Source organism: Anopheles moucheti, chromosome 2 (assembly GCF_943734755.1).
Source record: "Anopheles moucheti chromosome 2, idAnoMoucSN_F20_07, whole genome shotgun sequence".
Taxonomy (NCBI): domain Eukaryota; kingdom Metazoa; phylum Arthropoda; class Insecta; order Diptera; family Culicidae; genus Anopheles; species Anopheles moucheti.
Genome location: NC_069140.1, coordinates 48727591 through 48840708, shown reverse-complemented (window position 1 = coordinate 48840708; position 113118 = coordinate 48727591). Strand labels below are relative to the sequence as shown.

The 113118-nt window shown below is 44.5% G+C and overlaps 13 protein-coding genes across 19 annotated transcripts; 7 read left to right on the top strand and 6 right to left on the bottom strand.

Annotated features, from left to right (window-relative positions):
* Positions 1 to 3016: 3016 nt before the first annotated feature.
* Positions 3017 to 42827, bottom strand: LOC128302894 (dystrobrevin beta). Of its 4 annotated transcripts, XM_053039745.1 has the most exons (12): positions 41952 to 42827; positions 18333 to 18346; positions 11592 to 11799; positions 11209 to 11508; positions 10483 to 11125; positions 10269 to 10392; positions 9831 to 10194; positions 9580 to 9756; positions 8645 to 8791; positions 5944 to 6072; positions 5002 to 5045; positions 3017 to 4924 (listed from the first exon to the last, which is right to left on the bottom strand). In XM_053039745.1, exons 3-12 carry the CDS (start codon positions 11713 to 11715, stop codon positions 4865 to 4867), a joined length of 2112 nt encoding a protein of 703 aa, XP_052895705.1. In that variant the 5' UTR covers positions 11716 to 11799; positions 18333 to 18346; positions 41952 to 42827; the 3' UTR covers positions 3017 to 4864. The 4 variants fall into 4 exon arrangements, with proteins under 4 accessions (XP_052895705.1, XP_052895719.1, XP_052895713.1 ...); XM_053039759.1 differs by lacking the exon at positions 8645 to 8791; XM_053039753.1 differs by lacking the exon at positions 18333 to 18346.
* A 763-nt stretch (positions 42828 to 43590) lies between these two features.
* LOC128299511 (neurofilament heavy polypeptide) lies at positions 43591 to 47529 on the top strand. Its single transcript, XM_053035501.1, has 4 exons — positions 43591 to 44179; positions 44244 to 44318; positions 45753 to 45797; positions 45881 to 47529. The coding sequence occupies exons 1-4, from the start codon at positions 43837 to 43839 to the stop codon at positions 47434 to 47436; spliced, it is 2019 nt and encodes a 672-aa protein (XP_052891461.1). The 5' UTR covers positions 43591 to 43836; the 3' UTR covers positions 47437 to 47529.
* On the bottom strand, positions 44333 to 45721 carry LOC128299512 (uncharacterized). Its single transcript, XM_053035503.1, has one exon. It carries the CDS (start codon positions 45719 to 45721, stop codon positions 44333 to 44335), a length of 1389 nt encoding a protein of 462 aa, XP_052891463.1.
* Positions 47519 to 56202, bottom strand: LOC128299510 (HEAT repeat-containing protein 5B). 4 transcript variants are annotated; one of them, XM_053035500.1, is made up of 8 exons: positions 54242 to 56202; positions 53899 to 54172; positions 53234 to 53266; positions 51162 to 52506; positions 49982 to 51113; positions 49524 to 49897; positions 48612 to 49472; positions 47519 to 48286 (listed from the first exon to the last, which is right to left on the bottom strand). In XM_053035500.1, exons 1-8 carry the CDS (start codon positions 56200 to 56202, stop codon positions 47928 to 47930), a joined length of 6339 nt encoding a protein of 2112 aa, XP_052891460.1. In that variant the 3' UTR covers positions 47519 to 47927. The 4 variants fall into 4 exon arrangements, with proteins under 4 accessions (XP_052891460.1, XP_052891459.1, XP_052891457.1 ...); XM_053035499.1 differs by lacking the exon at positions 53234 to 53266; XM_053035497.1 differs by lacking the exon at positions 53234 to 53266 and adding an exon at positions 48412 to 48426 and having other exon boundaries at positions 48612 to 52506.
* A 5021-nt stretch (positions 56203 to 61223) lies between these two features.
* Positions 61224 to 62236, top strand: LOC128299409 (putative glutathione-specific gamma-glutamylcyclotransferase 2). The gene is made up of 2 exons (XM_053035371.1): positions 61224 to 61518; positions 61589 to 62236. The coding sequence occupies exons 1-2, from the start codon at positions 61309 to 61311 to the stop codon at positions 62078 to 62080; spliced, it is 702 nt and encodes a 233-aa protein (XP_052891331.1). The 5' UTR covers positions 61224 to 61308; the 3' UTR covers positions 62081 to 62236.
* Positions 62237 to 62952: 716 nt separating this feature from the next.
* On the top strand, positions 62953 to 66241 carry LOC128299407 (pyruvate dehydrogenase phosphatase regulatory subunit, mitochondrial-like). Its single transcript, XM_053035369.1, has 5 exons — positions 62953 to 63540; positions 63942 to 64785; positions 64851 to 65632; positions 65686 to 65876; positions 65946 to 66241. Exons 1-5 carry the CDS (start codon positions 62953 to 62955, stop codon positions 66199 to 66201), a joined length of 2661 nt encoding a protein of 886 aa, XP_052891329.1. The 3' UTR covers positions 66202 to 66241.
* Positions 66242 to 66611: 370 nt separating this feature from the next.
* LOC128299408 (39S ribosomal protein L47, mitochondrial) lies at positions 66612 to 67664 on the top strand. The gene is made up of 3 exons (XM_053035370.1): positions 66612 to 66745; positions 66838 to 67102; positions 67172 to 67664. The coding sequence occupies exons 1-3, from the start codon at positions 66651 to 66653 to the stop codon at positions 67577 to 67579; spliced, it is 768 nt and encodes a 255-aa protein (XP_052891330.1). The 5' UTR covers positions 66612 to 66650; the 3' UTR covers positions 67580 to 67664.
* A 9-nt stretch (positions 67665 to 67673) lies between these two features.
* LOC128299410 (GTPase HRas) lies at positions 67674 to 73994 on the bottom strand. The gene is made up of 6 exons (XM_053035372.1): positions 73884 to 73994; positions 73196 to 73577; positions 72840 to 73127; positions 72023 to 72163; positions 71826 to 71941; positions 67674 to 71201 (listed from the first exon to the last, which is right to left on the bottom strand). Exons 3-6 carry the CDS (start codon positions 72976 to 72978, stop codon positions 71025 to 71027), a joined length of 573 nt encoding a protein of 190 aa, XP_052891332.1. The 5' UTR covers positions 72979 to 73127; positions 73196 to 73577; positions 73884 to 73994; the 3' UTR covers positions 67674 to 71024.
* Positions 73995 to 74490: 496 nt separating this feature from the next.
* Positions 74491 to 75775, top strand: LOC128309911 (U6 snRNA phosphodiesterase 1). The gene is made up of 2 exons (XM_053046410.1): positions 74491 to 74995; positions 75107 to 75775. Exons 1-2 carry the CDS (start codon positions 74815 to 74817, stop codon positions 75643 to 75645), a joined length of 720 nt encoding a protein of 239 aa, XP_052902370.1. The 5' UTR covers positions 74491 to 74814; the 3' UTR covers positions 75646 to 75775.
* LOC128309910 (protein Notchless) lies at positions 75583 to 77344 on the bottom strand. Its single transcript, XM_053046409.1, has 3 exons — positions 77125 to 77344; positions 75769 to 77048; positions 75583 to 75689 (listed from the first exon to the last, which is right to left on the bottom strand). Exons 1-3 carry the CDS (start codon positions 77272 to 77274, stop codon positions 75677 to 75679), a joined length of 1443 nt encoding a protein of 480 aa, XP_052902369.1. The 5' UTR covers positions 77275 to 77344; the 3' UTR covers positions 75583 to 75676.
* A 149-nt stretch (positions 77345 to 77493) lies between these two features.
* On the top strand, positions 77494 to 80015 carry LOC128310374 (probable serine/threonine-protein kinase nek3). The gene is made up of 3 exons (XM_053046999.1): positions 77494 to 79458; positions 79584 to 79741; positions 79821 to 80015. Exons 1-3 carry the CDS (start codon positions 77793 to 77795, stop codon positions 79944 to 79946), a joined length of 1950 nt encoding a protein of 649 aa, XP_052902959.1. The 5' UTR covers positions 77494 to 77792; the 3' UTR covers positions 79947 to 80015.
* Positions 80016 to 80124: 109 nt separating this feature from the next.
* Positions 80125 to 84274, bottom strand: LOC128309654 (putative ATP-dependent RNA helicase DHX57). Its single transcript, XM_053046092.1, has 3 exons — positions 84207 to 84274; positions 82089 to 84148; positions 80125 to 82014 (listed from the first exon to the last, which is right to left on the bottom strand). Exons 1-3 carry the CDS (start codon positions 84272 to 84274, stop codon positions 80279 to 80281), a joined length of 3864 nt encoding a protein of 1287 aa, XP_052902052.1. The 3' UTR covers positions 80125 to 80278.
* Positions 84275 to 86956: 2682 nt separating this feature from the next.
* On the top strand, positions 86957 to 102423 carry LOC128297449 (open rectifier potassium channel protein 1). The gene is made up of 8 exons (XM_053033086.1): positions 86957 to 87312; positions 92880 to 94409; positions 98911 to 99090; positions 99157 to 99278; positions 99361 to 99716; positions 99842 to 99989; positions 100345 to 100854; positions 100925 to 102423. The coding sequence occupies exons 2-8, from the start codon at positions 94268 to 94270 to the stop codon at positions 102071 to 102073; spliced, it is 2607 nt and encodes an 868-aa protein (XP_052889046.1). The 5' UTR covers positions 86957 to 87312; positions 92880 to 94267; the 3' UTR covers positions 102074 to 102423.
* Positions 102424 to 113118: the final 10695 nt, after the last annotated feature.

The following is a 113118-nucleotide window of genomic DNA, read 5'->3' as shown; positions in this document are numbered from 1 at the left end:
TAACATTGCCGGTGATAGAAGAGTTTCTCTCACGTTGGCTATTATTGCAGGGTTTTTGGGGACTATATTGACATGTTCAGCGTGGCGTTGTTTGGCTCGTTTTGGTATCTCATATAATTGTCTCATATATCTCATATAATTTAATATAATATAGCCATTGGCAAGTTATCGTTGCCAGCAACAACATTTAACGGTCATTCGATAGCTCTACCGAATTTGTCAACGCATATAGCAAAGCAGAACAAAGCAACACCGAGCTGGACTCGTCAATACATACGACGCGAACCCTGCATCGCACACCATCGCTCTCTTCAAGATGAAGAATCCCCTCTCTCATTCGCATACCTCTCTTATCACGCGGGAGGCTTATCACACGGTGCTCGCATTTAGGCATCGGCAGCCGATCTCGCTCTCACCATTCGAGCGATACGATCACCGTGTGTGGCTATGTGTAGCGTGTGTGATCGGTATCCACATTTTACTCAGGCGAGGGGAACTGTTTGCTCTTCGGTATGATCGCCTTGTGTGGTTTTGTGTTGCGTGTGTATGCACAACTGAGATAATCAGCTGCGTACCGTCGTCGGCTGATATGAAACTCCATACAAAACCGGCTGTTTTCAGATTTCCTACACCAAGAGAGCATCCACGAAAGGAGATAGCATCAATCTGATCCGCACAAGGATCCGCCATGTTTGTACATGACGCTTGCTCACATTATCAGTCACTGTCTTGCTATTGATCAATTAAAGATCTTCTACGATTGGCTATTAGTTACACATACTATCAAACAAGGGAGAGCGATCGGTAGAGTAAATAGCTCAGGTGCTGTGGCGAGAATCCTCCGTCTCGTTTCATCCATCCAGTTCCTACAGTGCGTCTCAAAGCTGTACTGCAGGTAAGTTTTTTAATTATTAGCAGTAGGAAACGTGCAGTGCCACTATTTCCGAAGACTTTATTCATTGTTTATTGTTCGGTTATTTTCCAAAATTCATATCTCTTGTCGTCATGGAATATCCGGGGGTTTAAAAGGATTCCATGTATAAAGATGTTCAATAAATATTCCACATTGTTATTTGCATAAAAATGAACTTGTGTTCAGTTTTGGTACGCGCTGTACCGTTTGGACGAACGGAAAGAGATGCAAGATCAGACGACGGATCAAGGCCAATGAGCACTAAAGGGAAGGGTACGGCTATATGAAATGCTACCACGTGGTACGGAAATTTGTGCTACCTCTTCGTTGATCATGCTCTCTTGGTGTCGGAAACCAAAAATTCCTTCGTTTCTGAGCGTTTTTGACGGACGGAACGGCGTAAAATACGAAAGAGATGCAGGATCCGTTTTGCCTTTTCCCCCTTCACTCTAATGCGTTTGATAGGAGATGTGAAAGGAATGTTCTTGTATAAAACCTTAATTCTCACATTCCGGTCACCAAAGAAATTGAATTTATGGGTATATATGGATGTATGTGCGTTGCCTTGTTATCACTGACGACTATGAAAGTAAATAAACGTAAACATGGTTTGTTGCTGCGTGCTATTCAGTGCCAGTGCCTATCTTCTTATCCAAATTGCTGAGCACATTTGGATTGGTTAACATTATTTGTTGCGCGTACGACGTGTTTACTGGATGCTGTCGCGCACTGTTCCGTCCTTGCCAGGATGAACCGAAATTATACGCCCCATTGCCCACAAGGTAGGATGCATGTTGTCTTGTTTGACGATCACCAGTTGGTTTTCTTTTAGGGATACTGATCGACCATTGCAATACTTGGCTCGCGCTTGCAATGAAGTGTAGCGCGGAATGTGATTCTAGTGAAGAGTGAAACCGTAACCATTCATGCTGTAAGTGCGATGGGAGTTCGCTATCCCAGTCCCATGCCTTTCCATCCTTCTTAGGCGACCATAGTTGCTGCATGAATAGTTTAGCGACGATTATCGTTGGACCCAGCAAGCCGTGAGGGTCGAAGATCGAAGATCACACATTTTTTGGGGCCCCCGAACACGGCGAGGCCCCCTAGGCGATCGCCTCCTCCGCCTAGCGTTTGCTCCGCCGCTGAATATCACACGAAAACCATCGAAAGACGACATCAATAATCAGGTAAGTAGTATCTTATAGTCCTTTAGTCTTTATGTTTTATTCGTAACAGTGAAATGCCAAACATGCCACTACCGCCAACTTACTGCTTTCGTTCCATTCGACGATGTGTTACGCACGTAACAACTTATTCCCTTTTTCAGAATGTCCCAGTACGTTCATCATTTGTCGAATTTGCAAAACTCGATTAGTTATCCTTTAGGGTTCTCTTTAATGATAACTCTAAGATGTAATAGTCGAATAATTATTCTCGCGATTATGTACGGTACAGCGCGGTACGTTTCGATCGATGCTTCATATCGCTTTTTTCTTCTCACTCTCAACATTGGAAACCACTCGCGGTAATGCTACTGGAACTGAATGTATTATTTTTGTATGTAACGCACCTAACTGTCGCAACGCATTCTGTATGGTTTCACTTCGTACGATTCTACGCTCTACGTCGGAAAAGCCTCTGTATATTTGACTATAATTTGCCCGTCGGAAAACTGTTAAAACGTTTGTCTATCTACACCGTTCAGGAGTGTGTTTTTGGTATGCTTGACACCTTTTATTTGTTGCTGTGTTATGGTTGTTCGCAACGGTCTACTACTTACATGCGTTCGCCAAACAAGTTGTATTACCAAGTTGTGTAATAGTCTCTTAATGGCGAATGGTCAATGAATCAATTCAGTGCGTTTCAGAGTAGTTTGCCACCATGACACTATGACGCGTTTGCTTCTGGCTTCGTCTTGCGATATTAGTGCCTCAAACACATCCATTTTACGTCCATTCCCTTTGCCACGATAATGCCGAAAAAGTTGCTGAGAAGGGAAGGTTGAGATGCCTTGATGAATAGACTAGAAAAAATGTTTAATAGCAAAGCGATCGTTCTTGCTCGGTTCGCTATCTACGCCATGATGAAACGATTAATAAGGGATTTGGAAAATGTTTACTCAAATACTGTTCGTTATTCTGTAACCCTCGTTGTTTGCTAGCTAGTGATATTGGTTTTTTTTGCTTTCTAAATTCCTACCACTATGACGGGTCGTTTGTTCGCTTTCTAATGCAAATATGTTTCGATATACCTTTGATCGAAGATATGCGATTAATCGATGAGAGTTAGAAAGAGGGATTCTATATACGCATTAGTAGAGCTGTTCCGATGCCAAATTTTTTAATCCGAATTTCCATCGAATAGACGATATTTTACGGCCCCTGTATTCACTAATCGCTTTGGACAATTATGTAAAGATGTTGGTTTAAGTAAATTTTATCTAATGATGTTTTCTTCTGTTGCATCGCGCTATGGGGTTTCTTTGAATGGAACCATTCACGGATCGCGCAGTATCGTGCATGCGTGTTATCTACTGCCAATCATTTGCTAGTGTGTGTGTTTTTTCTTTGTTTTTGTAAATTATAGTTGCTTCATTAACAACTTGTGGATGTAAAGTTTTTTTTACGTTTCGTACGTTTTTTGTTCGGTCTTCTCATTTGTATCCTGTAATGGGCGTTTCCCAACAAATACTTTCGTTTATTTACATGAAGGGATACGTTTACTCGATTTAATACAATGCAGCAATTACCCATCTCGTATTTCTCCCTAAGTGTACCACAACTGTTAGCCTTCACATGACCGAATGTTGCCGGGTAATATAAAGTTCGCAAGGGCAGCATTGCACGTGAAGAAACGGTTGTATTTAATAATGGTGTAAAAAGCATATGAGTTGCTTATTCTAACGATACGCTTAATTCGCTGACCAACATGCAGGAGTACTCATCTACTGAAACTGATTCGCAATGCACAACTGCCTAGTATGGACGAAATATTGTCCTCGTTACACGATGAGAAAATGTGAGCAGATTCTACCTGCTACCTGCTAATAACCTTCGGAACGGTCCGAATCCTAATAAATAAAAAAAAATATTAAAAAGATAAAATAAATTACAAATATAAACAATGCAAGTTATTACCAACAGAAAATTGTTTATTAAAATCGATTTATGTACAACATGTAACGTGTTGTCGAAAACGAATCAATTTCAACGCATAAAACTGGGCTTTCGAGCGAGATTGTTTAACACTTTCTTGTAGAGCTATTGTACGATTAATCGTATACGAACACAACGGTAAATAATAATTGGAAGACCAATAATTAAGGTAAACAAGGGGAAATTAAAACTATCCTCAACTATCCGGGTTACCCGCGTTGAATAGAACGAATGAAATCCTTTAACGTTACTCCGTTCTGGCAAGAAAAAATGACTGCTCACAGGCGTGTTCAACCGTGCATGTATGTATGTGGTTTTTTTTTTAATGCAAATCCTAACAAACTAATCCGTTGTATCGCTTAAGAAGTTACCTTTAATGCCGTGTCTCTCCGTGTTGCTAGGAATGAATGTATTGCGTGTATTGCATTATTGCTTAAAACAAGTCCCTTTAGTTTTTTGTTCTTTGTACGCTTTCATGTGATAGTTTGCATAAAATTATGTAAACGTATGTAAGTAACAGATTAAAACAAAACCGCGGCCAACATACACCTAGCAAGGACAATGTTTGTGTCCTTCGCTAAGAATACTCGCCACCGCCGGAAATGTGCTCTTTAGTGATACACTAAAAGACAAAATGGTAATTATCATTATCAAAAATCAATGAACCACTGGTAGACGGTTCGCGATCGTAGCATTATATGGCGTTCCATGCGAAGATCGCCATCGTCTCGTGCTTGTAGCTAGCATATTCCGTTCTTTTCTGTCCGCACTGGCTTTATTGCACTGCTTCCGGCCTTCACTGGTTTTGCGAGTTTAAACTCCAGGCAGCAAACTGTTCCTGCCATTGCGTATTATCCTTGAAAAGCATAAGAAGCATAACGTGCATTAAATATTTGTTCTGGAATTCAAGCCAAGCTTGAGCATTGCACTCACCTTTTCGCTCCACTCGTGTGTGGTCATGTGCATCTCGTCAAAGTCTGTAAAAATATGGCGGGGGAAAAAAAGGTACGTAACAGCATGATAAAACGATGCATGATAATTTTGGCGAATGTGCAAGTTCTCCGGTAGAAAACATGCCGAGTAGAATAAAAAAGAAGTCGAAATGGTGCAAAAAGGAGACGTAAATGGAAACACGTAACGTTTAGCAAACGAAGAAATGCACGGCGGGATTTATCATTAGTATCATCGTTAATCATTGTTCGATTGTTAACACATACTTTTGTTGAGATTGTTCCGTTCCGGAACAAACTAAAGCAGATCTAAATCATTTAATGCACTCGATACTGGTGGTAATGTTTACTGACTGCTCGCTGCTTGCTACAAAGCACACCCCATATTAATCCCATTCTAATTAATGGCAGTTATTACTAGAAATGTGTTTATCGCAGGAAGAAGCCTTCGAACGGTTGGATTAGTAACAAGCTTTTTCTTTTCTCTTTCCCATACCGTGACAGTGTGTGTGTGTGTTTTGGTGTGCAGGTTGGTGCTCTTGTATTCATTCGTTCCATTACAAAAACTACAGTAACAGTGCACGAAAGGGTAGCTCAAAACTGTTCAAAAACACAAAAACAAACTGAACAAACTTCGGTTTTGGTGTTTATGAGCACCATGCACAACAAAGTGCGAACACAACAAACAAGCGATGGGGTGGGGTGGGGAAAAACGAAAAACAAAACCAAACTGGGTGTCAACCAGCATTCGCTTGTTCCGTGCCTGATTTCAACCTCGCATTAAACCTCGCTCTGCGGTCTGGATCGAAACGGGCTAACGTTCGTCGAGCAGTGTGGCATGGCAGGAGGATCACTGACGGATCGATCGATACAGATTTCCTTTTCGTTTATAGAATGCTCAACGGCATTGGTGGGGTATGCTTACCTAGCGAATGGCGCATTGTGTACTGCGACGAAGCGATACTGTCATCGTCGGATCCCTCTGAAAAGTAGCGCATCGGCGGCTTATGTACGACGCCGGGCGGAAGATGTCCTTCGTAGTGCGCATAGAAAACTGTGGTTCGCGCGCGCGCACACGACCCACCCAAGAGGGGAATCGGTGGGGTAGTAAGGTAGTACGTATTATGTGCGGGGGGAAGATGATGATGTTGTTGCGTTATGAGTTACGTAGTAGGACAGGTTGGTTAGTATTAATTCGTATTCAGCACATTTGTGCATCGTGTGCGTAACACAGTTGTGTGGCCAGCATTGCCGTTTGCCAATCGCGTGATGGTGTTGGTGGGTTGCAGTGTTTTTTAATTGTTTTATAAGATTGTTTTTCCGGAAAATTTTCGTTGGCGAACGTGGTGGTGGTGGTGGTGATTGTTGCAGATAGTTGTTGTCGTTGTTGGTTGTTTGTGAGCGTTGTTTACGAGCGTGTATGTTATCAGCATGCGTGTAAGAAAGTAAACGATCGAAAACCGATCACCGAATTAAGATCGATCAAGCGTGTCATATAACTGTGTTGCGTTGCACTGAACGGTATCGCGAAGATTTTTGAAATTTGAAACTGTGTGTGTGTGTGTGTATGAAAGTGTGATAATGTTGGTGGGTAATGATCAACGGAAGGATAAAAGGATAATCGGTATTATTAAAACAACAACAACGAGACCATTATTACGGACGGTGATCGTTGTCTTAAAAAAAACAAAGATTACATTTTCAAAAATTGTATGGATTAAAAAAAATGCCATTACAGCAATTTTATCCACTTCACATAATTGGTGTCGGCGATATGGGCGGTTTCGGAAGAAAAAACCAATTTAATAACAAAATATCGTTATCACGTTGGAAAAAAATACGGCAACTCAATACCAAAAATCAAAACAAAAAAGCACAAAATTCAATACTCTGACAACAGAGCGTGGAAAATATTAACCATTGTGGAATTCTTCAAAAAAATGCTAGAAAAATAGATTCTTGTTGCCTAAAAAAAAACAATAAGCAAACTAGAACAAGATTCTTACTGGTAAAGGCTGCGAATAAAGAGTGTGTGAGAGTTTTCATGGCAAAGTTGGCAATTGTGTGAACAATTTGAGATTGCAAAATCTGTTCTGTTCTGTTACTGTTGTAGCATTTTATTTTATCCTTTCGCAAAGCGTGTCCCTCTATGTCTCTTTATTGGATGAGGGTGGATGGAACATGCACCCTCTGTGCCACACGCCAAAGTTTCCTGTTTTACTCAGCGTACGATTACGAGTCCGTTGCTATGTGTGTGCGCACCACCACCTGCGCGAAAGGTCAACCTAACACACACGTGTGATGCCCTCTACCCGTTCGGTTGGTCGACTAGTATTCGGTGGGAGAATGTGGATCGGGCTGGCGGGTTTTTTGGTTTTGTTTTTTGGAAAACTTGCTCTCACTTAACGTGCACTAAACTCTGCGCTCCTTCAAGAATGTCGTTTCCGGTGGGGATGAACCTAGAAATCAAGGATGGAGTTTTGGAAGTACTTTTTACGAAAATACACGCGACCACGCGCTTATCAGGTACGATCGGCCGGCCAGCCCAGTTTAGGTGGAACCGCGGCAAGTGGTAGAAGCGTTTGTTTGGTGAGAAGTTTGGTTTTGAAGAGCAAAATACGCAGCAAGATACACGTATATAGCAAGAAACATTCCTAAAATGCGCACATCGACGGGCTCGCGAGATGACAGTACAGCGCGGCTTGAGCGCTACTACGGAGCGGTAGGTAACTACATTGGCAGAAATAGGAAACGGAAACAGCGCAGCGGATACATTCATTGAAACGTGTACACCGAAACACTAGGCAGTAAATGTAAGGGAGCAATTGAACCGGTGGATCCACGCATCCAGTGGATGGCATCGTGCAGAACAGAAGAACACGAGCTGCTACAGTAATATGGTTGTCACATCGAGATATACGTTACTAAGAAAATAACACAGTTGACGAGTAGTATTGAAGAAAAAGCTGTATTTATGCCTAAACCTAGTGAATATTATCTGAGTTAAAAGAGACTAAGCTTAAAGGAACTTTTCTCCTACTAGTCTAGATATGTAACTGATGAGAAGGTTCTGCCACATGGCCAAGCGTTCAACTGTATGACGAGTTGGGTTGGAAAACGGTTGCGTTGCAGTTATAGTTTGCTTCCGTGCTCACACATGGACACGTGTACATACACCAAACACACACGATTAGAAGAAGAAGAACGGCAAATAGTAAGATAGCAAAACAAACGTTCACGAAACAAGAAGAGATAGGAATGTTAGTAATTAATAGAGCGACAATGAACGATTGTACAGAGCGAGAATATAAACATGGAACATTAGCTTGAACATCAAGAATTAGAGAAAAGTTTCAGCACAGGCAAGTAAATGGTATGAGGTCCCATCCGCTGGGGTCCCCACAATGACGGAGCGTTCACAGCACAACAGAATAACAGCATGTTATTAGAAAAGGAGTATCGAACCACATACAACTAATGACATACAACTATGACTAATTGACCATACAGTGGTGCAGAGATCTTGTGGGCGGCTTGCGGGACAGACGGAAGACATTGAAGTGCGTGAGAGCGGAGATGCGTTTAGGTGAGTGAAGGAAGCGAATCGATGTGGAGTCGTGCGGTACCTGAGTTGAGTTCGCGCACCAGCGAGGACATTGCGGTGGAAACGGAATCAGCCGCGTAGTGCAGATCCGACCGGCCACCGGCCGGCGGACACGCTCCTGCGGCGTTCGTTCGCGAGCCAAGCGGACCACCACCATTAATGCTACCATCTGTGAATAGCGTTCGGAAGCGAAATTCGAAGAAAAAAAAGCAGATGGAAATGTTCTTCACAGCGTAGGCGGGATGCAACACGTGTACATAAACATGATATGTGATATGTTGTGTGCTTTGTCGGATGTGTACGCGTCTGCGTAAATGGGGAAACTCATAGTCACATTCCAACACAAACCAACCGACGGACCAACCGAATCATAACATGATTGCTTGGATGATGATGACTTCTAAACGTGAGACAAACAATTAAATCAAGAGATGAGTGTGCGTGTGTATATATGAGGGCAAAATTATAACGATCCGATATAAATGTATTAAACTAGGTAACATAAGAAACGAAAAGAAACCGTATAAACTGTTAACCAAACTGTCCGACACCGATTAGAAGGTGAAAGTGTGTGAATTGAGGTTTTAAATTTAAGCGCGTAAACAAACATTCATGTCAGGATGAGATGCATCGCACGATATGCAATTACAGCAACAGTACAGAGACGCACAACGAGCAAACAGAAACAAAGGATGAAGCAATTGAAGCGAGCTGTTTCATTGTTTTTTTTTTCTTCTAACATATAGCGTCAGGTTGTCATTGCACAAAGTGCTTTTCCAACCACGATCCTTCGGTTGTGAGTCCTTTGCTTGTAGCTCATAGCGAAGGCATTTTTTTGTCAGGATTGGCAAGGAAAAGTCAAGTGACAAGGGACAGGGGAAAAAGGGGGAAAATTATGCTGGTCTTGACTAGCCGAGACGAAACAGGTATAACTATCGTACGGAATGCACTACTCACTGTTGTTTCCATTTGGTGCGTATCCCCGCATATCCATGCCTCCCGGGCCCATGTGCGGATCTTGACCGTGCATTCCCATACCGGGAGGAAGCATACCGGGCGGTATGTTTGGTGGCATTCCGGACCCACCCGGGTTCATCGGTCCCTGCCGCGGGCCTTGATTTGGCATTGGTGGTCCTAAAATGGAAAGCATTTTGTTTTCATACAGCAGCTCCATTAAGCTAATTTTAGTCGAATAACCACACACACACCCTGCGGTATCGGTGGGCTTTTACCCGACCGCGGACTAGAGTTGGGCGTAGAGCGTGGGCTCTGGGTTTGATGGTTTTTGAGCATCCGCATTAACCCCTCCAGCTGGCCCATTAGTTGTCGGCGCGAATCCTGCAGCGCTCCGAGATGCCCCTCGAGTTCACCCTTCCGCTGCCGCAGTGCGCGCAGTTCGTTCATCAGGGCGGGACTTTCCGGTGCGACCTGTTCCGCTTCCTGCTGCCGGCGCAGTTTCTGTATTTCGCGCATTATTTCCTTGTTCTTTGATTCGAGCTGCATGATCAGTTCGCGCTGGGCCCGTGAACTGTCTAGCCCTATCTGTACCGGATCTGGGGCTGAGCCACCGGGCTGTGGAGCATGGAAGGGCCGTGTGGCGTGTGAAAAAGTGTACTCGGGTGGTGGAATGTTGCATACAAATTTACCGTTCGTGATTCCTGTGCAAGTCGTGCTGCGTATCGTGCGATCAGTCTGTGCTCCTCATCATTAGAATTAACGGCTCCACGCGTTCCTGACGTTCCGTTGCTGTCTAGCGACAATCCGGTGGCTCTGTGAGTTGATGGAAACAATTAGTAATATGCTTCTAGTAAAAAGGGAATAACAACCCATCTCATTATACAAACACAAATTCACCCTTACCGTGAGTCTAGTGTACTGCTGCGATCGTACAGACCCGGTATGCCTCCATCTGGAAACCCGTTGTGTGACGGCAACGGTGACGGTGGGACGATGTGCGATAGGTTGAGCGTTTTCTCCGGCTGTTCCGGAAACCGGGGTAACGCCTGGATCGGTTTATCCGGCACACAGCGGAAGCTTTTGCGCAGCGAATGGCCGATCTGTTTGCTAGGGCTTTTGTAGCTGGAATATTCCTTCACCTCGTGATCGTTCTGATGGTTGAGTGAAACGCGTCCCTGCCAGAAACAGTCCTGGCACAGCTGATACCCATGGCAACGTTGGCAACGGTAGCGGAACCCGGTAAAGTTTTCCCGCATGCACACGGAACATACGGTCGGATGCACGACGGATTCGACCGTAGCGAGCCGGTGTAGCAACGGCATCCACACGAGACAGGCCGGTCCGGGTTCTGTCATGAAGCCCGCCATAAAATCGTTTACCGTGATTTTGTTCTCCACCGGAAAGATTTCCGACTCCAGGCCCTCTTTGTAGAAAAAGGTTGGCGATTCGAAGACGGCTGCCGGAAGCGCTAGCACTTCACGGAGGAAATCGCCCAATTTCCAGTGTATCAGCTGGCCAGCTCCGTCGGAGATTTGTGAGAAGATATCTAGTCGGGAAGGGAAAAGGGAAACAAATCAATCAGAAACCCAATTGTCGGATTGCGTCCTATCCGGCCGGTTCGCTACTTACATCGCAACTTATCGACCATCTTGCCGGCGCACATGATCGCGAGCGCTACCTTGATCGAAAATACCCGTATCTTGCCCGAATTGTCACCGGAGTAGGCCGCCAGTAGCCAGTTCAGCAACAGGCTCGCCTTGGAGTCCACGTGTACCTGCTGGGTCGGTGGCAGCCGTTTGTTTAAGTTGTGGTACAGCGACGAAACGAGCGTCTCGAGCCGGCTGACGCTGACCTCGTTCTGGGGTTCGAGTGTGTTCAGTCCATTTTCGCGGAACGCCTCAATCACGTTCCAGATGTCGACCAGGTGCACTGTGCCCGGAAGGGTCGGAAATAGGAAACAGAAAGCAATTAGGATGTGAAGAGTTACGGTGCATCGCAAATGCATCACTTACAGTTAGTCGACTTCTGTACGTAGCGCAACTTGCAGGCTGTGCGATAGGATGCGAAGCGAATCGTGTCAAACGATTGAATCTTGAGATCCTGCAACATGGCGACCCGGGCTTCCATTGGTTCCATGTTTGTGGGCGATTGGTTCGTTGGAATGATGGAATGGTTTGGAACGTTTTGTAGGTAACGCTGCGTATTTTTGTTAGCAAATATCTGCAAAAGAAAAAACAAAAACAAAGGATGATTTATATTGCTTTTCATCATTTTTCTTAAAGCGAATTCGTGTCGTTCACGGAGCTTGAAGTACATTGTTATAAACTGCCGCTAATCCTTTCTAGCGCACTCTTTTACGAAGCGATTCGACTTTATACTCAATCATCTTCAATGGTCTAATTTCTGACGGCTATTAGGCGCAAATGTCGCATTTAGCCCCAAAAAAAAGTTAATACTCTTGAGGTAAGAGTAAAAGAAAAACAACTCGAAGGCTGTACATACAAACGCCTGTGGTATATTTCAACTCGTAAGCTCTTTAAATTGATCAGGCTTTAGGCACTGTAAACGTTGACTGTCGTCAATCGCTTCGATCGTTTGTTCACCACTTAGGCCACTTTGGTTTGGTTTGGAAAGTGGATTCGAAGATAACGACAGTATCTTCGACACCCTGAACTTGAGCTGATTAGCGAATCACCCACCCAGTCAATCGATATTTCGTATATAAAGCTGTCTCACTCTTTAGAACCGCTTATCTATTTATTATCTTTTGAAGGATTATGAACAAGTAATTCATAGCGTCTCCATTATCCCGTTGAAATTAATCTTTTAATTTCTTTCTGAAGTGGAGGTTTATTTTTTTACACATACAATATATCAGAGTAAAACGGTATAATCATAATATAAATAAATAAAATAAACATATTGTTACTATGATGGAAGGAAACGGGTGGAAGGAACTAAGACCATGTATATAATGAGGTGGTAAGGGACGATATATGTTTATAAGACCTCAAAAATGAATTGTTTTGCCTTTTTTAAAGAAAAGCTACGAGGTATATTGGATGTGAAGTTTTACTACTTAAAGAAACTTAAAGTACTTAAAGATAATGTTTGTTTTTGTTGAACTTTTATAGTACAAAATCAACGCCACCATCACTCCATCTCAATTCGGGCATATCATGACACTCCATCTGTCCATGTGGGGGAATATAATGGGGTGGGTCGTCCGGTGTCAGTCTCATGACATGATCAGGCCACCGAAGCCTGACGAGTCTAATCCACTGTTCCAAGTCTATTCCAATGAGCACGTGATTGCAGCGGCTCCTTCATTGTTCTTCCACACAAACGAGGCCAAACATCCATCTTCCTTTTGGACGCCGCGGTTAAGAGGGCTTCGTCAGTTTTGGACAAAGTCTATATCTCAGTGACATATGTGAGTACTGGAATCATATAAGTTCTATATAGTCCCAGTGTCGTTCATCGAGACAGGTGTTTTGGAGTAGAGCCTAACGCCTTTTTAATATTGACTATTGACGCATAATCGCATGGCGATGCTTTAACTCGTTCCGCCGTTTAATTACGTGTTTTGGCCGTATATTGTCACCAACCAATTTTTTTTAATCTTAAGCTTCATGACAATGTGAAGAACAAAGCAAACCATGTTTCAATCAAACATCCGCCGGGTTTTAAAGTCCGCCCTTAAGTGCGGTCCTACGATGGAGACGCCTGGTAGCTGGTGAATTATTTAACATGCTACCATATATGTAAAATGTAACCAAATATTTGAATTGAAGCACCCTGTGCTCGCGATCGGGATTATATAAAAGGTGTCCCGGAACAGGTAGAGGACAGTAGTGAAACCACCGTCTAAGCGACAGGAGCTAACGAGAATAAAAACTATACTTTTACATATATACCATTGAACCGTTATGGAAATGTTGAATAAACGATTGATAAAATACATTTTATGGCCCTTGCTAATGAAATTCTCCAAAATCTTTAATCAAGCGTTCACACGAAAATATTTATTTCCTTTGCATCGATCGCTATTGACACGGACGGTTGTTTCTTTGCCGTGCCGGGATTGTGCCGTCTCCATTCAGCCGTGTAAAAAAAAAGATGTGCTTTACATTATCAAACCATTCGATTTCTTCGTCTGTTTAATACACCACCATTATCGATACGCGCAGTACGCCCACTCCCCCTAGACGACATGCTGGATTGTCGTCAACCGTATCGGGTTCGGGAAGGATCTAACGAAACAGCAGAATTATTCGTGGCGATTGAAACGACGGGGGCAAGACAAGGCATTGTTGTTGTTTGCGAAAGAATTCTACCACCGAAAGCACGTCAGCACGACCGGTGCGCTCCGGCATGTTGTTAAAATGTACCGCTGGAAAAATAGACCCATCCAATTACAACAATTGGTGGAGGCGTAATAAAATAAGCTTTTTCCTGTCACCCTGCACTTGGTGACGGCTCCGTCAAACGGGACAAAGCAGGCGGTGGAAAACAGTCGTTTGGCGGAAAATGTCACGCGACATTCGAATTAAGCATTACGGGGGGGGGACGTGATGATGGTAGGGCGGCACAGGCTAAGGCAACCGGTCACCCAAATTCTAATCACACACAGATGCGCACACCCACAATGCGCCACTGTAGAGTGGCAGTGTGGAGAGAGAAAGAGAGACAGTAAGGGAACTGGAAGAGGGATAAAGTGTATGTGTGTGCGTGTGTTTGTTTTTTTTTTTACTCAACCACGCGACAATGAGACAACGAACGAGTGAGGTTACCGCAGTTTACTTTCCGCCGTATTATGCGAACTCCCAACACAAACGCGAACACGGCTAAGCTGGATGGCGTATTTGGAGTTGGTAAAGATTTTCCTTCGTTTTATTCCTTCCCTTTCAAGTACAAGCACACACCCACACACCCACACACTCCCTCCTTTCCGTCCGCTTGTTTAGGAAGAATGGTGTTGATTCGACTTTTCCCCAATGGCAGAAAAGCATATTTGGTTTGGTTCGTTTTTTTTTGTTTTGTTTTCTCTCTGCTTCTTTTTCGACCGCTTATCACGCCTTACCGTGCCGCTTCCCCGTGATAAGGTCAATTAAGGGGGTCATAACGGACTACCGGGTCGTTCTACAGCAGCAGCATGGTCAGGATTCGAAAGTGCTGCTTCTTAAACGGTTTTAGAACCGTCTTTTGTGTGATGTGGCCGCTGTCGGTGCTGCCTGTTGTGGTTGGCACAGCCCGTGCTTGCAATCCGGTACAATCGGACCCGTAAAAGTTTTATCACGTTTTTACCATTTGTTTAGATTTTCGTCCTATTTTCACTCGGGGTGGTGCTGGTGTCACTTTGTTTAAATCCCGCCGTCCCCTTTCGCCAGATGTCTCACGGTCAGGGACCGGGGCGGGGTGGATCATTCCCTTCGGAAGGGCTCGTCCTTTTCGACCATCGGGGCGCACTTTCATAAGCAACCAGGGGCAGTGAAATGTAATCCATTGCACACGCGTTGGCGAAAGGAAAAGAAAACCCCAATCTGGAATGTGAACCCGGCGGTGGATGGTTGCCGTCGAAAGGATTCACATTTCGGCTGGGTGGCCTATTTTGTCACCGGAATGTCACCGTACACACGCGGCTCGTTATCGTGTTTTAATATTTTCTGCGAAAACGAGACGATTAGCAACAGATGCCGAGATGTAAAATGGTGTTTGTGGGGGGGTCGGTTACACTTGCGTTAAAGCGATGGTGTTTCGATAACAGAAAAAAGCATGGGAAGAAAGACGAAACGGAGTAACAAGTTGCAGAACAAAGTCCTGTTCAAAAGTGGAAGATTAACTCGAGCGTTATGCTCTTACGTGGGTGGAATTTCAACAATTTAAAAAAGAGGTGACTCGGAGGAACTTAAGACAAGTTTTTTGAAGAAAAGCGATGGCAGCTGATTACGAGCAATGGTTTTTGTTTTGTAATTACAATCCGTAACATAGCACAGTTTCACTTGTTTTTGGCAATAAAAAAGGAAACACACGGAGTGATAGATGAAAGAAGATGAACAAAGTTGTGAACAATACAAAACAGTTCATTTGAATTTTGCCGTGAACTGTATCTGACATGTAGCGAACTGCTTCGTGCTCTTCACATACAAAAGTAAATAGATATCGATAGACACAGTAAATAGATTTATCTGTGATGAACAGAGATGCTCTCAAGTTTCATGCTGCCGTAAGTTTTCTGATAGCTATATAATTTTTTTAGTTTAACAATCTACCTTTTTACAACAGCGTCATCCTACAAATGACAGTTCTAAGGTAAAATTTGACTTATTCTTTAAAAAATCATTGACGGATAGCTTTATGAAATAGAAAATAGTTCAAAATCTTTAAAAAGCCGCTATAGTTTCTTTTGCAAACAATAAAAAAAAACACAGAGGAAAAATACACAAAACACTATCATAAGCCCTACCAAGCACGCATTATACGCTAGTATTTATCATTAAAATGAGCTGTGCCTATTATCCGTGTTATTCAGTTATCCGGCAATCCGATGTGCCACTCTATTTATACCACATATACTTTTTTATTTATAGTACAAATGGTAACTTATTTATCTAAAAAAGTAATGCTTACTGACAAACTGCCTGTTTTGCTGGTAACATTTCCGAGAAGAATATAGTTCTTCTCGTATTTTCACCATTTCTTTTGTCGTAATCTTATCTTTTACATCCTCAAACAACTCTGTTGCCTATACGAAGCCACATATTGTAGATAAATATGTTTATTTTAACGAGGTAACACAACTTATTTCACAGTTTGTAACAGTGACCTGTGGAGGAAATAAAAACCAGTCATCTCCATGCGAACGCATTTTTCCCTAACGGTCACGCCATTTGGCCTTGGCCAGAAATTGGCCATCATCAATTTGTAACGATCGCTCAATTAATCTTGCTATCATCAGATAACCTGAGCGACCGGCAGACCTGACACACACCGGCTGCCACAGTTTTCCGACTACTCGTCAAATTCACTTGTACTGTATGCCCACCACTCGGCCCGGTACGTTCCATTGGAAGATTGAGGTCAACCAAAAGTGGTCCGGAATGCGGGTGGGGGCCTCATCGTCCTGATGATACGTTACTCGGTAGTCGGTTTCAATCAGTTTTGCTGGGGTTTGTTCTCTGTTTGTTGCATCTCTGAAGGAAATTTACATCGTAACACTCCGGTGTCGGTACGCTGTCCTTACGATGGCATTACTCTTCGTATGACCTGCTGTGCATCTCGGTTCGTTTCCATTATCGCTCTACCCGCATGAAAGTGTCCATTCGCTACGAATAGTTAGTATCGATCGTAATTGTGTGTGATAAAAATATCGCACTTCATTCCAGAAATCCATTTCCAAAGGCATCTGGAGCGAAGTATTGCGGTCTCTTTGTCCAGCAGATTCCGACAATGGGGCAGTTCGTACCATAAGTTAGAAAGCTTACGCTTTTAGCCTATATCTGATAATTTGAGAAAAAGTCGATGAGAGATTAGAATTTTTAGCGTTAAGTTCAATTCATTTGAAACAATACATAAATTTGATTATTAAAATTATAATTATTTTAATACTTAATATTTTTAATATTAATTCTTAAAGTAATACTTATTTTGTTGTTTTCGTTACAATGTTTTGTTTACATTTTTAATATACGGGAATCATAGCCTCACCTGGTTTAGGCTAAAAAAATTGCTAAAAAAATGGTTTGTTTTGAGCGCCTCATCGAAACTTGCATTAGAGAAACAATCTAATCCTTTATACCCAGGCTCAACCCGGCTTGCCATTTGTATGGGGAGCTGTAAGCGGATAAGCCTGAAACCGTCAAAACGCATACAAAAATAACAACTGGCCAATAGAATTCGACTAGAGTATGATTCCGGCCAATAAAGGTTCTGGAGGCTACGGAATATGTACACCATTGATGACCCCCGGAAATGCTCGTAAGGACCCCAATCTTTTGCAGAATAATTATTTATAGATTGTATAGAATACGATGATTGAGTGGTCCGAGATTGATGAATTTTTTACCATCACTGTCCCATGTTTCGTGAGAAAACGAACATTTCCACCGTGAAATTCAGTGCAGCATTTTACATATTTGCAATTGATTGTGCTAATATTTCAAACATAAATGTGTCGTATGAGGAAAATTTGCATACCAATCTGGCATGATTTGCATACAAACAATCGTGCTTCGATACAGCGTCGAATCGCGATGAATCGGTTGGCATGTAAATAGAGGTTGGCATCGATAAGCCTCCAGGTGCTACAGGTGCGCACCAGGTACGGAGCAAAAGGCACGAAAAGAACTCCAGGTGACGGAGACGCCATGGTTCCGCGTTTTTTTTGCCAGCCAGCTGAATGATACCGCACCGAGCATTGTCGGTAACGTGTAACATACGCGTTTGATGGAAAACGATAACGCATGGGAAAGCGAACGGCGAACGAGGCTTTCCGTTCCGGCTTTGTTTATTTATCTCACATTCTGGTTCAACGGTTGAATGTTTCTCTGTTGCTTTGCAGTCGGCAAAACTGTAAGTAACAGTCACCGAATGGTTAGGGTTTATCGTTGTTTTTCTTTTCGTTTTGCTTCCCTCGGCTGATGGCTGATGTCGGTTCGATTCCGGGATTGCATAGACGTTAGTCAACACGCCTGTGTGTGTGTAGTGTGTTTGTTGTGGCCAAAGGTAAGATTTTGTTGTTTCTTTTGTAATACCTTTCAAAACTTCACTGAAACGAAAGAGAAAAAAAAAGAACTAAAGTCATAAAAACCGGGCATGGTTTTAGATAGTCCAGCAAAAAAAAAAACATCAAACAACCGGGAGGACACACAGACGACCGGCTATACATTGGACCGAAAGGTAATGTAAACGAACCAGCTGTTCTTTTCGGGGACTTTCTCCCCATTGCGCGCCCCTCACAAGCGCAATTGGGGTACACAACATTCACGTAGACTTAATTCAATGTTTCAGACACTGTTGGGTTTTGTTTCTTCAAAACGGAATGGGAATCCACATTTCCCGGTCGCGGTATGTCGCGGATTGTAATTAAACGTCAGATTTATCATATTGCCTTGCTGCCTTGACGCGGGGCTACGGTGCATAACTCATCGCGCTGTCGGTTTTCGAATACTGTGCAGATCGCTTTTGTTCGTTTGTCGGAATCGGCCCGGAAGCGGCGTGAATAAATGATTCTCGCGCAAGCCACATGATAAAAGAACTGTCAAACTGATCTTAGCCAGTAACGAGCGGGTGCGTGGGTAAATTGTGAAGCGCACCGAAACGAGGTGAGAAATGGCACTGGTAAAGACGTGGTTTAATGCCACACGGTGCATACCACACGGCGCAGAACCATCCCAACCATGGCCAAACGTAAAGGAATGGTACATTCAAACAAAAAAAAAGACCATTCCGCCCATGATGGAAACATCGGCGCGAAGAGTAGTAAGGAAAGCTTTTAAGCTGTTTCTTTCCTTTGCGCTCCGCTACACCCAGAACCTGAATGTGATGGGATTTTTACGAGCAGTGGTTTGGAATTTACCCATCAAATGATTACATTTGCCACCTTCTTTCCACGCGGGCTGGCTGGCTGGCTGGCTGGCGTGTACCTCCTAATGGCGTTCCATCAATTATGACGCTCGCGGTGAAATATTTGCTCCCGCGAGAAGGAAAAGTGCGTTCGTCAGGACAAACGCTTTTCAATCGTTACGCGTTGGAAAGTGTGGCCGTTGTTCCACTGCCATGGAATGCCATGGACTTGGAATGAATAGATCGTAAATTTTAATTTTCCCACACCACACGGAAGGGACGATTTTTCGGCTGGGCGGTGCAGGCTCCAAAGCTACCGAAGCCGCGTTCGGGGATGAAGGTGAACTTTTTACGATGACAAACCCAAATTAATTGGTAATGATTGATGGGTGTAACCGATCATCACGATTTGTTTGTGGCACGTAGCCTAATTGCCTTTTTGTTTCATCGGGCACATTGATTTGTTCCGGGTGAGACACACTTCACACAATTTTCCAGTTCCAGTGGTTACGAACATTTAAAGCAAATAAAGGGTGTCCCCGAAAGTATAAGCACGATTTCAAAGTTAGACAAAAAATCCTGTTCCAGAAACTTAATGTTTATTTGATAAATAGAATTTAGTGGAGTGTTCTGTACTATTATAAATAAAAAAAATCATAAAAAAGTATGTTAATGATCGCACTTTTGATCTGACGCCTCCCATCAGGTTCAGCACAGACTTGTCCCGAACGATTTTCGACACTTTCTTCCAGTCTTTTTGAAAACTGTCGATGTTCTCAGCAGTTTTAAAATGCTTTCTCAATTGTGCCATGGTTTGCGCCCCAACATAACTCAATCGGTCTGGCTTCAGGGCAGTTCGGGGGATTCATTTCCTTCATACCATGCGATCGTGTCTTTGGCATAGTGGACAGAGGCCAAACCTGGCCCAAACAACACTGGGCCAGCATGTTTTGTTTCATGGCCAGCAAACGTCGGTTCAAACACTCCCGGATGTCGGGATCGGTCCTCATCGTCTCCGTTGTCGCTAAACGGTTCGGACATCATACCGCATTCGCAAATGGTTTGCCAAAACATCGCCTTTTCCCGAATTTTTCGAGAAATATATATTTGTCTGTTTCATCGACGTCCTGGCTTTCAGACACGGTGTAATATTGACTCCCAGGAAGAGTTTTGTAGTCAAAATTTACGCACGACTCATCGTCCTTTAGATGCATGAGGATTGGCGACACAGCAGCTTGTCGTACAGCTTCCGAGCGTTAAATATCACGCATGAGGCCTGCTTTGTACTCCGTTTCGGTTACTTTTGTTTCTTATACGTCTTTAAATTCAATCTTGCCTTGGCACGTTGGATGGTACTTTTTGATGTACCCAGTTTTTGAGCCACATCGCCAATGGAACTTTCCTTTCTTTGCTTGAATGCTTTTGCTATGTCCCGGTCCAACCGCTGATCGACAGGACCAGCATGTCGGCCACTTTTCGGCACATCCTCGAAGCTGGACTCCTCCCGAAACCTTTTGGATGGCGGTTCGTACGGATCCGATACACACACCTTCCGTTTTTGCTAATTGACTTAGCGAAATGTTAACACTTGAGCACCATTTGTGCAGAATGCTTTTGCGCTTTTCGACGGAAATGCCTCGCATTTTAACAAACGCTATTGAAAAAAATAGAGTTAACGCACTAGCCAGTAGCTCTGAATGTAAACAATCAAGCATATCAAGAATCTGCTGTTTTACGCCATCCGTTTTACGTCATTTAGGAATCGTGCTTATACTTTCGGGGACACCCTTTATTAGCAATTGTCCATAACAAAAACAACTTCACTCGCTTTTGTAGCCTTTTGTCTACGAATTAAATGAGGGAAAGGTTCAACCCAGCGGGGTGCATGTTTTCGGTTGATTTATCCTTACGTCCAGTTTGTGGTGTTATTTGTTGACCGTGGGTATCCAATTTAACACCACGATAGAGTGGGTGCACGGCGAAAGATCAATTGATCCACCCTAACGAAGGGGGTCCGGAATACACAAAAAGAAGGCCCAAGCAAGATAATGCAACGTTGACTCATCCTGCTCGCTTGCTTTACGCAACTTTCCAACCGCAACATGGTGGTGTGGGCGGAAAAGGATACGAATAATCTGGCACCATTCCTGGCCACGCACCGTGAACAAGCCGCAGAAGGATGAACGGGGAAAAAGAAATCGCCATTGAACAACAACAAAAAAAGGGACAAACAACAAACTTAACCACAGAACTTTCATCTTCAGCAAACGGCGTGCATTTTTGTATCAAAATGTCCCCGGGCAACCGTGTAATCGTGTCTGCAAGATAAGGGTGCTACGTGCACGTAATTGGAAAGTAGTGCGCTGAAAGCAAAACGTAAACCCTTTTTTTTGGCAGACGGGTACAATCGGTTATTTACTCAGCAAATGTTTTTTCCTTCGCCTTTTTTGTGTGTGTGTGTGAAAATCTTCAAAAAAGTCAAATCAGATTGGAAAAGGATTTTTTTGGGATTTGGGATGATGTTTGAAAAGGATGGGGCTGGACCGGACAGTAAGAACGCTCACGTGTGGAGCATTTGCGCGCAAGACTGTCTAGCGCTGATAAGCAGCTTTTATCAGTAAGTAGAATAAATGTAACTGAACGCCAAGAAACCACTAATATGGCGTCAAATTATACGCACGGTACACACAGCAATCTTCTTCGGTTCTTCGTGATTCTTCTCAACTGATATAGAAGTTGGGTTGGATTGGATTGTAATACAATACCAGAAGCTCTTACTGGTACCGGTGCTTAATTAATGTGTGGTTTAACAAGATGCATGGCCATTTACTTCTGTCGGGGCTTTTCTGCCGCTAACCGCTTGTCCGTTAGTAGTCCATGTTTCGCGTGTGGTCTGCGGTCAGAGCAGTACCGTGTCGACGGTCGACGGATTCATGACGCACACGGAACAATAACACCCGGTTGAAGGTAAGGTGTTCCGATTCGCTCGCCAACGTGCCATCCCAACACTCATAATGCCATCCTGTACACCACATGAGGTGAGGTTATTAGTTTCCGCAGTATAGAGTTTCATCGGGGCAACCGGCGTGCCACCGCCGACTACCGCAGCTGCAAATGCTGGAAGAAGTTATTTGACAATTCGACCATATCCAAGCTTGCCCCCGGTCAAATGAGTCGCACATCGGCGACAATGTCGACCGACGGATGATTTATGAAATTCGCCTGCACACACACACATACACATACCAGGGGTAGCTTTCGTTCGGACAGGGCGTGTTGTCGCTTCCAACCCGGCAGGAGATGCAATCCGCAATGCGTACTACAGGCAGCCAGCTAGCGCTAACAGACGGCGACAGCGCGTCGAAGGGATTAAATTACCAACGACGTTGGAACACGCTGGGGCGTAACGGGTTGGCCTTCGATTGGGTGATGAGTCGCTCTGCATCATCACTCTCGGTGTAGTGTGTGAAGGTACGGAATATGCAGTCCTTTGCAAAACCGTAAAAATATCATAATTATCTGTTATTTGCAGAATATTGTGTGAAAATCGTTTTAAGAGTTATTAAGTTATAAGAAAAAAAAGTAAGTGTTGAGGATTCCATGCTTTTGATCCCTAATATAACACATGATTCGATAATTTTGATTAAATTAAGTACATCAGGTTAATGTTCTTAAAACCTTTAATTAGTCGACAACCGATCAACAGTATAAACGTAGTCCAGCAAGATGAAGGTGTCTTACTAGACGATAAAATGACTTGCAGCAAACACAATGGGATCACAACATTGAGATCCAGCAGGTCTTTTGGTTTGGTTTGGGTCGTAAGATGATAATCGAGTTTCGTTATCCTTTGTGTATTGGAGGGATTGCTTTAATGTTGACCGACCGACAACAGACAACAGGCTGGATCTTGCATAAAGTATAGATCAATCGGATGGTGTCCCTACACTGACCGTTGGACAGTGTAGCGCCCGGGACGGCGAAATGAAATGATTTTTCATACACAACGAGAAGCTTATTGAAAAATACTGAAAAGCTTGGTTATGAGGTAAATTAAATTAATATACATGCATTTTACCCAGCAACAGGTTTTTTAAAATTATTTTTAAATAAACTTTGAACTGGGCAGCTTCATTCGACTCTCAATACCACTACATCGAATTTCTGCGAAACATTTGCAATTAAGTTCTCACACTGACTTGTGAAGCCCAAAGTGGTGGAAAAGTTATATTTAAAGATATTCAAAAACATTAATACAAAACAATCTCATATTTTATTAACAAGCTCATATTTCGAGCAAATGTAATTTAATGACAAAACCAAAATTATGTTAACCATAAACATAATCAGCGCAAGGCTGAAGAACAATTGGCTGGATTGAATCTTTGGAAAATGATAGGTTAATAATTATTTGATTTAATTGTTAGGAGCCAGTCCGGTGGTGAATTGGTAGCGGCGCCGGTTTTCATACGGTAGGACCAGTTCAAAATCCCATACGGACCAATCCTCCGTTCGCAGGACTGACTATCCGACTACGTGTAAATAAACTTAAAACAAGCCAGAAATAAGGCATGGTCCTCTTGAGGTTGTTGTGCCGATAAAGAAAACGAATAGGTATTTAACTTTACTACACACGTTAGCTTTTTTCTCACTCCTCAAGTCCTTTCACAATTAGAGCTTCGATACCGTTATTTTACTAGTTAATGATGCTGAGTACATCCATCCCTGTCCGTTTATTGATTTATCCAGTCATTTGTAAATTTATAAACAAAATTGATAGTAAAATCACTTTTAAAGAAAGAAATTCAACACTTGGATAGCATTACAGCAATTGGCAGCTGATTCACTGGTGTCCAGTCTCTGAAACGCATGATTTAAGATGAGAAAAAACATTCTGACGATGAGAACTAACTTCATCAACTGCGGGTACAATTCAACGCCCGAAAATTAAAATCGTTAGAATAAAGCTTACCAGTGAAAACAACTTATAGTCCAATAGTTCTCGGATTACTGGTCCGGTACATTGGTAATTTTCTAATATTTTTCGATTTATACTTTCACGAGAACGATCAGCCCGTGTAGACTTTTTTAGCCCCTTTTTTAATCGATCTTGGCTACAAAGAAACCATCAACCATCCATCAACCATTTTATCAGCGGAACCGCGGATAAAATTAATTTGCTATCCTGCAGAAAAAGATGCCAAATGTTTAGTACACCAATGTTGTGACAAATAAGATATAAACACATTATTTTAGAGGATAGCGTGCATACCTCAAGCATACTTAAACCATTATGTTCGTTCCACTCAAGTATAAGCTAATTTCACTGCCTTTCACTATCAGCAAATGGGTTTCACTGATCAACGATCAATCACCGATCGGAGTCCGTTTAACATGGCTTGGTTGATTAGCATGATTCGCTCGGATTCGACCACCGCTAGAGCGGAACTGAGGCGTAACTGTGAATTAACAGCACACAGCCATCAACTGGCATGATTTAAACTGACCACCGGTGGGAACAACAACATAATCCATCCATCAGTCCAACAACCGGGGGCGCATGTTGTTATCGATGAAGTCGACCCGTGCAGACGGTTGAGTTGCAAACTCCATCAGTGGCACGTGCGGCATCAGAAGTGCGTAGTGCATCAGAATGCATTTCCCAAGCCCCAATGGCAATGCATGTCCGGGCTGCATGCTGCACGATTTCACGACGATAATTTTACGCTCCGTTAGGCAAACATTGCCCGATCGCGTGATGGCGTTGGAATGCATCGAAACGGGGGATGATTATTTGAAGCATGGTTTGGGTGGTTTGATTTGATGGTATTTTGTTTTGAACTGGAGGGAATTTTGGGGTTTGGACGGAGGCACACATGCATGGTTCACGTGTGCGTTGCACCGACTGATTTGACCGGCTCGGATGCAAACTTGTTGGGGATTTATTTTCATTTGTTTCATACCGAAAAGCTGTGATTTTCCTGTTCACATCCATGTTTATCACGCGGTTTCTATTGTTGCAGGATACTGTGCGGTTGTCAAACAATCAACAAATGATCAAGAGGCATTATTTTTCTCACTAAGTCTTTAAATTGTAGCATAAAACTTCCCTATCCATGCGGTATTAAAAGCTATTGTGAATTGAATATTACATGCCGATGCGTGTATGCTTGTATTATTCTTCAATCAAACATTTCCTTTTTTTTAAGGATTTACTTACATTTTTCATCCAAAACTCCGCAATGGTTTTAATAATCTGTTTTCTGTTTTTTTGGCCGGATGTTTATTTTGTAAGCGAAGCTATTCCACCCATAAAACCAGCCACCATTTACGATGTTGATGGGCATTTGTTTTTTTTCTTTTTTGGGAGAAGGCAGCTGTAATTAACGTTTGGATGGTCCGATATTAAGTCTACCTCGCGCACAGCCAGTAGTATCGCTACTCGGTTAATTGATTTAATGATAAAAATACCCGCTTGGTGCTGCCATTACTTCGCATCTACGATGTTTTTTTGTTTGTTACGCTCCCCAAGCGTACCACTGCGCGAGCGAATAAAACCCAGTCAAGCAGAAAGGAGAAGGCTTTTGGGGCAATTTGGGATACAATATGCCGCTCGTTCGTAATACGCGTTTTCCCCGCGTGGCAGAGTTTTAGCATCGACTGCTGCTCCTCTTATCGCCAGAGTCAGAACATCAGCACGGGTTGCACGGCCGTAGCCAGCGTGCTGCAAAAAGGCATCTGGTTGGACAAAAAGCGCAACCGAACGAGTGCGGCACCACACACCGAGAAACACCATCAACGTTCAAGCGCTGTTTAGTGACGACTGGGGGACGAATACTTGGGCCTCGTTTACTGCAGACAGTCGGCTGCCAGACTTGGCACATTTTTTGTGCGGCTTATTAGCACACTCGGTAGGAAAATTTCTGCAAAAGGTTTTCAATCCTTAACCACACTTTTCGCACATAAAAATGTGTGCAATTATGCGGCTGGTTGTGTGCCACGAGTTTTGCAGTAAACTTTCGCCACAAGCAGTCTTACTGTGAACGAGCGTCATTGGAGTTCTCGTCAGTAATTCGAAACGCACAAGACCAACAAAAAAAAGCTCTCCTTTCTGCTCGTTCGAATACGCACATCGGATATGGCAGACACCTTCCCATCTCCCATTCACCCTCCATTCAATGCTGGTCAGTTTCAATTAGTGGAAATGTGTAATGTTCGACTGGCCCTTCCTTCTGTGCGCGTGTGTCAGCCGTGTGTCAGAAAAGGATTATGTGGGTTTTATTTCGGGGGTGCCGGTGTTTTATTTTGGTTTGGCTCCAAGGACCTACACAGATGCCCCAAGGGTGCTATTGCAATGAATTGTAATGCTGGAAAAGTGTCGATGTTCGTAGCAGACAAAACGACACACCATATTTACGAGTAAAAGCACTCATAAGTAATGAATGCAAATGAAAGCAAATTCTTTGGTTGGAAACCGTTGGGCCCTTTCCCACATATAGCTTCCACGAATCAATACGGACGTTACAGTGTGTATGTTTCATTCCATTCCATCCGATTTCGAATTCTAGCTCCGTTTGCTGTGCAATGGACATCACCACCGGCAGGCGGCCCTTTTCTCGAAACTCGAAATGCAAAAAATCGAACGGACAAATAATAGTCCTTGCGATAGCGATTCCTCTGGGACGGCATCTGCTTGCAACGTTGCGTTGTACGCGCGAAAGGGCAGTGGGCAATAACTCGTCTCAAGGCTCAACTCTCAAGGCCCATGGCCCGGAAAAGCCTTGTGGTGCTGGTGTTTGTAAAATGGGAAAATGCTGTTCTGTTCTGTGTAGTAGAGCGACACCGAAAGGACATTTCGCAGCACGCAAAGCGACCTTTTCCCTAATTCCTCCTGAGTATGGTATTCTCCGAGGCCCCAGTGCCCTGCCGCCACGGTGGATAAGGAACAAAATTCGATCGAGGTTTTCCCCGCTCCAAGCGCGCGCCGGTAGTTCATCTGTAACTGAATTTTCCCAAGTAAGCGAAACCAACCAGCCACGGTAAGCATGCATACGATTGCCATCGATCATTTTCCCAGAACGGCGAACGGAATGCGTAGGTTTTATGTACGGGATTTCCCCCTCCCCCCTTTTTTCGATTCTGGCCCTCTCGGTCCAAACTGGTCGAATTCGGAAAAATCGTCGGAAAAGTGGGGTGGCCGGAAGGGGCGACGATGCGGGGCAAACTTTCTCATCCCAACCGGAACACGTGGCCATGTGTTATTCATTTCAGATAAAATGTGACATAAATCATGCGGTACACGCAACGTTTCGATGCTTCCAACATACCCGAAATACTTAGAGCCAAAGTATCAAACCCTCCCCCCACTGAAGCTTTTTGAATTCCAGCCAGCATTTCTGGCATCTGATAGTGTAACACGGCAACAACGGATTGCCTACGGATACGGTTTCCCTGGCTGTCTGTGTCTGTGTATGTGTTACGAACAGGACCGATTATGGACGACAATGTTTCTGTGACCGTTATTTATTCAATGCGTACAAGCTGCGTGGTTTTGGGGTGCGTCTTGCGCCATCTCTCTGACCTTTGGGGTTCACACCCGCCCATAGATTAATGGCGATAAAATGGCCAACTCTCGGGACTCGGTTTGGTGCGATGATAAATGTGACAAAAATTTGGCGGAACAAATTAGCGGGTTGTCGCGCGCAAAATGCGATGCTTCGGTTACATTATACTGCTTATGGCAATCGATTTAGATAAAGATTTATTTAAGCTGATTTCGTTTGACACTTTTATTCGGTTTTATTGCACTACCGTTGGGGTTTGTGAGCAGAAATTTAGCAGAAGCATTTGAACAGGTTAATGTAAAACCTCAATAAACCTTCATATAGATTGGCGGAAGTTTGACTTTCTTCAAGAAATAATATCGACCCAAAGGCATGCCCCAACTTGTGCACGAGAAAGTTAAGTGAATTTGAGACCAGATTAAAACTAACGACAATTTCATGCTCACAACACTCGTAACGGCCGGTCACTAACTCGTTTAGGGCTAATCGATGCCAGTAGTCTAATCCCTGCCCCAAAAGCCAATGCGCGCCCGTACGGATGATTTCGTCCTGCCCTCGGTAGCAAAATCGACTTGAGTTAGTACAAGGGGTTTTTGTGCAAACGTCTTGTGCAAAGGAGTGTTAGTTTTAAGCCCCAAGCTCATCCTGCTGCGGATCGAACACACACACACACAAAGAAGCGAGTGGAAGTGGAAATGAAGCTAACCGATGATAACGGTCAAACTTGCTCCTTCGGGAACTTTGGGGTGAAAAGAAAATACCCTCCGATCGTTATCAGGCCACGGAAGATGTTTTCCACCCGTGCCCATGGCCCAAGGTATCGGCAAAGGTTGGGTTCCACGGGTGGAAGGTTTTCAGATCGATCGAAATTCACCTTTTCCACCCGGAAAAGCATCGAACTGGACAGTTTGTTGTTGGCATTTCATCGTTCTAGCGTAAATTATTCAGCAAAGGCACGAACTCACATCCGTCCATAAAGCTGCATAAAGACTGTTTCGATGCGGGGAATGTATGTGATGGTGCAAAAAGGTGCTGTTGTGCGTGATACGGTCGTGTCCTGAAACATAATCGATCCACTGCATTCGAGACGAAGATTGTTTGTTTTAATAACGAACTCTTTGGTGTTTTTTTGGGTGAAGTACGCAGCAATACACAATGGCACGATCATTGCTAATCACGCACTGCACCAAAAGCAGACGCAATTATATCAGCACTTCTCAACCAACCACCGGACACCGACGGTTGATGGAAACATCAGAAACAGCACGAAAAGTTTCCCTTGCTCCCTCCTGCTTTTATCACGCAAAGTTTTAAAACCAGAACATTTAAAAAAGAGGTTCTTAGCTGTCAAATTTGAAGCGCAATAAAATAAGTACTTTTCCTTCTTCACACCATCATCTTGCTTTGAGAGTGTCGTAGAGAGAAAGAGAGAGAGAGGTAACAATTAAATTATTCACTTAAAACACTTGGCAAGCATTATGAATGATTGTTTAAGACATTTCAATTTTTAGGAAATCGATCAAGGATACAAAAACAAAAAAACAAAACAAAACTTTTCAACTTAATAATATATATTTTAGATTCAGGTCAATGAGAGTGCTGAGCACGAAGCGTACTTTTGCAGCTATTAGCATTCATGGTGCATGATTTCCATTTCTTTTTTTGTTCCATTTTTTTTCTAATACTCGTTCGTTTGTGTCTTTGGTTTCGTGTGTGCCACCATTATTGATCGAGGTCAGCAAAGTGTTCTCGGTCACACGAGATGCATGGGCCACACGGTGCAAAGAGGTGCATTATAATAATAATTCACGACAACTTTACCCATTGGTTTGAAGAGTGTTTTTTTTTTTTGGGCCAACTTTTGCAGTTTTCACGGTAGAAAATGCTTTACGTTCTGTGCCGTCCAATTAACCGGTTAAGCTAGACAGTTGTGCTTATGCAAAACTTTATTTTAAAATTGGTAAAAACAAGCAGACGTTATTGCTTAAGTATTTTCACGTTGAAGTTTAATTCTGGTTCTTGTATAAAATGAAATTGATTATTTTTATAATTCAGAGTATTTTAAGCTTTTTCAACAGACTATTCCAACAATACGAAAAGTTCTGCAATGTAGTAAATTGAGAAAGCTTTTAAAAAGAATCGATTTTAACTCAGAAATTAAAATAAATTCACATCAGCATCTACACATTTCACATTAATTTGAAAGGAACCCAGAAATAGTTCCAACTTTACATGTTGAGCAGTGGCGAACTTTCACTCGTGAGGGCCCTAAGCGAGAAAATTAACAGGGCTCTAATAAAATACTTGGTACAAAATGAATTTTTCCACGTATAAAAATCTAAAACAAAGAAAAACATTTCTTAGACAAAAATCACTTACTTCGAGAGTGATAAAATATATTAAAAATATATTATAAAAACCTTAAATATATAAAAAAAACACTCATCGAAAAATTAGCAATTCTGTTCTTCCTACTTCCTATAAAGATACTCAGAAGGATTTTTGGGCCCGTATGTGTGGAAGGACAATGGAGGATCCGGTACAGTGACGAGCTCTAGGAGCGATACGTTGAACTAATCGTGTCATGAGACTGACACCGGACGACCCAATCTGTAAAATCCTTTTAGGTCGTCCACATGGACAGAGGAGGCGTGATAGGCCCAAAATGAGATGGAGTGAAGGCGTTAATCCGAGTCCGCCAGAAAGACTCCTGTCCGCTGTTTAGAGGACTCATGCAGCAGTAATTTCTACTTAATTTTTAAAAACAATCGGTCACGATCTTTCTGTTTCTGATCTGCCCTTTATAAGCTACAATGACAAGGAACGAGTAAGTCCATTACTACTTTTTTCAATGTTCAATGTGGAAAACTTTTTCAATGTTCTTTCACTTCATGCTTTGTGGACGAGCCCAGGGCGGGTTCCTACTTGTTTGAAAATTTGTCTGACATCGTGGGTTTTGGGAAGTCTGTGGGCCTCTAAGTATACGCGAAGCCTTTGATATCAGCAGCCGAATAGGGTAGGCAGAGGACCAACGTAACGATTAGCGTGTTGATTTTGATTGTGTGAGCATTTACACGAGTTCAACGAGATAGCATTGAGCAACACTGATGCTTCTTGTGGACTAGATCTCTTTTAAGGTTGGGGGACCGCTTAGTTGAATTCTAGCGAGGATGAAAACACTGTAATTGCAGCATCCAACATTTGTCAGTAGCGAGCCAAGCTGCGTGGCAAATTAGAAGTGGGACGTTCTGAGCTTAAAGTGGAATTTTACCCCCCTTTCGAAGGGGATTCGAATGGCATATCTCTCGTTCTCAGTACCTCCTCTCTCCCGCAAGGATATAACATTCATATGCGTACGTTATTACTGCGCAACGGTAAGCTGAACCGTAATCGTAATGGAAACATTACTGCCAAGCTTTTGAATAGTGTTTGTCACGTTTAAGCTGCAACACCACATTCATTGTTTCCACCCATTGCTCCACGGAATCGTCTCGATGGTGGCGTTATAGCTAACCCCCGAAGAGTACCGAGAAGGATAAAAACCCAAAAAAACAAAGGTGGCGAAGTGTTTCCTTGGGGACGCTGTGAAAAGCTTTCTCGGGAGCAAAAGGCATCTCCCACCCCGTCCCAGCTAGTCGCCAAAGCTGGAGGTCTGCTATTTAAAAAACAAAATAGGTGTACATTTTTCATCTCGCTTACAAATGGTGTTTGGATGGAAAGCGTTTTTTCATGGGAAAGTAGCGAAAGAAAAAAATACACACTCGGTCGTTTAGAATTTTTTTTTTGCCAGCCTTATCCTTCCTCATACATACACGGTACACACTTAGCAAAAGCAGGATTATGAAGAGTAATGGAGTTAGTTTGCTTCCTCAGTACCTTTGGCAATGTGCACATAGCGCAAGTGACGCTCTTTTTATTTTGGTTTATTATTTTCTCCCTTCTATCATCAACCCAACCGAACGGCAAATAATTCATGAAACTGTGGAGTATATTCACAAACCAGAGGAACCATTTTGATGGGCTTTTATGCTAATCACCACTGTGCCGAAAGCGAAAGCGAAAGCGAGCTGGTTGATATTAAAAGTGTTGTTTTCCATTTACAAATGAAAGTGGCACAGACTTGTGACCAGCGTTTGTTTGTTTACAATTTGTTGCAGCAACTTTGCTTTAAACTATGCTTTAAATGTGTTACTTTGGTAAATATAAAAGTAAAACGAAGTGTCAAACTTTATTTTCCCAAGTGACGCGGCCTGATGGTTTAGCGGCGCCGGCGTTCACACAGCAGGACCAGTCCAAAATCCCATTCGGATCAATCATCGGCACGCAGGACTGATTATCTGATTTCGGGTGAATAAAGCCAAACAAAGTCAGAAATGGGAGGCGTGAGGATCTCTTGAGGTTGTTGTGCCGACCCGACTCCGAATAAACCCGACCTTGTTATTCGAATAAAAACTTAAAGTAAAACAATCATAGAAAACAGTCAGATAAGTATAGCAATGATGCGAAAATTATTAACGGTCATTGAAAAAGTTTGACAAGTTTGACAGTTTTTATAATAACAACAATTCATTCCCAATTTAGTTATAGTTTGGATTGGGTGATTTACTGGATTTACTGATGTAACCACCCTAAGTTAGATGATTAGCTTTGCGTACAGGGGAATGGTTTGCATGGGTGTTGCTTTGAAAGAAACCACCGGGTAGTACCATAAATTGGCTTGTTAGGCTTATTTTAACTATCGGAACAAGTCCTTGTTACGGTACGAGATTTTATTTGTGACCTTCGACTGAAGCATGAGACCATGCAACCATGTAATCACCATGCAAAAATATTGTCTAATAGCCTGATTAGTCTATTATCAATAGTCGAATATTAGCGAAAATATTGACTAATAGCCTATTTTTTGGGCGCCAGAGCATAGGTAACCAATTGAAACATTGAAAGCTTGTGAATAAAGTTTAATGTTCTATATTATCTTAGACCTCAGACATAATGCTTTTCGAATTAATTTTCTAACCATTTGATAAGCAGAATCTTTGTGAAATCATTTCCATCTGTAGAATTTGAAGGATAATGAACTATAATTGCGCATTCGATCAACTTTTTTTTTGTTCCCTACTAGAGGCCAAAGACCTTATTTTCCAACGAGGCTGGACGATAGCCAAACGATTTATTCCGATCCCATTGCGGGGGTAAACATTTCAATTTCCATAGTGCCTAGAGAGCAAATTTTACCTTGAACAAATAGGGATGGTGAGCATGTTTGAACAGTCCCGATCGTTCGCTGGCGGGTGATCCCGAACGGTGCACGCGGCTACGCACAATCGTCGGTGCAAATGAGAAGCAATCAGACACTCGGCCGCAGCCAATTTGATGAAATATTCACGAATCATCGTCTGATGGTGTCTGGTCTGATTCGGCACGGGGGATGAGATAGAGAATAGTTTAGGCATGGTCAACATTTTTTCGCTTTGTTATGGGGCATATGTCATACTGCTGTCTGGTGGCCGTATTGTTCGCCGAATGTTTGGCGCGGTTTATGGCCAAAATGAAACGGCATGTCGATGATACATGCTGTTAGCAACGATATGAGTCTCAAACACGCCAATGATTTATGGTGAAGTGCGGCTATCGTAAAGTGGCCACAAGTCTTTGGGTATCTACAGGAACTATCCATTTGTTACAAATATCTTAATTATTAATGATAAGTTTCTGAATATTTGCTCACCATACGAACGCAAAAGCTACAGGAAAATAAATGCTTTCCGCAAAAAAAAGCTAGTTAAGCACCAAAGCTGATCGATCGGCTACTTACTGACATTATGACAAACTACAAGCATAGCAGGAAACTGTTAGAGCGAAATGGGGTAAAATTTGCATCTAAAAATACACCCTCACGGAATTATGCGCCGTGCTCTTCTTTTTACCATTTCCTGCATCACCATTATCAACGTGCGGCAGATAAAGCACGTCAGAAGACTCTGTTACGTCTTCTATATCGACCGAACAAAACCCAGAACGGTCCAATGATGTGAAAAATCAAATTCTCCCGAGACTTCGTTTACCCATTTCTCGCTACTACCGAAGATGCAAACGAACGGCTGTTCGAGGTGTAGCAGCAGACGGAGCATAGGTGGGCCAAAACCGTTGTATTGCCGTGCGTACACGCATGGAAGCGAAAATAACACACTCGCTTTACCTCGAAGGGTCTGAAGTGCCGTCGAGTGTAACATTAATTTTTATCAATCCATTATGCGTGACGACCTCTTCCCGATTTGCCCGGTATTATCTACCCCGGGTCTGGCTGCCATCCAAGTCGATCCAATTTCCGACGAGCCAAGAAATCCGACCCAGAAACAAAAAATCCCAAATCGACGCGATCAAGTGGCTACGGTACGGGAACAAACCCGGATAAAGTTCCAATGGATTGAATCAGTTCCTGGAGAAGAATCGGTTGGCTGTGGGACAATTAACTGCTCCATACTCTAGGGCCCTATCAAATGGGTTTCAATGTCAAATATTTCGCATAAATGATTATTGGAACACATTTAATCGAGTGTGAAATATGCAAATCACAAGCACAAACAAGATTCAAGCGTACCAAAAACAAAATAAAATGATCATACAATAATCTCATTTGAATAGGAAATTATAATGCGTGATTTGTGGCAATGCAAACAAGCGTCATGTGCCGTTGAATTCATTTGACTAAAAAGCATGATTGTTTACATATTTTTCTATGCTAATGAAAGCACTTTAAATTCCTGATATGCGTAACATTTCACTCCATCAGGACAACATATTTGTTTGCATGTCTCGATTTTTTAGCATTGGAACTCTAGTCGTTTACACTAAACTAGAATACCTGATATTACATAAAATATTGTTATTCAGCTTTGGGATGTTTTATTTAAACATCCACCAATAAACAAACGCCTAAAACACTCCGTAATTCTAGTGTCAAATTAAATGTTTGTCCAAATATGTATTGCATTACAAATAGGCAATGGAAAAGGATATATAGGTAACGTACCGGCAACTCCTGTAATTTGCCGTCTCTTCTACTGCAGCAATAGATATTCATCCTTTCCAAATTTAAAATGTCATCAAATGCGGAACGTTTCGCATGAACAAAGCACAAAAATATCAGTTGCCGTTGCCGCTGAGCTGTGGTGACATTTCAATTTCATTTGCTCAAAAGCCACAACTGTACGCGGCTGACATGGCTGACATGACAAGCACAAGCATTTCAAACACTGACAAACAGTTCCAGTATTTTCGTTCGCATAAGAAGTGCCCCGCGTCTAAGGCATGTCCCCGGGGTCCAGGGAGTCACGTGGATACAAAACCATTAAGTTTCCCTCACAAACAAAAAGTTCCGTGCATCCTTCCCACCGTGGGGGTTTGTAGAGAAAGCTTAGAAAAACGATGCAAAAAAAAAATGTCTCCTCCACTGCGCTTTGAGGGGCATGATGAAATGGAGAAAGTTTATGAGCCACGCATTAGTGTTGCTTGGGGCAAAGAAAAAGCGTGTCCTGGCTGGTGTTGTTCTAGCACAACGTCACATGTTCTTTCTCACACAAATCAAAGCGAATCTCGAAAAAAAAAGAAACAACAGCGTGAGATGATTCTTTTGTATGTCCAGATGTGTTTCCATTCCACAAGATGCTTCCACTATTTTCCATCGACCCAGAATAGTTTACTTTGGACGGGATTTGGTCCTATTGTTTCGTAGATTTCGATATTTACGATTACGCACGAAAGCAACGGCACAGAGAGTTCCACACTTCCAGAACCCAAAGTACAACGTACGCAGGGTAGAAAAGATTGCGATTGTTTCACCCGATGTGCTATTTTATGACACCCTTAGGTTTTGTTCTCCAGAGATTGACATCATCATCATCGTCATCGGTGGCAGCAGTAGCACCCCCGGAGGTTGGCGACTATCATTCTCTAGGTCATCGGGGCCGTTCTTTGTGCAAACGGCCATTGATTATCGTGCCAACCGGCAGCGGCCACCGTCGTTGTTACAAACATGGATATCAAACGGGTGACTCCCCGAGTCCTCCTCCCCGGGGGCCAGTGCCACGGGACAGCGACTGCTTGGAATGAAGCGGAATTGTTGCAGATGAGTGCGATAACATTTTGCCTTCGTTGCACAACCCATTGCAATTTCTTTGCTGTGCATTTGAGCACGTTCAAGATGCGAATCGGTGGCGTCGAGCTGCATTTTTCTCCCTCTTTTTAATTGTGCACAACGTTTGCAGCTTAGATCATTAGATATTCGTTTAAAAGCACAAGCATTTTTTTTGTAGTGTTTTGTGTTTAGAAATCAAGAACGTTTCCAAGAAAACAGATGCAAAGCTCATCACATTCAACACTACAAGAAGCAAGATTTCTGCCATCAAGGACAAAGATTGTGACGCTGCCGACGGTCGACGGTTTGTTTGCTGCCGCTTAGCGTAATACAAACGGCACACCCAGAGAGCGAACAGATTAAACAATGCCCGATGCTATTGTTTTGATACTTTGCTGTGCGCATAAGGGTGCAACACGTTTGTCACCGAACGGTGTCTGTTGGTTTTCTACTGGCAACTGGCTCAAAAACCAACAAACGTTACGAATCTTGGCCAAGCAGCTACATCCCCCACCCCCCAATCGGATGTGGCACACGTTGCAAAATTCGGAAAGCAAGATGCAACACATAACGACCGAAGCTGTTGCCGCCATTTATCTTCAAGAGACTGATGCCGCTTTGTGTTTTGCATAATGCACTGGTTGTTTTACGCTGTACGCATCAAAGGGAAGCCTCTTCTAGGGCAGGCATTTTTAATAGTCCTGAAAACATTTTCCAACTCTTGCCAGAAAACTGGAAATAGGTCATTGGCCTTGTTTTCCTGCTGTACTACCCTATATTATTTTTTGCTACAGCACAGAACGTCCATAGAACGTCGTAATGGTGTTTGAAGCGATGGAATGTTTCTGTGGCTCTTCATGACGAGAAGAAGAACCGAGCACACCGGAGCGAAAACAGTACATGCCGCAGGGTGTTTTTTGCAACTCCAGTGTGTACCATCCACGATCAACATATCCTTTCCTATTTAGGGAATGTGCCTGCGTACACGTTCTATTACATGTTGCTTCCCTGCAACCGTCGTGATAGATCATGCAAACGGATGATGTACGGTCGACATCACAACCCTTCCGGGGGGCATTATTGAAACGTCAACACCGTGGCATGGAGGGAGTCAGTGGGCCCGGGACTGGGTTTTGATTGCCGTGTCTGTGAGGGGTGGTCCCCAAACCGTCGACAACAAAAGAAACAGCCGTGATGCTCACTTTTGCTGCCCACCCCCCCTGTACGCTGTGACCATCAGTGCGCCATTTTTCTTTCCCCACCCGAAAGGAAGGTTAAGTCAACTAATCAACCGATGTCACCAGCATCCATCGCCCCCGGGGGGATTGCGTCCGTTATCCTTCGGAAATCTCGACTCTCTCGGTTTTGTTGACGCGTCTGCAAACTGCGAGGCGCAACACCGAGTGTGGCAGGGAAGTTTAAATATTTAGCAAAACTATTCTACAGGTTTGGTTTGGTTTCCACCCGATTAGGGCGGGTTTTTTTTTTGATTCGCGAGAAACAGGAACAGAACCCTCTCTGGAGATAGGTGAGGTGATGTTGCACACCCTTAAACACCTTGATAGAACGGATCCTTTAACCGCCCCTCACCACAAGATAATGTATCGATCGAAGAAAGTGGTTGCGGAATAGATATTTGACCCAAGTTGGGTTAGCACCCGGCTAGCTTTTGTGGGTTGGAACGATACAAAAATTCGGACAGAAATCGATTTTTGTACATCCACTGATGGATTCTCAAGCCAATGCAGATCCGTAACGAATACGAGAAGGCACGAGTGTGTAGGTAATGGGAACGCCATTGCAGGTGAATTTTACATGATCGGCCGGAAAGGGCCAAATCAATCCTTCCTTCTGCTGGACGATTCAACAAGTTCCAAAAATTGTAACGTAAGTTGGTTTGAGGAATATCCCGACAGTAATCAAGGTTCAAAAACCATGGCTCTCATTCATCGACAAGCAAATGCGGAAGAATACTAGTTCCAGAATAATATGCGGAATTGAAATTAAACCGATTTTTCTAAGAAAGAAAGGTGAAAATTACTACATTCCGAAGTGGATTTCTATGCACAACATCTCGCAGCCTTTCCTCAACAGTAATTACGAAAGTAAAATCAATTCTTACTGCCCGCAAGTGATATTTAATTCGAAAAAGTCTCTCACTACATTTTGGATACCAAAAATAAGTAATTAAGCCTAAAGCCACCCTTGTTGGCAAATGTCATTGTGTTGGGGAGGCTGTGTGCTGTATCGCGCTCCGTCTCCTCGTATACACAGCACCACCGTTGCAACTGGTTAACCAGTTTGGTTAAATATTTGCCATTCCGATGGTGAAATAGTATGAACAAACCGTACGGATGTTTCCCAACCTATCTACCATTGGACCGCGTGTGTACGGAACGGAATCTTAACTGATATGTGGAGTATTTTATTTGCCCCATTCGGTAGGATGATAGTACACACGGCTAAATGGAGGGCTCGGGGAACGGGGAGCAAGGTTGAAGTTTACAATCGGCACTGGAATTCACGATTTCATCTGATTATCGAATATTTGAAGCATCGTTTGTGAGTTGGACGTAACAGCAAGCTTGGCAGCAGGTACCGGGTGTGGACCGGTTTTTATACAGGTTGGTTTGGTTTGTGTTTCATTTACTAAGATGCGGTAGTGGCAGCAAGGTCAGGATAACATATTTAAAAACAAGCAAAAGCCATGGTTTTGAAATGTGCATGAATTTTAGTTTGCTTCCAGTATGGAACGAATTTGATCTTTCTGGGTAGCTTTAAGCGCCCAACATGAATGTCGTTGTGTATTATTTCATTCAGTATTCTGCTTTTATTATTTGTTTCTGGGGAACATTATGATAATTATTTTTTCTCTCTTGTAGTTTAATTTTTATTCAAAAAAAAAGTCGCCAACCAGTAGCTGATTGTTTGATAAAATGTAGTCTTTGTTTACCTCTAACTTGAAGTATCCTTAATGTCAATATTATTGGGAAATGCCAGTAGTATACGTTAAATTCCTATTGGGTTTTGGGTTCTGCTGTCAGGGTTATATCCATTGGATGGATTTTAATTGTGTGACTTTTTTTGTTAAATGTTAGGATTCACCATTCATTTTGGTAGATCAAATATCATATTCAAGCACTAACGAGGTTGTTTTCGTTTCGTCATTTAGTGAGTGTCTTTTATACATTGAGGCGAGGCATGCGGGGTAGAGGTTGTTGCATACAAACCGAACCGAAATGCATAGAAATAGAAACACTACATGTATCACAAGTGACCATTTGTTCGAAAGCTCGGCGAATCGGCGAATATCTCACTCTGATTCATTTCAATAATTCGAACATATCGGTTTCATTGCATCCAAACCAATTATCCTGATAAGATATCTAAAAATTGTCTGTAAAATCTGAGAAATATGTAGATTGAAACGGGTACGTCATTACAATATTTTAAAATTCTATCAAATGTTCAAATATGTACCATATTTTTTAAATCGAAAATTCCAACCTACCAGATAAAACCGAGAGATGAAGTTGATGATTAATTTTGCGCATGGCGTGCACATTTCAGAAGACGTTTTGTCGATAAAAACAAAGTTGTATAATTCGGCCAACAATTAAGTGTTTCGTCCACTTACCCAAAGCAAAAGATTAATTTAATTAGAGACGCCCTTATTGTTATGTTTCTTAATACACTCTGCAAATTATGAATTCTAGGAGGTCTTCCAAATTCTTGTGAAGTTGGTGAAGGAAATATGAAATAAAGACCCTCAATATAATGAAGGAATCATACTTAGGATGTAAAGTTTAATTGCCCCAATAGTTGCTCATTGCAAATACCATCATTACATATACAACATGTCGTGATTAAAGGAAAGCAAAACATCGTAAAAACGTTCCTCAACACCACGGTTCTACGTAAAACATTATCTTAAGACGCTCAAATTCGGTTGCGTGTATCGTTTTCTTTCTTCTTGTAGGAACCCAAAACAAAAACGCTATCTCAGCTTTCTTCTGAAGATGGATCTATTAACCCTTAGGCGGTTGTCGCGGTGAAGTGTCTACAGAACTAAAACATAAGCGGATTGGTTTGGTTGTGTGATCGGAAGCGAAGAAGCAGCTTGACTTGGTTGGTCTGATCACTAATCCCGTCTGTTGAAGTAGGAAGAAGCGCTATCCATTTTCCTCAAACCTTGAGGGTAACAATACAACTAGTAGTGTGTCTAGTCAAGTGCACACTTGTCCGGTAACGTACCAGACATGACAAAACCTCCGACGGATGTATGGGAGTAGAGTAGCATAAGTATGTTCTTCCTGTTTTTGGAGCATTTATGGCTGTGTTCTTGAGTCAAACTTGTCCGAGTGGGATTATTTCTTTTCTTCACTTGTAATTTTGATTGCTTCTTTGACCTGCCGTTACATAAAATATTGGAGCAAGTTAGAAAGAATCGTAAAATTCTATGTGTCAACGGAGTTCGTAGCAGAGTTTCGCAAACGCTAGCATTCCCTGGGGCCCAACGCTAGGCGAAACACCCCCAAGAGCTAAGAATCATAAACTGCTGTCCAGCGTGCTGGAGTTGAGCAGGTTTTGAGCACGGATGGAGGTTGCGTAGGCAAATCATGGTAAAAGAAACCCAGCAAGATCTGTATGCAACGGCTGTGCAACGGACGTTGGAAAGGCTGGGGAAAGAGGAAGTGTGTGGCAGGAAAAACTGGTTCCACCAAGCAAACATTGGGGCGGACGTAAACCATGGTTCCGATCGGGTGGGAATTTGGAAACAAACGAGCCTTTTCACATGCATGCATATATGTGACGGATCGAATGTCTTCTAACGCCTTCAAGTTACAAATGATTTGATGCTGAGGAAGCATTTAGCTATGTGTTGAAAGAGAGAGAGAGAGGGAGAGCGAGAAAGAAAGAGAGGGAAAGCAAGTGAGTAACATAAAAAAGAGAAGAAAACGCTCACTTTGCTTTCGATCAGAGGGGGGGCGGTAAAAAGAGAGCAACCGCAACATTATAAACATCGAAACCGAATTCATCGGTCAAGTACGCAGGTGCGCATTCATGTAGAACATGTCGATGTGAAAGTGAAACTCATTCAATATGAGCCCAACAGCGTCAACGGAGCCTTTTCCGATACCTAAGCTTTTCCAGGGCACATTAATGTCAATGTCTGACGAAAGAAGACTAATGTTGATGTTGTTATACAGTTGGGTAGGTCGATGAGTTCTGTTTTCCAAATTACATGTGGCTACAGTGATGTTGTTGAATGTGATTATCAAAGCAGGCTATTATTCACCTTCAGTGGCCAACCGTATGAATGAATCAAACCATTCATGGAAGGCGTCAATGATTATCAGTGCAGCATGTACATTCGGCGCCGTATTTTTTTTTTGTGTGTCAGATTAAAGTAAATGATGGCCTTAACAAAAAAGAGATTCTTGTTTTTTGTTGTTTTTGGTATTTTGCCTCAAGAATTGCTAGCGGCATCAATAGCATAGGACGGTGCTTTAGCAGCGTAGCGCTTTTTTATCTTATCACCAAACCACAGCAAGCATTGACGTTTCACGCACACGCGCACACCGGGAGCCCTTCGGTGGAGCCTAAACGCATACACACACGCACGCACACTCACCGTGCACGGACACAACGCACAACGAAAACGCGCTACGCGTTGAATTGCGATGAATCAGGCTCAATGCATTCCCCCGCACAAACGCACGGTGTGTTGTTAGGGAATAGAAGTACTATTGCATCCCAGCACACAGCTGAGGCCCTGTGCAGCTTCATCCCGTTTTCACCCGGCTCAATTTTGCACGCTTGTTTCGCACGAGCCCTTTTTGCAGAGGCGTACAACCCAGTTGCAATTGGGATGAAAATAACAAAAAAAAAAAGAAAAGCATGCGCGCAGGGTGAAACGGCATGAAAGATCTCGTTTCGCTCTATTTCTTGCGCTCTTTCTCCATTCTCTCTCTCTCTTTCTCTTTCCACTAGTACTCTTCTTACGTCCGCTGATCCTTTTTATGTTGGTTTGCTCCCTGATGTTCCTGAGCAATCGATCGGGAAGCATATTTTTCGTTCTCATTTCATCCCTTGACTCAATTTACCTGTTTCTTCCGGTTGTTTCGTGTGTCTTTTTTTTCGTCTTCCTCTGCAGATCCGCTACGTTTTGACGGGGCTCGCTGGAGAATTTTTAGTTGTACCGGGGATTACTTTTCGGTTGTTCGACTACCTTCGATTGGCAGCCACTGTGTGAAAATCTGTACGGGAAAAAGCAGCAAAGCAGGCGCTGGTAGCGGTTTTCGTTACGCGTTTTACGCGTTTGTGTACAGCCGGGCCCAACTCATGTGTACACACACGCACATACACACACACACTCCCACAACGCACACTGACTGACGCACTTTCAACGCAGGTACTTCACACATCCATTCCGTTTCGGCATTTGCACAAATTCACCTTCACCTTCACTGCGCTTGGTACGGTAAAGAACGGGCAAGGTGCATCTATTTTTTTTTTTGTCAGAGTGTGACCATCCCGAAATCGATTTCCGGTCGCGGTACCGTACGGCTAAAAGGGGCAGATTGGTCCGCCAGGACACACTGCCACGCACTACAGGCGTGTGCACTACAGGCTTTCTAACAGGCTGTGTATTTTGAATTTGCAATTAATTTCAATTTGCATACCATTCTTCACTCGTGACCGTACCTACACTGAGGTGGGCTCGCACTGAGGTGGCTGTAGTTCGGACCACCGCCACACACTACAGCTTCATAGCGAACCGGAGCGAATGGTTGAGGGTAGGTATGCCTACAAAAACACGCGAAACTCACCCCGTGGAATGATCGATTGCAACAAACAACAAAAAACCTTCCGCCCCACACAAACACACTCGCAGGAAGTTGGTGGAAGACGCGCGCACACACCGCAGCAACAACACTTGACTGCGCGGTGGCTGGTATCTTCCCGCTGCTGGAGCACGACCGTACGCGACCGATGCGAATACTCGACTGTACAGTTAGCCGAAGATTCAAATATTCCGCAGACTCCATCCGATGGTACAGTAGGGTGTTAAATAAAAGCAGGTGCGTAACAAATTGAGTTTCGTGAAATATGAAAGTGGTGTGGATTTTGGAAACAAAATAACTGTAATTAGGGTTTGGATAGGGTGTTTGAAAACTTTGGTTGAATGTGATTACTTTTGTAGGAATGTTAATTTATGTTTGTTTGATTTGATTTCCATGAAAAGAAATTATGCTTTCTAGCGAAGAGTGCATAATATGTGTGCCGCACTGTAGGAGCTTGAAAAACGATAAGATTGGACATTGGAAAAGAACAAAATTCGTGAAGATGAAAAATTATATATTCTTTTGTTCATTTTTGAGATGTTAAGTATGGTTTTCCATTGATGATAGCAATATTTTAACGAATGTATTATCGATTTACATTTTTATCGTTTTTAACCCTATTGCTTGCAACCACACATTTGCTCAAGTTGGCCATTCAAGTGGGTATAGTTCAGTTTGAGCAAAATGTGTGGTATATGAAGGGAAATACAATCAAAGCACTATTATTTCTATCATTCTAAACGTGTTTCGTCTATTTATTTATTCGCGATTTACGGTAGTACACAGCTGGTGTTCCAAACAACAACGGACAGTTTGGGCCTCATCCCGTGTTGGTCAAACCTTTTCGTTCGTATCTGTCACTTCCCAAGTCAAAGTTTGTTTACAAAATTCGGCAAAAACTTTGGAGTGCGAGTCTGGATTTTTTTTAACAAAAAACCTCATTAAAGTGAGCTATAATCAGCAGATTACCGCGCTGCAAGGGGTTTTATGAAAAGTATTTTATGTTTTAAACTGAAGATGTTCCAGTAATTGTGTGCAAATGGCCCAGTTTGCATGATCTACCTGCAAGCATCTTGAATCGTCTGGAAAAAGTGTGATACAACAATATTCGTAAATTATTTATAAAAGAAACGCATCGCAGAGAATGCCTACGCAAAAGAAGAAAATGAAAAAAGCTAACGAAACCAGTGAGGGTAAATCAACCGTCGACATCAAACAAGAGCCGGAAGAGTTGAAACCACTGAGCGCGTACGTCGACGACCGGCTAGAGCTCATACGGCAAGTGTTTTCCTGCGTAAAGCCGAAAGAGATCAAGTATCTTCTGCCGGACTTTCTGGAGGGTAAATCGAACGACATTATAAAGGAGCGTTGCTTGGACGAACTGCTCGGTATCTCGACCAAGCGGCTACATTCAATCATCAACAATGCCAAATGCCCTACGGACACGGAATCGTCATCGGAGGGGTCAGATGTGGAGAAGATTGAAGGTATAGTAAACATGCGTTTGCGTGCGTTCGCAGCCAATTTATTGTAACACCCATCTCTTTGTAGAGCACATTTCTTTGGATGAAATTTCTTCCGATTCCGATGTTGACTCAAAGCGTGTCCCCAAGCGGAGCAAAAAAGGTAAGCGTAAATGGTTACGGTCCGTTTCGATGAGCAACCAGTGGTACATAACGCATTTCCAATCCGAGTACATCTGTGTCAGAATCGACTGTGCATCCTGATACAATACAATTTCCACCGTGCAGATACCCAAAGCGCCTTCCGTAAGCAATCGCATGTCGTATGAGCTTCTGTTGTGACGCATTAGGTACTGCCGGTACGATAACAGGCACCAGGTACTTTCGTAGCAAAATACGCTGAACTTCTTCATCGGACGGTCTGAGAAGTAGTACGACGCAAAGCGGGTTTGTCAAAGAGATGTCTATGGCTAGTTTTGGGCCATCTTTCTCCAAAGGCAAAATGATGGCGCTGGCATTCGCTTCATGGGCGGAGAAACTCAAGCATGTAGCCATTGCTGCATCTTCTGGGGCTAACGTTCTGTTTGACTGTTGGTGTGTTGTAAGCTGAATTTGATTAACCTGTTTCAAGTGGGTTTGTACTTTTGTGAGATCACAAACACTTGTTATGATCACATCAGCCTCTTCAATTGTTTCCGGCACCATTCCTTCGGTATCCAAATCGTACAGAACCGCTTTACCTATGGACTTTTTTTGTTTCAATATATCAACAGTTTTCGTTACGAAGGCATCAATGCACTGGTCCACATCACTAAACGCGCTGAATGGAGGAAAACAATCAACGTGCACTATCATTTGAATACTTCGTGCGATTTGTTCTTTGCACTGAATTGATTCGAAAAATGTGTGCAATGATTTAGATTCTACTTTTGGCATGATTATAAATTTACATCCTTTATCCACAACACGTTCCAGTTCCTCCAGTGTCGATGACATGTCCAATTCCATTTGTTCGTCTTTTGAGGTATCCTCACAGCCCACTGTGACAATGCTGAAACGGTTAATAGATCCGGCTTGCGTTACTTTGCACGTAACAAACCCGGATACAATTCTTTCCACCGTGAGTTTCACTGAATCAATCGATAACACATCACCAACACTGGAGCGATTTAGCCGGTCGAAATTCGTTACATACTTAACCTCATCAAAACACTGATGTTCATATCTTACATCGGCCGTAAGCGTTATTAGTTGCTTTTCGATTAGTCGGACTTGTGATATTCCGCTGGAGAAAAACTGCACTCGTGGATAGGGACCGCTCAGTTCACACATAATTCCAGTGATCACTGTCCACGGCCGATACTCTTCGGCATTCCTTTTAATGATTTCGTTACAACGATCTAACAGAACCATGGCTTCCTGGGTTGTATATAAACCGCATTGAATGTAAAGAAAGGTAGCGCCACTCCGCAGGGCTGCCTGAATTTCGTCCGGAGTGATATCTCTATGCACTTTCACTGCCAGCTTTTGCCAAACAAGTGCATTCGTTGCAATAAAACGTTCCATTTTACTAATTAAATTCTTTTCCCCTTTTTAGTTGATAACAGCAAACAAACCGATGAAAAGAATGGTGAACCAAAATGTAAGTTTCGATCAAATGAAAACACACACTTCGACGTAGACGATGTGTATTGATGAATTTTGTTACTACATTGCTTACTGCAGCGGAAAAGGAGATGACCGTGCTGGAGCTACTCGAACTGCAAGCTCGTGCTCGTGCAATCCGTTCGCAGCTAGCCTTGGAGCCCGTAACCAAAATAGAAATCGAATCCGAGCATGAAGGAGAGGATGGTCGCCATGGTGACGTTGACACTGATGACGAGTCGAAGCAGCCAGCGAGAATGCGCACCACTTTGAAAACATCAGAATCGACGAAAAATGGCAATGATTTAAAGAATGAAAACAGTGCCCAGCAGCAAACGAAGCGTGTGCGATTGAAACGAAACTTCCGCATCCGGAAGGTTGGCGATGAGGATGATGATGATCAAGAGGTGTCCAGCAATCCGCCCGATAATGGTCGAGAAAAATCCACCGAACAAGCGGTTGAGGATGCTGAACCAGAAGCGTCTGCTCCGGAAAAGACACAGGAGGAAGAAAAATCTACCGAATCGGTAAAATTAAACGAAACTGGTCAATCTTTGGAAAAAGAAAGTTCACCGGTAGAACAAGAAATAGAAAGTACTGCAGGGGAAGAAAATGTTGGTACACAGTCGGTAAACGTACAGGACACTAGTGAAACAATTGAAAAGGAGAATGTTCCGGACTCTGGTAGTCTCCATCCGGATGAAGACGAAAAGCGTGAAAGCTCGCCGGAAGTTATACCCGTGGAAGCTAGCCCGGAAACTTTATGCATCTCGTCGGACTCCGAAGAAGAGCGGCTGGCCAAGGAACGTGCATCGATTTTCGTTCCCAACATCGAGGAACTGGATCGTCAGGCAAAGAAAGTGCCAACACCAGAACCGGAAAAGCCAGCTGAAGATACGGAACCGGAGGAAGGTGAACTTTCGGAGGAGGAACAAGAACCAGCACCGGTGGAATCGGTTGCTGAACAGCAGTGTGATCCGACCGGAGTGTCGGAAGAAACAACGCGACCGGACACGGTAGCTGCCGAATCCGTTGAAGATGGTCAAAAGGAAACGGAACAATCTGAAGTACAAGGAAATGTGTTAGAAGCTGAAACGGTGGAAAAGAGCAAAGATGCACAAGAGACAGAAATACAAACGTTATCCTCGAGCAGCGATGAGTCCGATGGGTCTGGCAGCGGAAGTTCATCCGATAGCTCCACGGAAGCTGAAGATGATGAGGCCAAAGGTGAACCAACCAAGTTAGACAATTCTGCTCATGACGATGAGGACATTGTGGAGATACACGATTCTGGTGATGAAAATCTGCTACTGGAGGATAAACCTCCAGAGGAGGAGGCAAAATCCTGGAATACGCGCTGGTTGAAGAGTAGCCGCGTGGCCAAGGTAATGGCCGCATCCCGTCTAGGCAATAAAGTACGCGAAAAGTTGAAGAAAAAGAAACAAATTCAGCTTGCGGCTGAGCAACAACAACAGCAGCAGCAGCAGCAAGAACCGATAGTGGATAGTCCAGAGGTTTCGCAACCATCACCGAAGACGAGCGAGGCGGTTGTTGGGGAATTGCCTCGAAACATAGAACTCGGTTCCGTAGAGCATTATCGGGAACTGATTGCACAGCAAGAAAATAAGCAAGACTAAAACCATGAACACCTCTGACAGTAATTTTACCCACGTGAGTAATATTTTAAATTCAACTTCAAATGAAATAAACGCCACCAGCAACGATTCTAAATACCGATTTTAATACTTTATTGCCTATAATTCCAATTTATTAACAAAATTGTTCGTTCGTCTAGTTAGAGGAGGACATATATGTAAAGGGACACGTCAGGTTGCTACAATGATTGCTACTCTATAGGAAGCATACCCACCGAACGGGCTGGGGGTACATCTAAATAGAGTTTACACGCGACGGGGACATTCGTTTACAATTGCATAAATAATATGATATTACGTAACGTACTATAGGATAGCGGTAGGATTAGCAAGGTTAGGGAAAGCGCACACACCATACACCTTCGCGTCTGCAAGAATTTGATCGATTAATTGTAGCGGCGTGGCCGCGATGCATGCAGCCCAAAGCCCAAAAGTCTATATAAAGTTTCCCAGTGTTAGAGGAAACGTGCGTTTTATGCAAAGCTAAAGTTACTGAAATCCGTCTTCAGCTGTATGGTTGGTTTCTGCTGCTGGGCGGCACTGTTCCGAGCGGCAGCGTTCGCTGCTTCACTTTTACTCTTCTGAAGCGTGGCATTCATCTGGTTGCGCTTGATTGCCGCTTCCAGCTTGCGCCGAAGTTCCGGTGCCTGCGCCATGAACGTTTTGAACTCTTGTGGATACTTTAGGCCAATCTTCATTAGCCACTGTATGGCGTGATCGTTTAGTGCTACCACGTACTTCGATTTGGTAGTTCGTTGCTGTTGCTGCTGCTGTTCCGGATCGTCCAGGTAGTTGATTAGAATAGGTACGAGCAAGGTTAGCATTTGGATGCCTGCATTGAAAATAAGAACCAAAGGAGGCGCATTAGTGATTGAAGCATAGAAACTGTTTCAAGATGTTTGGGAAGAGCAACTATTGCTTTTTGACAACGCAAACAGCAACAATCGTTATCATTACCTTGCATCAATTCTCCTGTTGTGTGCATGAAATCAACGCAATGAATATTGTTTGTATTCGTTACAATAACTTTATCAAATTATATCATTCAATTTGAAGAAATACGTTTTAAAATCGTCCCGTTGGAGGATTTCATTTGTAAGAAATGTTTTTCTTCAAACCAAAATAAATACCACACATAAAGGTAGGCAATTACTTACGATTCTGAGGTTCCGCTAGTGCGATCAGTGCTTCAACCGTCGTAATACCTTCCAACACCAGTGCGAGCTCGTGCTCATTGGTTGGATTGCGTGCCTGCTCCGAGTACAGATGTTCGATCAGCCGCGGTGCCAGTGCGTGTATGTACGGTGTGGACACTTTCAGCTCACCATTCGCAAAGATGGAGCGCATCGTCTGTACGCACTTCAACTGCACCGGCAACGAAGCGCTTTGGAAGCACTGCCGGAAGTGATTTATGCACGGATACTGTAGATTCGGCACCGAAACCACACCGGCCGGCGAATGCAGCAGAAAGACGGCGATCGCCAACATTACCGTCACTTCGTCCATCTTCGTTTCCTCGCAACCCGTCTTGGTGAGATCGATTATGCGACCGAGCGCACTCTGTAGCAGCTTGCGCCATTCCTCGCCGGACAGGGCGTCCTGCCTGCCGTGCCGATGGGTGGCGAGCACTTTTAACAGCTGAACGGCAGCCTGTACTACAACGTTCGTGCTTGCAATCATGGACTCATCGTGCACGGACTTTGTTGCCACTTCTTTTATTACGCCCGTTGTGAGATACAGAATCGTCGGCAGGATGGAAAGGGCACCGAGCGGTGAGCAGAGGGTGGGCAAATCGTTCAAGCTTTGGATTGCGCTCGCTACCAGCAAACAATTATCATCGCCCAGCTTTATAATTCCGTTCTGTGCTTGGGCCAACTGGCGCTGCAACTGTTCGTTCGCCACACGGGTACTCTGGGACGGGTTCATGCCCGGGATTTGTCGTGCAAGGAGACAGAGCACCACTTCCAACACGGCATACACTAGTGACTTGCCTGGAAGTATTTCACCCTCCTCGCCACCTTCACCGAGGTAGTCCACGTCTAGCGTGGGTGGTTCCGTCTCGTCGTTACCATTTTCTCCCGTTGCTACGCCTTCGTCGCCGGAAGCATTTGCTTTGTTGCGCCGTTCCTCTACCTTTTCCCGCTCCAAACACTCGTTAGCGGCCATTATCGTTTGTTTCAGTATCGAAATGCACAAGTATTGCACCTCCACGCTGTCCCGCGTCAGTATTAACCGGTGCAGCACGTTACACAGCTCGACCGGTAGTGTTTTGTTGCGCATCAACATTTCGCGCGACCACGCCGAATCGAACACGGTGTAGAGGGACTGCAAACAAGCGATCACGCTGTCCAGCTTTTCGTTCGTTCGTGTACTGCAGAGCGCTTCCATGCAGATGCCAAAGATGAGATGAAAACGATCCGCACTTAGACTGCCGTGCGATATCGTCGCTACGCTTGATGCCAGCGTGCCGGCCGGTTGTGCTTTAGCGGCCGGAACCATTGCGTTTGGTGCATCGTTCGCATTCGCCTTATCTTCTTCCTGTTCGCGGGATAGCTGTTGCTGGTCGTTCTTTTCGAACCCTTCGGCGTTTAGCCACAGTGCTGCCGCATACAGAATTGGTGGCCACGAGATAAGGTAGTGCGGTTTCGACAGGTTCATCGTGTCGTTCGTGTAGAATGCTCCACCATCGTGCGGTAATTGACTTGCGTACTCTGCCGGCAAAGACAGCAGGGCATAATCTTTCAGTGCCGCCAACCAATGTTTGGAGAGATTCTCCAGCTCCGGTTGAACCAACGAGAGTAGGCTTTCGCCGCGGCTTTCAAAATCACCAAACTCATCGTCGAATGCCAATCTGCTGAATTCTTTCGGCTGTCCCGCAGATGGAACGGCCAGATGGGATTGGTTGCCTGCGACGGTGCAGAGCGTTTTCAGCATCTGGCTAGCCGGAGCGGCTCCATGTCCCACCATCGCCATGATGTACACTTGGCCCCACGCTTTCAGGATGCTTAGCTTCTCGAGCGTGGCCATACTTTCGTTGTACAGCTGTGTACTATTCGTGCGGCTGTTCAATTTGCTCAGGTTCGACACGAGCAACTGATGGACACGGCGCAAATCGTTCAAATCCCGCGCCACGCCAGACCCGATCCACGCACTGCACACTTCACACGCCGCCGCCGTCACGTGCGACGGAGTGTCTTGAGAAAATGCCGGCCTAAGGGCGGCGCCAACCTGTGCCTGGAACTGTTCCAGCAGCAAATGGCCCGGAAATTCCGGTTCGGGCACATGCGCAAACTTGTCGATGATTTCCTGCAACGTTTTCAAACCTTCCAACCGCAGCTGATCGGAATCACTCGTCGCTGCCATGAACGCCATCCGGATCAAATCGGAAAGATGCAGCACCAGGAAATCGCCGCGAGATTTTGTCATCTGCATCTCTTTGGCCGCCAGCAGGTCGAAGTGATTCGAGCTAGCATTTTCACACGTAGCGATAACTTTCCGGACGCATTCGGCGGCAAATACTCGTGTTGGCCACCGGGGCTGTACCGCGGGGTGCGTTGCCTGGTGATCTTCCGCGTGGAACTCCATGTTGTCGTCGTCATCGTCATCATCTGCATCATCTCCTTCGCCATCATCCCCACCGCCATCCTTACCCGCGGTAGCTCCACTACTTCCTGCACCAGCACCGGCACCTCCACCGCCAGCCGCACCAACACCGGTTGCTCCCGCAACCGTTCCTTCCGCTCCTACGGATGAGTCCGACGCAACGGTAAGCACATTCTTGCACATGCTTAACCACTGGGATAGATTCTCGGCGGCCAATATCTGCAGCATCGAGGTGATGGTATCGTGTATGTTCCGCACCATCTGACTATCGCTCTCGGTGTCAAGCATGCCGAACAGCACACCGGGCAAACCGTAATCGGACAATGCATACCGATCCTCATCGCTCACCAGATTTGCTGCATGCTCGCACACTTCCTTTGCTTCGCGCGTGGTCAGCTGCCGCAGACAGGAGACGGCCGCTTTTCGTAGCATTAAATAGTTACTGCTCAGATTCTGACACAGGTTAGGAACTAAGGTTGATAAATTGACGTTGCGCGGTGCGAAGAGATGCAACTGCTGTAAGCATCCCGTCGCTTCCGCCTGTACTAACGGATCCGAATGCGCCTGCATGATGGCCGCAGCACACAGGAAGGACGATCGTGCGGTGGCAACCGAGTTGGAGTCGCCCTGCAGTTCGGGACCGATCGTCGTGATCAGAGCGCTAAGCACGCGTCCAATGCACTGATGGACGTCGACATGGGACTGGGGAACCGTCAGCAGAAGCTTTAGTGCGAGTGACAGTGTCGGTTCAACGTACCCACGGAACATGGGACCGCCCGAATCGGCTATCAGCGACAGTGCGTAAAGAGACCACACCTGCACCACCGGCGAACTTCCATCTTGCGCGAGAGCCAACAGGATGGACACACTCGTGTTCAAATGCTGCGATGAACCCATGCCACCGACGTATCGATGCAAACATCCCAGCGCTAGCGAATGTCCCGTACGCGTCACAACGTCCCGGGCAGATTTTAACCGATCGAAGCTGGTCTGTGCTAGTTCAGCGGTCACACGCGAATCACCCACCACCTGCGCGATGCGCCCGAGTGCTTCACCGGCCGCACAGCGCAGTATCGGGTTCGCGCTGGTCAGTGCGCTAATAATCAAGTTCGTAGCACTCTTGCGCACATCGTCCTGCCCGATCGCTGACTTTGTTTCGGTCAATCCCTTCAGCCCGCTGAGCAGGGCGGTAAAAATATTCATCTGTACCGCCTCCTGGCGGGAGCTTTTAGCATGCTTTATACACTCGCCAAAGTGTTCCAGCATCTGCAGCCGATGTTTGTTGGCTACCTTCGGGAAGATTAACCCGAACAGTATCACGGACATATCGATCACGGCAACGCCGAGCGGCAGGGGGCCCGGGCACTGCTCACCAGCCGCGATTCCCCGGAACAGACAGCAGGCATCGTGCTCGAGTGCACCGGAACCGGCAGCGCTGTTCGGTTGCAGCTGAAACGATAAAACACAAAACAACATTAATCATTCGATCTTTCCGCCTCACGCCATAAAGCTTCTCTTGTCAGGCAGGTGAGTGAAGCACTTTGGTTTGCCTTTGGTTTGCTGTGGCTAATTATACTACGCACACGCTACATAACAAAAAATAAAAGCTTGACACTTGAAACAAGCAAAAGTGGAAAATTTGTGATACGTATGAAGAAAGCAACTTTGCGTACGTGAATGCATACTGTTCAAAATGATGCTGTATGTTGGCGCTCGTACTGGTGCTGGTTGTTTTTACGATGCACTAAAACAGCATAAATATTAATGAACAAAAAACAGGAAAAAAATAACTGACACGATTGCAGTCGACGAAATTGATGAATCGAAAATACACAGAAAGAATGTGTAAAAAAAACATAAATCACACTCATATCCGTAAGTATGTTTGCAGTGTTGAACAGCAGGTTGAAATATTTAAAAAATAAGCTTGAAACAAATCATAGTTAATGAAATTTGCTTAGCACAAATCTAACAGCATGGTTGGCAATTGTAATCAATGGGATATGAAAGTGGATGAAAAGCGAAGTACACGTCAGAGCGAAAACGAGCCTAGAGAGTCATCTTCGTGGCTACCGGAAATGTGCACTTTACAAAAAAAGGTACTCATAAAAGAGACGGCAGAGATATGGCAAGCAAGTCACAGGACAGGAAGGGCACTAGAAATGGTCTCACTTACATAATCACCGTCAGCCTTACGGTTCGGTTCCATCTAATATTGGTGTATAGTATTGTGTGTGTTTTGTTTTTCATTGCCATCATCGTATTACAAAAGAAATGCGTATTACAAGAGAAGGGACCCCCGGTACGTGGTGGTGAGTGAGTGGTAAGATAGAAGGAAGAAAATATTCAATTCAATAACTTTGTTAACATGGTAGTCCCTTAAAATACTGCGCTATTCTTACTCACACACACGCACATACACGTTCCATAAGTAAAAACGATATCATTATCCATATAATGGATTTTTTTAAAGTTTATAAAGAACTTGAAATTGTCGAAACCAACACAAAAAAATCAAAATAAATACTGTAAGATTATCTGTATCATTGAATTCAGTACATTCTGATAAATTTTCGTGAATAAAATCAACGCTTCAACAACGCTACTTCCAATTTACATTGTATATCAGTCTTCGATTCGTATTTGAATCATCGAAAGAGAACAGATATCGAGATCGAGGTATCGACCCGATGACTCAAAGTAATATACTTTCAAAGACAACAAAATGAATTGAATTCTTTGTGTTAACTTTTTACAATTTCAAGTTATACAGGGCTTAAAGGAACAACGCCCGTTTTGAGGTCCTGGAAAGTTGTAAGGTTAGACTCGTTGCCAGCTTACCTGATCTTCGATCGTACGATGATCGGTGTCCTGTAACCAGGTACCTAGTATAATCGAGTCATCGCCATGACACATCTGCCGCAGGAAGGAGGTCGTAGTATTTGCCGGGTTTTCCGTGAGCGTGAATTCCGATACAAGCATTCGGAGCAGATGCGTGTACGATGATTCCAGTGCGTTCGCCGGTAAAAGTGATAGAGTTTCGTACAATCGCAATCGTACCATCGCTGTCGGTGCTTTCAAGTGTTGGCCATAATTTTTCAGCACTGACGTTATGCTGCAATTTGCAAAAAAGGAAATTAGTTACACCTTTACTAGGAAAGAAAGCACCAAAATCAACACTCACTTGATCAACATAGCTAGAGCACTTTCGATCGGTGTCAGCAGTCGGCGTGTGATATCGTCCGTAACGAGTTCTGGACAGTGCAGCAAGAAACTATGCATCACTGACAGCGCCCCAGCACGGCCCTCCAATGTCACCTGCCAGGTGAATGCATCACCACGTGCCTTTTCCGACTCGAGTTCCTTGGTTGAGCGCGGAAAAGCGTTTCGCCACAGCAGTAACATGCGTGGCAGCAGACCCTTCACAACCGGCACACCCAGCGTCATGATGGCGCCAATCAGTAGCCAACCGGCCTGCGTGCGGTTCAGCGACAAACGACTGTTCTGACTAGCCGTACGCAGCAGCTCTTCGGCGGTGTTGAAAATAATTTTGCCGCGTGTGTGCGGTATGCCCAGGGGTGAATATCGTACACCGCCAAGCACTGCCGCCAGCGCCCCACTGTACCCCGAAATTGCATCCGGCGAGGTACGCATCTTTTCAATTGCATCAATAAACCGATCAATGAGCGGGGTGATTTGGCTCGGCACGGCCACACAAACGCAACGCAAACACCAAGCTGCGGCGAGCCGCGCTGCCATGCAGGGATGAATCAACACGGCACAGATTGCATCGATAAAGTTTAGCGACTGGTCGGCGAGCAGGTTTTGTGCAGTAGTGCCAAGCAGCAGCACCAGACTACCGAGTTCCTGCAGCGCACAGACGAGCAGATGCTGACTGAACAGTGTCTCTTGGTTGGAATCTTTTGCATTTTCGGGATTGAAGTCGATCGAATTCATCTGCTTTGCGATCAGGTGTATCAACTCCTTGCAGGCCGACGATTGCGCCTTTTCGCCCAGCATTTTCCCGATGACGGACCGCAGTATGAAGTTGATGCATTTTCTTGAGTACACCGCATCCACGTGTGAGGAGGCCGCCTTGGGATTTGCCACCAGATCCAGCACGTGCACAAGAAACGATTGCATGTTGCGCTCCAGCCAAAGCCCTCCCATCGTTTGCACAAACACCACGTACGCATGGGTGACACCGACCCGCACTTCACGGTTGACGCCCGAGCTGCCCTTTATGATTTCACCCGTGCCCTTCAAGAACGATACACCGCCGCGCAAAAAGCCGGACATTAGTACGCCGAGCGCTTCGTCCAGCGACACCGGTCGCAGCGATTTCGTGCTCGACGAGGACGCGGTCATGCTGCTAAAGTTGCGCAAACTGCCATTCTGCGTACAAGCTATGAGCGTACCGAGCAATTTGGCCACCGCACACCGGACCTCGTAGTTACAGCTGTCGAACGCGCGGAAGCACAACGATGCCAAACTTTCCAGCTCGGACGTGTACAGAAAGGGGGCATGTTTGGTCATCTCCAGCAAACAGTTGGAAGCGGCCACCCGGACCGCCATCACGCGATCGGTCAAGCAGTAGCGAACCGCTTTGTAGATGTCCTTGTGCACGTTCGAGATCGCCGATCCCATGCCGGCACACACCTTCTCCAGCGTCATCATAATTTCGATGCGCGACTGCGATTCGGCATTCTTGAGCGATTTCAGCAAAATCTGTACCGTCTCTTCGTACGAACGGCCCATCATGCGGCCCAGCTTTTCGTACATGCAGCCCACCACACAGATAGCGGCCAGCCGGGTCGGCAGATAGCTGGGCGAATCGTCCTTGTTCTTCAGTATGTCATTGCACTTGTTGACCGTTTCGAACAGCAGAAACGTATCGCCGACGGAGAACAGGGTGGCCAGACAGCGGGCGATTAGCTTGCGCGTTGGTGGCCCCGGTGCACCCTGGATGTGCTGCGTTAGCTGCTCGACCAGCTTCTTCTGGCAGCCCTTGATGTCGGACTTTTGGGCCGCCACTAGCACCTTGTCCAGGAAGCGCAACCATTCAAAGATGAATACGGGACGCTTCTGTTCCGGCAGCTGGTTGAGGGCGACCTCGTTCAGCGTTAGACTGTGCGAGAGTTCCATTCTTGCGCTCAGTTCCGCTTCCGCTTCTTCGTCTTCTGTCGCACCGTCGCAGGAATTCTGCCCGACCGGATGAAGCTGCGGAAAGTGTTTTAACGATAATGTCGCTGCGTCGCGAATATAGCTGCAAGCAAACAGAAACGAACAATTAATTGGTTGTGGTTGTTATTGGATTACAATCATATAAATAGATACAAAAGGGTATGAAAGCATAAAATAATAGCACCTTTCAATGTTAGATAAAGGCATTCTATCGAATATCATTGTTGTTGTATGTGTGTGTGTTTTGTTTTATTTCACACACCGATTGGAACGATCGGTCCAGCGATCTTGAGTGAAGCCATACAAGGAGTTTAATGTCGAGCAACTTTCCTTATATTGCTGCCATTGAGTGTCCATTGAGCTGGACTTTACGGCATGTGCCGACCTAAAGCAGCAACATGATGGAATCAATTCTTCTCTACGCATGATCTCATCGCAAATGTCGAAACTTTTGAAAAAAAGCAAAAGATTTTGCGAATCGAATCGAACAAAAGCATGAGCATTTTGTTTATATGATAAATTCAGCTTGAATTGTTAAACAAAAAGGAAAATTTTCTTTTTGAAAATAATTTTATAATCCAAGTAATAGATTAAAAGAGGCTCAAAGTGCAGTTCCCAATTAGCTAGTTTACACGCGGCTAAGAGGTTACGAATATCAGTTGACCGTGAACAGCAGCCGATCAATCCTATGCAATGCTCTTGCCCTACGCCGCATAATTCACACACCAAATACATATCGGTTGACTTATTGCCACAGTGCTTTACTTTCATTACCGTACACCGGTGACTTGTTTTACTTGCGTCCTCCTTAACCCCAACCCAAGCTTACAATAACATGAGAAAAATTATGTTTCATACGGTTGTGATGGTGTTATTTACCGAAATAGTGATAGATTTTCGATGTGTCCCATATTGTGCACACTTTGCCAAAATAGCAACACTTGCAAACGACTTTGTGGTGGTCGCGGCGTGTGGTTGCAAAATTTGCTGCCGGTAAATCACTTAACTGTGCGAAAGTTTGCGCGACTAAGCACAATCGAACGGATTATTACATTTACAGGATGCGGTTAAATGGGTTTACCACCGTTAGCTACGGTTCATCATCAATCTTTCTCTGGCAATGGCATGACAGAAACGATAAAATGAGTTTTAAATATGTTGCGTAAACCAGAACACATGGAGCCACATGCTACACGATCGACCGATCGTAATAAAATGGCACACAACATCAATTTGTTTACAGCGTCCGGAATGCGCTGTAAGATGAAAGGGGGAGGGCACTTTACACTTTTAAACACTTGCAGGGCATATATAGCGGTATCGCGTTTTATTTTAGCTTTTGCACACAGCACCAGCTTCTATCGCTTTAACAGACGGGGCGCGTCCGCTTTGGATCGAACTGACAGGCCACAAAAAGAATCTGGCTTTCTGGAAGGAATCGTAACGCTCGTCAAACAAATTGCAAAGCTTTCCGAGGCACCTCCTTAGGCCCGGGACCACATTCCAAACATTATTGATCCTTCGCTTCGACGCGTCTTTTGTGTTTAATATATACACGCTTGAATCGAACCGCGCCAGTTCAGATTTGGCCGTTTCAAGTTAAGCCTTCAAGAAGAAGCACACACACACACACACGAAGAAACACGAAGGACAAAACGGTGTAGAACGCACGGAAAGAATTCGTCGACCGTTCGTCACGCGACACCGTTCCGGGGCAAACTAAAAGCAAAGTGGCTTATGTTGAGCGAACCGGCCGCAGCGGAAAATTGACCACGATGCATTTATTACCGGTTCCGTCGCTTACAACCACTTCGGAACTTGGCATTCGTGAAGCCTTTTTGTCTGCTCGTCTTAAGCTAGGATACCGGAGAGCGGAGAGCGAGCAGCAAGCCATGCAAAGGAATCGCAGCGCACCAGCGGTATGTTGAGCTATGCTTTTTTATGCATCATAGCAACCGCTCAGTGCTCGCGGTTAAAAAGGCTCGAGCAAGTGTAGCATCCCGTCTCGGTCAGAGCCATCGACCCAATAAAAGCCTTTTTTTATAGGGATTTTTTCACTCTCCGCTGGGCTATTGCTCTCTTTTTCTCACTTTCATTGATCCGCGCCTTCTCCCGCTGTGTGTTGTACGTTGTGGGGCGCCGTCCGCTGTTTGGGCTGTCTTTTTTTTGCTTTCCTTCTTCTTTCGCAGTAACCACCTTCACCTTCGGCCTTCCAAATGGGAGGTCGGGAGGAGCATTACGACGGTTTGTTCTGCCTGCTGCGTGAAGAAGCGTAGGAAACTTATCATAATCATCGCCCTTTTTATTGTGTAACCAGCAGTTCACGCCCGTACGGGGTGCTTGTCATTAATTACGAGAAGTTCATAGCCGGTCTTTTGATTGGGCATTTATCGTTGTTTTTTTTAAATATTTTTAAAACATTTAAATAGCATATCTCAGAAGTCGATCAGTTTCGTTTTAAACATGTTTCCTGCATTGGATGTTTAGGTGAGTTTTATAAAATTAAAGTATTTTTTCTTTGCTTACATCTTCTGTGTTTCATAAAAGCTCACAATGAAATGAGGCTTTGCTATGAAGACATCGCTCTAAGCTAGCTTTGGACCCATTTCTGTTTGTTACTCCGACGCCAGTGGGTTACAAACCCGCAATCTTAAGTTAGATTAGTTAACAAAACTATTAAACAAACGTCCTTGAATGTTTGTACAGGTGCTGCTACAAGTACAAACATCGAATTAGGCAAAACGATAAGCATATTTCAAACTAATCACCCACTGTAACGCTAACTGAACACGAACAGTCCATTTTGTCCCGAACGCCACCGGATGGAGGTTAACCATCGGTAAACACGCCAACTACAAAATGCCTCTAGGGACTCCTTCGCTCAGCGCCACAGCATCCCATTGCCGGCTAAACGGATAGCCGAACTAAGCAGATAGACATTGGCTGCAGTATCGGAGAGAGCGTACTTTTAATGATTATCTTTCCGTGGTCGCTCTTCTGTCTGTCTGCCAAACTGCCCATAAAAGACGACTGACGCCGGTCGAGTTCGGTGCGTGTCGGTTGTATGGCCACCGACGGAACATACAGCGACCCATAAAAGTGAAACCTTTTTTGGCAAGCCATCCAAGGCATCAACGGCGCATTTTGGTGTGGGTATCAAGGGTGACTGATTGCCGGCCGGGCAAACTTTTTGGCAATGGTTTCAAACTAATAATTTACCGACTCGTGAAGAACTGCCTAATTTATGCGCACAATTGTGGTTTAAAGCTGTTTCTGGCAAAGTTTGCCACCTTACTGGTCGGGACTGTTCGTTCATGCTTTATGTTTCACGACGATAGATGTTTCGGGTTGGATTACATCCCCTTCCGCTGCAAGAGACATAAGCAAATAAAGGTGTGAAAACTGTATAAAATGTGACAGGAATTATTAAACAATTCCCACTGAAATTATTCAGTGCAGTAGTACTTTAAATAGTTGCGCAACTCGACTGATCGTGGCGGTAGATTATTTTACCACTCGTTTCCTTTTAGGAATGTAACCTTTCCTCGATTCCATCCAAAGCATGCTCTTCCGCATTACTTTGCACTTTTAATTACTTTCCACCTACGCTTGATTCGATTCCTGCAAGCTTTTTATTTTCAATTAAACACGTTCACTCATTGATCCATTCCCTTGTTCAGTCACTGTCCACCGATCCGCGACCGACGGTGCCAATGGCGATTTGGTTTCGCCACACACATTTGGCAAACAGACATATCGTAGCGCATGGACACGCATCGAACTAACTGAAGTCATGAGCAATCGTTATATCGTCACGGCAACACAACGCATGGCCCCATATTGAATCAATCATGGTAGTCGTGACAATGCCAACATACAACATCGTATCAAGAAACGGAGCAACCACCCACAGTAGAGGGCTAAATTTTTTCATCATTCGGCCGATTCGGTCACTTTGTTCTGCCCACACATTTTGATCGCTCTAGGCACACGGAATGGTCAATCTGAACCGAGAAGGCAGTAGAAAAAAAATACACACACAAAATGATATCATCAGGAAATGGGTCACCAGCTAAAGATAGTGAAGAAACCGCACCAGACCGCACATGTTTTCCTGGTTACGGCATTTGATGCACATCGGAAGTATCGAATAGACTGCAACTATCGAAATACACTTACTATTTTTCGCTATTTCAACATAATTCACACATATATCAGCTGATTTAAGCCACACTTTTGCACGCAGCAGAGAAAAAACTGCGTGCAGAACACTTCTTCCCGATTTCGACTTCTTCCAATCGCTGTGTGAGTTGTGACACGATGCAGTTTCGGCAGTTGCGCTTTCTGCACTCAATCGCACTGTTTTGTAGACGTGTAATGAGGATCTGAACCTGTACTAGCTATGGCCAGGGTGCAATGCATTTCACATAACGCACTTTTACGGAATACACGAGATATTTAGCAACTTTTTCGACTATTGTTTTTTCCCAAAACATTGGTTTTGGCAGATTTGCTGTAGTGGGGTGTGTTTATGGTTCCACTTTTGGTACTTCATCTCTTCTGTACACAGGGTGCCTCTGTTTTGCACTGTGATCGATTATCAATGAAAATGGTTTGATTTGTTTCTGTACTTTTTAATGTAACTTTAAATTATGCATTAATTCACTTGTATAGCACACTTAAGAAATTTAACCTGGGGATAGAATCACTCATTGAAACGCGAGACCGTTTAAACACTAGTAAACTTTTGCATTTAGTACGTTGGTTACACCGTGTTTGTTCTTCCTACTCGTGTAATTTTCATCGAACGTTCATTTTAATACATCGTTCGAAAGGATGTAAAAATTGAAAGTTATATTTTAAATGTTTGAAGAGTTTTCAAACCTTAAAATGTCACCTAGTTGACCATAGATGTAACGCAGTGCATGTGAATCATTACAAACAGCTGATTTGTGTTGTTGTGAGCACCAAAACTCCGTCTTTACGAAACCGAACAAAACAGGTTCGTCCACCACGTTGGCGCTAAATTTCATTCGTTTATTAAAATCTGTGAAACATCTCCGAACGATGAGTGAAGCAGTACATTCCACCGTATCATCAGGGCTTCTTGGATCGGACAGTAAAGAAGACAATCAGAAAGATATCTGGATTTTCGGGTACGGCTCACTAGTATGGAAAGCAGATTTTCCGTTTGAAGAGAAGCGAACGGGCTACGTTGAAGGATTCCTGCGACGCTTCTTCCAAAACAGTATTGATCATCGTGGCACAGAAGAACGGGTAGGTGCTGCTTTCCATCGGAACGCACAAACATATTAACAAAACACAATCTGTACTCTTCAAATTGCAGCCTGGACGTGTGGTTACTTTAATTCACTCGGAAAAGTCTGAATCGAAGGTTTGGGGCATGGGTTATCGTATCGGTGCCAAAGACAAGCTACAAGTATTGAAACATCTCGACCATCGGGAGAAGAATGGATACGAACGACATAGCGTCAAGTTTTATCCCTATCCCTGGAGTAAGGACCAGTTGAATGAACCGCAATCGATTCTGCTGTATGTAGCGACACAAGATAATCCATCCTTTGCGGGACAGAGCGACACATTAGATGAGATTGCGGCACAAATACTCACTTCCGCTGGCCAGAGTGGGCGAAATCCGGAGTACGTGTACAAACTCGCGGAAGCGATGCGTCAACTCTATCCGGGCGAACAGGACGATCATCTGTTTGAGCTGGAAAAATTGCTTTTAAAGCGCGATCCGTTAGCAAATGTGCAACGAACGCCGGATGCGGTCCCCGACGGTGATGCAAACAGATCCGAACTCAGTAAGGAGGGGTAGAATTGGAAACCTTCGGAGGATAGAAAACAGCAACATGCGGTAAAATAATTAGATAAAGATCTCTTCTCAAGGAATGTTGAGTGCGAGAAGATGGTGAGAAATTATAAATGATTTAATCATGGTTTTTAAAACCGTAACTTCAATATTAATATAACATTATCGATGAAATTAATTATTTCAATTGTTAACTTATTTGATAGTCAAACAAACGCAAAGAAAGAATCTTCGTATGATTGAACCTGTTTCCGTATTTGAAGAATTCCAGTAATTAAACCGACAAGTATAAAATTCAGCATTGTGAGGGAGGCAAACTAAATGGGCGGAACAACAATGCGGAAAGGGACGAGTTCGGGTGGAGGTCAAAACGCACCGAGGTTGTATAAACAAAGCCCCGTATGCATTTGTTTACAAACAGCTGTTTCACACATACACGCAACGCCCTTGAAATCCACGCGGTAACATGATATTTAGCACTCCAAAGAGGAGCATCGCAAACGTTCGCGCGATCTGCGCATGTGCCTGCCGCGGAGGCAGAACCAGATTTTCTCCGACAGTTGACTGACAATAATATTGGATATCGATCACTGTCACGGCGATCTAGGAGGGAAACGAGCATGTTTTTCAACGCCCCGTGAACACATTCGCAAAACCGTGCAGGCGATGTCGTACGCCTGGGCACGCTGTTCCTATTAATGAGTCGATCCGCGCGACAGCATGCGATCGGTAGCGCTGCTCCGTTGACGGGTGAACGATTTAAATTGAATTATGTAAGCTCCCCCGAAATACAGTGGTACGATATTGGTGGAAGCACAGGTTCCGAATCCGAATCGAAACAGTGTTACAGTGGCATCGGTGTGCCAGGGTGAATCGAAATGTTTAAGATACTGAGAACCGTACCTGGTGCGCGGCCAAACACACGCGGCGTGATAAGTGAAACGAACCCCAGCCAGGCGCGTGTGGTAGTGGCTGGTGCAGGACTGCTGGGTAATTCGGTCGCGTACCATTTAGCGGACAATGGTTGGAGCAATGTGCTGGTCCTTGACCAGAGCAAGGTTGGCAGCGGTACGTCCCACTTCGGGTCGGGTACGATTGGGCTGTTTAAGCCTACGCCCGAGCGCAACATTGTGGTGGAAAGCCTGAAACTGTACCAGAAGCTGCACCGGCAGGGCCACGACATTGGACTGCGAAGATGTGGCAGTCTTAATTTAGCGCAAACGCACGATCGCGTGATAGCGTTGCAGCGCCGCGCGGCTTACATTCTACCGACCGGGATGCAGTGCGAGCTGGTGGATTCGGACACGGCGAGAAAGCTGCACCCGTTTCTCAACACCGACGATCTGCAAGGGGCGGTTTACGTGCCGGATGACTGCATTGCCGATCCAGCGGCCGTCGTGCAGGTGCTAGCGAGTGAGGCTAAGCGCAAGGGCGTTAAATACTTTGAGGGATGCCAAGTGAAATACGTAAGTGGGGATTGATAGTTTCCGCAGTTAAAGTGGTGGGATATTCGCGTCGATGTAAGATGATATGTTTAAAAATTGGAAGATTTTGTTCAAATGGTCCGTACGGCGTAGGGCGTTCGTAGCATATTTTGGGGCAGCCCGGTGGCATGATGGTATCAGCGACGGTCTTCATACGAACGGACCGGATCAATATTCCATTCGGACCAATCCTCAGTAGCAAGGATTGACTATCCGGCTACGTGTTAAAATTAAGTCTAAGCATGATGACCTGCTACGTAGGTCGTTACGCCAAGAAGAGAGGTGATACGGGTAGGGGGAAAAAAGGGTCCATAAAATTACCCAAAGTTATCCCAACCTATCCTTATGCTTCTTACTAACGTGGTTGATCAATCATTTTCTAGATCAATACCAAAAACGAGCGAGTTCACTCAGTCGAAACCGATGTCGGCACGATTACCTGCGAATACTTCGTCAATTGTAGCGGCATGTGGGCCCGGGAGCTTGGGCTAAAGTCGAAACCACCGGTTCGCGTACCGGCCTACCCAGCACAGCACTATTACGCCCTCACACCCAACCTAAATCTACCGACGGACGACGATAATCTGCTCCCTTGCATTCGGGATTACGATTCCAACCTGTACGCACGGCAGTACGATCAATCGCTGCTGGTCGGTTGGTTCGAGAAGGATGCTAAACCAGCGTTCGAAGACACGAAGGACATCCCGAAGGCGTGGCAGGATCATCTGCAGGAAGACCACAGCCATTGTGCCGGTCTGTGGGAGAAGGCTGTCGATCGGTTGCCGGTACTGCGTGATCTCAGCATGCCGGCGGTACGGAACAGCCCGGACAATTTCACACCGGACGGGCGCCTCATATTCGGCGAATCGGCCGAGGTAAAGAACTATTTCGTTGCCTGCGGTATGAATGGGAACCCGCTGCAAGGATCGGGTGGCGTCGGTAAAGCGTTAGCCGAATGGATCGTCACCGGTACGCCAACGATCGATATGCTGCCGTTCAATGTGCAACGCTTCCTGGACCTGCACAACAACCGTCAGTATTTGCAGCAGCGTATCCGCGAGGTCGTGGGGCGTCAGTATGCGATCCTCTATCCGAACCAGAGCGAGTACAAGTTTTCGCGCAAGTTACGCTGCTCACCGTTGTACAGCGTGCTGGAGGCGCGCGGGGCCGTGTTCGGTACGAAAATGGGCTACGAACGGGCGCTGTACTTCGATGCGGATTTTTGCCGTAAGTAGTCGGGCTAGGGTACTGATTGCCACCTGCTTACGCTCACCTTTTCCTACCCATTTCAGGTGGTGATCGATTGCCAATGCTCCCGGAAGGCAGTTTCTACAAGCCGAAATTCTTTCAATTCATGGAGAAAGAGTACCAGGCCTGTGCGCAGCACGTCGGCATCATTGACATATCGTCCTTTTCGAAGATCGAAATCAAACCGGGCATCCAGTCGGATATGGTTTCCGGCGACAATCCCGTACTGAACTACCTTCAGTATATGTGTGCGAACGATGTGAACATTACTGTCGGCCATATCGTACACACCGGCATGTTGAACGAGCGTGGTGGCTATGAGAACGACTGCATGCTGATACGCCAGTCGGAGGATAGCTATTTTATGATCTCTCCGTCCTCGCAACAGACGCGCATCTATGAGTGGATGTCCCGGAATTTGCCCACCGATGCGTCCGTGCAGCTGAACGACGTTACCTCCATGTACACCGTGATAAACGTCGTTGGCCCGAAGTCCACCCTGCTCATGAGCGAGCTGTCGAACTCGGACGTACGGTTGGCACCGTTCAGCTACCGGAAGCTCAACATCGGTTACGCCAGTGATGTAATGATCATGTCCTTCACACACACCGGTATGCCCGGCTACTGTCTGTACGTCCCGTCCGAATATGCACTGCACGTGTACGATCGACTGATCACCCGCGGGCGCGATTATGGGGCGCGTGATGTCGGCACGCTAACGCAACGGTTCCTGCGCATCGACAAGTTCATTCCGTTCTGGGGCGATGAGCTGACCAGCATGACGACACCGTTCGAGGCAGGGGTATTTTACTCGGTACGATTGGATGTAAGTACGGTGTGTGCATGTTCCGTGTGTTCTGAGTACTGGTTGGTTTACAGATTTCACAATTGAAGAAAAAGGAAAATTTCATCGGCCGGCAAGCGCTGGAGCGTCAGAAGCGCGAAGGTTTGACGAAGCGGCTCGTGCTGTTTCATGTCGAGGACATTGACATCGATAAGGATGTGTGGCCGTGGGGCGGTGAGCCACTGTACAGAAACAACGAATTTTGCGGTACGGTTACTTCGGCCGGGTGAGTACTTGAAGAAAGATTGCATTGAACTACGGGAAGGTTCCTTACTTTTACCACTTTACATTCAAGCTACGGATTTGCGTCGGAAAAGCTAGTGTGCTTGGGATATATTAGTCGTCCGGAAGGTAACGCAGTGCGTACCATCACCACGGAATTCCTCATGGACAAGGATACGGTTTATCACATTGATATTGCCGGCAAGCGGTTCCGTTTGACACAACACATCCATCCGAAGGCAGCAATGGCTAGCGCAATCGAGCGACAAGATCTGAGCAAATCGTACCGCCCGACTGTGGTAAAAGAGAAAAAACAGCAACAAAGTTGAACTAATCACATGGCTAGTTTATATTGCAGAGATTTATCTGAAAACGAATGCACAACGGTACAAAAGAGTTAATTTATTTTTCAAATAAACATATGTTACTTCTGTACTTTCATGTACAGCAAATGCTATGAAGATGTTTGGAACATAATAACAGTATGCAATCCAAAAGATACAATATCCTAAAATGCTCAACCGTTTCAATAATTTTTAAAAGACCTGGCGTCTCCATGTTTGCCTACATCGACTGTTTTACCGTGGGATTTGAAAACCTGAGGAGTTTGAAAAACTCCAACTTCCAACTACAACCCTGAAACGCATTAGATGTAAGACGTTTCAAAACAAAAGCAAACGTCTGACGAATGTGACAGCTGGTCGCTGAACGTAAACATGCCAAAATTCTCCTAAACACATTCAGTCGAGGGCCGCATTTTCGTAGCACGTACACGAAAATGAATATTTTAAGGCGAATTCTCCCTATTTCATTACATTTACCGAAATGTTTATCAACACTAAGCACTCAGCAAACATTTGCTCTTCTCCAAAGGTACGACCAGTCATGAGAAAACAACATTCAAAGTTACATAAAACCCGGCACTGGGGACTAAACGCGCACACGGTTTGTTTTGTTTGTTGCAGGAAAATGTCGCCTTCGGTAAGAGCGATTTCCACGACGGCTCCAGGGGCAGAATTGATGGAATTTTTCGACGACAAAAAGCACTGGGGCGAACAGGAGGTAAAGCATGGCCGTGGATGGACGAAGGATGATCTGCGGATCAAGTCAAACAGCGACCTGCACCAGCTGTGGTTTGTACTGCTGAAGGAACGCAACATGCTACTAACGATGGAACATGAATGCAAGGAAAAAATGGAACTTTTTCCCAGTCCAGAACGGTTAGATAAGGTAGCGAGCGGCGTGGTACGTGGTTTTAGTGCAACGGTACTTTATTAGCGCATTTTTTCACAATTGCAGGTCAAAGAATCGATGAACAATCTGGAAGAAGTGGTTCGAGAGCGAAACCGTGCATACCACGAACTAGAAACCGGGCAGACGGGTGAACGTCCCGGAAAGGTCGTCCCGAACGAGCTGGGCATACGGTTCTACTATCGTGCATTTGAGCATGTGATTCCGGGGTACGCTAACCGCAAATGGAACGAACGCCACAAATTTACCTACAGGGGAAGTGCCGTGAAGAAATTTTTGCTCCTGTATCGCGAACGGTTGTACAACGAGAAGCGAAAACTACGCAACCGGGAACGGAACGAGGTAGTCCATCTGTTGCGCCGATACCCCAACCTCGATCGCGAAACGCTAGCCCAACGTTTTCCTTCGGTGGACGTGGAGAAGCTGTTCAAGTTGGATAAAATTCGTATGAATTAGTTCGTAAAGAGCTGTGTCCTAGCACACGAATAGTTGTGAATAAAATGCATTCGGAACAGCGTTTAAATTCAAACGGTACTCGAATTGTGAATACAATTTTGTTTTTATTTGTTATCTTCTTCCTGCACACGGCTCCTATTACTGGTATGCTGCTCACATTACTGATCATTTTTGTGGCGCAGATACGTACTGTTTTATTTATATTTATCAAATATGTGCGATTTATGACGCTCAGTTTGACTGCTGCGCTCTCAGCACACAATCGCGCGCGTGTTTCGTGCGTTTGCTAGTATGTACCGTCAAACACACACGCGTATCCTTTGAAGGCCATTTAGAGAGATCCTTTTGAGTTCGCAAAACTTTCATTCCCTCACCACACACGGACGATATCATTCTGGTGGCCACCCACTGCCATCGGATCATTGTTGAAAGGATTGTGCGTATGAATCGGACATGGACATTTGCATTAACGCTAGCCAAGAATCACCGTGCCACCGCGCCTTTCACGCCTACATTTCCCCGTGGCCATGGGTGGTTCTTTCTGCTTGTCTGTACGTTGGACTATGGGTATGGCTTGAAATATGTAACAGTAAATGTTAGGAGAATTTCGCTTCGTCATCGTCGGTTTGCGTTTATCAGTAGACATTCGAAAGGGATAGGCCGCTGCAGCTTGGAATCGCGGTTTTTTTTTTCTTTTACGTTAAAGGTTTTTTACAATCTTCTTGCGTTTCATACAACTCCACTAGAAGCGTATTTACTGCGGTAAAGCATCGGCTGTTTGCATTCTGCTCTCTAATGCGTCTAGTAATTACTCCGAATGTGTGTAGCCTTATTACATTCGCCTGTTCCTTTTTCCAGCAATCTGTGTCCGCTGTCTGTCGTTTTCTAGTATATCTATATAATGTTTGCGTTTGCATTTGGCTCTAAGACGTCGTATTATATAGATACATATTTTCAGAAGATAGCAAAACGTTCACATATTTAATATCTCAATATTATTATAACCCTGCACGAGTTCTGAATAGGCTTATTATTGGATGCACCGACTATGTCCCCGCTATCTGCAGAAATTATGCTTCACATCAAATAATACATCACCTGTTCCCTGGGTGGAGGAATCGAATATTCGCACACAATAATCTCTTGTTGCATTGTGGATCATTATTTTCTGCGTTGTTGTAGGTGGCGGTAAACCTGAGTGTTTTTTTTTCCTTGCTGCGCTTAGTTTTTAGATCCTTTCCCTATTATTCTCGCTTTTCACAACATCGTGTAGTATGTGAACAAAAATTGGTTCCTTCTTCGTTTTGAGTTTCGTTTAGGTGCAACGAGGCGATCGAATAAAACCGTTCACACGTGCAGAACGTCACGTGTGCACGCAAGTACCGTGCATACAAAGAGACCAAATTCAATCATACCAAAAGGCTCAGTCTACCAAGTAACGATACAGATATAATCAATCAGATTGTTTTGCATGAAATTGACACAATAGCTAAATATCTCTAAAAAAAGGCAACAGCTCACAATGGTACCATTAACGAGCGTAATCACATATAGAATGAACTCAAAACCATGCCCTTTCAAAGGACATGCGCGGGTGGCTGAACACAGTGTGTTAGAAAACGAATCGATATATATTCGGAACAACATGCAAGATCCAATAACCAATATACAAGCATTCACCCATAGACATGAAGCATACACTATACAATATTGGAACAGGGTCCATATGGAATAGTGCAACTGACCGCCTTCATTACGTGATATAGGTAAGGTAAAGCTATTATATCCGTGTGGATGATATCCATCGGTAGTCGAACGGCCCTGTACGGCTGTTCGGTTTTATCGCAATGTTTTCAAAACCCTACACATGTCGATAATGATTAATAGCAACGAACATAAAAATACAACGTAAATTAATGTCAGTTTTTTGTTTACTTTCTTGTTTTTTTTTCTCTCTATCTTGTTTCGATTAATTCGTAAAACTAAAATATCGGATTATTTATGGATTGTTTCGCCAGTGGTTCTTTTCGGCCGTAGATCAATTTTCATTACCTATCGCTGCTCCTACACTTTTGGATTTTCTTTTAGAAATCTTACCAAATCTATCAACGTAACGTTTTCACTTTTCTTCCACATTCCGTACGCAAACGGCGAATGTTTTAGCATCCCGATGAATGTTGCTTATATATATATATATTTATATATATGCGTGTTTGTTTTGTGTTCGGGTGTGAATGTCTTCAATCTTTGCCCACTAGTCAAAGTGTTTTATCAGGCTGGCGCTAAAAATTATTCCTGCTGCTAAAATAGCACACCACACAATTTTCGTTTGCCTATACTACCACCATTCGGACGACCGTTTATGGAACAACCATCAACCAGCAGGGAGGAAAGCATCTCATCAATCGTTTCTGCATTTTTGCTTTGTTTGATTGCACCTACCACGATACACGCCGGGTCCGTTTGCCTCTCATCGTATGGATAGTAGACATTGTGAATTTAAGAGCAAAAGAGATATCTAAATTACCTAATGTTTCGTAATTAATATTTAACCCTTTATGTAAGGTCTTTACAGGCAGACAAGTGAAGAACGTTAGTTCCCGTTTTCTGGGTACAAAGATTAGATACAAACATTGCCTATACATTCGCGCTCAAACCTCTACTCTTTTCTGTTTTGTTTTCTCGTCTTATCTGTCTTCGCGTTGTGTTGTAGCTTTATAGCGTTATCGATACTATTCACCAAATAATCCCGGGGAGGGCAGTGATCAATAGTTTGTTTCAGCAAGATGTCAAGCGAGCTGTTCCGGTCGTCTTTTACGGATTTCACACCCATTCCATTAACCGTTGCGTTAATAGCTACCTTTGCTTCTATAACAAAAGGTGTACTGCAACCTGTTTGCCAGTGAACAGTGTGATGGATTTTCTTTGTGCGATTTACGGTTAAACTGAATTGTTTCCCCCGCCCCCCCTGGAACCATTGGTTTTACAATACGAACAAATCTTTCGCTAACTGCTCAACATTACCTCGATTTAGCATGTTATCTAGCTACTGCGAACGCAATGATTGGCGTTTAAAAGATGTGCGTGTAAAACTTCAAAATTTGCGCAGAAAGGAAATCTCCTCCATGAGCTGAATATTAGAAATTCCGTTGTTTTTCCCTGTACAACGGGGTTTGTGTGTGTGTGAGTGTGTGTATACCAGCGGCCAGCAGACGGAAAGTTGGACACATTGAGGGTATGGCGCGCCGTTCAACCGCTTTACTGCTGCATATGCTACATGGTAGTGAACGCTTCCGCTGTAGCCCATTATTTTCCCCCCGGTGTAGGTCAATATGTCGAATATTAGAAAACGGGGCGCGGACATACTGTGTTTTACTATTGCTGCTGCGGCTGTTCATATAGGAGAGAGGGTGGTAACGTGCGATGATCCCTTTCCATTGCAGCCTTATAGCAACTGGCACTTGAATCGTCTGCTGGATACCAGTTTGTGGTGCTTTCGGTTCTTCTTCCCCCTCTCTTTGTCTTTGCGAATTTCACGCACTAGCGTATAGAATGCATCGTCCACGCCCATTCGTGTTTTGGCCGAAGTTTCTACAAAAGGAACACCGTACTGTTTCGCCACCTAGAGAACATAAAATACACAGAACGTGTTGAACAACGATTAGCATACGCACTTATTGTACCGATGTCAGGACCTGGTCACAGCTCTCCCGAAGACTTTTATATAGAATTTAACGTTAATACAAGCAGCACCGATCATATGTTAATCTTAATTTCCCGAATTGGGGAATTGGAATTGGTAATACTACAGGACCAGGACTGATTATCCAGCTACTTGGTAAATTAAATCATAAAAAGAAAGCCAGAAAAGGTAGGCCTAGACCTCTTGAGGTTGTTGTGCCGATAAGGAAGACGACGAATTTTCACCAATCGTCGAATGCATTTATGCGCCATCTGTCATATCATTTGAATTTGTAAATTTGTGTGCAAAATTGTTTTGCAGATACAAACAAAACGGAAATTTAGCAGCTGGAACTTAATGTATCAGGTGAGCATTTGGAGGTGATCTTCGCTAAATAACTTGATAATTTTCATGCAGAATGTGAAATTCCAACCTTTAGGTGAAATTTTAAATTATCGGATCAGATTCCTGTTGCCCCTACTGCAATACCGTCACACCGTTTGGCAATACTTCGCCAAAGCTGTGACCAGGCCATAACCCGGGACCGGGGAAGCAGACACTTACGTCTCTGGCCTGGTTCATATCCACTGCCCATGCTTGCAGATCGCACTTGTTGCCAACTAACACCATTGGCACTTCTTCTGCGTCTTTCACACGCTTAATCTGTTCTCGGTAGGTTCCTGCAGGTAGGATGGGGAATTGAAGAGAATCACATCAGTACAATTACTTATGCACCATTGGACCCCATATGCTGTACATACCTATATCTTCGAAACTTTTGGCACTGTTAACAGCAAATACTAAAAGAAATCCTTCACCCGTTCGCATATACTGATCGCGCATCGCTGAGTACTCCTCCTGGCCGGCTGTGTCCAGAATATCGAGCAAACACGTTTCACCATCTGCGGGAAAATAAAAAGCCAGGGCAAATTATTCGATATGTTCGGATAGCAAAGATAGTGGTGGTAGAAAGTAATTAGAATATAATTAGCGATAAGATTAGATAGTATTAGCTCGTAGATACGCAACCTTGCCGCTGTGATCGTGTAACCATTTTGCAACTCGCCAGTAAACCGACGAGAAGGAGCAACGATGAGTAATAACATCTTGCAGAAAACATTCGTGGGGATGCATTAATTGAATTCAATTATTGCGAGAAACTCCATCGAAGCCAGACGCTTCATTTGCTGATTCACATTTCAGCACATTTTCGGGTAAAGCAAAGTAGACACAGTTGTGCGTTTTGTAGAGAAAATTAAAATACAGATCAATAGCAGCACAACGAGCATACTTCAACAAATCAAAAAGTAAAATAAATGTGAATTGTAAACGTAAATGTTTGATAGTGGAACGTTAACCATGTCAATCGAACAATTTTCCGCGTATGCTAATTATTAATGAATTGTGTACATGTTTGGCCAATATGCTCCTGACTAATAATGATCTCCTTTTGCAACCAGTTACAATTTCATCCTTTTTTCGTACAACGATTTCATACGGATCTACCCCACGAAGGAGAGTTACTTGGCCCCCTCGGAATGGTGTAAATAAATCGCTAAAAATAACAATCAAACTTACCTATAACTACTTGCTTCCGGTAGGAATCTTCAATTGTTGGATCGTACTCATCCACGAAATGGTTCTGAATAAGTTGTATTGTAAGCGCCGACTTGCCGACACCTCCAGCGCCTACCACAACTAGTTTATACTCCGTCATCGTTCCGTCTGAACGGGGATGCAATTTCGATTTTCAACAGGCGGGTGCGGCGCAGACAGGAGGCAGCAATATTTTTTCTTAACAAAGCACAACTACGACCGCTGTAATCCCCACCCACCCAGGGCAGGCAACAGACGCGAATGGGTATCCTTTCTGAAAAGGAACTGGTCGATTTTTCTCACGTCTGCTGTGTTTATCACTAACCGTAATGACACACTTGTAAAATTCCTGCTTGCCTGATTTTCCCTGCGCACTCAATGGCTCACGTCACTGTTGGTTTGCACACACTTTCTGCTGTTGCCTGCTTGTTCGCGGATGAGTATGCAGAAGATTGTTGTTATTATTTCCCAACCTTTATGCTTTCTTCCTTTATTTCGCCAGCCGCCAGGCCAGGCAGGATGGCTGCGATCAGGTTGCTCGTTGATGGTGGCGCTGATGATTGCCAATGATGACGATGACGACGATGACGGTACAACGCCCGTCGTTCTTCTTCTTCTATCCAACACTATCTACCTCACTCTAGCACACGCGCGTTTTTTCTCTTTCTCTGCGGCCCGAGCACTGTTTGGGGCTCCTCTTCGCTGATCTAAAATTGAGCCCTGGGATGGATGATGGGAAGAATTTGTTAGCTTAACCAGTGACCACTGAACTCTTGGCAAACTACGCAACTACAAATAACTGGTAAACAGTGGCTAAAACTTTTCAGTTCCATTCCATCTGACACACCACTAGGAGTGCCGTTTTATGCATTTCATTGGGACAATGATGATGCTGTTGGATCGCATCTTCCGTGCAAGGAATCTGCACCGCAGGGAATTGCTCTGCTTTGACACAGTTTCGCGAGATTTTTGCTAGCGTAACGTTGCTCTACACACGCGTGTTTTACTTTACACTGCACCACTTACCTTTGTTTAACGTTAATACACCAAAATAAGTGTAATTTGGTGCAAATTAACTTCTACATACGGCCGACTTTTTCTCTGACTTTTTACGTTTTATTGAAAATGGCGTCGGCGTGTCAAGAATTGAACCGGAGTATAAACTCACGAACCGATGTTCGCCGATTGTTGTGCTATCGTCGGAAAAATGAAAAATATGAAAAACTCATGACGATTTGCAGTGCCAAATGAATTTCATCACAGAATTTAACATGTTTCCTAATATTCCAACAAGTTTCATGCATTTTGAAAGCCTATCTGTTGCAAAATCACAGTTTTAATTCTCGCTGTCAAAAAGCCAATTATACGTTATCGTTTTGTTATGAATAGACCTTTTCTTTAATTCCAGTTTTTATTCATACTAGAGCGCATAATCAACGATAAACGATTTCTAAAATTCGTTCATGAGTCATTTAAGCTAAAACAACACAGTTTGTGGCAATTCAATGATGTGCAATTGAAAAATTGGTGCAAGGAAACCCGAAAGGCCGAAATGGTCGAGCTATTTTCATGTTGCCAGTTTGAGCTGTCACTGCTGGCTGCACTGCTGCCAGTCACTTGACGTCAAATTGAACCAAATGTTGTCGCCAAAACCACAATTTTAAAATTGATCAAAACTGTGTTTTTTCACTGATTTTGCAGGATATTAGCAATTGAAATTTCATAAAAAACATAAATCTTTCATTTTAAATTCGTTTTCTTGAGTAAAATTAATCCTAACAGTGGTTTAAGACTAGCATAACAATTGGTACACCTATATCACAACAATTGGTGCATCGGAGAGGTACAAACTCGTTCATGGTTGGTACAGTTACCGTACTTGAATTCAAGTAACGATGACGGCTGTTCAACGACCACAATTCCAGCAAAGAATGCACAAAGTATAAATACTGCAACTATGGAAAATAACAATAATCAAGGGGCAATATCGAAGGAAGTGATGTTACCTTCTCCGGTGCTACAGTTCCACGACACAAACAATACGGCGCCACACGTGGAGGACACTAATAAACACCAAGGAAGAACACGATCATTTCCACATGAACGCGGCATCTGGGCCAGTTATGTATTCATAGACTGTGAGTAAACTCGACGTATGCATGCACAAAATCGGATCTAAAAGTTCCTTTGTTCATGTTTTATCACAAATTATTAAAGGTAATTGAAGTATTATTGTTTCTGTAATTCAGATAGTGATGCTGATGGTTGGATTGAACTGCAGAACGAATGCAAAACCTTGCTAAACACTACTGCTACACTCGACTTCGTCGCAATCGAACGAATGCATCTGAGCCTTACGAAGACCTTTACCATCCGGCACCACAACATCAGTCCGTTTGTGGAAAACCTGCGAGAGCAGTTAGTCGGTCATCGACGATTTCGACTTGAGTTTTCCGGCTTAGAGGTGTACGTCAATGAGGAACGCACGCGAACTTTTGTGGGAGTACGTGTGGCTGAGGAATCTTACAGTCCTCTCAATGAACTCGTCGCCAGCGTAGATGAGTGTTTGGCCGAGTACAAGTTGCCGCTGTTTTACGTGGATCGGTCATTTCACGTGAGCATCCTATGGTGCCTGGGCGATCGAGAATCGGAAGTTCGAAAGGAGTTACCTGCGATTTCCACCATGTTTGAGCGAGTGTACGAGGAAGAATACTGTGACATTAGTCAGCAAGTGAAGAAACTATGGTTTAAATGTGGAAATAAAATGTTTAATTTTGATCTTATTTAATTTCACCGCGAAGCAGTAGAATGGAAGTGCCTTAATATGCCCAGCTGGAAGAAAAACGAAAAAATAGTGTAGAATACAGCACAACGACTCGGGACGTTGCTGGCCCGCAAGAGATACACTTACAGCTTCAACACCTTATCCTTGCCACCCGAAGCAACTCTGGAACCATCTGGAGCCCAGTCTACGCCGTACACTTCGTCCGCATGGCCCGGCAGTTCCTGTACCAACTTACGCTCTTTGACACTCCATACCTTCAAAGTGGAATCTTTGCTACCGCTTAGTATTAATCGAGAATCGGCCGACCAACCCACTGTATAGACGGCTTGCACGTGGCCACGTAGCGCGCAAATAAATGCGCCATCTCCAGCTCGCCACAAGCGGATAGATTTGTCGAACGATGCGGATGCAATAAACTTCACATCTGGCGAATATTTAACATCGTTTACCACGTTCTGGTGACCCGTCATACGAGTGATGAATTGTTTCTGGTTTGAATTCCACAGGTACAGCGTGAAATCATCCGAACAGGATACAAACGATTCAACTCCGTCCGGGCACACTTTCTCGTAACGCTCTAACGCCATCTGTTTCAATGCGTCCTTGTTGGTACCATCTCCATGCATTACGCTTTTGTCCATCACCGGATGAAACGGTCCCGTACGCAATACGTAATCTGTGTTGAGTGCCAAATTGTTCACCCAGTGTGCATGGCCCGTGAACGTTTTGCATAGGACACCGTCCTCCGCACGCCACATCTTGATCGTTCGATCGCGAGATGAAGTGTACAGCAGTCCGGCACCACCCCAGCGTACAGCCGTAACCGGTGCTGTATGACCAGCGATCACTTTTACGCACGTTCCCAACACCACATCCCATACGCGTGCATCGTTATCATTTCCTGCACTCGCCAGAAAGCGACATTCGGCATTCCGATGGTAAGGCTCCCAGGAAAGACAACTGATCCACTTTTTGTGCCCGACGAGTGGCCGACCGAGCTGTTTGCCCGTATCCGGGGACCAAATGCGAATTTCACCTGCTTTACACGCAGACGCTACTTTGAGTGAATCGGGTGCCCAGGCCACACACATCACCCATTGCCGATGGCCAGTGCACGTGAAGTGCGGTGTCTCCGTGTTCAGGTCCCACAACCGTAATGTTTTGTCACCGGATCCACTCGCCAGATGAATGCTATTTGGGCTGAAAGCGAGCGATACGACGGCTTCGGCATGACCTGGCATGGTGCTGGTACAGCGGGATACAGCCCGAACACGGAATACGGCCTGCGGTTGGTATACGATATCCAGCACGTCTTCCGCATTCAACCGTTTCTGATCGACGGTTTGGTCAATCGATTGCTTAATCTCCTCATCGTTTACGAAAAATAGATACGGCGTTGGTTTCTCCTGGGGGGGGAAAGGGTCTGATAAACGTTATCCAAAGGAGAAAGCAGCAATCTTTCTTAGGTGGGAGCATATTTACGTTCTTCAGTAGCGCATTGCAAATCAGTTCCAGCTGTTCCTTGGTGACGTTTATCGGCAGAGCTAACGGTGGGCCCGCTTCCTCTCCCACATCCGACACGAACCGGGCTTGCACCGTTTGAGTTGTTGGTTCATTTTCGTCTACTTCCATCCTAATAGTTGTGCAGTTTAGATTCGAAAGTATTCCAATCCGCTGCAACAGAACTTCCGTCGCACATGTGTACGGTGGGGTCTCCTTGCACCAAATGTCATTCTCCCTTTTTGTATTTACCTGTCAATAGTAGGCCACTCATCTATATGCACCTTGGGCTGAAACGTCGGATGGAGTGACATTTGGGTGTTTTTTTGGGAACAGCAAAAAGGAAAAGAAAATATTTTCATTCCAACGTAAAATTTGTGTGTTCAGTTTTTGTGACCCGTTTCTGCAATTTTTCGTTACGAATTAAGGCTTCCTTTTCCTGAATTTGGTTTCCCAAAACGTTCCGTTGGATAGGAAGAAAAAATAGTGGATTAAATCTGTGTGGCCACAAATACCTATTCGATTCACAAAGATGAAGGCCACGAGCGATGGTCGACGGTCGACAAAGGATGTGGTGTGATAATTTAATTTGTTGGATGGAAGCACGGTAGAATAGTTCGTGTTTGGGCGCTTGTTGGTGTCTTCAAGACATGTCGCACAGTCCGCCCAACTACATGGACGGTGTTCCGGTGAAAATATCCGAGCGTTTTAAACCTCCGCCAAAGATAGTGCTGCCGCAGGGGGTTGTGAACCGCTTGAACCAATACGATGTGGGACAGGTAATGCATGACTCATGTTACGATGGCGAACTGGAAGACACGGTACTTAAGCGCATAACGGAATGGAAAGCGGTGAAAGAACGCGATCGCTACGAACGGAAGGCTCGTTTACAGGCCAAGGAACATGAACGAATGCGAGTGATCGAGCAGGAGCAAAAGCGCAAGCTAAATCAAATATCATACCCCAACACGGACGAGCTGTCCAGTGCTAGCGACGATAATGATCCCGATGGTGAGGGGCACACAACAGCACGGACGATAAACGGGTCCGAGGATGATTACGAGGAAGAGAATGACGAGTCTGCCCCGTCCGGTTCGTCGGACGAGCGCACCAATGCGAAGCCGTTCGATCATATGAGCCAGCTGAGCTCGATACTGGTACCGACTGTGATACGGGACACAGTACCCAGTGCTGTGGACGCACCAGCTGCTTACCCAAATGTGCTCGTTAAAGCAACTATCATTCCAAAGACGACCCAGTCCGATATGGCGATGCCGCCGAACGCTACATTTGGGAGCAACAACAATAATAATAACAATAATTATAATAAAATCAATTACTCGGACTTTGAAAACGATACGTCGAGTCCGTTCGATAACATGGAGTTGCGTACGATCAACGATTTGGCTATTTTAGCGCAAGTGTTGAAGCAAAACACTACCCTCACTAGTCCGGTGAATGAGGTCGAAAAGCCAGAACCGCACGAATCGATCGAAACAAAGGAACAGACACAACCGGTGTCGGTGCCTACGGCTGTACATAGCTCTGAACCGCGGCAACTACAGGAGCAGCCGCAACTGCAGGCGCTTCACAATCCTTCTCCTATCACAACTAATCCTTACAGCAGCACAGCATACGGCGCGAATCAGCAGTATTCGATGTATCCGGCACAGTATCAGCAACCTACTCAAACGACAATTGCCTCGTCCGGTGTAAATGAGTATCTTCCGTCGCCCTACAACGCGTACCAACCGTACAACAATTATGGCACCCAGTACGAAACCACATCGTTAGCTGCTTCTTGCTATTCGCCTGCTAATACTCTTGATAGTCGCTATTCCTTGACTAATTATGCCAGCTCGACGTATCACGTTCCGCCGGTTACCCAAAATCAGCGGAGCTCCTACTCACCGGTCGTCACTAACTACGCTTACGGCTATCAGCAACAGCAGTCATACGTTACTGCACCGTCCACTTCAATGGCGAGCGGTACCGGGACCTCTACGTATGCTCCGAATTACGGTTACAATAGCAACTCCATAACGGCTCACAAGGATGCTGGTGGATACTATAGCAACTATCAGCCCGTTTCCGCATCGAGTGATGTAGCAGCATATCCTTCCATCTATACCACCGCGACCGGAACGCCTGGAGTGGGTACGGCGGACACACAAACGGGACTGCGATCAAAGTCTAGAAGCGTACCGGATATTATGCGACAGCTGGATGATGAGGTGCAAGATTCCGCGACAAGGCGTACACGAAACAATAGTCAAACCATTGCCGATCGTCAGGCGGAAAGTGGTCAATATGCTGGTAAGATTTGAATGACGGAAAGACAAACTAATCTTTTATTTAATTTTCCCGTCTTCCAAGATGCTAGAAGAATGTAAGAGCTAAACGGATAAATCAATGTATTTTGTTTCGTAAAATATTTGCAGTATCTAATAACACCGCCGAAAGGAGTACTGTCGACTACACTATTTACAATCAACTAACACAGACGGATCAAAACATTGTGAAACGGATCAGTTCAATGGGATTCCCACTGGAACGGGTGGTGTGGGTTTTAAAGCGCATTGGAAACGATGACAAAAAGGTAACTCACTAACGAAACAGCCGTTTATGGTCGATACGATTAGGCGAAAGGTACTAATTTTCTGTTGCATGCATTACAGATAATCGAACATCTTATACCGCTGAGTGAGCTGCTTGATCTTGGCTTCGAGGGAGAGAAAATCTCAGATGCACTTTTGAAGTTCGGCAACAATAAGCATAAAGCGCTTGATTATTTGATTTCGTAGAATCGTTGTGAGCAGTTCGACTTAGAGGAGCGGAGTTGAAGCGAATAAAGTTGTGCCGAATATACTGAACCAATAGCGCAGCATATGAAGCTTGAAGTAATTTTCTGCTGATTTACAAGATGACAGAAATCGATTCTTAATAATCGCAAATGTACTGCAGAGATTGTGATAATTATGTTAACATAAATTGAATTTATTATAACTTAAAAACATTGTTAAATCCAAAAGGAACCTGTTTTTACATGGAGTAACTGGGGCTATACAATACAAAAAAGGTATATATAAAACGCTTCCCATACTGTTTGTTCTGATAGTATAATTATCTCGCCACACTACTCCTTGCTAATAAGGTGTACAATTGTATCGATGACACGTTTGCCGTGTTCGTGATTCATCAAGTTCAACAGGGGATCGCTAATTTTCAGCTCCAACATTTTGGCCAGGTCCAGGCGCAGGAACTTCATCATTTCCGCAATCTGATGCGTGGCAGCCTGCAGCATCAACCAGCCACCCTCCAGCAGAATTACAAAATCTCCACCATGCAGCTCAATTTGCAGATCGCTTCCCGAGAAGAGTACCATCGGCAATAAGGGTACCATGGTCGTTTCGCGAATATAAATCCGAGAAGTTTTCATCTTTTCCTGGTACACTAGAAACGGAGAACCGAAGTGTCCTACGGTAGCGTTTATCGACGATGGATGTAAGGCGACGTAACCATCCTCTTGCGTTTTGAAGCGCAAATCGGAGGCCTGCGGTAGACGCGGCACAGCCCCTACCGCGCCGGTAACGAAGCTTTTTTCCGGTGTAAGTATTTTTACCACGTTTGGATAGAGCGCAGCACACAGGATGGCTGCAAGCAGACGATTATTCATCCCGTTCACATTGATTTCTGCTCCAGTAATCTTTTGAAGATCGTCCAGCTGTTGCCTTTTAGCGCGAGTTCGACCGGATAGATCGATCGGTACGAAACCGATCGAAACGAGCAGCTCTAGAAATTGGTACTTCATTTCCCCGATCGTGGCCAATGTTTTACCGGAAAGATAGTTTTGTTCCGCGAAGCACTGTCCGGCGTAGCGACTTTTTTGTGCTGCTTCTATCCAACGGCGGTAGGCATTCAGCATCGTTAGATGATCGCTGTTGGCGATCGCGAACTGTCGTTTCCGATTGTCGGCCTCATCGCGCTTTCCAAACGGTGATACGAAGGGACTTTTGTAGCTGAGGATTGCGGCCATCGTAAGCACACTGTCCAGACACTGGAAGATCGCACCGAACAGCATCAACTTCCCTATCCGCACGTCCACCGGGAGCGCGGACAAATGGTGGCCGAGCGGTGTCAGCTGTTCGTCCAAATCCAATGCACCGACATCGATGAGACGCTTCTTGGCCGCTTGAATAGTTTCCACGCTAGGTGGTTCAATAAGTGCACCGAGCACCTCGTTCAGTGAGCGTTCCTGGAACGTGGAAAGCGTTTTGACACGCAGCAGTAACGGTTCGAGCGGTATACGATGAATTTCTGGGACGGGTTGACCAAGAATGTGGTCTGTAAATCGTGGCCGTGTGTACAAATGGATGCAGACACCGGGCATTACACGACCGGCACGACCTTTACGCTGGAGAGCATTCGCACGCGATACCCACACCATCTCGAGCGATTCCATGTTACGGTTGGAGTCAAAACGCTTCTCCTTCATCTGACCACAATCAATCACAAACACACAGTCATCGATGGTAACAGATGTTTCGGCAATGTTCGTGCTAAGCACTATTTTCCGCTTTCCTTTGGGAGGTTTACGAAAAACGAGTGCTTGTTCCTCGTTTGTGAGCATTGAGTGTAGCGGAATCAGTACGAACTGATCACCCCGGGCACCGAACAGTTTGCTTTCGGCAAGTGATTCATGAACTGTTTGTATTTCGGCTAGACCCGGCAGAAATATCAATATTGAACCCTCTCTAGGCCAGCTGTGGGAAGTATCGTCAACGATGTACGTTAGCACATGTTCGATAAGTTCCGGATTGATGCGAAGAGGATCCATAAGATACAGCGCTTTGCACGTTTGCTTCGAATAGTCTGTAAATGGGAAAGTATTAAAACCCTCATTAGTTCGCACCGACTGCATTTAGTTGATACAAATCCTTGCTTACCCGCGTATCGCGCAAACATGTCGGCCATTTTTAAATTTTCATCCCGTATCGTTTTCGCCGGCGCCGCATTGGCAGCCTTCACATCCGAATACTCCAGTTCCTGCGTCAGTAGCTCATACTCTCCCTTGCGCAGCTTGCGGCAAAACTGGGAATCGGGCTCTAACACAAACTCGGTGCGCTCCAGTATGTCTTCCAGGAATAACTGTTCCACGGGAAACGTGCGTCCAGGAATCTCCAGCACAGGAATATCGCCAAAGTAGCTGGAAAACAGGTTCGAATTCAGCGTTGCCGACATGAGGATCACCTTCAGATCCGTACGCTTGGACAGCAGCTCTTTCAGTATCATCAGCAAAAAGTCAGACTCTTCGCTGCGTTCGTGCACCTCGTCAACGATGATGTGCGTTACGGTCGTGAGCGCCGGATCGGATTGTAACCTTCGCAACAGGATGCCAGTAGTGCAGAATGTTAGTCTGGTGGAGGAAGAAATCTTGTTCTCCAGTCTGATCTGATAACCGACCGTATTGCCTATCTTTTCATTGCGCTCTTCAGCAACACGTTCTGCAACACCTATGGCCGACAAACGCCGGGGCTGAGTGCAAATAATTTCTACATGCCGAAGCGGTTCCTTTGATTGCATTTTGGACGATTGCAATAGCCAATCATCGAGCAGGAATTGAGGTACTTGTGTTGACTTTCCGCAACCCGTTTCTCCACTGATGACGAGGATTTGATGCGATTCCATAAGATTGATGATTTCCGCCATCTTCGTCCATGCTGGAAGTTTCCGACGGTTCCTCAGCATCTCCTTGTAGGCATCGTTCGTTTGTTTGTCCATAAACTTTCGCACAATGTTACGGTCCTCTTTCATCTGCTGTTCTGGGTTTACCTTAGATCCGGTTTGTCGACCAGTTACGCCACGCTGATGGTGCGTAGGTAAATTATCCCCAAGGCCACCCTCCACTGCGTCCTGTTCCGGCTCGTAGAAGAGAGATCTCCTACTATCAGGAAATTGAAATCGATCTTGCTCAATAAATCGAGCTATTTCAGCGTCATTCTGCAGCAAATCGGCAACGGCATAGATGCAAGGCATACCGTCATTGGTGAGCTCAATGCACTCTTGCACCAATCGACGGTTCACTCTAAGGCACAACTGTTCCGGGATATCCGAACAGGTGGTTTTCAGCAGCAGTATTGGCCGCTCGAATGGGTATCGATTCCCGGGTGGAAATCGAATTTCCAAAAAGAACCAATTCGGATCCTCGTCGGGAGATTTCTCCGCCTTTTTACCGCCCTTCTTTTCCTCGCTATCCGATACATCTGGCTCATGCGAGTAATGGCAACGATTACCGTAGCGACATTTGCCCTTCGCAAAGTTCCAGCATTTTTCACGCTTAGCCTTTTTCTTCTTTGCCAACGCTTCCAGCATACGTCGCTTCTCTTCCTCCGCCTGTTGTGCCTCTCGTTCCGCTTGTTTTTTCATCTCCGAAGGGCTGTGCGTAAGCAGATGATCAATCTTAAATTTCAGCTGCCAAACGCGATTGTGCTCCTTTTCCACGAATAGCTTATCGTAAATCGATTCCAGCACTTCTCGTTCGTCCGCACGCAGGGTACATAGCTCATCTTCGTTGTGCTCCTCCGTTGGCGATTGCAGATCGTTCGGTGGAGGAAAATATTTCGAAAACAGTAACGTCAAAGCATTGTCGACGTCCCCGTTGTGGTGGTCGAGCGCTTCCTCGCAGTGCGAACGATGGAAGGCGTAACTGTGCAGCTTCATTATTGCATACATGCGAAACTTATCCTCGTTGCTATTTCCGGTCCGTGGAATGTTGGAGAAATCAACGCCACCCTGTATGACCAGATTGCCCCGATCCTGCCAGAAACCTTTCTTCATTCGACCACCTTTGTCCTCGTATTTCGAAATATCGCCCAGCTGAAATGACTCCCCATGAATTGCCCTGAGCGTTTCCATGATAAGCGTTTGTGATTCATCCTTAAGCCGTAGAACTTGTAGCTCCACTTTGACTGGTTGTTTGGTGGCTGGCGGTTCAAGAGGAGCATTGCTGCAAATATTATTATGTTTTAGATATACGTTTTATTAGTTGAATTATGACTGCTTACGTGGATCTAGGAACAACAATTGTTCTTAAAAAGCAATCCTCAATCAGCTGCTGGATTTGCTCGTCCATTTTTTTAGCACCACAATGTTTACGTATCACATCAGCTGACAGTCGCCATTGATGTGTACGTTTTGACACACGTGTAATTCTGGCCGTTCGCTTGCCCATAGTTCAGGGAGAAAATAAACGAACAGGTGTACCCAATAATAAAATCCACGGTTTTTGCTTTTAGGACTATTACACCGAAATAACCAAAATTTACACACATATTCGTTGTCTGCTGTTCTAATTTAGTTAAACATGATACGGGATCGGAGCTTGGTGAATTATAGGAGCAGCTTTTCTTTGAAATTTGGCGGGAAAATTTCGAACAATCAAAACTTGTACGCAACGCTGCTCACGCAGTTAGCAAAAATTGTACGCAATGACGAACAGGTGCACCTGATTTGAGCAGGCTGAAAATTCTACTTCTAGATAAAACTCCTACTACTGGTTTACTACTAAAAACAAAATATTGTAAAAAATCTATTGAATACTTCAAGTTTTTTTTTTTAATACCGGAAGAAGATAGAATAAAGTCACGCGTTATATTTGTGGTGGGAGGGATTTTAGAAGACTGCACGCATTACATTGGTTCTGGATGAAAAAATGTTTTCTCGAGAGATATAGAACCATTTTTTTACATCAAGTTTATTAGTTTTGTAAATAACATTCATGTAATACTGGAACAGGAGACAAATCTTTCAGAAATTTAAATTTTATACTAAATCATTATTACTACCATCTTCAACGCGTTTAGACCAACAAATACACATGTATTTGGATGCATTGTTTAAATTACAAAGAAAAACAATAGTACAAACATCTAACGGCAAGAGCTTACTGCCAAAAAAAAAAAAGTGAACAGCAACCGACCCCGGGAGTATATTGAATGGTTTGTCAAGGTCATGCAAAATATTGAACGTGAATCAAAACTACCTGTTAGCAATATAGTTTGGCCGTTTTTCTCGAAATGAAAAAAAAAAACCATTTGTTACCCATTGTGTTCTCAGCTGGTAAACTTGAATCTACTGAAACATTGACATTCAATCGCGTGCTTTGGTGGTTCACTGATCGGAAACGTATATACCGGTTCCGGATCCATCATATTTGTGTGTTGAGGTGATTGAAGCAACTACAATAGAACCATGCAATGTCAGTGTCAGGGGTGCAGTGTGCACTAGAGCAGTGGAGTTAAGTGAAGAATGGTGGTTTTAGTTAATCGGGTGTATAGCACCATTCAGTAGATCAATAGAAAACATTCGTTTAGAAGCACCCATGAAGAGCATATGCAGACAGATGATCATTGCTCGGAAAAAAGCTTATAAGCGTATGTTATTAAAATATTTATCATCCGAGCTGCTAGAATAATCGACGTAAGGTTTGGTAAAATAGTAAAGTCTGCAAAGGAATGCAAGCCTCAGCAATAAAAACGATGTGGGTTTTAAATCTTGATTGGCCCACCATACGCAGTACTAGATTATTTGGTTATGAGTAATTTTAAGTTAGAAAGTGTTTCACACTGTAGGGTTCTGTAGAACCGATATCAAATCCCATCCGAACGGTACTTAAATAGTAAGACTGACTATCAAGCTACGTGCTAAAATAAGTCTATTAAGTCATAAACGGCAATAAGATATTCGGTCGGTAGGGCAGGATTGCGTGTTTTATTTTCTATACAAATGTGACTATTATATAAAAATGTGACTATTGTTATATTGTTCCAACTATTCCTCAGTAAAAGGAAATTGATTCGGTAAACTAATTCCAGTATGGCCTCTCTCGCTGATGACGTAGCGTAAGAAAGTTCTTATCGTAACATGTTGCCAAACAAAACATGTTCAAGTGCATCGGGCGATTGTAATTGTTTCTTTGTGTAAACTAATCGAAAGCATTGGCCGGTAGGCTCACGTGTTGACCGGCGACGTTCAAGCGTGTTTGTGTGTTTTGCATTGAATGTCAATCACTTGCACATCGTGAGACCGTCGGGAAGTTTACATTGTAATATCCTTTGTCGCGAAAGACAACATCAATGGACATCCAATCGCACCAACGCTCAGTGGATTGGGGCATGGTAGCCAGTGTCATCCGTAATTACTATCGGTTGTTCACAATCGTGCGCATCCTTTGTGATCGCGATCGGTAAGATTCTGTACAGATTACGCATAAAAGAAACCGCGCGAGCATCTCTGATCCATCCGTTATCTGCCGTAAGCTTGGCCGGTGAGCAGGAAAGGGTGCGCTTAGGCGCGTTTGCCTTTGTTTCGCGGCTTCCTAACCGCACCGTAGACATCAATAATCGCAGCTGATTGCCGTGTTCGGTGGTCTGTTGAGCGTATCGATGCTGCGCTGTGACACATATGCGTCTCCGCTCGTGACTGCACCAACCGTGCCCGATAAGCCGTTTGGTTCGCAGGGTCGTCGGACATTATCGGACGGATCGTTGAGCTGGTAATCGGTCGTGTGTACCATAGACACCGAGGCATCTGCCGTAGCATAATGCCATGCCACAACGCCTCCGTTTCGAACAAGCATTGATTGATAAGGGAAACTACGGCGGGCAGCAAACGAGTCTGGATCGTGCCCGGCACTACAGCGTCCGCGACGTTTCCAATGCACTTCATCGCAGGACAGTCTGCAGTTCGTTCGCAGAATTGGAAGGGTTCGGGTCGCAGTTGTAGGCGACACAGCGAAAGAAAGAGAAAAAAAAGCACCCATCACCCTGGTCGATAGCGGGTTCTGCTGACAATCCGATTCACTTGTTCGCTGCTGTCGCGAACGCGTTCCTTCGCACACGCACACTTGTCGAATTGTTCGCGCGGTCTGCTCATTGCTTTTCGCGCGTCGAAGTCTCGCCGCGCTCGACCGCACACTCATTGACGATTTCGACCGGCGATCGTTCAGCTCGAACTGTGATCGGATTCCGTGTTACAGTCGCTGTCCATCAGTCGGTACCGGGCGCACGGTACGTTGCCGAGTCCGCATTTTACGCTCCCGTAACGCGTACCGTGGCCGAGCCTTTGCCCGTGCAGTTTGTTTGCCGTGAACTATTATTAATGCAATAGTGGGTAGGTAAAATGAACCGAATTTGTGCATTTCTGTGGCAGTGTGTGCAATAATACGAATAGTTTCGAGTCGCCGATGAAAGTTTACGCTGTGAATATTCTTACTGTAACGTGGTGGTACGATCGTGTGTGCTAGTGGTGCTAACCCTTGGCGCTGATAGTAATGCGAAGGCGCGTGTAAGCTGTCGCCGCTTATCGCATCTAGCGGCCGCATGTGTGCATGAAACGTTGGAATGTTCCTGTTTTGCTGACCAGCAAATAAATGAGCAAAACTATCGAAGCACATTATTGCGATGCTGCTGGGAGTCTTTCTTAAAGTGTCATAAAGCTGAGTCCATCTGTAGGTGCCACCGGCTGCTTTCCGGTTGGATTTGTAGCGTCAATCGCCCAATTCCTTTGCACCGGAATCACTTTCAGTGACGGTAAAGAAATAACCGATCGTAAGTGGTGTTCCGAGTGAGCGAAATTAAAACAGTCGTTCAAACAAACTTAACCGAAGCATCGCATGGTTAAACGTTAACCAACGATAAAATTTCGCCTTAGATAAGTGCTTCCGATGACGACAGCACAACTGGGAACGTCGGGACTTCCCACAAAAAGGTGGCCAACATTTCGTCCAAACCCGTTTCACGCCAAAATATCACACTTTTGGGCAATGTCTGGCTCACGTGTGTGGGTCCACCTGGTTGTGATCGGTGCTGATTGCGTCAGTGAGCTGATTTATAACTAATAACAGCCTTTACTGTTTTTGCCCGGTCGGTAAAGTCGGCTCGATAATGCACCATGACCCTGGTTGATCCGAATTTCGGTGTCAATTCAATACCGTACGGTGCCCGGTAAAGATGCGGGCAATGACGTTCACACAATGGCCATCATACGCAACATTCGCTAAGGACAAACCGTTTTGCAATTAGCAAGATAAGGACACGTTTTCAATTGGTTTTAATTAGATGGTTTTGGTATGGAAGCCGCTCTGGCAAACCAAATGGCAAGTAGTAGTAGTTGTTTTGACGGTATCATCAACTTTTAATCGCTCCATACTGGTACCCGCGATAGTGTTGTAGAGTTGGTGGGCAAAAAAAAGTTGTTCTAATCACCCGTTTTTAGCATCGAAATGACTCACAACAACGGAAGGCACTGTGCATAGCGTTAGTTTCGTCTTGTTTTATGCTGCATTCGATCGCGTTCAATAGGGGTCGGCCGGTGGTGTATTGGTGGCGGCGCCGATCTTCACACGACAGGACCGGTCCAAAATCCCATCCGGATCAATCCCCGCGTAGCAAGGACTTGACTATCCGGATACGTGTTAAAATTAAGTCTAGTAAGCCCGAAATTGGTAGTCATGACCTTTAGAAGGCCGTTACGCGAAAAAGAGAGAGAGAGAGAGAGTGGTCTTATAATTTGGAACTCACCACAGCCTACATTGATTGCTCGCTGTTCGGTTTGTTTGCATATTGTGTTATGAAAAATCATCAACGTAAATAAGTAAGTAAAACTATCATCTGCGCACAAGTTCATCTGCTAACCGCTTGCTAAATCGTTCCGCAAACACACTTGGGCAAACGAGCCAAAGTACGGCAGCGCAAGTGTAAATAGGTGCCACGAGAGCTAATCAATATCTTTGCAAATTGGCTTCAATCCCCAGCGCCGTTTTGCAGGTTGTCCGCGTTTTGGTCCAGTTTCGATTAGCATATTTAGCATCGCGTTTCAGTGGCATTTTTTTCAGCAGCACTACTAACGAGCATCACACAAGTGATCGTGTTGTGCTATCGTTTTCTTTCACGCCGCTAAACGGGGGCACATTAAAGATGCCCTGTGCCTCGGCCGTATAATTCGTGGGTCGCGGCATGGGCACGAAGCTGTAACGAAGCTGGAAGTGTAACGGCCAGTGCGGCCGATCGCGACATACGATCTCGTTACATCGATTCACGCATCATCTTTGCCGTGGCATCACGCATCTCATCATCCGCAACAATACAAGCAAGCGTTCGCATGACCGTTGGACAAACTGCTGGTGGTGGCAATGGCGAGCGAATGCACTTGCCGTGGTATAATCTTTGTGCGCACAGCTGGTGGGCAAGTTCAAGTTTTGTTTTGATGTCTTACTATTTTTTTGCATCACTTTTAGCGTCCCCTTGTTTTTTTGTGCTCTCTCTCTCTCTCTTTGCTACGAGTTCTTTTGTGCGCAAGGCTGTAGGCGTTTGTGGGGGCAAACGCAAGCTGATTGGGTTGGTTCACGCAGCAGCCCAGCGCAACGAACGCGTTTTTCAGCGATGCAGCGGAGTTGGAGAGAACTGCTCCACGATTCCATTCGATCGGCAGGTTAAGAAAGTTCACGTTCAATGTCAGTGGCTAGGAAGCTGCACGCGAGACCAAATAAGATACATTAAAACGGAGCAACTGTTTTTTTTTCTCATTCTGTTGTGCTGTTGTGGATATTTGCTGGTATGGCAATAATACGGCCAGCGCTCTGACAGTGGCCGGGTAGGCTCTGCAATTAATGTTCGCAACATTACCTTTTTGTCTTGCTGGTGGAACATCAACTGAATCATGACCTTGGCCCACATTACAAGCACGAAATCACCGACGCCGAGTTGTAGAATCGGAAAGAAAGCCTCCGTTTGTTTGTTCGCTCATGTCTCAATGTCGCTGTGTGTCAGCAGCAAACGGCCATCGATCCCGAACGCGGAACGCAAACTGGACGGATAATTTTGTGTAGTTCTGGCGAGGTAACGTTAGCGCATTTGTTGCTATTGGTGAGGCTCCCGTTGCCGAAGCCTTGTGCCGAATGCCAGTTCACGCTTAGTTTTCGGTACCGGCGCGAAGCTTATTAGTGGTCAGCAGCGACCATCGCCGTTGCCTTCGCGAACGTACGGCACCGAACAAAAATTCACGGATGACTGAACATTTTACGCTTTTCAGCGATTCGGTGCCTCTGTTCGGCAATGGGATGAAACTAGACTTACTAGAGGGAAGTTAGTAACAACGCTGTGATTCAATAACCTCAGCGATGAATGCACGAGGTGGAATATCTGATCACTTGAAGCGGAAAACAAGTTTGTGGATGTTAAAGAGGTAGTTGCAAGAAGTCAGCCAGTTATTGGGTTAATCTCTTAGAACCTCTTCAATGGACGATGACCATCATCTAGATCTTCTAGCCTCGCTGATAACACACTGCTTGACATTCGTCGATTAAATTGTCGCAATCTAAACCAAATCAATACGATTAAGATACGGCAGTAAAAGCAAACCTCAACGGTACGATAATCCTGGCCCGCCGCGCGAGCGCGTAATACGTTTAGTGGCCGATAAGGATAATAAAGCCTGACAAGCGGACAGCTGACAGCGTACGGACGGTGAGACTTTTTGCAAGAAGATGCAATAGAGCGAAATGGTCGTTGTACTTCACGGACACCGTCAATCGTGGGCACTGCATCGATAACAAGATAAGACTACTTCATTCGTACGAATTCCACCGCAAAGAGTTGCATGTCAATCAATCCACCAATGGCCATGGAATGGTGGCAATCGTGGTAATAAAACTATAACTCTACCCTGTCTGACGCCACCAGAACTTCCTGAGTGCCGTACCATGCCACCAAGTGGCGAATGGATGATGGGATTTTGAGATTATGGACAACTGGCAGGATAGCGCCGTAGACACTCACGTTGCCGTGCGTCAACCCGATTTAGAGTACAGCGTCAGCGCACTTCCTGCCACTTCCTACCCTGGTTGGGTTTGCTTTCCTTACGCGATCGAACCCCATCGAGAACATCTGTTTCGGATCCTTTCGGTGTCCGCGAACGAACGTGAACCGACGGTCGCCACGGAACTACCCTTACACATATTCACACTGGACCATTAAACCATAAATTAATCCACCCGTCCCAAACCCCGAATGGAATGGTATCCGGCTTGGGTATTGAATGGTGTAACACACCCAAAATTATAGTTTTTCAATGCCAATGCCGAATGCCATTCGGTGCGTTCTTTGCGAAATCGATGTAAACACGTGCTTGTCGGGGGCTTCTTGCCGAAAGCTACAACGCTGAAAGAAGCCCCCTTAATCGTTGGTCAGATTTAAAATAATAGCAATTAGACGAGTTTTACGAAGTAATTTATGGTGGCTTATTCGTTACTTTGTGCCGGTGACTTCCGGTGATTCGGCCCAGTGGATGAGCGGCCACCGGTGTCTTTGTCAGTCAGGGAATTATTTTCTGTTCACCAACGAGTTGTGCGTTATAAAAAAGAGAGAGAGAGAGAAAAAAAAATGCGCGGAATAATGGGAATGAGAAGGAGAGAGCAGCAAATGATACATCGTCTTCACAAATTGTAGCCCAATTAAAATGATCCGAGCTACAGTACCGGCCATAAAATTCGTTAATGGCTGTACGATACTCTTCGTGCTCCGAAAGGAAACTAATGATGCATCCATAAGTGGGCTGTAGAGTGAGGAATAAAAGATTTTTTGCTTGCGGGAAGCTGTGAAACCTTCAATAGAGTGTGTGTTTTTTGGTAACATTTTTTTCCACTACACCTGATCGTCGATGATCACCAACGATACCTCAACGGCTGCGTGTATGAAGTTGAGATGGACACGAATTGCTGGGCACGTGCCCAGATAGAATAACCCCATCTGATAGGATCATCTATGCTTATTATTCAAGCATTTCTGGTGTCAATGCCTGCGGTATGGTGTGGAGCACTACAAAAACTAAATAAATTAACAACTATTTCGATTAAACGACTCCCACAAATGAAGTCGTCCGAGTAACACACATGTGAAAGGATCGAATTTCTATTTTGCATAGAAATGGGACATAAATTATTAGCATATGATCGTCACGCGGGCGGACCCGTTGCTACCAGCTGATCAAGGGGTGGTTTGATCACCGCATCCAAAATCCATCCTCGTCCACTGTTCCGCCCCAACTTGGAGGTCGCGGAGCCTTATTGGTGATATACGGCGCGGCACTTTTCCTTTGCCGATTGCAAATCGCTTCGCCGGCAGATTTATTCAGCGAAGCGATTTGTTTTATGTTCGTAGGCGTTTAATATATCGCCTCTGCTCACGTACGCGGCAGATGGCAACGTGATTTTGAATAATGCGATCACATGCGAATAGTGGAATAGTTTTGAAGGAGAACTATTTGCAAAAAAAAATCTTATCATGCGCTAGAAATAGAGGAACTAAGCTTACCAGTGGACGTTTGAAATAGAATGCTAGAAAATTTGCATAGATGAACGATTCATTCATGAATGCTTGCCACATTTTCAGAAAGTAAATCGCGAACAAGAAGGGAACAAATTTAAATTTTTGATTTAGAAATCAAACACTGTTAATCGCCTCGCGTGATGCAGCAATACTAATTGTGCAGTTGTTAGCAGCGTCTATTTTCAGTTGAACCGTTCAGCGGCATTTTCACTTACCTGGAAGCGGCTAGAATAATAACTGCAGGATGCGGTGGAAAAGATTATGCCCGCATTTACATACAATTAAACAAATTAAAGCATTAGTTATAGCTGCCCATTGATTGCATTTTGCTTCTTCCGCTTCGATCTATTTCAGACAATCTCTCCCAGGCGGCGAACATGTAAAGGGCAGCCAGGGCCTGTAACGTGTGGTACACGTGGAAGATGTACTATGGCACAGTTTGAAAATTTGATCAACTCCGTCCCTGTACCGTGTTACGTGCGCTTACTGTTGTTGCTGCTGTTGCGGTTGGATCTGCCGGAAAGGGCAGGCAGGCCCATTTGTGAATGACAGCAATTTCCGCCCCCAAAAAAAAAGCAAAGCAAAAAATTAAGAAACTCGTCCATGAGCTGCGATCTTTAATCGATTAGTGGTTCAATTGTTTGTGTAAGGTGTATGGTCCGGTGCAAAATTTCTCAGCCACTACCTAATCTGCCCCCCCAATCGGATTGGGCCGACCGATAGCTTCGCTGGAAGCAACGCGCGATCGTCAATCAAACACGCACCGAATTCATAAATTTTTGCAAAGTGATAATTGATCGTACAAAAAAAAAAGTTATCATCTGCTGTAAGCTTCGAAGCATTAAGGTAAAGTGAGTGTGTAGGAGTGTGTGTGTGTGTGCAAAGGAGAAGTGCAAGGAGAAGGCGGTTCCTTCGGTCAACTATCTGATCGTGCAGGGGCGTACGCGTGCAATCAGGCATAGATCAGGCTTGGGCTTGGGTAGAAAAGATTACTGTATGCACCACGCTGGTGCACAACCGATGCGTACCTGTTTTACACCGGAATGTCCGAGTGAGTATTGCGTTCGCGTTGTGACCGTACGAAACACCCGCAACGTGCCCGCGATCCCGATCCCGCAAGTGGAGGATGTGTGTGGCGTACGTAGGAATCGGAGATAAACGGGGTAGATCTCAGTGAATCTCGCTGCTGGCGGTAAGGTGAGAAGTTTTTGCCCAGCTTTGCGCCGCCACGGCCGGTAGTGACTGAAACGAGCGAATCGGAAAGAAAACCAGTACGCGAATGTGAATGAATGCCGCGCGGGCAGGAAGATGGAATTCTAGTCCCGAGTGGAGGTTGATCCCGCACGGTGGACCTCCGCAAAGTTCATTCCATCGTCGGTGCAGGTGGAGTGATGTGGTAGTGGCTTATGCTGTCGTATTGGATCCAACACGCCGGTGCCAAAGTTTCGCTGCGTAAGGTGAGAGTGTTTTTCACGACTGCCGGTGAAGGATGTTGTGATAGGTGAGGTGGGTGCGATGCACAAACAAGTGTAAAGTGTCATTTAAACAATTTGGCTGCAAGTAATATAACGCGCGTGAAGCGAAACTCCTTTTGCAGTCCGCAATCTTAACTGATCGTAGTGCGTAGTTGCGTAAGTGTAGCACCCGATTCGACCCGAAAGGTGGATAAGTGCAGTGTAGTGTTGCAACTCGCTGATCTAATCGCAGTTTCGGGGGTAAGGTAGACGCACCAATGTACAGCCATGACGCCCAAAGAGTGGTTCGCTTTGCTCCTGTTTTATGCCGCGTACCTGTTCATGGGCGCCAGCGTGTTCTATCATGTCGAAAACGACCTGGAGACGGAGCGCCGGGCTGAAGAGCTAGCAGAACGAATCGAAATTAATGGTATGTATAGTTTTAATGATTATATTTATTAACCGTGATCATGCTGGTAGTGTTTATTATTCCAAGTTTACATGATTTAGTTCTGCTACAAAACTAGCTGCAAAAGATCCTTACAATTTTGGACCATACGGCGAAGTGCCAACATTACACCAATGAAGATAAATCTATGAAAATTTCAATTTTATTATATAGATTAGTTGGTGAATCTATTCTTTTCTTGCTATAAATGTGCCTTCATGGTGTAGATGAAATATTGAAACAACACAACTTGCAACAATTGTATCGATTTGGCATACGTCAGGCTCGTCAAAGAAGATCTTCGTCGAATACAGTTCTTCTCGTGCTGATATTGCTGAAATTTTTCCTCAAATTGTAGCGAAATGAAAATAGTTGAATAAATTCTACATAAGATTGACATTTTTCTCCAATACAATTATCGCTATACAAATAATAATAAATTTCTTTAAAAAAAAATTTACACAAACCTTTGATTTTTTTTAGTTTTGAGGACATTTTTGATTAGATTTTACAATTGGTCTGAAATTTTAATGTTTTTATATTTTTTTCTGTTTGCTTCTGAGAAGTTTGTCGATAATTGATATCTAATTGCTAATAATATAGAGTAATAACACAATTTAAAAAAAAACCATTCAAGTTGTTTGGGCGTAAACATGGGCTAATTAAATGACTAAATATTAAAAAGTCAATAAACTGTCTCGTTATTTGTTTTTTTTTCTTAAATTAGTTTGCATTGCCTTTATATTTCATTCGTACAGTAAAATATTTGCATGATGAATTAAACTTGAAACAATTTAACGAACAAAGTTTCACGACTTCTTTTAGCATTCAATATCAATCCAATCGATCACCAACAACGCAACGTAAACGAAAACGTGAGAATGTTTATATTATTTTGCTACAGCATAGCGTGAAAAGAAAGGACTCACGATCAGATCATACGATAATGCATCTTGGGGAGCTTGCGAACAATTGTCCGTTTCATCCTTCCTATTCGTCTAGAATGGTTTGCAGTCATAGATCGCTGCACTAATCCCCTATTGCAAAAGCACGTTCGCTGTGATTGTGGGTGCGCGATCATGTAAATACAATCGCACCCCCCCCCCCCTTAAAGTCGTGGTTAAACCCATTCATCTCGCCAAGCGGTCGAATGGCCGGTGGTGACCAATTTCCTGTTGCTCATAAATCATCAAATTGCCGGTCCGCGACACGATCAGCTCGATGCCTATCGGTTCGTTTATTCGAGTACAGTTTAAATTCTAATGAACCTTTAACCTTCCCATCGGTGTGCCGCCAGTGAATGGAATCGAATCTCCCGTGCGCCTAATGTGGCCCGGTACTTGAGCTAGAGGCTCACGTATCTTTTCGCACTTGACGCGCCACGCTTCGGTGGTGACGAGCTGGTGTACATGGTTGGCAGTGCAAATTATCAGGTTGCCCGGGCCCGGTCCACGGGTGGGTGTTTTGTTGTTACTATTTGCCGTACAGCAACGCTTATCAACCGGCTAGTTGTGTAGCTGGTAGTAAAGGGTCAGCTTTGCATGCACGTGTTGTGGCCGTTCGCGGTGTCAGCGGCTGAGGACATACTTGGAATTGATGCGCTCTACTTGTGCGTCTTCACGATCGCACTCATGGCGTGTGCTCCTTTGCCATGGGAACTATTAAAATAATGACAAAACCGTGTTTTAGTGTCGTTTGTCAAGACATTTGTTTGCTAATGGACGTTAGAAAACAAATATCTCTGGAGTTGTTACTAATCAATAAGTAACTATAATAGCAAAGCATTGCAATCATTCCAGCAAATATTTAAAGCGAACATGATATTTTTACCGCTCTATTACTCAAAGGAAATATATTTCATGTCGATTACATGCTGTAAGTGAATGAACGTAAAGAAATACTTTTTTTATAGACGAAATCTCTATAATTAGTTATTCTCGAAATTAATACGGTTAGGTCAAGTTAGTTAAGTTCTTCAAAGTCTGACATCTGATATTTTACACTAGAACTACCAAGTGCGTTATTTATTGTTTTTGGTAATTTTATAACCAATTTCAAAGAGCTAGATCAGGGTATAATACTCTATTTTTGAATTCTTACAGAACAAATCTATAAAAGTCAAACATCAACTACTGTAGAATTATAATGATTTTATTTTTTTTATCTTTCTGAATTCGTTATTGACTTACACGAACTTTGGCAGTTAGAAAAAAGGAATATTATTTTCTCTTGCTCAGTAAAAAACAATATACCTCTAAACACACACTTACATTCTATTGATTCGGTGTTAAATGAGAAAGTAGGTCTCTAAAACAAGGAAAGACCGTACATAATACATAAATGCATAAAATAACACAATTTTCCTCTACTTTCTGAAGAAGAAGTACGTGAATACCATTATTTATCCACACTAAAACCGTAATATGTTTGAGCAATCCAGAGCGTACGTTAAGTCATCTAATATATGTATAATAAAACCAGAAAATGTTAAGTTATCTGGGTTATGTTCAATGTTGTCTGATGCCTTTAAAACATAAATAAAAGTTAAATTAGCTCCTTCTTTTCTCAAGCATTAGAAAGTTATATTCGATACAGCAATAAATTCGAAATACATAAAAAAGAGATATACCAACAAAGATGACAATGCCAACATAAGTAGCTTTTAGCGTAGTAGGCGAGACAAGATGTTTATACAGCAACAATGTATCTTAGGAACGACCATGCGATGCGGAAAGTTTTAACCGGACCCATATTATCGTACTGCTGAATCGTTACCAGCACGATCCGCGTTGACAGCAATGAGGTGATTTCAATTAAACAAATCATCTAGCGCAGCTTTTCACCCTACATGGAAGCTCATTCGCAACTCAGTGTCAAGTGCATCGATTAGCATCGAGCTCATTGGAAGCAGTTCGCATTACCAGATGCATTAGATTACTTAATTTGAATATTACAATGCCCGGTTTTGTTGCCCGGTTGCCTATTAATGTCGCGGGACGCGTGGCAATTGCTACACTTTTGCATCAGGCGTGTATCAGCAGTGCGACGAGTGTGAATCGAACGGACAAGATACTTTAACGCTACCGGTACCGGGTAGCCGCCAGTGCCTTGGTGGTGCAACGAAGGCATTTAATTAATGACTAGTTTGGCGCGTGACCGTTACTGAGCTGCGTTGGTAGATCAATTTGAATCAATAAATCAGGACGGAATGTGGTATATGACAGCTGATTTAATAAGTTACCAGATTGGTTCAAAGGTACTATTGGCACGCGAGGAATTTCATTGAGATCGTTCATGGCAGACAATTTTTAATCTTGAAAAAAATGTGCAAAAAGTATTTAAATTCATTTCTAAGCAGGCTATTTGTTACTCGGTGTTCAGCCATAAATCTCGTACCCTGTCTAGATGAATCAGGTATTGATAATTGTATATTATATAGGCACACCTAATTTGCACATTCTGGTGAATCTTCACGGCTGTCCCGTCAGGATGGCTCCATCCGCGGTTAGCTGAACAACAATGTTCGGTTTTATAACTGGAGCCACTGTACCCGCCACTAATCGAATCGCCCTGGGTGTCCATGATACATGCAAATAGATTATTAGGTGCCCATTTTGTGATTCAGTTAGCACTTACGATCTCACATTTTTCATCTGCTAGCCGATAGACCTTCAAGATACCGGAAGGATGAATATTTTCCTGAAGGTGGTTAAAATTCGGCTCGATTTGCATTATTATTGGTTTCTTACACCTAAAGCAAACTACTCAACTGATGTTGTCATCTTCTGAGAAAGCTGTTGAGTGACTGTAGCGTGGCAGTATCAGGTGGCCAAAAATTGATGCAAGTTAGGAGAAAGGTGTCAGTTTGTCAATCTATATATATATATATAAATAGGGTAAACGGAGCAATGGGGGAATAATTTGCAACCAATTTAGTAACCTCAACCTTTTATTGCACGTAGCAGGAATGTTCAAGATTTACGACGATTCCGTTCCAAACGCTGACCATGTGCTGGCCATTGTGTGAGGGTAAAAGATGCAAATGCAGCAGTACGATCTTATCCCGTATTATATCTCTTTATTAGCATTATTTATGACACGTTTCGAAACAGGTCACCGAAGTAAATGACGTCACCCGTTAACGTGACGCGTCCCACAGCCTATCGCACTGCCGATAACTCCTTAGTGACTGCAGCCTCCCGTGGATGTATCGCAAGAATGGCGTAAAATGTCACACTGCTCCATATAGGTTTTCTCGCACTTGTGATAGCAATTGTTAGCAAACATAGCAAGGCAATGGTGCTAATGAAACACTCCCATTGTGTGTGTTTTACGTTTTTGCAACAAAGTGGAGATGTAAGCGGAAACTATTTCCGGAACAGAGCGTGCTGCTCAGTATTTTGAGCTTAAAAGCGTGTTCTCTGCGTAATTGCAATAATTCATGAAAAAAAAAATACATTTAATTTTCATTTTTACTCAACAGAAATGCTCGTAAAATATCTGTCACCGGAAGATGTGTTGTTGCAACGGAAGCTGATTGGACGTTTGGATGGGTACTGTGGAAGCAAGGTGACAAATTACACCGAAGACGAGTACGAGCCACCTTACGTTTGGGATTTTTATCATTCGTTCTACTTTGCCTTCATTATCTGTTCAACTGTCGGTAAGTGCCGTAGACGCGATGCAGTCCCAACCAGGTTTAATTAATTGTCGAAAATCTTTGTTGCAGGCTATGGAAACATCTCGCCGCACAACACGTTCGGAAGAATATTTTTAATCTTTTACGCACTCATCGGTCTGCCGGTCAACGGTTTCTTTTTCGCGTACGTTGGCGAGTTCTGGGCACGTGGAGTAAGTTCTACGCTTTTACGCGCTTGCATGTAACCTTTTCCCTAACGCGACCGCTTTCACGCTCACTCCCGTTTTCGCACAGTTTGTCCGGCTGTACCGACGCTACAAGGCGTATAAATTATCTGCCAACGCACGGTACGCACCGCGTAGGATCAGCCTTATTGGGCAGATTGTGCTGTACCTCGTACCCGGCGTGATCGTGTTCATCTTCGCACCGGCGTGCGTTTTTACCTACTTCGAGAAGTGGCCGTACGACGTGTCGGTGTACTACGCGTTCGTTACGCTGACGACGATCGGATTTGGTGACTACGCGGCATCGTTCCAATCGTCACAGGAGCACGAGTTCGGGTCGCTGTTCACCGTCTACAAGATATTCATCATATTTTGGTTCTTCGCCGGAATCGGTTACATTTTTATGATTTTGGGGTTTATTGCCAAGTAAGTATGGGTTTTGGGGCCTGTTTTGGGGCCTGCCAGAGTTGCGCGCAACAGGTGAAGCAGCACGGGAATGGCAGCAGGCAATAAAGCACAATTTATTACTTACCGGTCGCGCATAATTACAGAGGTATATCGCACAAGAAGATTCAAAACCTGGAAAAGCTGGTCGCTTCCAACCTGAAGGAAACGCAGCATCGCGTGTGGAACGGAGTTACCAAAGACATTAGTTACCTGCGCAAGATTCTGAACGAGGTGTACATGCTCAAGTTTAAGGTGAGTTTAAAAGCCACTAGTTACGCTGTCAGGTCGTTGTCAGATTGGGGCTGTTTTTTTTCTTTGTTGTCTGTCAGTTTGTTATGGTTTGCTCGCATGATATCGTACGTGCGACTGTTTGTTCGCTCCGTTACGGGTTTACTAGGGAACCTTAACTTCGCACACTGTTGGTAATAGGAGATATAATTCAAACAAATATTTTCTTCCAATGCATCGCTCGTTAGTGGATGGCAAACTCACGGTAAGCGGCATCCCGTGCGCGATTAGTTAACATCCTCATTCGGTGTACTTTTGGCATTGCAATTCATTAGTGGTGCTTTGTGCGTGTTTATCTTTTATCTCGCCCCATTTGCAGCCCGTGTATGAGGAACCTTCGGACCGGTGGTTGAGTCTCTCGAAAAGCAGATCGAGCTCCTGTCCCGAGCTGTCGATGTATCGTACGACAGAGTGTCCCATCACTCGACGCAAGCGCGCCAACTCGGAAAGTGTTCTGGTGCTGTCGGAACCGAGATCCCTCGATGGTGGTTCGCTGGTGCGTCGCCTCTCCGATACCGATCTGAATCGTATCAATCGCGAGAAAACGTTCGGTGTGCAGGCGCTCGTACAGCCGGCCGAACTGCTTGCCCGCGTTGTGACGGCACTGGGCAACATCACGGCCAATCCGGACGATAATCAAAGCTTCCTCGAGCGAGCATCACTAAATGCGGGTGTGAACTGCTTTTCCGACTCACAAATTCTAGCGAGCGAACGAACCTGGTCCGGCTGGTCGATGAGTGGATCGGACAAGAGCGCCTACTTGACGGCACCCCCGATGCGGCCTCGAGCCGCCTCCGATATTGGGCTGCCACCACACGCTACATCGCAGGTAAGTGAACGTACGAAGGATGGTAACGGTGATTCTCGAAAGTGCTAATGGTGCGTAATACTTTCCCCAGGATGCAAACGAGTGGACTTGGAGCGGTGGTGACAACACGCAGATACAGCAGATATTGCAGATCCGGCAGAAGGTGAAGCAGAAAGATAACCTTCTACGGGCGGCTTTATCTAACAACGCAACGTTTGACTCTAGCCTAACGATCAACGTTCCTCCAACCGGTCCGGAGGTTAAAGCTTCCGCCGTAAACCGTGGTATGCTGCAGCGGCTAAATCCATTCCGCAAGCGTTCCAAGACACCCGCTCCGGACCTGGAAGCGGGTCCCCCGCTCGACTCTTACCTATCGGCCACCAGCAAGGGTCGCAGTTCGATGTTTAATCTGCCCACCTCATCCTACCTGATGGCGACGTCGCGAGGACGGGGTTCGATTCTGTCGATGCCGCCGCAGGATGAGCATCTGCTCGAAACGACTACCATAGGCGATCTGTTGCGTGCGCTGGAGCGGATGCACACGGACACAGTAACGGCCGGGGATTCGCTTGGTCGAAACAGCAATATGCCCTCGACGGGTGTGGGGCAGAGCAATTTACCGTCGCTGTTAACACTGTTCACACCACCGATGGAGGTTGGGTCGCGGCGTGGATCTATGAAACCAGCACTGGCACGCACGGGAAGTGCCGATTCGGCACCGATCAATCGACGACCATCGTTCCGTCCAACAAATCCACCGTCCTACTCAGCGACGGTGTCCGGATCGCCCGGTGGAGGCGGTAGTCCGACGCTCAGTGTTATCAGCCCATCACCGAAGCCCATCCGGCGGCGGTTTAGCGTGCGTCCGTCGAATCTCGCCTATCCACCGGGTCACTGTCCACGGCCGCTCATGGGTACAGCCGAACAGCTGGGTGCATCGCACATTAGCTCGTCGTCCCAATCGTTGCACAATCTGCCCACGACGACATTGCAGCGAAGGCTCTCAGCTCGACCGAGCCCGCTAGCTACGAATCAATCCTCCCACCTGACCGTACCGACGGCAGTGCCAGGTGCCGGCGGTATGGGTGCTGCCGGGAACAGTCCAGGACAGTTCCGGTGGAGACCGAACCTGATGCGATCAGATTCGGATCAATCGGCAGCACCGGCCGGGCTACCAGTAGCGAACAGTGCACGCAATCGTCACAGTAGTTTATCGAATCTGTTCGATCAGAAGCGTTAGCGAGGAGGCAGAAGTGATGTATTGAACAAAAAATGAAGGGAAATCAACCAGGATGAATTAGCATCAACAACAGCGTGAACGCCACCATGGAATGTATCAGTATTGTTCCGTTGTCCTGCGGACAACGGCTAGAAATATGAAGCTATTTATGAAAAAAACATTCGATGCCATTCAAACCAGTCATTATGCGTTTGTTAGTTTGTAGATACGATGTAACACACCAGTGGTTCATGAACGGCTCTGGACCAGTGGAGGCGAATGTGATTCTGTCACGGACACAGTGATAGTTTACAACAGAAAAAGGGGCAGCAAATAGCGGAATAAATACAATCGTACGGCAAACAATAAAACAATGTCCGTTGTGGACTTTAAAATCGCTTGTTATATTCATGAATGTTTTAAGCTTGCCTGGGACAATAGCTGAACGTATATGGCAGCCCATCAGCATTTGTTGCACATCATAATTGATCATTTTCGTTCGATGCATTGGCAAACGTCCAAATGGGAAAGGTGTTGGTTGGGTGATGTTTCTGTCACTGTGGTACAATTTCGCATCGATTGTCCGGGATGAGTATTTTTATCACCCAATCTAACCCGTGTGCTCGAAGTGCAAAAAGAAAACCATTGAACCGGGCACCATATTGTGCATGACGTATCATTCATACACTCTGGTATATCGTTGGGCTTGGCTTGTTGATGACACTTGCCGACAGCGGCGTTGGGGAAAACATTCTACACATTGGCCATTTGATTCTCATGACGCAAGGCCCTGATCTTGGGGTTCCTATAAAAGGACTCGTTCTAACAAATTGCGACATTTGCTTGATCTTTACATATATTTATAAGGAATCGATTAGTTTGGAATAACATTTTTCTCATTCTTATAAATGTTTCAACTCAAATATACTGCGTGGTTGTTATCACGATAATAATAATAATAAAAGAATGTTATTCAATATAAGTAACTTCAATTCAACATTATAAGGTTTAATGACTCAGAGTGTGACAAATTTATAGAAGAAAGATCTTCTAACAAATATGCTCTTTAGACCTGGGAGAGAAAGATGCAAGAAGGGTTTAGTTGGATTCGTATGTATGGAAGGACAATCAAGGATCTACTATTGTGATGAACCGCTATAATGATGGCTCCGGTGCACACCATGAGAATTACACCTACTCAGCATGTAAAATCTTTTTCAAATAACCAGATGCACAGAGGAGGTGTGGCATGCTCAAGTTGTGATGGACCGACGGCGTTGATGCGTCCGTCAGAACTATTGGATTGGCAGACGATAGATGGGAATCGAAGTACTGAATCCATATATCAAACTTCTAAGGCTAATATTCATTTGATCCTTGAATATAGCCTCAGTTGTTGTTGAACTGCTGAACATCTTGTCTAAGTTGTTGCACAAGCTAATGCATCGTGTAGGAGCACAAATGTTGAAATTTGCTGATATGGTATAATTCGTTGTTCAGAAACTAAAGGATACTTTGAGAAGTTTAAAAACTTATTCAAACTAACTTTTTAGATTATACCGACAAAAGTTACAGTAAGTATATAAAATATGTATTAGTTTATTTACAGTATTCGTTCAAAATGGCGAAGAAGTCAGTAGTTACTAGAAATCGAGCACCACTTTTGTTTAATTATCGATATCACCTGCCGTTTACACCTTGGGGCAATTTTCTTAGAAGAAAAATAGTAAACAGGACAAACCCTCTATGCGTAAGCTGCCAGTTACTGGATGTTGGTGGAAAGTCCGACCAGGGTGGGAGAATGCGAAACGGCGGAAATGAACCGGACAGTGGGAGGAAACGCCAAACAAACGTAAAATTTGTAGTACAGCTACAGCATTACAGTGTGTAAGAACTGTACACACACATACGCACCCAACGGGCTCACACGCGTAAGGCCCTGAGTGTCTACTGATGCAAGTGGCGTGCTTTGGCTTTCACCAGTACGCACGCAATCCGGCGACAATTCCGGTCCGACGCTACGGTTTATTGCCATCCAGCCGTCAGTCGGTTAGTGGGAATGCTGATACGCTTTCCCACTTTTATTTTCATCTCTCACTCTGCCCTTCATAAGCCCCGTGCGGCTGGCAGGGAAAGCGCTACCGAGCTTTACGCACCACCACTTGCACAAAAGGGCACCGTTTGCGCGACGAAGGATGACTCGATTTTACGCTCCTGTTTGTTGGAGCACTTTCACACCACGGAGGAGCGTGCTCAAATCATACGGCAACGCTGTGGAGAGTGTGTGTGCCGAACTGTTTATCGAGCAGCCGGGGGAGCGTAAAAACCATGGAGAGCAGAAACAAAGCATCATAAAGTGTGTGTGTGCCTCACGCCGCCGAATGGAGGCGCATGGTGCTGCAAAGCGTTTGCGGTTTGCACGTTGCGTATGTAGGTGTGCTAAAGGGAAGAAAGCTTCTACACCAAGGCTCGCAGCCTCCGTTGCATGTAGTAATTCAGATCGCACAATACAGTTTCGCTTCAGTAGAGTTGCTGTGTGTGTGTGTGTGTGTGTGTATAGGTGAGAAAGAAACGGTGTACGTACAAGAGCGTGAGATGAAGAGAGAAATAAGAAGTCGAAGGAGAGGATGATGATGCTACTGGGTGTATGTGTGGGTGAGTGAGTATTACTCCGAATAGTGTAGTTAGTGGTGCGAGTTTGGAAAAATGTTAGATTAAAATTTTGTCTGTCAACCACCGTCCGACCGACCGTGCGACTTGACTTTCTCACCCAAGTCAGCGGCAGAACAAAGCAGCTCCAACCAGGTGGCCCCCAATTTAAGGCAGTAGCGGCGGCTACTAGCTAACCCCATTTCGCATAGGTTAGACACATTTGGGCGAAATTATTCGGCTTACTTGGTGGTGTGTTTTTGTTGTTGTTGGGCGGGCGATGGGAAATAGGGTGAGCCTGGTACAGTTGTGTGCGTTTGGTAGCGTTCCGGTGGGGGTATTTCGGCGGGCCTACCGAAACAGTCTTGGTGCGTGGAGGTGCTTTTTCCTTCGATAATGTGTTCACGGGTTTCGGGCACACACCTGGTGACGGTAAGGACAAGGTGTAAACCACGGATCCTGTTGCTTCTATCCGGAACGTCGTACGGTGTGTGGTTTTGAGTTGGTATGCGTGTTACAATACCGAGCTCCACCGGGCATAGCAATCCTCCGCGTCGCAGCACGGTTGTCATGAGTAGGAACAGAGACCGATCTAGCTGAAACTGCTGCTGCTGTTGCTGAACAACAACGACAGCAGACCACGGGTTTCGATGGCAAGCTAGTGAGTTCGGGCCAGTAGTGCAGGCGCTGTCGCACGGTGATAGCAACACATTGCCAGTGTGTAGTGTCCTTTTCTCCAACGGAGCCCCATGTTCCAGTCTGTCCGTTTCGTGAACCGTTTTGGTTGTAGCTTTATAAATTCTTCACTAATTTCGCTTCCACCAGCGGTACAAACACGGCTCACGTTGAGGTTGAACGATTCCATCGGAATGTTACCCGATCCTTGCTGCACCCCGTAAGCGAATTTTCTATCGGCGAGAAACGTCAGTCAATAAACGCTCGTGAGTGCTTGTTTTCACGTAAACTGGAAGTGAAGTGGCATGTCGGTGGTGTCAACGAAAATAGGCAAATTAAGGCATCCCTGGAGTCATCTTGTTACGCGGCAGCCTAGTTGCTGGAACTCGCAGTAGTATGGCCGACTCGCGCTATATTTGACGGTGCTGTATGTAATATTTAATCGTGCAACGGAACAGCGCACAACAGAGCATTATCGCGACTCGTCTTATTTATTAGACAAGCACCAGTGAGCGAAATTAAAATACACAACGAAAAACAACTGAGGACCTGCGTTTAGTGACCGCAGGTGTTTGCTGTTCTTTATGGCTGTGAAAATGGAACAATGCATTGGCCAACCGTAGCAGAACTTTGACGGCTTCGGTCTTCAAGGTGTTGGACAAAGGAAATGAAACGTACAAGGGAAAGTGTGAATCATTCGGCAGTAGATACTGATTGTGTTGATTCTTTGACGCTAGTTCGGTGCCATTTGTTCTCTCTTATTTGAATAGTTGGCTCTGGAAGTTGCGCAAAAAAAAAATAATAGTGTTGCTACAGGGAAAAGTGTGCATTGTGTGCAACCGGAAGTATCACGACGAAATTCCTCCCATCCGCAATGGCAGCGCAAAGTTGGTGGACTCTACCGGACATCGTGTGCGTGTTTTTTTTCGTAACAAAAGTAATTTCCTTTACATAGCTGAGCAAAATAGTTAGGGTAGTAAAATTTAATGTGCTTAGCATTACCGAAGAGTCTCCAACAGAATCGACCATTCGACTTCCAGCGCCCCTGCAAGCGATCGCAAACGTCCGGTTCGCTACGGTCGGCGGAAAATTGGCCAGCAGTTACGTGCATGGAAAATGTGTTGGTGCAAGAACGAGATCGCAGCAAACAGCGATGGAGATAGACAGAGAACGCACGGGGGTTTGGTGGTGTGCGTGTTTCTAAGACGCGTTACGATAGAACGAAGAAAACAGTAACACTAAGAAGGCAAAGAGCCGAGAGCCAAAACTAGGTCAAAACAGAGAGAGAGAGAGAAAGAGAGAGAGAGAGATCCACTGGAGTAATCGTACGTGGACGGGAACTTTTTGGACACAACATCGAGCGCGCGAATGTGCAGGACGTGCTGTGGTGCCATGCAAAAGTATCCGAGTAGCCGGTAGCGAAAAACCGTTTAGTGGCCGTGTGCTCGCAGTGCCCGCAGTGTTCTGATATATCCGATGACAGTGATAAAGTAATTCGGTGGTAATCGCAGTTGGCGTCGGAAAGTGGTGTATCCTGATCGTTCCCAAAATTTTCTCGCAGTGTTTGTGTGTGTCTGTGTGTGTGTATGTGTGGTTGTTGTGAAATGGTTGGTTCGTGTAATGGCTGTGCCATCATTGTTTTTGTTCCATAGCTGCGATTAAAGGGGTTTTAATCGTAGACGCAGTGACGTTGGAAACGGTGGTGCGATTTCGACGAGCGGAGCCTGTGTAAACAAAATTAGTCCGAGCACATTCCAGCACAGCTCCCCTCCCGCTCACCTTACCCTCGCCCCACCCACCCACCCATCACCCGCCGGAGCGGATCCAGGGAAATCGGAAACTGCCGGTATGGCTGCCGCTGTTCAGGGAAGTCCGCGTACGGGCGACGAATCGTCGGAGAGTGAGAATGAAACTGAACCGGCCAAAATATTCCACCGGAAATTGTCTACCAAGAAGGACGTGAAGTCAGCGGTAAGTACCTAGGGACCCGGCAAACAGGGTTGGAATTTGATAGCTGATGGGAAGGGAAGCGGGAGGGAGGGGGAGGGGAGGGGGTTGGTGGGGTTATGCATGCAAGCGGAATAATTTCATCTGCTGGTCGCCGTCGTTCGTCCCGCCTCGACACGTTTGCCGTCGGCGGGTACGAACGATAAGGGAGTGAAAAATAGCACCGGGAGTAGAAGTTTCGTTGGGAGTTGATTAAATTTCCTCTGTTTCCGGTGCCAATGAATGCATCGGCGGTTGACGATGGCTCGTTTGCAGCTTCGTTAAACTGGTTGGTATGGCAGCCTGCAGCGTGCCGTGCCTTTGTATGCTTGCAAAGGGAAGCACTTAAGTTGCATAATATCGTTGACATTTTGCATCCATTATTTCATAATCGACTTGTTTTTAAATAACCGTCGCACTAAATATGTATGCTACTGTGCAGAAGCTGCGAGACTCCAGGTTGCACCTTGCAATAATGGTCTAGGGTGGCGTTTTGAGGCGAAGTTCATTTAATTTGTTTGCATTCTTCTGGTTCCCAGCTTCAAGATGGGATGTATTGTAAAGAACTCTATTGCGTATAACATTTAATTACTGTTATCAAAGTTGAATAAAACAATTTCTTTATATAAAAGTTACAAGTAGGAAATAATTATTCTGTATACATTTTTTAACTTTAGTCCAATTTGTTTCGTTGTTCAAATGTAAAATAGGTTAAAGTCAAAGAACCATTTAAATTATATATTTATATTAACCCATTAATACCATACATAATCTTCAGCCAAATGGTATGATACTTTGTAATCCTTCTAGAAATAACTCAAATTTTTTGGTGCTAGGACATTGTTTTATCCATTTTTTTGCAAAATCAAGTGTTTATGGTTGTCTTTTATCATTTTATCATAACTTAAAACCTTTTAATCCTTTAAACTGTTATTTTAGATATTTTTAATGCTTCCTTTTTTGATTTGATTTTACCCGAACTTTGCACAACAACAAAACACAACATCAACAACTTAAATAACAACATACAAAGTGTCACCGACACTAAAGGAACACTCAAGTTTACATCTGGAATTGTTTAAAGCAAACTGGACATTATAGTTCAATAAGTACAGATTTTTTTCAATTTTAATTTTTGCAAAAGAAATTCCCTGGGATGTAATGGGTTAACCGTGAAATTACCTTTCACGCGAAGGAATGTAACTAGCCAAATGCCACCTGTATGCAAGGACCACAATTATGTTCCTTGCATTCCCCCCTCCCCCCCCCCCCCCCCCCCCCCCCCCAGCCCCAATTTTTCTAATGTCAAGGGGAGACAGATGAGTGCTGTTGTGCAAAACGTCATAATTGTGCTTTGTTCTTAAGTGGTCATAATGGCTACGCTTGAGTAGGATTACGCCCCCCAAGGGTTAAGCTCCTAAGGTAAAAAATAATACTCAACATGAAACTAGGTTTTATTCGTACACACAGGAAGCATATACTTGTTGGGACTTTTAATGCAAATAAAGCCTAAATGTGTGTTAATCATTAACTCTTATATGCAGTATGTGCATAACTTTTGATTTATTGTATTTAGTATGTGGTGGTGTGGTATCATATCGCTCATTTTTTATTATAAAATATATATACAGGTAAAAATAGAATTTTAGATATGAGATTAGGTGGAGCTTTTCCTGATCAGTGCGCATACTGTGTTACCGGATGCTGATACAGCTTGGCTAAGGTTGACTGTAAAGTAGTCAGAGATGGATGTTTCGCTCGACTATCGGACGCCTTCCTTTGTGATTGACCTGATTTCGTGCAGTTGCGTGACGCCAAGCATCGCTGACCTCATTTACGATGGTGCGTCGTTTTACATTCGGTCACACCCTGTGCCTTTGGTACGAAATGAACAGAACCGTGAATTCCCTCGCGTCCCGAAGCGAACGAACCGGAAGTGGCGATGACGTGCGAAAGAATAGCACACGTTGGTGCTGACAGCAAAACGTTCGCTGAAGCTGACTGACAGTGGACCGTTTTCAAATTTAGCCGAAGGTCCTTTCGGTCGCTACAAGGCACAGCCCTGTAATTGACACTGGCTGGATGTTTCAGGCTCGTACACGGGCGCTGAAAGGAACTGTTAGTTTGCTCATCATTTGGTAACGTTGACACAAACCCCGGTACGGTGGATGGTGGATGCTGGTGTAAAGCAAATTTCACTCTACTGTTAGTTTTGGATTCTCAGTGTGACACGACGTGAATGAAAGCGTCAGACAAAACGGGCGAGAGCGCAAAGCAGTGATGCGTTGTAGTTGTTTAATAACGCTGCTAAGGTTGGAAAACTGTTTAAATCCAGCTAGGATCCAGTATCGCAGATATCGGGCACTGTTCCGCGACATTGGTTCTGCCTTTGTTGCGCCGGCCAGGATGTCCGCGCCCGAGCTTGTATTGTAAATTCGTATCGGTAAGATATGGTGACACGGAACGGAGCTGACATTTCTATGAAGTGGTCACATTCGCGTCCAGCATCGGTATCATGAACTATCAAAAGCAGAGATCGTTTTGTTGAAATTACAGCTACAACAGGAATTGGGATGTGATGGTGATACGAGTCATGATTTTAAAGTCACTCTTTATAGCATGACATGCTGGTCAATTCAGACGCAGAGTGGACCGGAGGTCTCAAGTTGCTATTTTTTATGGAATATTTGGAAGGTTTATTACATGGCACGCACGACTTAGCAGGTCCTGAAGTCAAACAGAATAAATTTGTTCAAGCTAGTACAGGCAGTCCCCGAGATACGCTATTATAGCGGACCGCTAAGTCGAATCCTGATGCTTCAAAGACACATAGTCGACTTCCTTCTGTGCACTTAATTTATTCCGCAAATAAGGCAATTTTTAGAAAGAATATATTGAAATAAGTTAAAAACAAATGTTTTATATGAGACGGAATAGTATTTTCAAATAAATTTGCTGTCAAATTTCCAAAAACCGCGTATCTTCGAAACCGCGTATCTCGGGGACTGCCTGTACCTATGTGACATGCACATGTACAATTTGTAACGTTCAAAACTTCGACGAAATGCCTTGCCTTTAAATCTCTATCAAACGTTTTGAAGGAGGCGATGTAATTTGTTTAACATTTTGTGTCTTTGCAGACCGCCACCAAAGAAGGTTACTTGATGAAGCAGACATGGTCATTCCAGCGATGGCGAAGAAGGTACTTTCGGCTAAAAGGACACAAGCTATACTACGCCAAGGACAGCAAGGTACGTATTGACGACTCTTCCCCTTCGTATTCCTCGCCAGTGGCCGTATAGTGCGGTGGTTTGCGGTTTTGTCGTGTCCAGAGGTCGGCGACACGACCCTGACCAATTTTCTGGTCCTTGATGTTGTGGCTCGATGGTCCGATACACGATGTCCCGTACGAATCTAATCTGTCGAATTGACGACGGTCTGGGTGTAGGAAAATGCTGCTCTACCCCAGAGGATGGCGTGTCGATGTGGTTGATTGACGGCGGGCAACATGTTGCATGTTAACGTTCCACCTTTCGATGACTCGAACGATTTTGGAGAAGAATTTCAGAAGAACGGTGTGGATGTGTTGACGCTGTGCAGGTAGAATTAATCTCAAATGCTTTAGCTAAGTGAGCGCGCGTAGCTCGATCGGGCGATGGGGCAAAAAGGAAAAGAAAGACCTCACTGGGAGTTAAATACTAATTCCTTACATAGCCGCCTTCTGTAACAGTCAGACCGATTTGTTTGGGGCACGCAAAAGATATTCGACTTTCGATAAAAGGCTGGCAAGGGCATAAATATCAGCGATATCGACAAACCACGTAGATACACCGAACAGCGGGCATGGTAAAGCGTTCTTCTGTATCTTTTCTGGTACTACCTATGAAACGTTAGAATGTTTGTTTCGGCAATAAAAGACACGCAATGCGGAACTACCTGGTGGATAAACGGTCCAGTGGAAACATGCTACGAGACATGGGTGTTTCCGTCGGGCTCGCCGCTTTTGAAGCACTTTTAGTCGAGGTTCCTGCTACGTGGCGCTTCGTGATGGTCTATTTCCGAATAGCTGGCAGAGAGAACAATAGAGCGTGTACACAACGAAGGTGCCGTAATGAGGTTTGCCTTCGTTGAAACAATGTATTGCGAATGATTGGTTGAAAATGAGGTAATATCAACTGCCACATCAGGTACGATATCAGTTCGCAGCATTTCGAATGCTTTCGGGAAGCTGCGGTTTGAAAATGAAGGAACGCCTGAGTGAGAAGTTATGTTAGGACTTTACTGTCAAACTCATCAAGCATGTCGGCGTTCGCATTTCCACCAACCGATGGGGGGAAGCGATGTTGCTGTACGACCGGGAATGTGCTATACATTTCCATAGCACTACGTACTACGGACAATGGATCCGAGCAACGGGGAACAACCTCAGCGCCATCGGTCCATATTGGCGAAGATCTGAAAGCAGCTTTCCCGTGTGCTTTCCCACTGAGCGATCGAGAAAGTCCATTATGTTGTTTTCAAGCACAGCAGCTTGTTTCATTACGGACGGAAACTCGCTTCGCTCGTCCGTCGTTCTGTGTGGTTGGTGCTGGTTTTGGCTGAGAGTACTCGTATCGACACACGTAGCAGAAACCATTTGCACCCGTAAAAGGAATATTACGTTTGCGCCATATGACCTTTGCCTCGGTCGGTTGGTCAATTGCACGATTGGGTGGGGGTGGATGCCGGGGGTGGGTTCGCGCCACACACCAACAATCCCATGTTGCGTGAAAGGTACCGATTGCTATAAATAATTATCGGAAATGGTAATGCTTTCTGCTGCCGGTTGGATACGGTGAAAAATGTTTGCTACACCTATTATGAGTGGCCATCATGGTCTGGAAACACGATATTGCTAGCTTGCGCGTGAAACCGTATCGAAAAGTTTAGGCCACCAAAGTCCAGCAAACGACGAGGGTGATTTTTTGTTTTTTCTTACTTTTCAGAAGACAAGATAGAAAAGTTTTTAATAATGTATGTAATAATCTTTAGTACAAACAAGTTTATTCTGCGCATTATTTTTTATTAATACAATCATTCTTAAATTTGCGTAATCGTATCGCTGATAAAATGTAATTGTGTTTCTTTAATGATATAAGCATGTTTATTTAATTCATTCGAATGTATGACGTCTTTTGCCGTATTTATTTACTACATTTATTATTTATTTATTTTTTTATTTAATTTATATTATGACGGCAATGCCGTATTTTCAACACCGCTTTTGTTGAGCGATAATAACAAGTGTCACAAGGCAACCTACATTTATTAGTTGTTTGCAAATTTTAGTAAAAGAAAAAGTAAAAAATTTCAATACTGGTTCTACTTCTTCAGCCTTAGTTGAAATTCCAACGCAAATACAGTCCATACATGGTTGAAACATTATTAAATAATATGGTCATTGTGAAGATTTACTTGTGATTTACTAGTTCAACGAAGAAGATCGAAGAGATTATACTGTATACTACAAGATTAGTACCATTGCCTGAACGCGTCTTATAAAGTATTTTAAATTATAGTTTGTTGAAGTAGAAAATTATTCGAATGAGACATTAAGTTCATTAATGGCGAAATAAATTAAATTCAATTCATGAGAAATAATTAAGAGTCATTAAAGGTTGTTTATTTGTCATTTGCCTGTAACTATCCATTCATATTATCGCTGATGAGGCACTGTCCATTACAATTTTAGTGACCACCTCACAGTATTCACAGTC

What these genes read in the sequence shown, in the direction of transcription:
- LOC128309911 (XM_053046410.1), top strand. Translation starts at nt 74,815, where the DNA reads ATGGAAAATAACAATAATCAAGGGGCAATATCGAAGGAAGTGATGTTA. An exon ending in CAGTTATGTATTCATAGACT is followed by an intron (nt 74,996 to 75,106) that starts GTGAGTAAACTC and finishes TCTGTAATTCAG; the next exon opens with ATAGTGATGCTGATGGTTGG.
- LOC128299410 (XM_053035372.1), bottom strand. Translation starts at nt 72,978, where the DNA reads ATGACGGAGTATAAACTAGTTGTGGTAGGCGCTGGAGGTGTCGGCAAG. An exon ending in CCGGAAGCAAGTAGTTATAG is followed by an intron (nt 72,164 to 72,839) that starts GTAAGTTTGATT and finishes ATTTTCCCGCAG; the next exon opens with ATGGTGAAACGTGTTTGCTC. An exon ending in CAAAAGTTTCGAAGATATAG is followed by an intron (nt 71,942 to 72,022) that starts GTATGTACAGCA and finishes TCCTACCTGCAG; the next exon opens with GAACCTACCGAGAACAGATT.
- LOC128299512 (XM_053035503.1), bottom strand. Translation starts at nt 45,721, where the DNA reads ATGGAACGTTTTATTGCAACGAATGCACTTGTTTGGCAAAAGCTGGCA.
- LOC128309910 (XM_053046409.1), bottom strand. Translation starts at nt 77,274, where the DNA reads ATGGAAGTAGACGAAAATGAACCAACAACTCAAACGGTGCAAGCCCGG. An exon ending in GCAATGCGCTACTGAAGAAC is followed by an intron (nt 77,049 to 77,124) that starts GTAAATATGCTC and finishes TTCCCCCCCCAG; the next exon opens with GAGAAACCAACGCCGTATCT.
- LOC128299408 (XM_053035370.1), top strand. Translation starts at nt 66,651, where the DNA reads ATGAATATTTTAAGGCGAATTCTCCCTATTTCATTACATTTACCGAAA. An exon ending in ACATTTGCTCTTCTCCAAAG is followed by an intron (nt 66,746 to 66,837) that starts GTACGACCAGTC and finishes TGTTTGTTGCAG; the next exon opens with GAAAATGTCGCCTTCGGTAA. An exon ending in GTCCAGAACGGTTAGATAAG is followed by an intron (nt 67,103 to 67,171) that starts GTAGCGAGCGGC and finishes TCACAATTGCAG; the next exon opens with GTCAAAGAATCGATGAACAA.
- LOC128299511 (XM_053035501.1), top strand. Translation starts at nt 43,837, where the DNA reads ATGCCTACGCAAAAGAAGAAAATGAAAAAAGCTAACGAAACCAGTGAG. An exon ending in CCCCAAGCGGAGCAAAAAAG is followed by an intron (nt 44,319 to 45,752) that starts GTAAGCGTAAAT and finishes TCCCCTTTTTAG; the next exon opens with TTGATAACAGCAAACAAACC. An exon ending in AAAGAATGGTGAACCAAAAT is followed by an intron (nt 45,798 to 45,880) that starts GTAAGTTTCGAT and finishes TGCTTACTGCAG; the next exon opens with CGGAAAAGGAGATGACCGTG.
- LOC128302894 (XM_053039745.1), bottom strand. Translation starts at nt 11,715, where the DNA reads ATGGAACCAATGGAAGCCCGGGTCGCCATGTTGCAGGATCTCAAGATT. An exon ending in CGTACAGAAGTCGACTAACT is followed by an intron (nt 11,509 to 11,591) that starts GTAAGTGATGCA and finishes TTCCGGGCACAG; the next exon opens with TGCACCTGGTCGACATCTGG. An exon ending in GGTGCGCGAACTCAACTCAG is followed by an intron (nt 6,073 to 8,644) that starts GTACCGCACGAC and finishes CGCGAACCACAG; the next exon opens with TTTTCTATGCGCACTACGAA.
- LOC128299510 (XM_053035497.1), bottom strand. Translation starts at nt 56,202, where the DNA reads ATGGAACTCTCGCACAGTCTAACGCTGAACGAGGTCGCCCTCAACCAG. An exon ending in GCTCTAGCTATGTTGATCAA is followed by an intron (nt 54,173 to 54,241) that starts GTGAGTGTTGAT and finishes TGCAAATTGCAG; the next exon opens with CATAACGTCAGTGCTGAAAA. An exon ending in ATCGTACGATCGAAGATCAG is followed by an intron (nt 52,507 to 53,898) that starts GTAAGCTGGCAA and finishes TTATCGTTTCAG; the next exon opens with CTGCAACCGAACAGCGCTGC.
- LOC128297449 (XM_053033086.1), top strand. Translation starts at nt 94,268, where the DNA reads ATGACGCCCAAAGAGTGGTTCGCTTTGCTCCTGTTTTATGCCGCGTAC. An exon ending in AGAACGAATCGAAATTAATG is followed by an intron (nt 94,410 to 98,910) that starts GTATGTATAGTT and finishes TTTACTCAACAG; the next exon opens with AAATGCTCGTAAAATATCTG. An exon ending in TGTACATGCTCAAGTTTAAG is followed by an intron (nt 99,990 to 100,344) that starts GTGAGTTTAAAA and finishes CCCCATTTGCAG; the next exon opens with CCCGTGTATGAGGAACCTTC.
- LOC128310374 (XM_053046999.1), top strand. Translation starts at nt 77,793, where the DNA reads ATGTCGCACAGTCCGCCCAACTACATGGACGGTGTTCCGGTGAAAATA. An exon ending in GGAAAGTGGTCAATATGCTG is followed by an intron (nt 79,459 to 79,583) that starts GTAAGATTTGAA and finishes AAATATTTGCAG; the next exon opens with TATCTAATAACACCGCCGAA. An exon ending in TTGGAAACGATGACAAAAAG is followed by an intron (nt 79,742 to 79,820) that starts GTAACTCACTAA and finishes CATGCATTACAG; the next exon opens with ATAATCGAACATCTTATACC.
- LOC128309654 (XM_053046092.1), bottom strand. Translation starts at nt 84,274, where the DNA reads ATGGACGAGCAAATCCAGCAGCTGATTGAGGATTGCTTTTTAAGAACA. An exon ending in ATTGTTGTTCCTAGATCCAC is followed by an intron (nt 84,149 to 84,206) that starts GTAAGCAGTCAT and finishes TAATATTTGCAG; the next exon opens with CAATGCTCCTCTTGAACCGC. An exon ending in CATGTTTGCGCGATACGCGG is followed by an intron (nt 82,015 to 82,088) that starts GTAAGCAAGGAT and finishes TCCCATTTACAG; the next exon opens with ACTATTCGAAGCAAACGTGC.
- LOC128299407 (XM_053035369.1), top strand. Translation starts at nt 62,953, where the DNA reads ATGTTTAAGATACTGAGAACCGTACCTGGTGCGCGGCCAAACACACGC. An exon ending in AGGGATGCCAAGTGAAATAC is followed by an intron (nt 63,541 to 63,941) that starts GTAAGTGGGGAT and finishes ATCATTTTCTAG; the next exon opens with ATCAATACCAAAAACGAGCG. An exon ending in TTTACTCGGTACGATTGGAT is followed by an intron (nt 65,633 to 65,685) that starts GTAAGTACGGTG and finishes GTTGGTTTACAG; the next exon opens with ATTTCACAATTGAAGAAAAA.
- LOC128299409 (XM_053035371.1), top strand. Translation starts at nt 61,309, where the DNA reads ATGAGTGAAGCAGTACATTCCACCGTATCATCAGGGCTTCTTGGATCG. An exon ending in ATCGTGGCACAGAAGAACGG is followed by an intron (nt 61,519 to 61,588) that starts GTAGGTGCTGCT and finishes TTCAAATTGCAG; the next exon opens with CCTGGACGTGTGGTTACTTT.